This window comes from Leptonychotes weddellii, chromosome 10 (genome assembly GCF_054177405.1).
Source record: "Leptonychotes weddellii isolate Sample4059 chromosome 10, ASM5417740v2, whole genome shotgun sequence".
NCBI lineage: Eukaryota > Metazoa > Chordata > Mammalia > Carnivora > Phocidae > Leptonychotes > Leptonychotes weddellii.
This window is the reverse complement of record NC_138378.1, coordinates 86,281,765-86,412,250: the sequence shown is the minus strand read 5'-3', so window position 1 is coordinate 86,412,250 and position 130,486 is coordinate 86,281,765. Positions and strand designations below refer to the sequence as shown.

At 40.7% G+C, this 130,486-nt stretch overlaps 2 protein-coding genes and 5 long non-coding RNA genes across 9 annotated transcripts in view; 4 read left to right on the top strand and 3 right to left on the bottom strand.

The window, feature by feature from the left end:
• The window catches only part of DNAH6 (dynein axonemal heavy chain 6), a 173,458-nt gene extending 132,347 nt beyond the window's left edge, over window positions 1-41,111 (bottom strand). Inside the window, exons 1-8 of the mRNA XM_081797290.1 lie at window positions 40,415-41,111; window positions 38,996-39,228; window positions 29,941-30,111; window positions 26,053-26,312; window positions 10,609-10,876; window positions 3,096-3,230; window positions 2,889-3,009; window positions 1,353-1,470 (exon numbers count right to left, since the gene is read on the bottom strand). Of these exons, the coding sequence (XP_081653416.1) occupies window positions 1,353-1,470; window positions 2,889-3,009; window positions 3,096-3,230; window positions 10,609-10,876; window positions 26,053-26,312; window positions 29,941-30,111; window positions 38,996-39,220 (1,298 nt within the window). The 5' untranslated portion in view covers window positions 39,221-39,228; window positions 40,415-41,111. The remainder of the gene's footprint in view (window positions 1-1,352; window positions 1,471-2,888; window positions 3,010-3,095; window positions 3,231-10,608; window positions 10,877-26,052; window positions 26,313-29,940; window positions 30,112-38,995; window positions 39,229-40,414) is intronic.
• Window positions 41,112-59,282: 18,171 nt separating this feature from the next.
• LOC115942811 (uncharacterized) lies at window positions 59,283-66,483 on the bottom strand. Its single transcript, XR_004077389.2, has 2 exons — window positions 66,107-66,483; window positions 59,283-59,894 (listed from the first exon to the last, which is right to left on the bottom strand). It is a non-coding gene; the product is annotated as an uncharacterized LOC115942811 (long non-coding RNA).
• Window positions 66,484-66,501: 18 nt separating this feature from the next.
• On the top strand, window positions 66,502-97,532 carry SUCLG1 (succinate-CoA ligase GDP/ADP-forming subunit alpha). The gene is made up of 9 exons (XM_081796667.1): window positions 66,502-66,775; window positions 77,094-77,197; window positions 82,444-82,560; window positions 85,651-85,863; window positions 86,019-86,076; window positions 88,817-88,900; window positions 90,839-90,990; window positions 95,570-95,758; window positions 97,296-97,532. The coding sequence occupies exons 1-9, from the start codon at window positions 66,679-66,681 to the stop codon at window positions 97,320-97,322; spliced, it is 1,041 nt and encodes a 346-aa protein (XP_081652793.1). The 5' UTR covers window positions 66,502-66,678; the 3' UTR covers window positions 97,323-97,532.
• On the top strand, window positions 66,786-72,181 carry LOC145715918 (uncharacterized). Its single transcript, XR_014138194.1, has 2 exons — window positions 66,786-69,077; window positions 69,309-72,181. It is a non-coding gene; the product is annotated as an uncharacterized LOC145715918 (long non-coding RNA).
• On the top strand, window positions 82,567-85,146 carry LOC145715917 (uncharacterized). Its single transcript, XR_014138193.1, has 2 exons — window positions 82,567-82,876; window positions 83,837-85,146. It is a non-coding gene; the product is annotated as an uncharacterized LOC145715917 (long non-coding RNA).
• A 3,544-nt stretch (window positions 97,533-101,076) lies between the features above and the next one.
• Window positions 101,077-108,529, top strand: LOC115937029 (uncharacterized). 2 transcript variants are annotated; one of them, XR_014138191.1, is made up of 4 exons: window positions 101,077-101,701; window positions 104,726-107,383; window positions 107,992-108,145; window positions 108,402-108,529. It is a non-coding gene; the product is annotated as an uncharacterized LOC115937029 (long non-coding RNA). The 2 variants fall into 2 exon arrangements; XR_014138192.1 differs by lacking the exon at window positions 107,992-108,145 and having other exon boundaries at window positions 101,078-101,701.
• A 4,882-nt stretch (window positions 108,530-113,411) lies between these two features.
• On the bottom strand, window positions 113,412-115,143 carry LOC115937030 (uncharacterized). Of its 2 annotated transcripts, none has more exons than XR_004072371.2 (3): window positions 114,593-115,143; window positions 114,274-114,365; window positions 113,412-113,842 (listed from the first exon to the last, which is right to left on the bottom strand). It is a non-coding gene; the product is annotated as an uncharacterized LOC115937030 (long non-coding RNA). The 2 variants fall into 2 exon arrangements; XR_004072372.2 differs by having other exon boundaries at window positions 114,290-114,365.
• Between the last annotated feature and the right edge of the window lie 15,343 nt (window positions 115,144-130,486).

Below are 130,486 nucleotides of genomic sequence, written 5' to 3'. Positions count from 1 at the left end.
TCATCTAAAATTAATGATGTAATGTATGGGGATTAACATAAGAATAAAAAAAAAAAGAGGGCATGTTCTGCATGGAGCACTGGGTGTTATGCACAAACAATGAATCATGGAACACTACATCAAAAACTAATGATGTAATGTATGGTGATTAACATAACAATAAAAAATTTTTAAAAAAAGATGCTTTAAAGAAGAAATCAGAAAATATACAACAGCTGTAACTCACATTCTAATGGTAAAGGTGTGAAATCTTTGCTCTTGCATAAATGTTGTTTGATAGCAACTGCTAACCCAGAGATGCAGATTTTATGTTTCCTTACTTGGGTATTTAGAATAAATGTTTATTTATTCTGAATAAAGGCCAAGGGGCCTCTGTGACCTGTACTCTGACGGTGGCCTCAGGGATTGCTCCATTGACCTCTGTTGTGACACAGCCATTTTTATCATATTATTTCATATATAAACCAGTATGCAGTTAAGATTTATTAAATATACAGCTGTCAAAGTTGGACTAAGTTAGTGGGCACTGAGGAACAATAACAGTGTTCTATCGCGCCACACAAAATTTTTCAGATAATGTCTGGTGATTTCGTTTGCAAGTTATTTGTAATGATGAGGTTTTAGAATGGTGGGAAATCCAAACTCTAGAACAATGTCAAGACCCAGGTGAGGCTCTGGAAGGAAGGCTTTCCACCCTGGTCTCCCACGTGCCAAACCCGCCTTAGGGAGAGGGTGGAGTTTTGTGTGGCAATGCTTGGCTATCTGTCATTCTTTTTAGATTTTTTTTTTTTTTATTTGACAGAGAGAGAGACAGCGAGAGAGGGAACACAAGCAGGGGGAGTGGGAGAGGGAGAAGCAGGGCTCCCTCCAAGCAGGGAGCCCGATGCGGGGCTCGATCCCAGGACCCTGGGATCATGACCTGAGCCGAAGGCAGACGCTTAACGACTGAGCCACCCAGGTGCCCCTCTGTCATTCTTTAGTGACCACACCGAGGTAGTGGGCTCTCCAGGTTCACTGGAGGAGGCCCACAACTCTCTCTGTACCTGACTTCTCCTCACCACAGCCTGCTCCATGCTTGCTCCAAGCTGGGCTAGAGGGAAACAAAGCTTTAGAGACCAAAGGGGAGCACTCGGCCTTGGGCATGCCTTCCACTCTCCACCAGCCTGACTCCCAGTGGCTGCTCTGTTGGGTGGCAGTTGGATGCGTGAGCTTCTGGGCCTGCATTCAGGTTACCATATTCCCCAAATCTCTCATCATTATTAGTGAACCCTTTGATGAAGGCTTTAATTTTTAATGAAACTTGAGAAGCCTGGATGCTCTAATTTTTCTTGAAAAAGAGAATAATCATTTACCACGTTAGCCTCAGGCAGTGATGCCTTTTGCTGGCCTGCTCTGTGTATGTCATTTTGTCAGAGTCTGCGTAAGCAGGCAACTCAATGAGACCTCCGATGTCTTGCATTTTATAATAATCTAAGAACAATAGAAGACACAATGTCAAGAATTCTTGGGTAAAAATTCCATTTCTTTCAATATGGATTAAAAGAAGAGTAAAATTCTTTTTTATGGCTGAACAGTATTCCATTGTATATACGCATACTACATCTTCTTTATTAATTTATCTATCGATGGACACTTGGGCTGCTTCCATAATTTGGCTATTGTAAATAATGCTGCTATAAACATAGGGGTGCATGTATCTCTTTGAATTAGTGTTTTCGCATTCTTTGGGTAAATATCCAGTAGTTCAATTACTGGATGATAGGATATTTCTAGTTTTAATTTTTTGAGGTGCCTCCATACTGTTTGTCACAGCGGCTGCACCAGTTTGCATTCCCACCAACAGTGCGCAAGGGTTCCTTTTTCTCCACATCCTTGCCTACACTTGTATCTTGAGTTTTTTATTCTAACCATTCTGGCAGGTATGAGGTAATAATCTCATTGTGGTTTTGATTTGCATTTCCCTGATGATGCTAAGTGAAATAAATCAGAGAAATACAAATATCATTTCACTCACATGTGGAATCTAAGAAACAAAACAAATGAACAAAGGGGGAAAAAGACCAAAAAACATTAACTATAGAAAACAAACAGATGGTTACCAGGAGAGATGAGTGGAGGAATGGGGGAAATAGGTGAAGGGGATTAAGAGTACACTTATCATAATAAGCACTGAGTAATGCATAGAATTGTTGAATCGCTATATTGTACACCTGAAACTAATGTAACACTGTATGTTAACTACATTGGCATTAAAATGGAAAAAAAGGTAAGTAAAATTAAAAACCAACCAAATGTAACCAAGCATTTTGTCAAGCAATTTATCATTAACCAAATGAGATATTTCAAACTCTAGAAAACAGCCCAGTTATCCAAAAGAATTCCACATCAAAGGATTTCAACTCAACAAAAGACTGCAGACAGTTCATTAATATTCCCCTTACTCAGATTTGATCTCTATACCATGCTACCTCTTTCCCAGGAACACCTCTACCCTCCTTTTCCACCTGAATTTTAGTTATTCTTTTACAGTTCTTGTCACCTGGGGCCAACCTGAGATCCACCCAGTTGCTTAATTTTAACAAACCTATTGTCCGTACTGGTAGGTTGGACATACCTTTAAGCAAAGAGGCCCTGATTCCTCTATAAAATGCTTATGAAATAAAGGTTCTGTAACCAGTTTAAAATATTATATATAAGCAGTGGTGATGCAAGGAAGATGCAGTATTTACTGTGTTTTCCCCCCTCTACAATATATACTGAATTTATAACATATCAAGTAGACACTTAGAAAAACTGAAAAAATATTTAAACTTAAGAAAAGTAGGAAAAGAGTTAATTTTTTAGAAAGCCATGACTTCTGATCTATTGAAGTATTTTCCCCTTCATACCCTCAACAGGTTTATGTAGACAGTCATCAGGAATAAATCCTGCGGCACGAAGAGCAATTCGACAAGCCTTCCTGACCACATTTTTTGCCTCATTTCGAAATTCTTCTAGGCGCTCTGTCACCTAGACATTGATGAATATGTATAATTAGTAATAGCAAAGTAGCAACAATGAAAAAAAATCTTGAAACTATAGACAAAATTCCTTACCTCTTCTAACCGTATGACTTGTGCAACTTTAAATTCTTGCAGGGTGTAGGTATGACATTTTTCAATATGACAAAGTCCCATAAAACTCAAGTGATAGCATAGTTCATTTATTTTAAGAAGAGCTGGTCGCAAATACTGCATGAAAATAAAAATCTGTCATTAAAGAAAGCCCTGTCTTTTGAAAGAATAAAAATATTTGGAAAGCAAGAATGGTTATTAAGGAAAATAAATAGCTCTATGTGTTAACTGTAGCTATAACTCCAAAGTGCATACATTAAACAGGAACACATCTGAAACTTTTTCTAAAAGCATTCTTTGTCTTTCTTTTGTTTGTTTTTATTTAAATTCAAGTAGCCAACATACAGTACATCATTAGTTTCAGATGTAGAGTTCAATAATTCCTCACTTGCATACAACACCCAGTGCTCATCACATCATGTGCCCTTTTTAATGCCCATCACCCAGTTACCCCATCCTCCCCTCCCGTTCAGCAACACTTAGTTTGTTTCCTATAGTTAAGAGTCTCTCATGGTTTGTCTCCCTCTCTGATTACTTCCCATTCAGTTTTCCCTCCCTTCCCCTATGATCCTCTGTTTCTTACATTTCACATGAGTGAAACTATATGATAATTGTCTTTCTCTGATGGACTTATTTTGCTCAGCATAATACCCTCCAATTCTATCCATGTTGATGTAAATGGTAAGTATTCATCCTTTCTGATGGCTAAGTAATATTCCATTATGTGTTTGTGTGTGTATATATATATATAAATATATATACTTCTTTATTCATAAAAGTATCTATCTATATATATCTATAGATATAGATCTTCTTTATCCATAAAAGCATTCTTTGAATTATCAGATTTAATTTGTTTGAATTCCTTTCTTTTCATTTTGAGTATGTGTCTTTTAGCTATGAAATTGCAGGCATGTAATGGAGGACTGGGCAATGTCTTAAATTTCACTATGTTTGATGAATGGCTAAGAGACTCATCGTGTTATCTTAAGGACTTTACAATGTCCAGTCACCCTGGTAATGAGGGGCCCATCTACTGACCTAAGAGGCTATGACATAGGACAAAACCACTTTGAATTTAAAAATTTTTAAAGTTAAATTTTTTAACTTTAAATTTTCAGAGGTGACAAGTTGCTGAAAAAGAAAATTCAGTCACCATTAAGAACATATTTATGGGGCACCTGAGTGGCTCAGTTGGTTAAGCACCTGACTCTTGATTTCGGCTCAGGTCATGATCTCAGGGTCCTGGGATTGGGCCCTGAGTTAGACTCTGCACTCATTGGGGTGTCTGCTTGAAATTCTCTCCCTTTGCCCAGCCCCACTCGCTCTCTCTCAAATGAATAAATAAATCTTAAAAAAAAAGAACTTATTTATTTGTGGGCTGGAATAATGAGTGGAAGTGTTTGTAAAATTATGTTACATAATATTAACTTAATCTTTCTCTATGCCACAATCATGGGTCAGAGTTCTAGGCTGTTGGCTTCTAAGACACATGTTCTAACAATGTTCCACTATCATTCACCCTCACTTGTAATCTAATCAAACGAGTAGCAGTCATATTAAAAAAGTTAACGATTTATTTGTATGTGATTCTGATTTATATGTTATATACACCAAGCTATTGGACTCTTTTCTATGTGATTCCAAAACAGGACAGACAACAGTTATTCAGACCAACATGAAACAGTGCTTTATTTATTCGAAGTATAAATAAAGGGAAGTTATAATTAGTAGAGTTCTAAATGAAGGGTTTCGTGAAAAAACATCTAGGAAGTCAGATAGCCCTTAAGGTTTAGCTCATGGAATAATTTGCATGATAAAAGAAGAAGCAAAAGTTTAGAAACTAAGTCTATGAATTGAAATAAGTAAGATACTACATAAATTAACATGAGTATAGGAGTAGAGAGGAGAATGCGATCAAAATGGGACAGGGAAAGCAAGGAAGTCCAGGGTACTCTGGAGAAAGCCCTTGAACCAAAAATATAAGTTCTATTCAGTACAGGGACAAAGTGCAAGGATCAAGGTGGAAAGCAAAACTGATATTGATAGTCTGCCAAAATGTGAGAGGAGTTTGACAGTGGAAATTTTTTGGAAGAAAAAATATGTAATCTAAGAAATTACTTTGGCTTAACTTAAATATCATCTGGCTGTCTGCATACAGGACTGTTGTGAGAGCAGCTATGAGCACAAGAGAGACTGCGGGTGTTTTAGTAAATTTCAGACAGAATCTCGGGTTCATTCTCAGGCTGCTAAATCCATAGTACTTGTTGAAGGTGATAAGGATTACATATTATTTTAAGTTGTTAGCAGGACTGTAACAGGAAGAAGAACTTGTCACTTTGAGGGTGGGTTTCGATATGTAGACTGAGAAGCTATCATTTTTGTCTGCCCTGGACAGACCTACCTCAGACCTACCTCCAATTCTTCTGGGGTTAGAATCCCTCTTTCTTTTGGGAACCCCATTACCATGTAGTTTTGATAAGGCTGACCCCTCCCTTTCCCCATCACAGGAATGAGGAATAGGCACAAACCCAGGCCTGGCTTATCAGAGTACACCTGGCTGTGCAAGGATTGGCTCAGGCCTGAACACGTGACCAAGCTGAGTCGATCAGTGTTCTCTCCAGCATCTCCCGCAAGAGGTGCTCTTCTCACTCCAAGAGCCAGCTGTAACTACGTCGGGCAGGTGGTGCTCATGGAAGAGCCCAAGCGAGAATGAAACAGGGAAATACAGAGCTGGAAGATGAAGAGAAAGAGGAAAAAATAAAGATGATATTATTTGAGCTTCTGAATTCAGCCAGGCATAAAGGTATGTTCATCCCTTGAACTTCCTTATTATATGAGCTTTTGTTTGTTGTTGCTGAAGCTCATCGAAATTGAGTTTCTGCCAGTTGCATTGAAATGAGTGTTAATACTTTCAGAGGTAGAAAATCATTGTTATTAATCTGGGGGTTGGTCACTGGGTCAGAAAGCCCTAGGGAAACTCAGAGACTAGAGCCTTTGGAAGATAAGTGTGGAAGAGCTGTAAGAAAAATCAGGGCCATGCTGAGGCACAGCATCTTTGGTTGGAATGCAGGAATCCTTTGGATTTACTAATCTTGCCTTCACCACACCACCACAACTTTAATTTACCCTAACCCTAGTCAACAGAACATTTGGGTGAGCTGAGCAATTTGACACTTAGAGAGCCCACTGGAGCTATATTGGTCATGCCCCGGCCAGAGGATCTGGGCTCGAGTTCTCATGCACATTTCTGACCCAGAATAGAAAGGGCTACAGTAAAAGGTACATCCCTTCATAAGCAGAGGAATGGTTATATAGATCTATGAAATTAAGAGTAGTTTGCAAAGCAATGGCTCACTAAAAATAAAAAATGGAAAGATTTTAATTACAAAGTAACATTCAAATTAAAATAAATGACAGTGTTTGAGAATGTGAAAACTAAAAAAAAAAAAATTGCCTGAAAGTATCATATGCAACAAAATTACACATTATTAGAAACCAGCAGGTTAAAACCATGTGCAGCACTAAATAATATTGAAAAATTAATATTAAACACACACTTAAGTTTAAAGAAAAGTGAAACTTGGAAATGTAGGAGACTAGAAGACACTTGAATTCTACAAAACAGTAAAGAAAATGGCCCTTCATAAACTCTTTCAGATCTTCATAAACTCCTTCAGAAGACAGAAGGAATATTTTCCAACTCATTCTATAAAACCAAACACATCACAAGAAAAAAAAAACTATAGACCAGTCTTCCTTATGAATATCCATGCAAATATCACTAACAGAATACTAGCAAACCAAATCAAACAATAAAGGGATTTATATACCATGACCAAATATGATTTATCCGAGGGATACAAAGTTGGTTTAATATCGAAAGATCAATTATTATAACAAATCATATTGTTATAATAAAGGGCAAAAACTGCATGATGATCTCAATAGATGCAGGAAAAGCATTTGATAGACTCATCATGGCTTCACGACAGAAACAGTCAACAAACTAGGAACAGGAAGAAACTTCCTTATAGCATCATGCTTAATGGTAAAAGACTGAAAGCTTTCCTTCTAAGATCAGGAACAAGACAAGGATTTCTGCTTTTTGCCACTTCTATTCAGAAGGTTCTAGCCAGGGAACATAGGCAAGAAAATTAAAGTCATCCAGATTGGAAAGGAGTTGTAAAATGATATCTATTTGCAGATGACTTATTCTTGTTCATAGAGTATACAAGAAATACACACACACAAACACACACCATACTAATAGAATCAGTAATAAATTCTGCAAGGTTTCAGAAAACAGGCTCCATATACAAAAATTAATTGTATTACTATATAGAATACACACATATTTATAAATATACTATTTATATATTCTACATACCTATGAGATATATATATATGTATATATATATATAATTTTCTGCTTCTTTGCAGAAAATGACAAGATTATCTTAAAATTCATGTGGAAATTCAAGGGGCCCAGAAGACATACACTCCCAATTTTAAACTTAAAATGCAGATCATCAAAATTAAGAATTTTGTGCTTCAAAGGATACCATCAAGAAAGTGAAAAGACAACCCACCAAATGGGAGAAAATTTTTGTAAATCATATAACTGATAAGGGACTTGTATCCAGAATATATAAATAACTCCTACAATTCAATAGTAAAATGAAAAAACTCAATTAAGAAATGGGTAAAGTATCTGAATATACAGTTCTCCAGATAAGGGAGTATCCAAGAAATACACACACACAGAGTATCCAAGAAATACACACACACACACACACACCCCATACTAATAGAATCAGTAATAAATTCTGCAAGGTTTCAGAAAACAGGCTCCATTTACAAATAGTCAATAGGCACATGAAAAGATGCCCAACATCATTAGCCATTAGGGAAAGATAAATCAAAACCACAATGAGATACCACTTCACAAGCAGTAGGAATGACTATAATGAAAAAGATATAATGGTGAAAACAGAGACAAACCAAAGCCCTCATTTGCTGTTGGTGGGAATTTAAAATTGTGCAGTAGCTTTGGGAAATTGTTTTGCAGGTCCTCAAAGGGTTAAACATAGAGTTACTGGTGACTCAGCAATTCTACTCTTAGGCATATACCCAAGAGAAATGAAAACATACATCCAGACAAAAACTTGTACACAAATGTTCATAGCAGTATTAGCCAAAAAGTGGAAGCAATCCAAATATCCATCAATAATAGATGGGTGGGGGGTGCCTGGGTGGCTCAGTCGTTAAGCGTCTGCCTTCGGCTCAGGTCATGATCCCAGAGTCCTGGGATCGAGTCCCACATCGGGCTCCCTGTTCCGCGGGGGGCCTGCTTCTCCCTCTCCCACTCCCCCTGCTTGTGTTCCCTCTCTCGCTGTGTCTCTCTCTCAAACAAATAAATAAAATCTTTAAAAATAATAATAATAATAATAGATGGGTAGATACATAAAATATGTATATCCATACAATGGCATATTATTTGCCAATAAAAAGAAATGCTATGCTATAACATAGATGAATGTTGAAAACATTATGCTAAGTGAAAAAAGCCAGCCACAAAGAACCACATATTGTACGGTTCCATTTATATGAGATGTACAGAATAGGCTAATAAAGATGAAAAGTAGATTAGTGGTTGCCTAGAGCTGGGGAGGGGATTGGGAGGAGTTGGGGAGAAATGTAGAGTGATCACTAATGGGTAATAGGGTTTCTTTTTGGAGTGATGAAAATGTTCTAAAATTGACTGTGGTGATGGTTAATCAATTCTATGAATATAATAAAACCACTGAATGGTATACTTTTAATGGGTGAATCGTACAGTATATTAATTATATTTCAATAAAGTTGTTGAAAGGAAACGTTGGCACAGGTGCCAATAAGGTTTGTTACTAAAAAAAAAATCATGAAAAGAACTATTTCGAGGATAGCTCCACATTTGTCCCTTCCATCTTGTCTAGGCCAATCAGCCCTCCTAATTAACTAATTGTAAATACAAGAGTAGTGGTAAGTGTGTGGGTAATTATAGCATCAAATAGATATTTAAACCAACACAATGGGCCTGTTATTTAGGTCAATCTAAATTTAAATGGATGAGAACTTTATAGTCTGCTAGGGCTACATTTAAGAGAAGATATTATCAAGGTCAAAGCACTGTTGGTATGAATGGTGGACTGAGAGAAGGACAACCTCAGCACATAAGGATCAATAGAGGTAATCTCAGAGATGAATACAGGAAGAACTATTTAAATAACTAGTAACAAACTTATGACATGTATAGTGCCCAAGACATGGTGAAAGATAAAAGGTAGTAAAAAGGTAGTAAAATAGGTTCAAATGATTGATGGATCCTTAAAGAAATTAGAGGTTTAGAAGTTGAGTTTGATACCAAGGACTAGAATGTTTTCTACAACGCAGAAGGCTTGATGAGATGGATGACCTGAGATAGTACCTCTCATACATTTGTTTTTGCACTAATATCTATGTTAGCCCTATTCCTTTAATGTTCCTTTATTGTGTGACTGACATCTTGATAATCATCTTTCAGATTAACATATGAAAGTGGAACAAATGAGCAGTAAAAAGCAAACTTGAGGCTTCTGATTTGAGAGGGTGGTGACTCCGTGTCAGAAATAGACAGCTAAGGATCATGACAGTAATGGTGATTCCAGTTCATTCCCAGGGGCCAGGTAGAAAACTTGTAATGCAAGTTGAAATTCAGTGAGTGGGTAAAGGTTTAAAATATAGCCACACACCGTTTAACAGATCTTTTTCCATGATTACCCCATCCTGCAAAGTAAATATTAAAATTTTCCTTTCTGTCTGAATCCATGGTAGAGGGAAGCATACGCTACATTGGGAGGTACTGGCCCATGAAAACAAGCCCCCAGGTTATTTTGGACCATAGAGTCCAGAGTCACTCAAAGATGAGAGGAGGTAATAGGGTTGCCAGCCCACTCTGCTCAAGAGGATATACCATTTTCCTAATCTACAACAAAGGGGGCCATGAATCCAAACCTCTGAGGCTGCTTCTAACTGAAGGGGACCTGTGCAACTCTCTTCTACTTTTGCATTCTGCAACCCTAGTTAAAATGTGAAAACAGTGCTCAACTGCCATGACAAGACAGAATGACAAGACAGAAAGAAAATTGTGAATTCTCTTAAAAAGATGAAATATTCTATTTCAAGGACAGTCTATACCAATACCTGTAACAGATTCACATTTTGTTTTTCTGTAATTCTTTTAAAGTATGATTAATAGGGGCACGTGGGTGCCTCAGTCAGTTAAGCGGCTGCCTTCAGCTCAGGTCATGATCCCAGGGTCCTGGGGTCGAGCCCCGCATCAGGCTCCCTGCTCTGTGGGAAGCCTGCTTCTCCCTCTCCCACTCCGCCTGCTTGTGTTCCCTCTCTCACTGTCTCTCTCTGTCAAATAAATAAATAAAATCTTAAAAAAGAAATATGATTAATAAATACGTACATTATTAACAATGAACAGATTTTTTTGTAGAGATTTTCGACATCCACTGATTTTCTTGGAACGGACATTCTTCTTCCACACGTTAAAAGCCTTCCATTTCCGGAAAAGTGCAAATATGGGAATCTTAGTGAGTTCTCTGTGATATAGATATTCCTGTTCCCATCGATCAATTTCGATATATTCAATGTCCTCATTATAAATGTGCGTTACTGCTTTTTTGCTAATAGTATAGTAGTCATTTTTATTGATGTTTTCATAACTTACAACTCTATGAACAAATACAAATTGAGTCAAGTGAATAAAAGTATTCAATACAAAATTAAGCAATTGCATTACTTTTGTGTTCTAAAGAGATAAGCATTTCTGAAAAAACAAATATTTAAAATTTTTAAAAAATTCTAACAAATTATTTTTAGATTGAATACTCAGCAATGAAGGGAGAAGATGCTTTTTAAAAAAATTGGACTTGTTTTAGGTCTTAAAGATTTCACAACCTTGGCAATATGCTTGACAATTTCCGTTACATAGTTTTTACAGAAACAAGTCAATCACAGATTTTTAAAACCTAATAGCCCTATATGAAAGCTACCTGAAAATAAGTTTTTATTATTAGCTCTCTAGAAACTATTCAATAATAATAGTGTAAAAGAGTTTTACACTACCCAGTATTGAGAGAATTATGAGAAAGAACAAAGCAAGAAAAGATGAGTTAGGTAAGAATCGAATCAAGACCCAGATTAGGTGGGGGGGAAAATGCCCAATTTATCACAAAACAAAATAATTATTGTTGAGACATTGTTTATTTCAAGATATTCATCTTTCAACTGTCATCAAGGGCATTCCTCAACCTTCTGTATAACAGAAACAGATCAAATAAGGAAGAAAGCAAGAGAGATAAAGACAGGAGTAAAGATAGGAGAAGGAAACGAAGTAATGAGAATAGAAAGGGCTGATTCTCTACAATTTCTTAAAACAAGAACTTGCCTACAGGCACAAAGATATTTTTTTTCGTAATTTTAGCTATAACATTAAAATACTGGATGCAACTTAAATATTCAATAATACAACTCTGAAACATATTGTGATACAGCAAGTTACTAAAATATATTTTAAAATTTAGGAAAATAAAATTTATAAAGATTCTCTGGTACTTTAGAATAATAAGATAATGGTTAACTGCAAAAACAAAACCCCAAATTGTTTTTATGTTAAAACTATGCGAAAATTATATGTACTAACAAAGATTAGACAGGAACACTCCAGTGAAAATCAACTGTTTCCCTTGTCTATGTTCTCTCCTGATCCTTAGCTCTGCATTTTGAACCTAGAGTTCATGGCCCTTTAATATAGCCTTCAGGTCACCTGTGAAATCCCTGAAATTGTTGTATATATACAAATTTATGTACATATGTAAAAAGGTAACTTTTTAAGGAATTGGAACAAGATTCTTATATGTTCCAGGTCTGTTAATCAAAAAACTAAAAACCACTGGAATAAATCACTTTTAGTTTTTAATTTCTATTTTTGTTTAATAAAACTGAGTAAGAAAAGTATTTTTATAATTAGGGCATACAGGACCAGAATGAAAAAAAGCAAAAACCAAAACCCCAAGCCAAGACCTGTTCACATGAACACAGAAGGACGCCCTGGGGTGCTGATGGTGTGTTGGAGAGGAAGAGTCTGGAAGGTTGCTCTGAAGTGCTGTTACAGAAAAACATCAACTTGCTCAGCTTTTACCTAATTCCATTGACTCTTTGTTTGTGTTCTAATTAACATTTCACATCAGAACTGTCTGGGAAAATGCCAGGTATTACATGTTGCAGGTGAGGTAAATGGAAAACATTTTTTTCCTTTTTTCTTTGCCTATAGCTGAAGATATAATTAGGACATTCTTGGGAATCACCCAAGAATCATTAATATCAGTTATCAAACCAACCTAAAGACAAATCAAGCAGCTCACCATGGCCTTGATGCATGTCTAGAAAACTTGCTCTGCATTGGTCTATCTGCTACTAAAGACCCTTCTAGAAGGTGGCAGATGTGGTCCATGATGTTGAATTCTAACTTATCAGTACTCAGTGCCACTTAGAAATCTTTTTTATTTACAGTTTACTATCTAAGATCCTCATTCTCGAGCCCCTAAACCTTTTCCTCCACTACACATTTCTACTCTGCATAGAACAAAAGAACACACGCTAGTCTTTTTCAAATACTGGATTGCCAGCATCAAAATCATCTGGGGTGCTTATTAAGAATCTAGATTTCTGGGGCACCTGGGTGGCTCAGTCGTTAAGCGTCTGCCTTCGGCTCAGGTCATGATCCCGGGGTCCTGGGATGGAGCCCCACATCGGGCTTCCTGCTCAGCGGGAAGCCTGCTTCTCCCTCTCCCTAACTTGTGTTCCCTCTCTCGCTGTGTCTCTCTCTGTCAATTAAATAAATAAAATCTTAAAAAAAAATCTAGATTTCTGGGTCCAACACAGAATTAGAACCTTTATGTATGAGACTCAAGATTCTAGTTCAACAAGCTCCCTGGATGATTCTGATACACAGTCATGTTTGTGAACCATTGAACTTTATTCAAAAACAAGGTGGTCACAAGGTGAGCTCTCTCTTCACTTGAAAATCATCACGTTTGTGTGCTCCCACCTCAGCCCCCGAGTGTATCTCATGGTTTCCTCCAGAGAAAGAGAGAGGTTTCACCCCATATTTTTCTAACCCTACTGGCTTTGGGCTACTTTTTCTCTGCATCTAAAAATGTGCAGAACTTTTCTTTAACTTGTAGAAAGCTTCCATTTTATAGAATGCTTTTTCTTGACCCTGCAGCCCATTTAACTTAAAATCCCAAGTATTCTTCTTCCTCTTAAACTTCCTATACAATGGTGTGTATTGGTAAGCCATATCCCTCCCATCCATTCCTTCCTAAAGTTTCCAAAAACCGATCTTGTTTCTCATAACTCTAACAAAATTATCCTCTCACAGATGGGCAGGGACTTCCTTCAAGCCCAATTCTGTTGGTAGATATAAGGGGCAGCAGGGTCGGGAAAAGCTTTGCAGAAATTAAGAGGGCCTATGCACAGTTCTCTGTAATCCTATCCTTAGACTTTCCAGTTCATTACTGAGAGGGTTACTCCTCAAATACACTCCGTGGGCCTCTGTGCTTCACTCCACACACTCTGCCTCCGACCACGCATCCATTTCAGGAGGTGATCCACCACACCTCACCTATGCTGAGAACTTCCTAGTCAGCACTGCTTGGCATCCAGGATTCAGCCTTAAACTTCGGCTGCTTCTTGGATAGTTGCTTTGGATTTTTCTCTCATCAAGCCTTTCTTTGAGGAAATAATACAAAAATTTACTTTGAGACTTAAAAAGAGAACTTCATTTGTTCAAGTGCTATACTATAAAATTCCTACTTTGCTGATAAACTAGATGGTTTTATGATCTAATCAACTAAACAGATCTTTAGTTAACTAATCAGGATGAGATGAACATCTTGAATAAGATTACATTTTACTATGTTTTACTGGAAAAAAAATACCTGGAGTGTATTCTTGCTCTTCAATGTAGAACCAGGTCAACTTATTTTACTGTAGAACCTATATCTGTCCATCTAAAATGAAACTGGGACTCCAAGGCTTCTACTAACTTCAAAAGCATGTATGTCTTATTTGAGAGAATCATATGGAATAAGGGAATTACACAGCTCTGTGGTAGGTCATAAATTGTCCTGTTATTGTTTGTTTCAGTTATAACTCAAACTGTACCTACAAGGGTTCTAAAAAATGTTAATTTCTTCTCCTAGAATTCCTTGATTTTCCAAAACAATAACATCTCGATGTGAGTTGTTATTTAAAACAGGAGCTCTATCTGTTGTTACACCTTACAGTGACTGAAAATGCTGTTCATCTTTAAACCAGTCTACCAAGACTAATAGTGCAGAAACGTGGTTTGTCTCCTAATCAAGAACTTTAAATAGCCTCCTACTGCTTATATCATCAAATCCAAATTATTCTGCCAGGTGTTTTGGCACGCTCCTCTTGTTTTATATTAGTTCCTTCTTTGTCTCACAAATTGCCCTTTTTCATCAGGCTGATTTATCATATCCACCTTAGGCCATGTTTGAATGCATACATGTCTTTGTTCACCCTGTTCTCTCTTCCTATCTCTTTCAAGTTTCTGATTTCTATAAGCAAAAAAGTAGTTACCTGCTTTATGGTAGTGAGATGTATTAGTAAGTTCATATGGCCCTATGCAAATCTAAGTTCTCTTATTATTTTCATAATTACAGAGTTTTAATTGTTATGATTTGAGCATATTTATTGGGTGAAGGTAAGCAAGCAACTGCCTGGAAAGAAATTAGCCATTTCCTATGTTCTGCATTATAAACCTCAATTTATTTGATGGTCAATATCATGAATCAGTAGGGGTTTATATCTAACCTAAATGAGAGAAGAGAAATGGTTTACTTGGCTTCTGATTAGATTAACCAGAAATGATAAAATATCTGATAAGGAACTCCTTTTTACCTAGAAAATTAAACAAAAGTATAACTAAGAAGAAACTTCCAAATTTCTGTAATAAGAGAGTGTTCTAGGGTCAATGGTTCTCAGTGTTATGGTCCCTGGAACAACAGAATCAGTATCACGTGGGAATTGCAATTTCCCAGGCTATCTTCCCCACCTATTGAATCAGAAACTCCAGAGGTTTAATACTCTGTTTTAACAAGTCCTGTAGGGCTTGTTTGAGAACCTCAAGTCCATGGTGTGCAATACTGAGCTGAATACTGGAATCATCTGCTGAGTTTTAAAGAAATACTGTTGCTCAAGCTCCACCACAAATCAATTAAATAATGTCCTGGAGTAGGGCCTGGATGATTCTCATTAGTAGCCAAGGCTGAGAACCACTCTTCTAGGTTCTTCAAATTTTTGTATGAAATGAAATTATTACCCATTAAATTGTCATAGCTCCAGAACAATGCCAGGGCATGTGTATGTGTGTGTTTGAAGGAAGGGTAAGGAGACAATATGAAGCTGAGCATTTTTGATGAGTCCAAGTGAGAATATGAGGGGCCTTTAATGTTTCTATGTGCTGACTGAAATTTGACTCATCAGATTTATTTATTTTTATTTATTTGACAGAGAGAGAGACACAGCAGGGGTTGCTGCAGAGGGAGAGGGAGAAGCAGGCTCCCCATTGAGTAGGTAGCATGACTCGGGGTGAGATCCCAGGACCCCAGGGTCACAACCTGAGCTGAAGGCAGATGCCTCACCGACTGAGTCACCCAGGCACCCTGTGACTCACCAGATTTAAATTTCTTCATGGACTAGCCCAAGAAAACTGTCATTGTGTTAGGCAACCTGGCAAGATTTCTGATAACGTGGCTTCAAAATGATCTGTTATCATAGCACATATATACCTCACTATAAAGTTTTTGTAATTATGACTTCATACAGAAACCACAGTGCTGCCGTTTGTGTTTTCTGTTCTAGGCCGCTAAACAGGTAACCTCCCTGAAAGGACAGGATAACTTTAGTTTGAATTTTTAAAGCTTCCTTAAAAAAGTACTTTTAACATAATAGGCTTAGGAATCATCTGAGAACCAACTTGATCACTTAGAAAGTAATACAGCCCGAGCCACGCACAGATGATTATATGGTCCTCACGTAACTATGTTTCACAGAGTTCTAATCACCGCATATATCCCTCACGAAATAGTTCGTTGTCTCCACAGGGCAGAAATGCGTAATTAGCATTATTTAACTCAATCCCAGCACTACTGACATTTTGGACTAGGTAACTCTTTGTTGTGTGAGGCTGTCCTGTGCACTGTCAGCTGGTTAGCAACTTCCCTTGCCTTTTCCCACCTGATACCAGTAGCACCATCCTCTCTAGTTATGACAGCCAAAAATTCCTGCAGACATCCCCAAATGTCTCCTGGGGGGCTCAGGGGTGGCAAAATCTCCCAGGTTGAGAACCAGTGATTTAATTTAATGTTTCTTAATTTCACATGATCACAGAATAATTTTTTTTTAACCATCTACCTGTTATTACCACTTATATATAATGTTCCCGGAAATACACATCGGGAAACACTGTGTCCTCTTTCTTGGCTTTCTATGGACCCTAAAACTGCTCGGAATTTGGGAAGGACTCTTCCATACATTCTGACATATTCACTAAATTCTGATGGCTTTAAAACCGACATTCCACAGAGGATAGATTCATAGAGTTGAATGGTGGGAGTAGCAGACATTATTTTGAACTTCTACCTACAAATCATGAAACAATATCAAATACCACAGTCCTTCATACATCTGTACCTCAATCTCCTCACCTTTCAACTGTAGAGAACGCCCTTCTAACAACATTGATGTACGGGAAGCACTCAGTATAGCCTAGCACAGCATGTGTGACACAAATGACAGAAGCAGTTGTCATTAGGAAGGTGAGTACATTGGGCATAGTGTGTGAGAGGCTGGGTTCTAAAGTCCAAGTACATGGGTTTGAATCCCAGCCCCACAATTAACTAGCTGTCTCAACTTGGTCAAGTTACTTAACTCTGCCTCAGTTTTCATCATTTGTAAAATGAATATATTAATATTGGCTACCTTGTAGAGTTGCTATGAGGATTAAATACATAGGAAGCATCGAGAATGTTTGGGATTTGCTAAGAGTTGGTATTTGTAGTAACGTGTTGCAGTATTCATCCATCACACTGTAAAAGTATGGGTACCACTATGGCCTTATAGAAGCACCTACAGTTCCTTATCAATGTGATCAAGTTTATATTTCAATGACCAAAATAAAAAATAGCAAAATATAAACATATATAAATATGTTTGAGGGGTTTTACGGATATGGAAAAAAAACCCACATCTACAAGGGAGGGAACTGTCAGACACCAACAGTGGCCCCCTTTACATGAGCACGAAAAAGAAATACTTAAATATTGCCCCACCAGGGGGTCTTCTTAACTTCAACTAAATGTTCAGGTTAATAAAACTTTCATAGGCTGTATTTGGCACCCCTCTACTTAGAAGGGCATAGGATAGGAACTACTTGTTGCCATCAGGGCAGTATCAGACTTTCCTTTTCCGTGGGACTACTTGCAGAAATCTATCAGCCACCCAGGAGCTCCCGTCTCCTTAGACGACAACTCAGATGGGAGGAGATGAGACCCACATTGGGTGGGTGTGGAAGCCGCCCTGGCTTAAAAAGCCTCATTATCCACAGGAGCCAGTATCTCTTGAAATAACTCTGGAAGCATAGGTTTCAGGATTCCTGCAAGAGACATGCCTAGAAAAAGAGTTGCTACACTACGGGAAGTCCAAAGCTATGGCTCCCCATCAGGTATTTAGAATTTATTTATTAAAAAAATATTTATTTGAGAGAGAGGGATCGAGAGAGAGAGCGAGAGAGAGAGAGCACAAGGGAGAGGCAGAGGAAGAGAGAATCTTGAGCAGACTCCCACTGAGCACAGAGCCAAACGCGGGACTTGATCTCACGACCTGAAATCATGACCTGAGCCGAAACCAAGAGTCAGATGCTTAACCAACTGAGCCACCCAGGCGCCTCAAGTTTATTTATTTATTTATTTATTTTAAGATTTTATTTATTTATTTGACAGAGAGAGACACAGCGAGAGAGGGAACACAAGCAGGGGGAGTGGAAGAGGGAGAAGCAGGCTTCCTGCTGAGCAGGGAGCCTGACGCCGGGTCGATCCCAGGACCCTGGGATCATGACCTGAGCCGAAGGCAGACGCTTAACGACTGAGCCACCCAGGCGCCCCTCAAGTTTATTTTTTATAAAGGTGTATTTGTTTATTTATATATATAGAGAGCGCACACACGCATGAGCAGGGGGGTGGGGCAAAGGGAGAAGGACAGAGAGAATCTCAAGCCGACTCCCCACTGAGTGGGAGGCTCTATCTCAAGACCCTAAGACCACGACCTGAGCCAAAACCAAGAGTCAGACACTTAACCAACTGAACCACCTAGGTGCCCCTAGAATTCATTTTTAGTCTCTCCCAATGCATACATAATTTACAAATCAGGGGTCATTTTTATCATAAGCAATGTTGCCTAGAAATAACTGACATTCTACTCTTATGGGGGTACCAGAAAAAAAGTTTCATGTTAACTAAGATCAGAATCTCAGGCAGAGAAAATTGCTCTACAGTCCTCTAGAGCAATGCTTCTCAAGCTACTGTTCTAACATACCCATACAATGGTAATATTCTATAAGGCACACTGGTGAAGGCATTAATTATAAGTTCTTTATAAGAAAAATAACACACAAGGTATTCAGGGAAATATTCAATACTTAATTTGATAAAACTTCCAAATAAAGTGTAGCTCATAAGCAACCACAGCTGTGACCATAACTTTTTTGAAGTAGCCACCTGAATTTCTAATCAAGACATGATGAATGGTCTCTTCAAATTCTTGACAGTCACCACTACTGAGAAACTTTGTTTATAGAAATAGGAGACAACAAATGGCAGATGATTTATTGCTTTATTTCTTGTGGTTGCAAACTCTCTTTTCCATTAACCAGAATTTGGGTAATTCGTTGTCTTGAAATTGTGAACTAAAGGTAGCACCATTCTTTAATTCTAATAGCTTTCCCTTTTCTCCCTTTGATAAATGCAGTGTTGAAATTTCTTATGAAATGCAAAATGATTTAAAATCCAAACATTTTCAGGGGTGCCTGGGTGGCTCAGATGGTTAAGATTCTGCCTTCGGCTAGGGTCATGATCCCAGGGTCCTGGGATTGAGCCCCACATCCGGCTCCTGGCTCAGCGGGGAGCCTGCTTCTCCCTCTGCCTCTCCCCCTGCTCCTGCTCTCTCTCTCTCTCTCTATATCTCTGTGTCTCGAATGAATAAATAAAATCTTAAAAAAAAATAAAAAAATAAAATCCAAACATTTCCATATCAAGTATTTTAGAAACAATGGTGAAGCTTTCTCTGAAACACAGACAGATTACTCTGTTTGACTGAATTTTTCTTTAGGTTTAAATCCATTGCAATCACTAAAAGTCACTATAGAAGCATTTTAAATATCATTTTTCTAAAGCTGAATTCCAAGATGTTCTGAATTCTTTTTTTTTTTTTTTCCAAGATGTTCTGAATTCTTAATCTTTGTCAGTACGTGTTGACACATTTTCAGGCAGGTCCCATAATTTTTTATTAGGTTCATTCAGGTGCTCAAATGTCAATTAAGTAATCCAGTTGTAAAATCAAGAACTATCCACTAAATCTGCACAGTTAAATTATTTGCAAAATATTTTCTAATTCTTGACAAAAGTTTTCCTTTGGATCACCAATGCATTTAAATCTGAAACAACAAAAAATGGCATTCTGCTCATATTTTTTTGTTATGTCTTGGACTTCATTGTAGTCGCAATTTTGATAATATTTAATTTGGAATTCATAACCACAGGGAAACATTTACATATGGGCGTTCCTTTGCAAATAAAATTATGTATTACTTGAATGTAGGATTGTCAGAATAAACTCTAGATGTAATATATATTTTTAAGAAGTATTTCTATAATGTCTCATTTGCCTTAAATGTTTCATTGCCAGTAGGGTTTTTTTCCCCCCTCCTCAAAACAAAGTTCTTCCAAACATTTCACTTTTGTGATTCTACATAGTGCTGTTATCTAGCAGTTACTACTAACTATAGGTTTATCAATATTCAGTAAAACTCATTTTCTGCAATAAAATTTTAATAATGTCCTGGTGTATTAATCTCTGTCATCTGACATGTTGATCTAGTAGTATTTTTTTAAAGTCAGGTTTATTGAGGTACAATGTACATAGAGTAAAATTCTCTTTTTTCTCCTTTTTTTTTTTTTTTATTTTTCTTTCCTTCCTTAAGGTCCATCACTCAGTTACCCCATCCACTAGTGGCATTATTGATAGATTTCCTTTGCTTTTCTGGTAACAAATAGAATGAAAAAATGTCCACATAGGCTATTAAAATTGCAATTCTGCAATAGTGAGTTTTTCTGACATTAGATATTGTGTTCTTGCATTCCTACTTCTTAAGCTTATTGATGAGATGTTAATCTAAAAACAGAATTTGGTTTCATATTTTGTTCTTTAATATGCCTTAAAAAGTTTCAAATCCTTTTCTGGGTACAGTGGACATCTTTTGGTAAGATGTTGATATAGCTTGCTTGGAACTACTGATTCATTTGATAACATTTCCATATAAATGAGATATTTAGGCAAAGGACAGGAACATTACTGTGATTCACAAATCCAAGTGTGAGATAGTTCTAATTACGTTGCCTAATTTATAATCTTTTTCCTTTTCACCACTGTGTTTATCTTATAGTTCTAGTAATTTTCTAGCTTTAATAATAAACTGTCAAAGAAGACAAATAAATGGAAAGATGCTCATGGACTGGAAGAATTAATATTATTAAAATGCTCATAGATTGGAAGAATTAATGTTATTAAAATGTCCATACTACTCAAAGCATTGTACAGACTCAGTACAATCCCTATTAAAATTCCAAAGGCAGGGACGCCTGGGTGGCTCAGTCAGTTAAGCGTCTGCCTTCGTCTCGGGTCGTGGTCCCAGGGTCTTGGGATTGAGCCCTGCATCCAGCTCCCTGCTCAGCGGGGAGCCTGCTTCTCCCTCTGTCTGCAGCTCCCCCTTCTTGTGCTCTCTCTCCTTCTGTCTCTGACAAATAAATAAATAAAATCTAAAAAAAAATTCCAAAGGTACTTTCCACAGAAATAGAACAAACAGTACTAAAATTTGTAAGAAACTGCAAGAGAATCCAGATAGCCCCAGCAATCTGAGACAGAACAAAGCTGGAGATATCATGCTCCCTGATTTCAAACGATATTACAAAGCTAAACTAATCAAACCTGTATAGTATTGACATTAAAGCAGACACATAGACCAAGAGAACAGAATAAGGAGTCCAGAGATAAACCCCTGTATATATGGTCAATTATTTTACGACAAAGGAGCCAAGAATATACAATGGGGAAAGAACAGTGTGTTCAATAAATGGTACTGGGAAAACTGGACAGCCACATGCAAAAGGATGAAACTGGACCACCATCTAACACCATACACAAAACTAAATCAAAATGGATTAAAGACTTGAACACAAAACCTGAAACCATAAAACTCCTAGAAGAAAACATAGGTGGTAAACTCCTTGAGATTGGCCTTGGTGATGATTTTTTGGATTTGACACCAAAAGCACAGGTAACAAAAGCTAAAATAAACAAGCAGGACTACATCCAATTAAAGAGCTTCTCCACAGTGAAGGAAATCATCAAAATGAAAAGGCAATCTACTGAAAGGGAAAAGATATTTGCAAATCATATATCTGATAAAGGATTAATATCTAAAGTATATAAGGAACTCATATAACTCAATAACAAAAAACTAAACAATCCAATTAGAAAATGGGCAGAGGATCTGTATAGATATTTTTCCAAAGAAGACATACAGATAGACAATAGGCACATGAAAATATGGTCAACATCACTAGTCATCAGGGAAATGCAAACCAAACCATAATGAGATATCATTTGACCTGTCAGAATGGCTCTTATCAAAAAGACAAGAAATAATAGGTTTTGGCAAGGATGTGGAGAAAAGGGAACCCTCTTACACTGTTGGTAGGAATGTAAATTGGTACAGGTACTAAGGAAAACAGTATGAAGTTCCCTCAAAAAAATAAAAAAATAGAGCTACCACATGACCTAGCAATTCCACTACTTGGGTATCTATCTGAAGAAAACAAAAACACTAATTCAAAAAGATATATGTGCCCCTATGTTAACTGCAGCATTACTTATAATAGCCAAGATATGAAAGCAACCCCGAGTGTCCATTAAAGAAGATAAAGATGTGATATATATATATGTGTGTGTGTGTGTGTGTGATATATATATATATATCTCACACAGTCAATGAAATCTTGCTACTTGCAACAACATGGATGGACCATGAGGGCAAGTAACTTAAACATTAGTAACTCATTTGTAAAATAGAGATAATAATTGTATCTTACAGTGTTTTGTGAGGATTAAATGATTTAATATATATAAATACTTTGCCTAGAACATAGTAAACACCAATAAATCATTTTTTATGATATGTAAAATACAGGGATTCACTTTGGTGTGCTCTCATACAACTCTCTAGCCAACAGTCTTCCCCCATACCTCATGGCTACCCTTCAATTCCAGTCACTCTTGTTCAAGGTCTAAGTCCTAACAATACAGGATTGTTTTGTCTTGATCAATTCCATTCTCTGTTCTCTGTGCTCTTCATGATCTCCCTGGTTCCTGACCCTTTACCTAGTATCCTTTTTACTCGCACCAGAGCTGACCAGAGTCCCCACTATGCCTCCTTGCTGGGCAAGATAACCGGCAGCATATAGTTGTGTACTCACTCAGGTTGATATTCCAACATATTTAGACATCTCCTTAAAGCTTATTCCTGACAAAATTGTTATGCCTAACACATAGCACTGAGTTGATATTTTAGAATAAACTTGATAAAAGGAAACATTTTCTCACTTAAAGGAATTGTGTTAAACATTGTAGAACTGCACATCTGATGTATTTTGCTACATTTGAAAAATATGCAAAGGCATTATATTTTATCACATTACTTTTAAAAGGAGTTTAGTTTAACATGTCTTCATCTCGTTGACCCAATATTTCCTATTTTTAACTTCCAATTTAGCTGCTTCAAAGTTTGTGCCACCCAAATGATTGTCTTTTCATAAGGTTTCTGATATTTGGAGTTCAGGCCAGGGAGGAAAAATTAACGTCAACTTTAACACATAATAAAATAAACTACGATTCCAACTCTGTCTTCTTAAGTGAGACCTTGTGTATTCCCATCAAGCATCACGAGTATCAGTCCAAAGTAGTATAAAACATCAACTCAGTTCCCCAAGTAGAAGCGCTCATTAGTCTAGAAATACCATTAATTTCTTGAATTGGACAAAAGCAGTTTCCATATTCATCTTTCATACTTTGTCTTGTGCTAGTAAAAATATGAAAATCATTTTACATTTGGCAAAATTTGACTCCCCTCATAATGGGGAATGAATTATCACAAATGGCACTTCTTGATATCTGGGTTATTAGATGACTTTTTTAAATAAAAAAAAGCTATGAAAACATTTCATATATTAATCAAGAAGTATTAAAAATCAGCAAATAGACCATTTTTGCTGATCAGTCACCATTTAAGATCCATAACCTCTTCTCCAAAAAGAACTAGTAAAGAACTACTAAGGCAGTGGTGGGGATGACAATATTAACATTTTTTTTTTTTACATCAAAGGGCTTTATAGTCTATTGTATGTTAATTCTCCATCTTAAAAAACAAAACAAAACAAAACAAAAAACCTCACTCAACCCCAATTCTCCTTTCATCTACCACCTCACTTCTCTTCTATTTTTGGCATCCCAAAATTAGTAGGTCCAAACCCTTTTCTTCCCAACAAATCTGTTCCATCCAACCTCTGTGTCTCAGATAATAGCAACTCTTCTTGCTCAGTCAGCAGATCATTAAAGTCATCCTAGATTCCTCTCTGGTTGTCCACCTTACATATAGGCCATAAAAACATCCTGTTGCCTTGACCTTCAAATTACTTCCCACTTCTCATCATTTCCACCTGGTTCATCTCTCACCTCAATAATTATAGCCTTCAAATTGGTCTTCCTGTTTCAACCTTTGCTTCTCAAAAGTCTAATCTCTACACAGCAATCAGAGCAGTCCCTTTCAAAATGTAACTCAGATCATAACACTTCTCTGCTTGAAGTCTGTCCCTGGTTCTCCACTTTTCTCAGAGTAAAAGCTAATGTTCATACAATGGCTGGCAAGCCCCTTCATGATCTGTTCCCTAGCTCTCATTCACTCTACTGTGGTCAAATGAGCCTTCTCTTTTCTTCTTGACTATGCCAGGTAGGCTCCTGCCTTGGGATATATGTATTCACTTTCCTGCTGTCTGGAATGCTCTTTTCCTCACCAGCACATCATTCACTCCTTCTCTTTCCAGTCCTTATTCAAATGACAGCTTGTCAATGAGGCCTACCCTGACATCCAGTTAATTCACAACTTCTTCCCCAGAACTCCCAATCTCCTTTGCTTACTCTCTTTTTTCTCTTATACTTATCACCATCTAGCTTCTCTGTAATTTACTCAGATACTGTTTATTATTGTCTCCTTCCACTAAAATGTAAGCTCCACGAGGGCAACAATTTTGATCTGGATGGTTCAATAATGTATCTCTAGTACCTAGAACAGTTCATGCTACAGAGTGGGTAATCAGTACATTTTGCCGAAGGATTGGATTCTTATAAGCATCTCTGTTCTTTCTTCAAATTATTTCTCACTCTAATTAAGCTCTTTCAGATTTATAATAAATCTACCATTTAAAAATTTGATTAAAATGTTATTCTTTTCTCCCTCTTTTTGCCAGTAGGAGAGCTGTCCTCAGTGTTACCTGACTCAGTCAAAACTACAGTGCTGCATAAGGGAGAGTAAGAGAATTCTTAATGAGTTCTTTTTTCTTCCCATGCAGCAGAGAATGGGAATTTGGTGGTAAAGCTAAACCACTATCATCTTCCCAGGAAAGACTGTCTCAACAGCTGTTGTCCACACAACTAAACAATAATGGAGGAAAGCCAGTATCATCTTTAAATTCTACTGCCTTTTGTGCTGAATTTTAAAGCAATTCATAGGGGCGCCTGGGTGGCTCAGTCTGTTAAGCATCTGCCCTGGGCTCAGGTCATGATCCCAGGGTCCTAGGATGGGGCTCTGTGTCACTCCCTGCTCAGCGGGGAGTTTGCTTCTCCCTCTCCTCCCCACTCGTGCTCTCTCTATCTCTGTTGCTCTCTCTCTCAAATAAAATCTTTTAAAAAAAAAGCAATTCACAGACTCACATTTGTATGATTCTTCTAATTATTTCAGAAACAAATGTGTTTAGTAATAATAAAGAGTATATGTGTGTGTTATTAATCTATATAAATACCTTAAGTTATCAAACTCCTTTTATTTCTAAAAAAAATCTTATCTCTACTAAGGAAAGTTGAAATAACATGTAAAGCAAATCATGTACCTACTTTTTATACATTGCCATCTTTTTTTCTCAGGAATCACAAAATATCAAAATTATCTTTGGAATACTAATTAAAAATAGATGGCATTATATAATATAAACATAGAAGAGGCATAACAGTGCACTACTCTGTAAAATAATGTCTACAAGGAAAGCTAAATGGAAAAAATAAATAACATTGTTGTGATTAAGATTCATTTGTCATCAGATGATAACAAAATTGTATTTGACATTTATCATTAATGCCCAGTCAATTATGGATAACATTCACAATCTTAACTGAAACTTTTACTGTTGAATACACTGTTTTATAAAAGAGAACTCACTTGAGATTATATGTATCATATTCAATGGAAGACCTTGGCACTGCAGGGATCATATAAAGAAATCCAAGATGTTCATTTTCACGTATTATTTTAATGATTTGCAAGGGATTACGAATGTTGGCTTTAATGACTTCTTCCCGGTCATGGAATGTGTATTTAGGGTACGCTGAGGAGCTAGTCCCATAGAGACCTCTTCTTCCAATACCGGTACGTGACAGTTTAGGAGAGGGAGCGAACATCTCAGTAGAGGGCCGGTGGATCTAAACAAAGCCAATTTTTAAAAATATGAGTTTTTGCAAAAAACAAAGTATAAAAAAATGACAAAGTATTAACCTCAAGCACTAGCTACCATACTGCTTGAGATGTCCGGGTTCAAAGGCAAACATTTTTGAACAGAAACATTCAAATTATTATAAGGCAGGGGTATATTCCTTCCCAGTTCTCCTTATCCAGGGGTCCATCCCCTTTCCCAACCCCCCCAGTATTGCTCCCATTGTCACCCTCTCTCCTTTAACTCTGTGTTTATTACATCAAAATACTACCAGCTCTCCGGGGTTCTCGGGAGCCCAGCACTCTTGCTGCTCAGTTGCTTTGCATCTATCTTGACTGTGGCCTCTCCCCTCAAACCCCTGACCTAGTTCTGAGGACCTTAATGCTTTTCAGTGAGTGACATCTTAAACAGCTGTTATCATAGCTCATAATAAACTTCTTTTTAGTGAAGGTAAGGGGTGGTTACATTGAGTATCGGGGATCATTATATAATAATAGCCTTGGAGAAGCATTCATGCTACAAACTCATGATTGCCTGTTCTGTAGACCAGTGCTTCTCACATTTAAATGTGCAAGTGAATTACCTAGGTGTCCTGTTAAAATGCAGATTCTGTCTGTCAGTCTGGGGTGGAGCCTGAGATCCCTCATTTCTAACCTGCGAGCAGGAGCTGCAGATGCTGTGGACCGCCACTGGAGCACCAAAGCTAAGTTCCTGCCATGTTCACACACTTGAACTTTGCTCTAATCCCCCAGTTCCACTGTCTGTGTTCTCAGTGCCATTCACACTCCTTTGTTCCTCCTCAGCAAACTCTGGGGCAGCATCATACACACCCCCTCCTCCTGAGGAGGAGGTTGATAACCATGTTTCAGGAAATTTGACACTAACTCCCAACAGTCATCATCTGGTCTCACCAGTAGAAGGGCAACTGGCATTAAGACAAAAGAATCACTATCGCAGACCTGCTTTGTTGAATAACTGATGTAAATATATGAACGATATCTTTATTGCCTGTTAGCATAACTAACAGAGGCTGCCATTTTCTTTCTTTCTTTCTTTCTTTCTTTCTCTCTCTCTCTCTCTCTCTCTCTCTCTCTCTCTCTCTTTCTTTCTTTCTTTCTTTCTTTCTTTCTTTCTTTCTTTGACAAAGAGAATAAGAGAGCACAAGTAGGGGGAGCGGCAGAGGGAGAGGGAGAAGCAGGCTCCCCGCTGAGGACTTGATCCAAGGGGCTTGATCCAAGGACCCCAGATCATGACCTGAGCCGAAGGCAGACACTTAACCAACTGAGCCACCCACGTGCCCTGGGGTTGCCATTTCCACGAGAGACTGATTACCACAAGCTCTATGGAACAATGTCCCCAGGAAATTTGTATTCACAGATCCCATCATTCTCCATCTCTCATTAAATATACCCTGGTGAACAGGAGTTTCAGACAAAAATCCTAGAAAGTTTAGAGCCAGAGAAAATACATCTTTGAACTCAAAAGATACAATGTGCTTTTTTTACTTAATGGCCAGGGACAGCAGCAGCAACACTGTTTTCTTATGTAAAAGAATAGGCCAAGCCAGATACCCCTAAGCCAGAGAAAATACACATTGTCTTGTCCCAATGTTTCAACAAGGGCTGTAGTCAACAGTCCCTTAATATTTTTATGGGACTAGAGTATTAATATTTTAACAGAAAATGCATGTATTTTCTTTATTATATCCTTCAAAAAGTTTTACTGCCTTCTAAGTGCAAGATTTCTTCAACAATAGGCCTATATATTTTCATCTGAATACTTATTTCCAGTTATGTAACTCAGTGCAAAGATGTGTTTCAATTTAAGCAGCCACATAAGTTCAGATTTTGTGGGGGTGGTGGAAAAAGAACAAAGGAAGTATGTATGTATGTATTTAAAGATTTTTTTTATTTATTTGAGAGAGACAGTGTGTGCGCTTGAGCAGGTGCACAAGTGGGGGGCGGGGCAGAGGGAGAGGGAGAAGCAGGTTCCCCGCTGAGCAGGGAGCCCAAAGCGAGGCTCGATCCCAGGACCTTGAGATCATGACCTGAGCCGAAGGCAGAGCTTAACCGACTGAGCCACCCAGGCGCCCCAGGAAGCATTTATTTATAAAGTATAGAACACCTGTAGTGTTCTCTATGATGGATGTCCAGTCCAATTTGTTAAGTCAATCTTCCTTAATTACCAGAAGCAATGCCTCCAACTGCCTTCTTTTATCTCCCAGGGCATCCTCATTGGTACATTTCCATTCTAAACTCATTCTGAGAAATCAATATCCCCCCAAAATGACCCTCTTCTCAGAATAAACACCCTCCTCCTTTTATATGGAACATCCCCTTTCTTCTACATTTCCCTTTAACCCCTAACTCTTGCTGAATTCTTCACTTAGTTATAGCTATAACCAGGCATAACACACAATTTAACATTCCCTTTTAGCCCCCTCCCTTCATCCCAGATGTGCACAATTTCATTCCTCCCCTTTAAATTCAAGATCATGATGCCCACTTTATACCAAATAAACTAATTTATGGGCAATCAGAACTTTCTTGGTCCTACTTAAGATAGTTTGTTCTCCTTTCCTATTTCACAGAAATGAAATTAACTGAGGCTTTATAATTTCATACAATTGAGCATGTAATATTCTTTGAGGGTGATCTCACCCACACCCACAGTGAGCCTCTTTCCAGCCAGCTTCTCAAACCCACCGCTCTCCCACCTGATTTGCCTTATTAACTTTCCATTCATTCCGCCCAGCCTAGTGCCAGTCCCTACAGTGGCGTTTCCTCCACTGACCCTTCCCCTCACCACCAGGTGCAAGCATTCCCTTCTGTTCAGTTCGCCACAGTTTTGTACCTTAAGTGACCAACGGAGAGCTCTGATTGCACCCCACTGAGTTTGAGACTCACTTGTCCATCTACCCACCATCAAATTCTGCAGTCTTCAAGAATGGAACCTGTCTTCATCTCTTCCTCTCTAGTACTCTAGCCCAAAGCCTGAAAGACACTAGCACTGAAATGTTTAACAGGTCTCGAAGGATCCTCTCAGTAAAAAGCTCAGAGAATTCTCAGCTCTACTGGCATTTTTATTGTGAGTGTGTCCACATTTTCTCCCACTTCTACTTCTCTGTCTAATTATCTACAGGTATTTATAGAAAGCCATACTCTGGTGATTTCTCCCCAGAGCTACTGTTCACGTATTCCTTTCAAGGCAACTTCCCACTCTACAGCTCACCAATTACAGAAGTTGTTTTCCTAGCTGGTTTAGTTTCTATTTTACTGCCCTTCACCAAGGTCTTGAAAGACTGTCATTCTGGGTAATAATGATGAAAATTTCATAAAAGGTAAAATAAAATTGAAAACACTATTATGTCTTCTTTTAATATGCAAGAGAAGATCAGAGGGCACTGAATAGATGCTGTAAGTTTTCCTTTATGATTTTCCTCTACTGCCTAAAATTTCCTGGAATAAGAACTGAGAAGTACAGTATTCCCCAAATACATTGTGTAACCTGATAGAGAAAAATTTTGCAACTATTCTTATGAGTTAATAGCATGTTAGCAATGCTATAGGAAACTAAAATTAAAGTGAAAGACTCAATTAAGTATTTTAATAGTATACCTGTTTTTTCTTCACCACATGAACTTGCTGTTCAGGAAACTGAATAGACACTTTGGCAGAACTTTCCTCTCTTCTTGGAGGTTTTATGATTCCAGAAGTGACTAACTGAAGTCGGTTCCGCTCATATATGTATTCTGGCCTCTTATGATCTTGGTAGACTTTTAGCACTGGCTTTGGGGAATAAAAAGACATATTAATCTTTTTAATATTAACATGAATTTGTCTTATTCTTCACTTTGACTCTATTCCTGTTGGAAATTGATCTCCCTGGACTAATTTCCTATCGAAGTCACAATCAGTATGGTAGTTATCATCATGGACTGGCCATGGTCCATCACTAGACTAAGACTTTTCTATTCGGTTTCTATTAATTCTGTCCCTTAATTGCCAGTGCATACTTCTAGGAGTAAGGTTCTGACAGAAAAGGCTCAGAAGCATGAAATCACATATCCAGTAATTGTGCATTACAAACCCCTACCACTCATTACAACAGTTATTGTGGGAAGGACTGTACAATCCTCACACTCTACCTGAAAGTCATTAATCAATTCCCATAGCCATAACTGATTGAAGAGCCAGAAGAAATTGTGGCAAAAATAAATAAACAAACAAACAAACAAATAAATAAATAAATAGAAATTGTGGCATTATATTAGGCTGATCAAATTTCAGATTAAGGCAATAAAATCCAGCATTCAACATGATACACTAATGCAAGGAATTCACCATAATGGCTTTAAGTTTCTAAGCATTATGATTTTAGCATGATAGCTAATCTCTTACAACTGGAGTGAGAAAAAAAAGCTTGGAAATAAGCACAGGAATCAGCTGTTAAGCTTTCAAGTGTGTGTAAATTACATTTGGTTTTGGCTAAAAATCCCTCTTGAGCCACTCACTGAAGAAAGGAAAAACACATAGATGGGGGTGGGAGGATCTCAGCTATATAACAGTGTGGAAAAGGAATACAAACCAGAATCACAAGGTAAGAAGGGGGAGAAAAGCTTCTGCACAGCAAATGAAACCAACAACAAAATGAGAAGGCAATCTACCAAGTGGCAGAAAGTATTTGCAAATCATATAGTGATAGGGGGTTAAGACCCAAAATATATAGAGAACCCATACAACTCAATAGCAAAAACAAAATAATCCAATTAAAAAATGGGCAGAGGATCTGTATAGACATTTTTTCCAAACAAGATGTACAGATGGCCAGCAAGTATATGAAAAAGATGCTCAACATCACTAATCATCAGAGAAATGCAAATCAAAACCATAATGAGATACCACCTTACACCTGTCAGAATGGCTATTATCAAAAAGACAACAAGTGTTTGTGAGAATGTGGAGAAAGGGGAACCCCCATCAATATTTGATAACACAATTTATATCTTTTTATCTTATGTATTCACAACGAAGTATTGCAGCTGTATTTTTACTACTTTTGTCTTTTAACCTTTAACTAGTTTTATAAATAAATGATTAATCCACCACCTTCACATCAGATTATCCTGAATTTTACTATATATTCACCTTTACCAGTGAGATTTATACTTTCATGTTTTCCTGTTACTAATTAGAGTGCCTTTTCATTTCAGCTTCAAGAAGTCCCTTACAGGGGCGCCTGGGTGGCTCAGTTGGTTAAGTGTCTGTCTTTGGCTCAGGTCATGATCCCAGGGTCCTGGGATTGAGCCCCGCATCGGGCTCCCTGCTCAGTGGGAAGCCTGCTTCTCCCTCTCCCACTTCCCCTGCTTGTGTTCCCTCTCTCGCTGTGTCTCTGTCAAATAAATAAATAAAATCTTTAAGAAAAAAAAAAGTCCCTTACAATTTACTTTTTAATAACAAAGCAACAAGCAAATATGTATATATAGAAAGAGAAAGAAAGCAAATATGGTAAAATACTAACAATTTTTTAATCTAGGTAGATGGTATATAAGTATTCATTTTACTATTATATCAACTTTTCTGTATATTTGAAACTCTTTATAGTAAAATGTTGGGAGAAATTGATTTTTTCAAATAAACTGGCAAAAATACAAAAAATTAGATAGATTCATATAAACCATAATAGTGATCATCTCCAAGCAAGGAGAGAGGGCACTGAGACTAAAATGGGGTACAAAAGGTATCTGAAATGTATTTGTAACATTCCTTTAAAAATAGATATTAGGGCACCTGGGTGGCTCAGTTGGTTAAGCGACTGCCTTCGGCTCAGGTCATGATCCTGGAATCCCTGGATCGAGTCCCGCATCGGGCTCCCTGCTCAGCAGGGAGCCTGCTTCTGCCTCTGACCCTCCCCCCTCTCATGTGCGCTCTCTCTCTCATTCTCTCTGTCTCAAATAAATTAAAAAAAAAAGATATTAAATCAAACTAAGCAAAATTCAATATTATTAACTTGGGATACATATACTTGTCTACTATACTTCTCTTTATATCTTTTTGTATATTTGAAATTTTCATAATAATAGAAACAGAGGATAACTTCTTAATATAACTATTTAGCAAAATCAGCAGCAAACCTCAATCACCCTAAATAGTAAAAACCTAAAGCCATTATGAAAATCAAGAACAAGATCGCTATTTTCACTACCAACTTCATTTTTCAATTCTCAAATGGAAGCATCTAGAACAGGGGTCAGTAAACTTTTTCTGTAAAGGATCAGACAGTAAATATGTTAGGTTTTGTGGGCCAGATGGTCTCTGTCAGAACTACTCTACCATTGCAGCACCAAAGCAGCCTTAGACGATACGAAAATAAATGGATATCACTGTGATCCAATAAAACATTATTTACAAAAACAGGTTATAGGACTGGACTTGACCCATGGGCCATAGTGACTCCTACTCTAAAAAATAAAGTAACTGGTGTAAACACTAGGAAAGAAAGGCAAAATTATCTATCAATGATATTTATTATGTACATTAAAAATAAAAGCCTAACTACTGAAGTAACTATAAGGATTTAAAAGAATATTGCTGAGGTTTCTGGTTACAAAGTAAACAGACAAAATCCATTTGCTTTTCTCTGTATTAAAAATAAACAGAAACTGGATCACAATAAAAAACTGAGGTTGAAATATTTAAGAATTTAACAAGAAAAACACAGGACCTTATTATAGCAAACTATAAAATCTCACAGAGAATGAAAAACAAAACCTGCAAAAGTATAAGGAAATGCCAAATGCTAATTGTGGGAAAAATTACATGCTCATCTCCATATATGTCAAAAAGGCATTTGATAAAATTAAACTATTTTTGATAAAAATCTATTTGATTTTGTTAAAGCTTGTTTGTTTGTTTATGTAATCTCCACACCCAACGCAGAGCTTGAACTAACGAGCCCTAGATCAAGAGTCGCAAGCTCTTCTGACTGAGCCAGCTAGGTGCCCCTATTTATGATTTTTTAAATAAAATCTATTTTTGATAAAAACATTAATCAAGAAAGGATAGATATTTCCTTAAAAATCTCAATGGTTAATATCATGCTTAAAGGGGGAACACTTAGAAATATTCCTACTAATCGCAGGAGAAAGACAAAAAATGTCTACTGTCCTCACTGTCATTTCTAATATTCTACAGGTATTAGCCAATGCAATAGTCCAAAGACACAGTATGAATATAAAACTCGGAAAGAAGGTAGCAAAAGTGTCATTATTATCAGATGATTTTATTGTTTGCCTGAAGCACCTGAGAGAATAAACAGAACACCTAGCACAAAATTAGCATCCAGAAATAAAACCTGTTCATAAGCTTAATAAGAAATAAGTAAAAGTCATATGAAGAAGACTTTAAAACACTCATGATGGTCATGGAAGAAAAAGCAAACAAATAAAATTCTATTTTGTTCTTGACTTGGAAAATTAATTATAATAAAAGTCAATTTTAAGTTAATCTATAAATTTAACATGATCCTGACAGGATGTCTTGGAGATTAGACAATCTGACCCTAAATTTAATACATAAAAATTATTAAAAAGAATAGCCACAAAAGTTCTGGGGGGAAAAAAGAGTGATCAATGAAGACCAGCCCTGCCAGATATTAAAATGTTATAAAACTACAATAATTAAAACTGTGTATTCTGGACACATGAATAGGAAAGCAGATCAATGAATCAGAATAGAAAGTCCAGTAATGGATCCCAAAATCTAAAAGGGAACTGAGCCTACAATAAAGGTGATAATTTTAGGAAAATAATATTATTCAATAAATGATAATGAAATAACTGGGTAGTTGTTAGGAAAAAAGTTGGATCCTCTCATTCATTACAATGGGAAAAATTATGACTAGATCAAAGATTTAAATGTAAAATAACAAAAATAATAAAAATAATCTTAAAGTAATTTTTAAAGAAATGTATCCATGACATCACTAGATAATTTTATCTCTACAATCTTGCTAAATGTAGGGCCTAAGTATTCCATAAAACTCAGAAGACATAAATTACTTAACTGCATAAAAATTAGGAATTAAAACAAAACTTGAAACTTTTATCATGCTTATCACAGATAAAGGGCTTATTTCCTAATATATGAAGAGCTCATGCAAATCAATAAGAAAACTACCAACTACCCAATTAGAAAGTAAGACATGAGATTCATACAGTTCACAGATAGAAAAACAATAACTCCTGAACATATGAAAAGATGTTCAACCTTATTCAAAAAAGAAATTTAAATTAAAACTACTCTGAGATAGCATTTTTCTTCTATTACTGAAGCAACATTTACTAACCAAAATTACAAATGAACATATGTTTTGAGTTGGCAATTCCATCTCTAGGAAGTCTGCCTACAGATAGCAGCTCACATGTATAAGATATGTCCAAGATTATTCACTGTAACACTGTTGTCATAAAAATACTATTTTAAAAACCTAACCTATAAATTTGGGGCTTGCTAAATAAATTATGGCACATTCATCTGTGATAGGATATTATGAGCTATAAAGAAAATTGATATAAAAAAACTTCTTGAACTGATATAAAATGATCTCCAAGCTACGTATTAAATGAAGAAAGCAAAGGGCAGGAAAGTTTGTTTAGTACGGTAGTTTTAGGCTTATAAAATTGTAATACATCTCTGAAAGCATACACAGCACTCTTATCGTTGGACTGGTTGCCTCTAGAGAAGGAAGCTGGATGGATGAGGGACGGTGGGAGGAAATAGACTTTAACTGTGCAACTTCTGTACATTTTAAAATGAATTACTTAACTAAGAAGGACAAATGTTAAAGTTTATGTGGAAGGATAACTATCTAAAACAGAGGATATATAAAAAATAAGAATAGTGAGGAAGCAGTTGTCTTCTACTTATCAAAACAAAGCTACAAAGCCAATGTCACCAAAACAATGTGGTTAGATCAGTAGAGAAAAGAATCAAGAATCTGTAATAAGGTCTCACCATATATGAGAATTTTATACATGATAAAGGTGGTGTTTTAATTTAGGGGTGAAAAACATGGTGCTAGCAAAACATTTTGAAGAAAATGTAGTCCCTTTCCTCACATCAGATCTAAAAGTTCACATGAACGAAAGCTTTAAATGTAAAGTACGAAAATAAAGAAGAGTAAAATGGAAGAAAATGTGGGGAAATGCTGTCAACAGAATGAGTATAAAATGGTGGTCAACGGAGAGAAGACAAAAGTCCAATACAAAGAGAACGCTGCAATCTGGTAAGAACAGGATCCATTACCACTAATCACATGGGAGATGATTAGCAGCAGCCTGTGTGAGCATGCAGTTTCAGCCTTCCCAATCAGGCAGTAAAAGGCTGGAAGATATTACAGGAAGACCTAGGAAAGGGTGAAAGTGAAATTTAATTTAGGCAACACATAGGCACTGGTTTGAGAAACTGGTCCCCAAGTAAAATGTGTCTGAATCAAATAAAATTACATAGATATATTTTTTTTCTCTCCAACCCAACAATACCAATCATGGAACTCTATCCCACAAGAATATAAGCACCAGTCAGGATGGATAATACAATGATTTTGCTGCACCACTGTAAATATTTGTAAAACAAATGTGCCAGAAGAGAATGATTTAATAAATTATGGAATATTTGTGCAATGTGATACCTTAATGGGATAGGCAACCATTAAAAAAATGTTACAGAAATATCATCTGAAGGACCTCTGGGTGGCTCAGTCAGTTAGGCCTCTGATTCTTGATTTCCGCTCAGGTCATGATCTCAGGGTCATGAGATTGAGCCTGGTGTCAGGTTCCAGGGTGGGTGTGGTGGGCTGGGTATGGAGCCTGCTTGGGATTCTCTCTCTCCCTGTCTCTCTCCAGCCTATCGCTCCCCCCCCCAAAACACACACTCACACTCTCTCTCTCTCTCTAAAAAAAGAAAGAAAGAAATATCATCTGACCTTGAGGAAGTCCTATAATGTATATTTAGATGTAAAAAGCAACATGTAGAGTACTATATTTATATTTATAATATGTTTTAAGACAAATGTCCATAAGTCTAAATATGTATTTCGTGTGTGTTTATCCATTTGTATAAAACTGAGTGTGGAGAAAGGCAAGAAGGGATATACACTAGATTGTTGTTGAGCTTAGATACCATAGACAAGGGGCTCGGAGATGGGAGAATGTGAAGGAAAAAATGTAAAAGAAAAAGAACAGAAGAGGGAAAGGGGGTGGGAGGGAGGAAGGGAAAGAAAGGAGGAATAAGGGGGGAGGGGTAGGAAGAGGGAAGAGGAAAATGAAGGGGATGGAAAGAGAGAAGGGGTAGCAATCACAAAAAGAACATACCGTAGTATTAATACTATATAAACAAATCAAACTACAGATACCCATACACGTGAAATCAGTCACTTGAATACAAAGCTACTTTCTCTCTGCATGATGGAAATTCAGGTAGTTTTCACTTTATTCCTTACTATTTTTAATACTGTATGAACTACCATATTCATGGATTAGTTATATTGCTCTAGTCATCTTTTCATACCTAACAACAGCCCCAAACCTAGTGGCTTAAAAAACACTTCCACTACAATTTAGGCAGAACTCAGTGGGGACAGCTTGCCTCTGCTCTATTAAGGCATCAGCTGAGACAGCTCAAAGGCTGGGGACTGGAATCAGCCGATGGCTTGTCCATTCACATGTGTGGCAGGTGATATGGGCTATAGTCTGGGACTTGTTCAGATGACATCTCCTTAAGGAGACCTTTGTAGTCACACAAGCTAATGTAGTCTGCCATCTGTTTCCAACACATTCCCTGTATTATTTTCTTAATAACACCTATCATTACATGACATTGTTCAGTCTATTTATTTAGGGTTACTAGAATGTCAACAGGAATCTTGTCTGCTTTGTTCACTGCTATATTCCCAGAGCACGGTCCAAAGCCTGGTGCATAGTGGGGACATGATAAACATTCAATATATACAATTAATTGCACTGAAGACAAACAGAACAAATTTAATCATAAAGGGGTTACACTTTTGCCAAGTGAAGGTAAATATGTTACAGAGAAATAAATGTAAAAGCTTTCATACTAAGTCCATGGGAGAAAAATGGTAGGTAGGCCCTGATGCCCCACACATGCAGTAGAGGCACAGGGAATGAACTCCCTAGAAGAGACAGCAGGGGTCAGTGCCATAAAGCAACCTAAAAATAAAAACAACAGATCAGAACTATGGATGCTCAAGATTGTTTTCCTTCAAAATGAATAAGTACTGAAGTTTGAAAAACAATGGGATAAGGGTTAATACTCATAATATATATATATATTTAAAACTCATAAACTGATAGGGAAAAAGGTTAACAATCTGATTTTTTAAAGTTTTTAAGCAATCTCTACACCCAACGCAGGCCTGAACTCCCAACCCCGAGATCAAGAGTGGCATGCTCCACCCACTGAGCCAGCCAGGTGCCCCAACAATCTAATGTTAAAGTGGGCAAAGGTTATGAACAGAATCCACAATACAGTAATATGCCAATGAATGAATGAAAATACACTTCACTAATAAGATGCAAATTGCAACAATGTGATGCCATTTTAACCTGTCAGTCTAGCAAAAAGAAAAGAACTGAGGGTCAGGTTTGGCGAAGATGTGGGCAAATGGGCCCTCTTCTACATTATAGGTAGAAACTGGTTAAACCTCAACAGCAATTGAGCAATATTTTCAAAATTAGAAGTGTACCGAAGTCTATGACCTATAAAATGACACTTCCAGGAATCCATCTTTATATGTACAAAAGCAAGCCCATCCCATGCAGCATTATCTGTAATCACAAAATAAAAACAGTAACAAAACAAATAGCAAATAAGCTGAATTCCCATCAATAGGACACCAGTTAATAGGTTACCCATGCAACAAAATACGGTGGTGCTGTTAGAAAAGGTAGCTTGTTAAGCAGGGATTGGAAAAACTTCTGTATGTTTATTTCACTTTGAAAATCAGTATGTATTCCATAATCTTATTTTAAAGTTATATATGTTTATACACACACACTTGAATAAACATATAAACAGCCTAAAGGGCAACTGCTAACAGCAGTAAGTAATGTCCCAGGGTGGGAGCGATAACCTTCACTTTTTACTTTACGCATGTTCACTGCTCCTTTCCATGGATTTAGAATTATCCAAGGGCACAAATGGATTCTTAAAATTAAGTATTTTCAGACATGCACAAAAATTTTTAGGATACTAGGCATTTACTTTGAAAGTAATAAATTGAAATAACTATATGTATGTAACATATATATTACTCTTCTTGAAGGTACAAGTATTAAATGGTACCCTAATATCTTAAAGAGCCTTACAACTTACATAATTAAGTATATATATTGTACATAATCCTAAAGAGGATTTATCTGCTAGAAAACTTTGTTCACAACTGTATCCCCCCCATCTTGAACAGTGCCTAAAACTCAGTATTTTTTTTTAAATAAATGTTCCCAGTGTTTACAGCTTCACAAACAAGTCTTAACTTCTAGGCTTTCATTCCTTCTTTGTTAATTAAGAGTCTGGAAATGACCATCCCCCATAGGAATTTTTCAAGCTCCTGTCTAGCCAAAATTGGCTAAATGCTGGATTTTGAACTTACCAGAGGCTCTAGTTTTATAGGCTGCTGTCGTTTTCTTGTTCTCTCTTGAGCTTTTGTAGTGTGCCTGAATGTCAGGAACTGTGTGTCAGATTCATTTTCGGTGGGTACTACAAAACTCAGTCTTCCCTTTGCTGTTATACTGTTCAGTCTTGCAAGGGCAGGGTTTTCCACCTGCTCTTCAATATTTTTCAGTTTGACATCCTTCTCTGAGGTGTGAAAAGCCATTCTCACTCCTGGAAAGAGGAGGGTCAGCAAAAGAAAAATGAAAAGTAGAGCAAAAGAACTGGGGAAGTGGGACCAGTGTAAGGGATTTAAGAACTAGGGAGTGCTGAATTTGCTCAGCCCTAAGGAAAACCCACAAAGTTACTCATTTCTTCCAGACTAAGGACCTGAATCAGAGAAGTGAAAATGCCTGGCCTTCAAGTAGCTGGGGTGGGATCCAGGAATTTGCATTTCTAACAAGTTCTTAGATGCTGCAGATGCCACTGATTTGGGGACCATACTGGTCTAGATTTGGAAGGATAAAAAGAATTGCAATTAGTATTGAGATCAATGTTTTTCATGCGTGAGTATGCAAAATATCTCCAGGGGAGCTTGTTCAAAACACAGGTAATTTTAATGCAGGCAATCTGAGAAATACAGCCTAGGTACTCCAAAACCAAAAACCAAAACAAGAAACAATCAAAGGGAAAAATAGGAGTTGAGGACCAAATCCTAAAACACTGCTCCTGGAGCTTTCATACGCATGAGGAAATTGTTAAAATGCACACTCTGATTCATAACACTAGAACTACGAGCCTCTAGCAGTGGTCTTGCATCCTCACCACCACTCCCACTCCCACCCCTCCAGATGGGTGGAGATACTTCCCTTCAAAATAGTACCATAGCACATACGGTCTTGAAACAGGTGTCAGCAGGCCTAGGTTTTAGTCTAGATCTGTGTTGACCCATCAGAATCTCCTATGCAATTTTAATTTTTCAAGTAGCCATATTAAAAAACCCAAAAAAGGAACAGGTGAAATAAATTTTTAATAATGTGCTTTATTTAATGTATCTAAAATATTCTCATTTCAACATGTAATCAATACAAAACTTATTAATGTTTTATTTCATTGTTACTACATTTTCGACTTCACATTTAGAGCAGATCTCAAGTCAGACTCGCCGCTAGTGGCTACCATATTGAGTAGCGCAGCCTAGATCTGATCACTCCGTGAGAGATCTTGGACCAGTCTCCTGATACCTCCATTCCTCACTTTCCACCCCTCTAAAATGATAGGTAGCTAGTAAATGGCCACTGAATGCTCTTCCACTGACTTTCTCTGCTTCTCTGAGCCTTATCCTCACGTGCTCCGAAAGCCAAGCTGACTCCCTGGCCTAGAAGTCGGAGCCCAGCCCCACATATTCCGCAGGACTCACCAAGTCAGCCTAGGGCAGCCACAGCCGCCGCTGTCGAGGGGCTCCAGAGACAGCAACACCAGGTCTGGTAGTAGAAAGTCGACTGTAGTCCGGAATGTTTGCTGTTGCCTAGCAACCACCCGTCCTCTACAGACGTGCAATGCGCCTGTGCGCGACCTGTCGCTACGGCAACGCCTCAGCCAACCGCAGCTCTGAGTCCCTGAGCCCGCCGGCCAATTGAACCAATCAATGCCTCCGAAACATTTCTATGCCGCTGGTTGGTGGAGAACACCCACTCGACCTGCGTGGTCGCTCCTCGGCGCTGACAACTGGCTACTGCTTAGGCCGGTAGGCAAGGCGGTTGAAGGAGGTGGCCAGGTGTGTTTACTCCCTCCCTTCTCCTGTGGTAATCTTTTCTGTTTCCCTTCATAAGGCCTGAGACTGACTTGATGGTTCCTGTAATCTAACTTTCTCTAGTTAGAAGAGTCAAAAATCTCGGGAGAGGTAGGTGCCTTGTATAGAGTCCCGCTCTCTAAAGGAGCTGGGGAGCGACCATCCAGCATCTCTGTCCCACCCACCAGCCTCCTCCCGGGAGTAAGGAGGGAATGTGGGCTGTTCTTCCCCTCAAACTACACCGTGTCCTTTCAACTAATGTTCTTTTCCACCTGGAAGGTAACCTAGTGTCAGGCACAGCATGAGCCCATATTACTTGGTCCCGCGCTCTACTTACCAAAGCGGACTCTGGATCTTGTTCTGGCATTTTGGCCCACCTAATTAAGTCTCCGAACGATTGCTGCTAATACTTTGTGGAAGCGACCCCACCGAAGCCCGATCCAGGTTGCTTACTGAAGATGTCATCCCAGTTAATGATCAGGAGAAGCAGCCCTTTCACCTGCCTGAAGGAAATGTTAACACCAAATGGCAGAGTCCTGGTTTTCAACCTCCCCTCCAAAATGACATAATCACCGCTGGAACTCATCGTCTTCTTTTGTGCTTTTTGGTCCCTCTTTTTTTTTTTTTTTTTTTTTTAACCTTGATATTTGTTTCTTGCCTTGAATGCCAAACCCTATATGAAGTGCTTGACCTATCATACAACCTGCATTTTCTCAATCTTAACATATTCAGGTAGGTATTTTACATGCTAGATAGGACACCACCTACAGGGTAGAGAATCACCTATCAATAGAGCTGGGATGGAGATTACAGATCACCTAATACAGCTCCTCCATTTGATTAATAAGAGAACTGAGACCCAGAGAGGAAGCAAGTGATTTACTCCAGGTTAGGCAGCTACTCAGGGCAGATACAGAACTTAGAATACAGATCTCCTAATCCCTAATCAGATACTGGATACAGCAAGGGAGTAACTTCAGTTCAGAAACAATTCAAAAACACCTCAAATGTAGACATAAAAATACGAATTCACCAGAGATAAAAGGTCCACACAAAGCCAGTTGGAGCCAATAAAATATAATAATTTATATAAACTAGTAATTAAAGAAATTTGAAGCCAACCCAATACATCAAAACATAAAATTAGAATAATATGCAGTGTTAGACATATTTATAAAATGAATTTCATTTCACATGTGCAGTGAATATTCTAATCTGTTTCCTTAAACATTGACATAGTAGAGACAAAGGCCATTGCTTCTCAGCCCCAGATTTTGTTGTTGTTGTTTTTTTTTGTTGATGAAGTTGAATGTTACCTTATGCTGCTGAGAACACTCCAAGAGTCAAGGAAAGTGAGGGGTAGAAGACCTTGACACATAGAGTTTAGTAAGGGTATTGCTATATTAGAAGCTACTCATCAAATCTCTCCAAGCTTATTTTTTAATGTGGCAAGATATCATCTTTATTATCAACTTAATAGTTTCTAAATTAGTGCAGACAGACAAGAGTTTTATGTATACCCTGTTGATTTTTTTTCACAGTTACTATAGATAATAATAATTGTTACAGTTTACTGGGTGCTTTCTATGTGCCAGGTACTTTGCATTTGTTCTTTTTTTTTTTTTTTAAAAGATTTTATTTATTTATTTGACAGAGAGAGACAGCGAGATAGGGAACACAAGCAAGGGGAGTGTGAGAGGGAAGCAGGCTTCCCGCTGAGCAGGGAGCCCGATGTGGGACTCAATCCCAGGACTCTGGGATCATGACCTGAGCTGAAGGCAGACACTTAATGACTGAGCCACCCAGGCTCCCAAAAGGTCACATCTTTAACAGTGAAAGTAAAAATGGTTAAAATTGATTGAGCATTCAGTCAAGATTTATATTCTGAGCCCTTTGTGAAGTAGTTATCACCATTATACTAATCATTGCAACAACTTTATTTTAGAGGTATTATTGTACCTGTTCCACTAATAGGGAAATTGATGTTTAAAAAGATTACATGACTTACCCAAATCACTCCAGAGGTATAAGTGGCAGAGCTGAGAGACAAATTCAGATCCATCAACTTAAATAGTTAAATTTCTGTAAGATTCTAGAGCAAGAATATTGAGTCAGGGAATTCTGCTACTGGCTATATGTGGACTATATTCTGAAAAATTCCTGAAGCAAAACACCCATGTATTTGGATCAACTCCAAGGCACATATTTTAACTGCACTGCAGAGATTACAGAAATTAGGGAACCCTTGAGGGTCGAAAAAACAATGAAATGAAACCAGAAACAGAAAGAAAGCTGCATCACTGAGGACTGTGGTGGTTTAAAGAAATAAAAGTAGAACATGGGTAGCAGGGCTGGCGCTGTGATGGGACCCTGGATCTGGGCAGAGTGTTCTTGTTTATCTCCCCTGCTTTTGAACCACTGCTCACCAAGTCTCTCAAGGAGCAGGATGCCTTTGGCTTTAAAGTCAGGATGTTTTCCACAACCTCATAAAATCACCCAGTATAAAACCAATTTCTCTGAAGTTCTGAACTTGAGCAGACTTCTCATATAAATCAATCATCTGTCTTTTAGAATTTTTAGATCAAACACATGTAAAAGGAGGCAAATGGTAGTGCTTTATACACAGTAACAAGTCTTTTTTGGAATATTTTCTTAATAAGCAGGAAGTTAGGGGCCAGGTAGCTCTGAAAAGGTTAGGCTGGAAGTCTAAGACCAGATGATGACCAGTGATGGTGCCAAAGAAGCAAGGAGGAGAATCCTAATGGTGAGCTGGGCATGGACCTGGTTGGTAAGTCAGCCTACAGATTCAAGAGAGGTGGGAGAAATATCCCAGCTATAGCATCTGGTCTCTGAGAGACATTTAGGGAGTGCAGAATGTAGCATAGAGGATCCAGAAAGTTGTATTATTCATTTGAGGACCTGACTGGTGGTCCTGTGCAAGTTCAGATACAAACATCTACCCTGTATGGAAGATCATTGCTGCACACAGCAAACACAGCCTGGAGTTCACAGTGAGGAAGAGCAGGCCTAGAAAGAGAGAGGCCTTATTATAGGGAGGTGGGGAGAGTTTGAAAGCCAGGGGCCATGTGGCTTTCCAAGGATCATCATTGGGTCTCTGACCCCAATTCTAATGCCATATTCTGCTAGATTGCCCAGATAGACTTATCACCCCTAACAGATCCCTCCTTGCTTATTTTTATCCTAATATTAGATCTCTGGTTATTCAGTAATGCTTTTACTGCTAAATTTTTGTTATGTCTACTCATAAAACTCATAAAAACATATTACTATCCTAATTTTCTGAGCTTATTAAAAACCAACTTGCCAACTTGTTTTTATTGTTCCAAATATTCCCACTTAGCCTGTGATAGAGAATCCTGGGCTTAAAATTCTGGGTTGATAATCCCATTTACAACTAAGTTTCAGAGAGGTAAAGTTACTCTCCCAAGGGCATACAGCCAATAAATTGCCAAGTAAATGGGAATACAGTCACCACAAGACCCAGGCATTCAATTCCTAAGTATTTCCCAAGAGAAATGAAAGACTTGTATGTGAATGTTCCTAGAAGCTTTATTTGTAACAGCCAAAGCCTGGAAAACAATCCAAATGTCCACCAGCAACTGAGTAGATAGGCAAATTTTGGTACATCATACTTTGTAATACTACCCACCAATAGAAAGGGACAAACTGTTGGTGCATGCAACACTGGTTGAATTTGAAAAACATACTGAGCAAAATAAGCCAGACACAAAAGAGTACCTATTGTCTAATTACAATTACATGAATCTCTAGGAAAGATAAATCTAATTTATAGTGACAGGAAATAGATCAGTTGTTGCCCAGAGCTAGGACTGGGGTAGAGGATTGGCAAGGTGGACAGAGAAATTTTTTGAAGTGATGGAAATGTTTTATATCTTGGTTATTTGGGTGGTTACAGAGGTGTATAAGCTTGTCAAAACTCACTGAAATATAAATCTTAGAATATGTGCATTTTATTGTATATAAATTATAACTCAAAAAAATTGAATTAAAAATTATATTCCTAGTGTTACACTTCAAAAGCACAAGTAAGGCTTTCTTTCTTTCTTTCTTTTTTTTTTTTTAAGATTTTATTTATTTATTTGAGAGAGAGAGAACGAGAGACAGAGAGCAGGAGAGGGAGGAGGGTCAGAGGGAGGAGAAGCAGGCTCCCCGCCGAGCAGGGAGCCCGATGCGGGACTCGATCCCAGGACTCCAGGATCATGACCTGAGCCGAAGGCAGACGCTTAACCATCTGAGCCACCCAGGCGCCCCAAGTAAGGCTTTCTAAATATACAGATTTCCAGGCTTCACACCAGAACTGGTAAATAAGAATCTTTGTAATTGGCATCCAAATATATGCTTAAAAATCCCTATATATGAATCAAATGAACATGTTTGGTGAAGAGCCATTATCTGCCAGTGAAAATGTATGAAGATTAAAAGATGTTCAATTATATTAAATTAATCAGGTCTTAAGCAGTTTGCATAACATGATCATATTTTTATAAGCACAGAATGTATATAAACTCAGCAACTATCCGGAATAAAGACATAAATGTTTATGAGATTTACAAGTATTTTCTGTTATGCCGTTTGGTTTTCTGTATATTTAAAAATAAAAACCATATACTGGTTTTGTATTGAGAAAAATGAGTTATTTTTAAAATTAGCACAAGAAAATATAAGAGCATAGAGTGGAGGGACCCCTGGAGGCCAGGGCAAGTGGATCAGGAACGTTCGCGGAGGATTTAGCTTTCTGCAAAAAGACAAGGCACCCCATTCCATGCAGATGGAAGGAACATGGGAGTGGGTTACATAAACTGGTAGATTTGGGTCTGATTTCTTCTTTTTCTCTCTAAAGCAGGAGGTAGGTCAGCTGCTGAGATGGATGGAGGTGGGGGTGCTAGAGGCTCCATATAATTTATATGGGGAGATGGGGTGGGAGGGAGTAAATCACCTTTAGCCTTGGCTGAAGTTTAACTTCAGGGTCTGTGAACTGCTTAAAACTGTTTTCACGTTGGTGGGTGTATGTTTGTCGATAGCTGTTAGATTCTCAAAGGAGTCTGTGACCGGTGGGTCCAGCGGGGTTGGAGACTATATGCTCTGCAAGCATAGGTCACAGTCAGCCCACGTTTATGAGAGGTTCGTTGGATCATATTTTGTTACTTTATCACCACCTTGTGGCTAAATGAATGTACTGCCAAAGGAGATTTCGAATCACAGATTTTGAATCCGGGAGATAGTTTTATCTTCCATTCGGAAGGGACTTGAGGCACTCTGTGGTGGTCTGATGTCCCACAGATTATGAGAATTAATAATCACTACACAGTTTTCCTCCAAAATGTTAAACCTGGGTTAACTATGCATGAGTAAGAAGACCTGGCTAACCCCAGATAATTACATTTCTTTTTTTTTCTTTTTAAAGATTTTATTTATTTATTTGAGAGAGAGAGAATGAGAGACAGACAGCATGACAGGGAGGAGGGTCAGAGGGAGAAGCAGACTCCCTGCTGAGCAGGGAGCCCGATGCGGGACTCGATCCCAGGACTCCAGGATCATGACCTGAGCCGAAGGCAGTCGCTTAACCAACTGAGCCACCCAGGCACCCGATAATTACATTTCAATTAAAGATCTTTACAGAAGTAATCTTTGAGCCAGTGTTGAATGATTTTGACAGGCCAAGAGATGTGGTCCTTAAACTTCGCTGTATATTAGGACCACTTGGAGAGCTTGTAAAACTCCTGATGCCCAGGCCACACTCCACGCTAACTAAACTCTCTGAGTGAGAGCCCCACGCATCATTACCTTTTCCCCCTAGTGCCCCTTCCCCAGGTAACTCCAATGTACACTAAGTCTGGGAGCCTCAGCCACAGGGCCTTGTAATTCAAGGTGAGATCCACAGAGCTGCAGCCTTGGCATCACCTGGGAGCTTGTTAGATATGCAGAATCTCAGGCCTGCCCCAGACCTCTGGAATCGGTCTGCATTTTAATAATTCCCAGGTGGTTCGTTGCATATTAAATCTGAGTAGTGCTGTTGAAGAGAACAGAATGGGTGTCCAGTAGGTCCACTGGATACACAAGGCAGGAATGGTATCTGAAAGGCAGGCTTCTCATTTTTTATCAGTTCCAGTTACAGGAAATGTATGACTTCTCTGCCATGGTTGGGAAAGTTCTAATTGTCCAAAAATTCTTTTTTAAGAATTTAAGATGACAAAATCTACTTTCTTGCCAATTCTGCAAACTGCCCCCATGATCTCTTAAAATATTTGAAGGCAGAAATGTTCTTCCTTTAATCTTCCTTCTTTGAATCCCTCCCTCCCTCCCAATCTCCCAGTCTCCTTAGTCTATGTAGGATATGTTTGCAGAATGCCTAGTAATTCTACACTAAAAATGGCTCTCAGAACTGCAGGCGAGATTCTAGATGTGGCGTGACACAATGAGCATAGTAGGAAAATGACATTCCTTTATCTAGAAATTCTATTAATGGCTCCTTTTTCTTCCTGGGAATCAGACATTAGTCAGGATCTTTGTTAAATGGTGAATAACAGAGAAGTTATATCCCACAAACAAATCAATGCTGATGGTCCCAGGGCCTCAGGTCATCACATGTGACTGCTGGTGCTGTCCTGAGCTCAAAGAGATCACCATGGGAGTCCTGGGCTGAGGTGGTTGGGGCCTGTGTTCCCACTTCTCCTAGGACCACATCCTTCAGCAGAGATAGCTCTTCCCTCAGTGTGGCTGTTGGGGGAAAACCACCAAACCCCTCCTGCTGCCTCTGATCTCAGCCTGCCCACTCCGTCCTGCCTTTGTCTCCAACCTCATGCCTAACCACATGACAGATGCCCATGTGCCCAGGCAGGAGGGCTTGACTACTGTCCCTGGCTCAGTCCTAGATCAGTTCTCCTGTTCTGAATATTTTTTTATTTATTCATTCATTTATCTATTCATTTATTCCTGAATATTTAATCTTAGCATCTCACCCTGTTATGGACTAAATGTTTGTGTCCCTGTAAAACTCATATGATGAAGCTCTAACCCTCAGTGTGATGGTATTTGGAGGTGGGGCCTTCTGGAGGTGGTTAGGTTTATATGAAATCATTTTAAAAGTGGGGCCTTCATGATGGGATCAGTGCCCTTATAAGAAGAGACACCAGAGATCTTAGTTTCTCTCTCTCTCCACCACTATACCTGTCCCCCCCAAACCCCCCCATGCCATTCCCCCCAATCCATGAAGACAGAGGGAGAATATAGCCATCTGCAAGCCAGAAAGAAGGTTCTCATTAGAAACTGAATTGGTTAGCACTTTGATCTGGGAGTTTCTAGCCCCTTGAACTGTGAAAAATAAATGTCTATTGTTTAAGACTATGTATTTTGTTACAGCAGCCTGAGCTGACTAAGCCACCCCTTTATCCATCTTCGGGCGTGAAGCTGTTGTGTCTACCAAGGCCATCCCATGCCCACCTCCTCTTGGACCATTTGTCTCACTTGCATAGTGGATCTTCTGGCATCTATGATGATGACCCTTTAACTTTTTTTTTAAGTTTTTTTTTCTTTTTTAAGTAATCTCTACACCCAACATAAGGCTTGAACTCATAACCCCAAGATCAAGAGTCAGCATGTTGAGGTGGGGATATGGGCAGTCTTGTGGGACTGAGTCCTTAACCTGTGGGATCTGTCACATCTCCAGGTAAATGGTGTCAGAACTGAGATGAATTGTGGGACGCCCAGCGATGTCCACGAATTCTCTGTTGGTGTGGGACTCCTCCCCACAAATCCATACACAGGGGTGCCTGGGTGGCTCAGTCATTAAGTGTCTGCCTTTGGCTCAGGTCATGATCCCAGGGTCCTGGAATCAAGCCCCAATGCTTCGGGCTCCCTGCTCAGCAGGAAGCCTGCTTCTCCCTCTCCCACTCCCCCTGCTTGTGTTCCCTCTCTCGCTGTGTCTCTCTCTGTCAAATAAATAAATAAAATCTTTAAAAAAAAAAATCCATACATAATGGAATTGGGGCCAGAATCTTGATAGTGTAGAACAGAGGTTAGCAAATACTGTCCTATGGGTAAAATCCAGATGGCTGCCTGTTTTTAAAAAAGTGTTATTGGACCACAGCCACACTCATTTATTTACATATGTTCTATGGCTGCTTTTGTATTATAAGTGTTGAGTAGATTAAGTCTTTAGGGAACTCCTCATTGCTGTCAACTTTTACCTCTATTGTGATTTTATAGTCTGTATCTTTTTTTTATTGTGTTAAGACATGATGGAAATCAGTAAGCTAATACCAGAAAGAATCTGTAAGTTGTACTTTCAAATGGTAGAAAATAGTGACTCTCAGTGGACAATAGCAGGGAGCTCTGAGACCTACATTCCCCAAGGCATTGAGATATTTGGATAAAGTGTGTTTAAAAAGATTATTCTTGTAGACTGGAAGGCAAATGTGGCGTTTTGAATATACCTAATTGCTTTCATTCCCCCCTAAAGCCCTACTAAAAGGATTTTTTCAACTTATAAACTCAGAGAAATTCGGAGAATGGGTGAAGGGACAATAGCTATAAAAATTGGACTCCGGAAAGCAGAAATATGAGTGGTAAGTGATTAAACAAATACAAAAAGGGTAGATTGTAAGTAATGGTGGGGAAATATAATAACCAACTTGATACACATTATGGAAGCCCCAAGGACTCTGGAATTGGTGGTACCAGACGTTTCTGGAAATAGGGACTTGAATAAGGAGATTGGTTGGCAGTCTGTTCAGGAAGTAGTCAGTTCTTCAGGTCTGTTCTACCCTCCCCAATCCCAGCAGAAGACTGGAAATTTATTCTCTGGAGTGGGTCAAACAGAAGGTCTCTAGACTAAGGGGCGCTAGGTACCTATGGGGGTGGGGTACCATAATGAAAACAGTGGATTACCTGAATGTGTACATGCAAGATGATGAGCTCACCCAACTCTCTTTCGCTAGTCAACTCCCAGAATAATGGCATAGCCCGTGCAACCATCTCAATTTTCCTGGGATGGTAGGCATTCCCAGGATAGGGACTTTCAGTTTTAAAACCAGGACAGTCCTGAATAAACCAGGATGAGTTAGTTACCCTAGTTTCAAAACATTGGCAGTTAGACACTTACAGGCAGGAAACCCAGAGAATTTTCTCTGGGGAATCTGACCAGCCCAAGGGGAAAGATCTGAATATATGGACAGCGGAGGTTCTTCCACTAAATGGTCCAGCCAAGTCAACTTTGAGGTGAAGCTCACAGTGACTAAGTTCCACCTGGGTGTATGGAGGTTTCAGTCATGTTTTTAGGCCCTCCCTCTCAAAAATAAGCAGAGAACTAAGGATTACTAGACAAATCACAGAAGATCTCTCACACAAAAGACAGAAAGCAAAATATTCAAATAGGAAAACCAACCTGAGAGGTAAGCATACGAGTTAAGTTGGGATGATCAGAGTCTTTCTCTTGGATTTCAAAGACTGGATCTGAGTGAGAGAATTCTCTCTTCCTCTCTAGCCATCGTGCTATTAGAATATGAGCCTGGAGCTCCTGGAGGCCATATTCCAGGGCCACAGTTGGTCACATAGAGATGGAAAATAGACTCTAAGTTTGGAGTCCCAATGGCTTTTCATGCCAAGATCCATTATCTCTAAGGCTATTTTTGCTTTTTCCAAAGTTTGGTTGTATGAGTCAATAAACTCCAACACTTTTTTAAAAAGCATAAGTTTGAATAGATTTTCTGTCATTTGCAATCAACCGGTGGGCCTCATGAATGGTATTGCCTCTTCTACAGGTCTGCTTTTTTAATCTGTACTCTACATCCGGAAAGTTTCCAAGTCAGCTTGTGGGTTTCCTTGTTTAAAATAAGAATCGCACAACTCATGAAGGTAAAAATACATGAAATTTCATTGAACATGGCAGACCCAGAATACACTAACTTTTCATTATCTCTCACAATGGGGTCCTCCCCAAAATAAACTCTAAAGCAATATGTCTGAAAGACAAATATGTGGGCCACAAAACAAAGATGAAGGGAAAGAAAGGAAAATGCCTGTGTGTTAACTAACAGTGTTTGCCTTCCACACATTAGTGAAGGGAAAAAGCTGTATCCATTAGGATTGTGTTTAATAGCAGGTAACGGAACACCACATCAACATATGCCTAATTAAACAGGGTGATTGGGGGGGGGTCATGGATGTTAGGTGCTTCTATGATTCTCTTGGTCTTTTCATTATGATGGAAATAGGGTTGCTGCAATCTCAGCCATCATGTCCACATTCAAGACAGAAATAAGGAAGTAAGGTCAAAGGATATATATATTTGTCTCCTTATAGTGGAAAAGCAAAAGCTCTCCCAGAAGGTTCTTTATTAGATAATCTCTCTCCTCATGTCTCATTGGCCAGAACTGGGACCAAAGATTACATCTAGCTTGAAGGGAGGCTCAGTGGGTAGGGAACAGGATTGTCATGGTGCCTTGGAACTATCATGATCCATTACCTAGGGCTAGATATATCCTGCCTACCCCCCACCCCCCAGAGAGTTCTACTGACAGCAAAGAAAAGGCAGAAAGATGCCACGTGGGAAAGCGTGCCTGCCACAGGAACCAAAGTAAGCAGAGTAAAACACTGAAAACACAGCTGGAACCACAACGCTCACACATTGCTGGTGGGAATCCAAAAAGGGAGTCGCCCTGGAAAGGAGTTTGGTGGTTTTTTACATGCCTAAGCGTCCTTTGCAGATGTGATTAAGGATCTTGTGATGGGAGGAAGTATCCTGGATCATGGAGGTGGGCCCACTACAGGGGTCCTTATAAGGGGGAGGCAGGAGGGTCAGAGTTAGAAAAAGAGATAAGAAAGCAGAGGTGGGGTGTGGTGCACTTGGAAGATGAGAGAAAGGGTCATGAGCCAAGGACCGTGGGTGACCTGGGGAAGCTAGAAAAGAAAAGCGTTCTCTTTCCAAACCTCCATGAGGGATGTGGCACTGCCAACGCCTTGATTTCAGACTGCTGACCTCCAGAACAGTAAGAGAATGAGCTTGTGTGTTTTAGCCACTATGTTGGTGGCAATGTGTTACTGCCACCTCCAGGAAATGAGTATACCTGCCTAGTATTCCTACCTTTGGGCATCTAGACCAGTTCTTATTTTTCTGTGCCCATCTTTGTAAAGACGTCTGCATTGTTCTTCTTTCAAAAGGTCCTTTATTGACCTGTAATTCACATACCATATAGTCACTCGTTTAAAGTGTATAATTCAATGGTTTTTAGGACATTCACAGAATTGTGTGACAATTACCAGTTGATCCTAGAACCTTTTCAAACACCTCAAAAAGAAACCCTATATCCTTTACCACTCCTCCCCAATTCTTCCCATTCCCTCCAGCCGTAGGCAACTACCAATCTAGTTCCGTCTCTATAGATAGGCCTACTGGGGACATCTCATATAAAAGGGATCATACAACATGTGGTCTTTAGGGACTGGCTTATTTCACTTTGCACAGTGTTTTCAAGGCTCACCCATGATGCAGCATGTACTTCATTTATTTTTATTGCTGAATAATATTCCATTGTATGGATATACCACATTTTATTTATCTATTCATCAGTTGATGGACATGTGGGTTGTCTCCACTTCCTGGCAATTATGAATAATGTTGCTTATAAACATTCAAATTTTTGTCTGGAAGAATAAGACATTCAGTTATTAACAAGCATTTATTGGGGCGCCTGGGTGGCTCGGTCGATTGGTCATCTGCCTTCGGCTCAGGTCATGATCCCAGGGTCCTGGGATTGAGCCCCGTGTCGGGCTCCCTGCACAGTGGGGAGTCTGCTTCTCCCTCTCCCCCTGCCCCTCACCTGGCTCATGCTCGCTCTCTCTCTCTCAAATAAATAAATAAAATCTTAAGGAAGAAAAACTCCACAAGCATTTATTAACTGCCGATTGTGTACATAGCACAGCAGTAGGAGTCGGGGTTCAGTGGCGGGGGGGAGATGGAGGAGGGCAGATACCCAAAAGAAATGTAAATATAAAATGTAGCTCCTGTCCTCTGACTCGTGGGGAAGGCAGACTAAGCTTTCAAGAAATATTTAAATAATGAATGATAATCATGTGAATTATTTTCTTGGGACAATTTTCTTTTCATGTCTATTCTCCAAACTGAGTATAAAGGTGGGCTGGACTCTTTAGAGTGTGTCAGTTAACAAAACAAGAGACAGAACCCCTTTAAAAAGACAGCTTTGACCCATATAAATACCCCACAGGGTCATGATGTCCTAGAATAGAATGTTTGTCTCCAGAGATGTACTTTCCTCTCTGCAGTTTTCGTCATAGACAGGGACTTGGCACCAGGTCCGAAGAGCTCAGCATCAGGCTGACCTCAGCTCTCCTTGCTGACCTGGGAAAAGAGGCTGTTCTTTGCTCTCTGGCTGCTTCTTTCCATGGGTCCAAATCACGTTTGTGAACATCTGGCAGGATTTCATCAAAGGCAGACTTCAGGCCCCTAATTCATAGCCAACATCATTAACATCATTTGTTGAGTGTCTGCAAGGGCTTGGGAATTAGCAACAAATCTTTCCTGCGTTGTCTATGGCTTTAATGCAGGAAATCAATTTGGGTTCTGTCCGCACCATCCAAGGATCAGAGGCAATGGCTCATTGGCTCTGCAAGAATTGCTTTTTGTCATCCAGGGATACAGTATGAACCAGACTCCATGTGGCTCTGAGGCATGAATAACACTGAAGTTTCTCAAGCTGTCAGGGATAAGCTGGGTTTTCTCATTCATTCATTATAGAGCTGAGGCAGTGCCATGTACAACTGGGGTGCCTGAATTGGAGGCATTTAGCTAATATGATAATATCCATTTACTCAGAGTCTTCTATTACTGTCCACATTTGATCCCCAAAATAGTGCTGAACAATGTAGGAGAGGCAGAAATGCATTACCATTCGACAAATGGGGAAGTTTAATGCATACAGAAAGGTATACCTTTAAAAGTCTTAATCAGTACCAGGACCAAATTCCAGGTCTCCTAACCCCCAGACCTTACCTGCTACTTCTGTCCATAGTGAATGAGTAATAAAGAGAAATGAAAACCTGTGTGAAGCTAAGGTAAACGTCGGACCTGTGGCCTGGTTGTTACTGGCTCCTTCGGTGGCCCCAGCTGGAGCCTTTCCAGAAAGTCTCCTTGCTCATCATTTAACTCACCACCGTGCCTTCGTCCAGACACGGAGGCGATCCTGAATAAATATTTGTTGAACGAACAAGTGATTGATTGGTTCTAATCATTAAATTCCTTCTCAACCACTGAATCCAGATAGTTTTGTAGAACAGGTTTCCTTTGGCATCTTTGTCCTTTGTCTGCTCAATGTTTTGTTCTTATGTTGCATTGGCAGTGAAAGAAAACACCTCCTTTCTTGCCATGGGAAAGGCAAACAGCCACGCAACCCTAGAAGATAGCCAAGTCTGTAGGGGCAATAAAGGAGGCAAGCCAGTTAGCTATTAACCAGCAGACAAGATGATTCAGCTACTTATCAAGCTCTAGGCACCTCCCTTTGGATGCCCTTTCCTTACTTTTTCCAGCTCAAAGTGGTGAGGCAGATTAAGGCCTTGGACGATCACAGTGTGCCCTTCCCCTCCCTCCCTCCCCGCAACTGCACCCAGGGGGCAGCAGGCTGCTTGAGGTGTAGGAAGTAACAAGCAAGCAGTCTGCAGGCTGAAGGGTGAGGATAGCTGGGAAGGGATAGCCTCAGGCATTGACAATGGGGGTTGGGGTAATGTGGGAAACAAAGGCAGAGGAAAAACTATTAAATGTCCTTACTGCCTACAGCCCACTGACAAGTCCTTGAAACAGGTAGAGTGGCCTTCCTCTAAGGACTCAGCTGCCTCGCTGTTAATACTTTGCTAAGGGCAAAAGGCAATCTTAGCCGGCCCCCCAGGATCCTGTAAGTCTATTTAACATATAAAAATTCCTTTGGAAACTTCCTTTATCTCTACCCCCCACCAAGATACATGCTGGCAATCCTCCCCCAAGCATATAACCCATCGATATACATCTGAAGGGTTTCTTAACTGAGGGTTTACTAAACAGTAATAAATGACCTCTTCCTAACATTAGCTAGCCCCTCAGGGTCCTGGAAACCTTGTCGCCAAAATATGTTGGAGGCTTGTGCTATCCCTAACCCCCTCCCAACTTGAAAGTATACAATGGGCCCCTCCTCCTGACCCCAGTACAGCTCTTTCTGCCCACAGGTGCTGTCCCCATTCATTAATAAAACCACCTTTTTGCACCAACACCTCAAGAATTCTTGGCCATTGGCTTTGAATCCTAACATCTTTTCCACATCAGGGGGGAGACTTCAATGGCTTCTTACATTTTCCTAAAACTTCACATTTATTTTGCTATCATTTAAGGCTTATTCCCCACTGATGACCTCTCAAGATATCAGAGTTCTTTTATTTTATAATTAAAGCAAAGGTACAATTCACAGAATTGTGAAAATGTTAGGATATGCTTGAGAGGTTGAGTACTGTAAAGATATGTGTAGGATAAGCTAATGTCTGTAATGGGAAATGAGGCAGAAAAGACAGTTTGGGGTGAAGTGCTAGCAGTTAAGATAAAATATTTTCTACTTTATCTCACCAAGTTGATATTGTGTAAAATCACAGTTTTAACTTCTTTTTTAGCACTTAGTATCTCACAAACATTTATCCTATGGTGATTGAAGATTTTTGGACATGGAGACACATCTGTCTATGAACCAGGAAGTGAGCACTCATCAGTGAATCTGCCAGCCCCTTGGTCTTGGATTTCCCAGCCTCCAGACTGTGAGAAATAAATTTCTCTTGTTTATAAGCCACCCAGGTTATGGTATTCTTCTATAGCATTCTGAACAAAGACACCACTCTACCCCAGCCAAACAGTATGGAGAAAAAAACAGGGCCCATCCCCACCTCTGTCAACAAAGGCCAAGGGGGTGACCTAAACTTCCATCCTTGCTCAAGGTACCCCCTACCCCTTCAAAGAAGACCTGGTGGGGAGCTGGCCCTTCATTCCTACTCAGTAATAATAAAGCTCCCCCTCCCCCAAAAGGGTATCAGTGAAAGCCATGTGGGATGCCGGACGTCCATCCCCACCCAGCAATAATGGGGCCATTCCCCCTCCCTTCCTGGATGGTGCCAGAATTGGCCAAGTGGGAAGCCGAACTTTCACCACCATTCAGTAGTAACAAGGCATCCTCCACCTCCTGAACTATCATTGCACTTCCTGTAAATCTGTAATTCTTTCAAAATAAAAGTTAAAAAACAAAAACAAAAACAAAAAACAATGAAAGACTTTGCTGTCCTCTTTCTCGTCCTCTCATGATCATGCCAGATGACTGTTACATGGGGGTGGGGGAAGGCAGCAAAGAGAGAGAGAAAGAAAACAACCCAACATGATTGAACCAATTTCTAATTGTTTCCCAACTGGTAAATACTTTGAAACACTGTTTCTCTTTGCAACATGCTGTTGTCCTCAGGACCTGCTGGCACTGCTCATGTGTATGGCATAAAGAGTATAACCAAGGCGTTGAGTATGAACTCCTAAGAACTACTACTGGTCAAAAGCAGGGAGCTGCCATATGCCAGGAGCTACATGAGGATCATTTGGGGAGCTTTTTAAAAATATAAATTCCTGAGATGCCTCACTTGTGAGATTCTGATAGCTTAGATCTTGAAGAAACATCCCTGAGCCAATGCCCCAGTGGTCCCTGTTGGCTCCAACGGTTGCTTTGACTCAGAGCGGACCAGGTTCAGGGATGTGGGGGGGGTACTCCTTGATCTGTTCCATTCTAAATATATGACTTAGGGCATGGCGTTTCTCTTCACTCCTGTTCGCATATTGTTTTTAATGACAGGGGTTTTGCTTCCCCAGTTCTGATTAATTTTCAGAATAAAATGGAATGTGAGAAGAACCCGGAGTTAAATGAAACCTGTTGCCCTCACTGCTTTGTGTTTGCCACCCCCTCACCCCCATCTGACACCTGACACCTGTGTTCTTAACTCTTAACTGCTTCCACCTGGGGGTCTGAATGTACAGAAGGTCTCTTGGAACACTGTGATTGCCTCTGACAACGAGAACAAATTGACTGCAAAACCTAGAGTGCCATTCAGAGCCACATCTGCCAGACCCTGATAAGTGACACTCAAGTCTGCTCCGAGGAGCTGCCTCCAGAGAGTAGTTGTTGGAAAAACCAGAGCTGTGAATCTGGGTTGCTTCCTGTCATGAGTGAGGACAACTGGGCTGGACAGATCCAGCAGGTGGGCTTAAGGCTCCAGGAAGACAACCTGCTGTTAGCTTCCTCAGGAGGCAACAGATTGCACTCTATTTTTTTTTAAGATTTTATTTTTAAGTAATCTCTATGCCCAACGTGGGGCTCAAACCTACAACCCCGAGATCAAGAGTTACATTTCTCCCAACTGAGTTAGGCCGGCACCCCTATCTTTTTAAAAATGAGTCAAATAAATAAATAAAATCTTTAAAAAAAAAATTAGTTGATCATATTCAATAGCTTGATACATTAAGTGCCTGTCTGGTTTTATGTCACTTTCAGGAAGATCTAAAACTTTTGGTTATCTCTTTTACTCAGAGGCATTACTTAAATGTCAGCTCCGATACCACCATAAAAATAACTAATTTCATCAGAGGAAAGGTGAACTAACACCACCAGGGACCTTACATGTGCCAGGAAGTGTGCAATGTACTTTTTGTACATATTGTTTCTTCTCTTCCTTATAATAACCCCGGGAGGTAGGTGTTATGATCCATATTTTATATAAAAAAATGTATGGTTTATGGAAGCCGTACAAGAGGGGTACTCCCCAGAGATTAAATTTGTGAAGGTGTGTGTGTGTGTGTACGGGGCGGCGGGGGGGGGGTCTCCTCTTCTTTAGCAAGAGAAATTGCCACCTATGTCATGGCAAAGGCAGAGGCAAGAAATCACCTGGGAACTTTTGAAAACAGCTTCCCTTAGATAAGTAGGGTGGACCAACTTGGGCTCACAGGATGTGACCTCTCTTTGAGGTGGGTGTAGAGGAGGGACAATTGTTTGGGAATTGCGTCACCGAAAACAGAGGATGGTGGATCTGCAAGGTGGACTAGTCTTGAAGCAGTACTCCAGGATCACTGGGACACTGCTCGGTAGGAGACGGGGGCGTAGCAATCAGTGTTTCCTGAGAACATGGACTTCGGCAGCCTGGACCGCTCTCACCGATTTCTCTCAGAGAAAACAGCCAGCTGGGTCATTTTCTGCCTCCTTCAGACTCATTAAACATCAAGAGGAACAGAATGTCAGATCTCATTGCTGTTTTCTGAATATGGGGAACAAAGCAGAGCATATGAATCGCTCCTTGAACTTCATTAAAAATAAGTGAGGAATCTGAGATTCAGAGAGAGTAGGTGATTTTTCCGAGCTGATACTGCTGTGAGTGCCATGGCGGAGGTCTGAGTTCCGGACCGTTTGATGGTGAAGCCCATGTATATTCTGTCCCATATGCTCGTGAGCTGTGTCACCTTCACCAGAACTGGGTGGACATGTAGAGGATATTTTCATTTGTTTTCCAATTTAAATCTTGTTTCCTTTCTGTTTATTATTTCATCTTGCCTGTTTTGGGGCTAAGTTCACAGAAAATCCTTTCTAAGGAAAGATCCCGTGTCAGCTGTTACTAAGCATTTGAAAGTCTTAGCCTAAAATCATGAAGTAGAGATAAGCAGGGGTATTGGGGTTGTGTACAAAATTAGGGTCTTAATCCATGATAGCGGGACACAGATTCCAGAGTCTCTTGTGTGCCTTTGCCTCCACCTGAAACACCTGCTGCCCGCTGTTGCGCACCCCCCCGGCCCCAGCACTGAAAAGTGCACCCAAGTCTGTCCAATCGCGTAGTCCCAATGTTCTTGCTAGAGGAGTCAGGACAGAAGCATTCTCTTAGTGAAGGGTTCGGTTGGAATTCTGAGGACGTGAGACCTCATGACTTACTTGCACTATACCTGAAGGATACACCCTAGATTTTTCAGTTAAATGAGCTTTTAATAATAGGCAACATTTATTGAGTGTTTACCATCAATTATAGTCTCTTTTCTAAGAGTTTTATGTGGAATATCTCATTTAATCCACACAACAAACCTATGAGATAAGTACTATTATTAGCCCTACAGATAAGAGAAGAAAGTGAGGCACAGAGATATCCAAGTGACATATACAACTGGGAAATATCCAACAGGGCAATGATACCATAAACTTTGAGGGTTGAGTTTTCTGCTGGATAGAAATTATTTACATCTCTACCAGACAAAAATCTACAAGCTAACAGAGAGCTTCACACAGTCTGGGTCCTAATCACATCATTTCATCCATAAAAAAAAACAAAACTATTGATTTTTTTCTCGTTATAAAAAATAATATGTTAACCTTGGAGAACACTTGGAAGATATTGAAAAGAATAAATCCCAAAGTAGAAATTATCTGCAAAATTTATAATGAACAAGTATATTACTTTTGTATTAACCATGAAAGAAGTTAAATAAAGGTTCATCTTTCTAGAGAATGAAGTAATAATTTGGAGGGTATGTTAGACAATGTTTCAGAATGGATTGAAAGGTATGCATCCTTTTGGATCCATGTAGATCCTTTCAACTTCTGTCAGGGGATATCAGACTTCAAAGCCCAACACTCTCACTTATTGCACAAATATATGAAGGCCCAATGAAAAAGGCAGCCTTCATAGCCCCAAGAGATGAAAATGTTGATCACAGATGAGTGATGGAGCCTGAGCCAGAGCTGCCATAACTTGGTAGCTGTTTGAGTCGTTTTTTGTGGAGTGCTTCATCTTCCAGGAACATGGGTCACTCTCCACCACCTTACAGTCCTTTCTCAGGCCACCACCAGCTTCCCAAGAATCCTCTCCTTTCTTTTCCATAGGCCCCATGGCCCTGCTTTTCTCTCCTTTAGTACTAATTCCTTCTTTGCCCTTCTACCAGGCTGCAGAGTAGGACACACGTCACAATGTCTTCAGCTACATTCCAGAGTCTCAGGGAATCTTGTTCTCTCCTGGTATCTTGGATGTTCATCTGCTACAAAAAAATTAAACAATACACACACACACACACAAAGAGAGAGAGAGAGAAAGAGACAGAGAGAACTTCCAGAAGATGTACCTGATGAAGAAGGAAAGTTATTCTAGAAGGATCAGAGGTGGGTGGAGAAACAGCTTTCCTGGCTATAATTCCAGAAATTCTCAACATGACTCGCTCATTTGTGTGAAGACACAATCTCTATTAAAGTGTACAACAAACATGTAACTTGGAAGGGACTATCAAACTAGGCCAAAGTCCTAGTGTATTTAATCCCTCGGCGACAGCATTGCCCTGAGAAACAGGGCACTGTCTGCAGAAGTTCTTCGAGGTGGTGAGAGACTGGCCGGACCCAGTACTGGGCAGCATGTCAGCCTTCAAAAGAAGGGGAAAAGAGGGACACTCTGTCCCTCAACCAAGCTGTCTTCTTTATGATTTTCCTGAGGATTGACTCTTGCTTTCTTATCAGACTTTCTCCTGGAAGGGGCATCTGGTGGAGAGTGTGATATACCACCCAGATGCCCCTTCAATGAAGGACACGCTGCCCTCTTAACGGGGAGTGCTGTTGGTAGAGAGTCTTCAGCTGTCTCCCAGCTCCCCCAACCCTTTCAGGAATTTCCTGAACACAGACGGCTGCCTCAACCATACCATATGATCACACCCCTCCCAGGGCTGTTCACATCTTGGTGACAATCCATGCAGGGGTATAGAAGCCTGACCATCTTGCCCAGTTCAGGGCAATTCTGAAGGGCTTTGGCCAAGACTGTCACTGGACCTGCACGCAGCTGGACCTCTCCCTCTTGCCAACCTTGCTCTCTTCCCTTCCCTTCCCTTCTGCAGGAGTTGGGCCCCAGGATACTCTTGCACAGGGTATTCAGGGCACCAATTCCGCAACAGGGCTCAAGTATGGGGAAAAGAAATTATATTTGGAAACCACTTCCTCTAAAGGGGCGGTCAAAGCTCTTGACACTCCCGTAAGGATCCAGTGCAGATGAAACCTCCCCTTTGCAGATGCTGAGTGGGAAAATCATTCAAAGAAGTGTAAGAAGCTCTCAGGAGGGCCCTGCAAGTGCATTTCAGAAAGTTCTTTGTCCTCAAGACAGCCAAGGTGGCAGTGCCCATCCCTGGAAGGGGAGAGGGAAAGAGCCTGCCTCTGCTCAAATCAGCCAGTGGTGTTAGTTAGCTGGTTCTTAGAATTGTGCTGTGTGATTCTGCCTCTCTTTGAAGCTGCACTTTGGGTGAAAATAATCCCCAGTCTTTCTGACTCATTTCTTGTAGTTTTCCAAAAGCTGAAGCTGTGTCTGAGGTCAAGTGTTTCTGATTTGTGTTGTACCATCTTCCATAAGGAAGGCCAAGGATACAAGCTCCTATTCTCTACATTTGTTTTATGAAGGGATTAGTCATACCTATAGTGGTGCCTAAAGGGCTCAGGCTGGCTCATCAGCCTCTCATGGCTACCATTTGTTTCTCTTCGTGTGCCTGTATCACTGAGGATGAGGCAGCTTTTCTCCTTTTGGAAGGCAGCTGGCAGTTTTGTTTTTTCCCCAGAAAGAAGTTGGCAGAACTAGGCCCAGACCCCCATTCCTATGTTGAGACCTACTCCCCAATGTGATGGCATGAGGAGGTGGGGCCTTTGGGAGGTAATTAGGTCATGAGGGTGGAACCCCATGAATGGGATCAGGGTCCTTATAAAAGGGACCTCAGAGCACTGTCTTGCCCTCTTTCTGCCAGGTGAGGCTATAAAGAAGACAGCCCAGAAGAGGGTCCTCGCCAGAACCCAACCATGGCGGCACCCTGATTGATCTTGGACGTCCAGCCTCCAGAACTGTGAGAAATAAATTTCTGTTGCTTATATGCCATCCAGTCTGTGGTACTTTGTTACAGCACCCTGAGCTGAGGGACTAGAGAAGGTTCCTTTTGTCCCATTTCCACATGGCAGAGTCGGCCTGCCTAGGTGAACGCACACAAAGCTTTGGCACATCCAGATTGAAGCAGGAAGGTAATCTGTAATATTAACTGATGCTTTTCCTTCCAGTATCTCCTTCTATTCTTTGGCCCTCTTCTCCCTGATATTTCTACTCCTTGCCCTCACCAATTTCTTTTTGGCCTTCTCAGTCCACTGCCCCAGGAAAGGAATGTGTACCTAAAAGCCCCTGAGAATGACAGAAACAACTTAGATTTAGGCCAAAAATGAGAATTAATGTTTCCAAGACCAGAAAAGGATCCCAGGCTAGGAAAGAGGCAGGGAACAGGAGAGCTTAGGTGTTGATTTTCCCCAGCCCCCCTGCTTGAAGGTGGAGAGAGGTGAGTAGTCAAAAGAATCACCAAAAAGGTTATATGAAGCAGGGTGTATTCATGTGTTCAGGTTGCCATAAGGCAATATTACAGACTGGGTGGCTTAAACATTAGAAATTTATTTCTCACAGCTCTGAGGTCTGAAAGTCCAAGATTAAGGTGCTAGCTAATTAGTTTCCTGGTAAGAGCTCTCCTGCTGGCTTGCGGATGGCTGCCTTCTCACTATGTTCTCACATGGTGGAACAGAGAGGTCTCTGGTATGTCTTCTCATAAGAACACTAATTATATTGGTGTTTAACCCTAACTTACCTAATTTAACCTTAATTACTTCTTTACTCCGAATACAGTCAAACTGGGTGTTAGGACTTCAAAATATGAATTTGGAGGGGGGAGATGACTTAGTTCATAGCCCAGGAACTTGTTGCCCCCAAGAAAGAGAGAGAGAGATGGAAAGATGGAGAGAGAGAGAGAGAAAGCCGACTGGTTATAAGATTCTGCTAAATGGTGTGTCTAGGCAAGCAGGGATATTTGCTATGGTCCAACACAGAACCAGAGGAGCTGAGTGGTTCTCACTTGTCTGAGAAGAGCCCAGAGATAGCTGATAGAGCCAGACCAAAAGGAGCGTTGCAAGTAGGAGGAAGGCATGATATAGAAGGATGCACAGATGAGGGGCTGCTTGCGTGGACAGAGGATCAAATGCTTCTTCCACCTCATCCACCTCACCCCAACACTACTTCACAAATTTAGACAAAACTCTGATGAAAGGAGATGGATCTGAAATCCTGGCAGAATGGGGCTCATAATAAAATCAAGGTAAAATACAGAACTATAACTCCTCATATATATATACATATATATATGTATATATATATAAATATTTCCTTTATCAAGTAGAGAATCTACCAGAGTCTTGGTCAGATTCTCTTTTCTGGTCTGATTGGATTATAAATATCAGTGACTATAGCTGATTTATTTCCTTAAAAACAATGCAAATGAGAGACTTTGTTCCAATAGATTGAACCTCTTTACTTAGCTCAGACCTGTCAAGATTCTTGGTTGCAAAGAGCAGGGACTACTTCAGGTTAAGTTAAGCAGAAAAAGACACTGCCCTGGGGTAGTCAGCATGGACACTAGTTGCCTTTATTGCTGGTCTCCTGACTCCCCTACCAGCCCTGTTCTTAAGTCTCAATTGTCCTCTTTTCTTCTCACATTAGTGGCAACATAGAAGGGTGATGTAGGGGGTGGGAGGATGGATATATATGTATGCTTGCATATGTGCAAAATAGATCTGGAAGGATACACAAGAAATTGGGTAATATTGATTTCACCCAGGGAGAACTAGATGGTGGGGAAACAGGTAGAAGGAAGATTTCTCACTATATAAATTTTGTAACTTTTGATTTTTTATTCATTGGAAAAATAGCCTATTTTAAAAATTAATAATTCTAAGTCCTCTTCAATCCAATTCAAAACATAAATCTTATACCTAATTCAAAGCTCCTTAACCTGCTCTGATGTCTGGCATGATCTGCGGCTCCACAACCTCAGCTGGGAAGGAGTCAAGGTCTGTTTTCTCCTCCTTTTACTCCTCCTCCTCTTCACTTCCCTTGCTCTTGGCTCCAGCAGGGGTGGGGTAAGGTTTGGATAAAATCTCTTAAATGGTGCAATCTGAGGTTCTCTCTGGTCCTTACTCTCTGGAATGCTGGCTCTTTGTGAGTCTTTCAGTGGCTCCTCTCCTCCCACCCTGCCCAGGAAATTTCATCTGCATAGTATCCTGATGAGTTATGCACTCTTTGGCTGACCTCTTGTAAACCCCTCTCCACCATCATCTCCCTCCTGTCCCTGGAGGATCTTCCATGGTCTTTTATGCTTATAGTCCCTTGACCCAGCAGAGGATCCTTAGATGGAAGCTCAGCTTTCTTTTCTGAAATCAATTTTACCCATGGGAATATTACACATCTTGCCATACCAAACGATGCCCTGCCTGCAAACAAGCGTTGGTCCAGCCAACCTCGTGCCTTGAGTTCTCCAGTCAGGAAGCAGGCATTAGTCTGTATGTTTAGGTATGACATCCCAACTCAAGTTTTCCTGAGCACTCTTTGACTTTATCTGCTCTAGGGCCCTGAGGTAGGCTCGTGGATTTCTGGGGTTCTGCAGGGATTTAGCCTGGATTTAATGCCAGTCCTTTTTGTAAGGAGTCTCTGCCACCAATCTGTCTCAGGGGTGAGGGGAGAGGGTAGCATTCAGGGGACAACTCATGACTCAGAATTCCCTTGTTCAATGAATTCCAGTCCTTTTGCTTATTTGAGCTGTTAGGATGTGAGTGTGAGGATCCAAAGATAAGTTTGACCTCTTCTTATCAAAATCTGGAGGGAGCTAGCTCCTAGGCTGCCCTCCTTAGAATGTGGAGTTCTTATGGCCTGTTGCCCTCAGCTCTGGGGCTTTAGCCAAAGTTTTGATACAAATGGAAATGTCCTATTCCACATCTGGTTACTCATATCACTAAAAACTTCAAAACAGGGGCGCCTGGGTGGCTCAGTCGGTTAAGTGCCTGCCTTTGGCTCAGGTCATGATCCCAGAGTCCTGGGATTGAGCCCCACATCGGGCTTCCTGCTCAGTGGAGAGCCTGCTTCTCCCTCTCCCTCTGCTGCTCCCCCTGCTTGTGCTCTCTCTGTCTCTCTCTCTGTCAAATAAATAAAAAAAAAAATAAATAAAAACTTCAAAATATCCTGCCACGTGAAGAAGAAAGTTCTTATCTTTAATAGTAATAACTACCATTTACTAAATGTTTACAAGGTACAAAGAACTTTACATATTAATGCATTAACTGCTCACAACACTATTATGAGATAGGGATTTTCACGCCATCTCAGTGAGAAAACCTGAGACCCAGAGATAACATAAGCTAGCATCAGAACTGGAATTTGAATTCAGGTCTGTTTGACTTCAAAATCAATCTGCATATAAAAATGAGTAGTATAATTGGTATCTACTGCAACTGTCTCCCACCAGTGAGCTACAGAATTAGGGTGGAGGTGTAGTTATTGTGAGTGATTGTGAGTGATTAGGTCCATTAAACATTGTGTGTGGATTCAATAAATAAATGTATATGGTATTTCTTATCTATCAATTCAACAAATAATGCTCAAAAAATAACTCAATAAATAATGAATTCTCTTTTTGTGCCAGGTGGGGATACATCAGTGTACCAAACAAACTAAAATCCTTGTCGTTGTGGAAATAAAAATTCATTAAAATCATACCAGAATTATATTTCTTGTCACCATGCATTTTACCAATTAACTAAAACTGCAGATATAACTATTATCATGTGAAGGCTCAGGAAGAACTTTGCTATTGAAAATGAGTCTTCATACTGGGCCTATATGGAAGCCATTGATAGTATTTAAATAAATGATTGCAAGGACACAATACATTAGATGAAGGAGGCATTTGTGAGTAGTCAAGTCCAACCCCACGCTGACAATATCTGGGTCATGGAAGAAATATTGGGCAATCTCCGTTGGGTAATCCTACTCATACATCAGACAGCTCAGTGTAAATTATAATTACTACTTAAGTAAATTAGGATCATAATTCCACGATGAGAACGATGAGGACTCTCAGGAACATGGTTGGAGGCAGGGAGATGGATTACTTTGTCTTCTGTTTACCCTTTGCCTCTGGGACTCTGAGGTTCCTTCTAAAGCTCTTACAGGAGTGACCGGTTGGTTTAAACAGGGAGCAACCACATTTGATCTATAACTTCAGTCCTCCGGGATCCCCAGGGAAAAGTCACTCTCATTCACTTAGTGCTACTCAAAGGCTGTATCATAGCTTGTTTAACCAAAAGATCCGTATTCCAAGAAATTGAGTGTCAGTAAGGTAGCTTATGGTCTATCTCGTCACTTCCTTACCTTGACCGGACAGTAGCCATGAACTCACTTTGTTACCATCGGTAATTCTTCCAGGTCCTCACACGAGGGGCCGGTGATGAGTATTAGCCTCTCCACATGCCAGCCGAGCTAAATCAAAGTACAGATTGGTTTAGGGATACGAAAAGTTCTGCACTGCTCTTCGCACCTCGCCACGATTTCCTCATTCCTCTTGCCACCCCATCCCCTGGGTATGAGTACCCTCTTTGTGGCTCGCTCCGCCTCCCGCAAGCCTCTACTTAAACTACAAACTGGTCGAGGCCACCAAACTACATTTCCCATAATGCTTAAGGGCCGACCGGCCTCGCGTGGGGTTTACTCTAAGCTGCCGTTGTAATGAATGTTAGATCAAAGCCCCATTTCCGGGGAACGGCCAAGTTATCGTCCACTTCTGCGTTCAGATACCTTTTCCCCCCTCCACCTGCGATCCCCAGTGTTCGGCGAAGAGGTCTCTGCGGCGGGAAATTCGTTCAGGCGACTGCTATGGCCACCCATTTCCTCTTTGAGCCTTGGCCCTTGCCAGGTCCTCGGGGGCTTGGGAGTGTCATTGGTGGATGACCGCAGCTCTTGCTGCTGCCGCTGTCACCGCGATCATGGCATCTGGCAGCAGCGGCCTGGCAGCCGCCCGCCTCCTATCGCGCTCCTTCCTCCGTGAGTCCAGCCGAGACTCTCTCTTCCAGGCCTCCGAGAGTTCCTGGCCTCGCCGGGCCCAACGTCCTGTTCCAGGCCGCGGCTGGGCCCTCCGAGGCCGGACCTCGGCGGGTGCCTGGAGCCGCGAGAGTGTGGCCCCAAGTCGGGGACCTCCTGGGGTGGAAGGAGCTTTGCTGGATTTGTGGGGTGGGGACATGATCTGGGCAGCTGGCCTAAGTAGCGTGGCCGAGCCAAGATTCGGGTGTGGGAGCCCTGCAAACCTGGGGAATTCTCTGCCCCCCGCGATGATGAATGGCCGGATGGGGGCGGCATCTAGACTGTCCCTATTTGGGAGTGAGAGGTGAGGTGGTCCAGGATTAACTCAGCTGGGAGAGTGAGTGTCTGGATTGAGAGGTAGGAGGAGGAATGTCTCAGTAGCAAATTGCGGGGAGAGGGTAAGGCTGTCCCTTGTTGTTGTTGTTGTTTTTCCCCCTGCAGATTATAGGAATAGCAGAAAGGTGGGTTCTGCACCCCAGAGTCAGCATAGCCCAGAAGACTCCTAGAAGTTTAAGGTTGGCAGGGACTTTAACCAACTATTTGCAGTGTCTCCACCAGGCAGTGTGAACTCCTCTGTCCCTGAAAACTTAATACCCAAGGTTGCTAGTTTTTGAATAACGCTGACTGTTGAAAATTCTTGCTATGTTCAAAGTCTCTATGTTAGGTAGGCTGTATAGAAAGACTTTGGAATCAAACCAAATCACATTTGAAGTCTGGCTAGTCCCTTACAGTCTGTGTAATAACCCTGGGCACTTTTCTTAATCCGTTTCTAAATTCCTGTTTTCCAGTTCCGTAAAAATAGTATCTGAGACACCATCACTTCTAAGGTGCACCATTATTTTGTCTACTGCTAACAGTAGAAAATGATCGCTAATTAAAATTGTGACATGCCATTAGTTGTCAGATGCTTCCAGATTTAAGAGATGTTAAAAAGTGAGAAAATGTGCATCTTAGAAATGGTGCAGTACAGGATAATCTGGGTTCACTGTACAGAATAATTGAAACAATTTACATAAGGCATGTGTGATGTAATACACACTGAACTAAAGTTAGTTTCCTTCTCTCCTCCTTTCTTACACTTTACTCCTAATTCTGTTTATACTGAATATTGGACAGACTTAATTCATTTCTTGAGAAGATCACATTCCAAAAGTGTGCAAGGATAAGTATGCACTCAATAGCTGCACTTACTTACCAGACCACATGAGGATAGACATTTGGCTAGATAACTTTGGCAAGTAGGAAAAAGTTGGGTTTATTTGGGAAAGTTTTCTGGAGATTCTTATTGTATAATTTAAAGGACAATTGAAGGCGGCCTAGGCAGAAGGGAAAAAGGGATTTGTTATAGCGATGTCATTCTCGCCTGGCGTCCTGCTCATCTGAGTTTCTGAAAAATCCTAGCCTCAGATAGGTCTGCTATCTTAGTAGGAGGAGAGTCTAGAGAAGTGTCTAAAGAATCAGGATCTTTAATCTGCCCTTAGCAGTATTTAGCAATCCTTTTCTCACAGAACTGGAAGTTCTTTTTTCCTAGACTCTCAGGAAATAATTAGGCCTTAAAAGATCATCTAGTTTAGCTTTCTGTTGCTGGAGTGGTCTTCATTTATCCTAATCATGTGATTAATCTGTTATTAAGGGTCTAAGAGGTCTGAGATCCAAACCAAATTATCTCCTGTATTAGAGGGGTTACAGGCTATGGTGTTTAATGCAGAAAAACCTCTAAATCCCCCAAATCTTCTCTTTCTCATGCCACATGTTTAACCAACTGAGCCACCCAGGCGCCCTTTTTTTTTTTTCCTCATGCCACATGTTTAAGCCCATTTCCACTCCCACTAGAAAAACAGCCACAACAATATCACCTTATAAACTTTTTTTAAAAAGAGTGGTCACAAATTAACTCTGAGGTTAGTAATAGACCTGGAGATGGCTAGGGAATTTTGTTTCCTCTGTTAAGTTTCAGTTGATGGTACATTTGTGCTAAAGGTCACAGTGTTGCAATATTGATTTGAGTTAGAAAAAACAAAAAACTCCAACACTTGTAGATGTCTTCCAGAGCCCTGTTGGAATGTTTAGAAATTTTTGAGCCAAAAAACCAAACCAAGCCAGTTTTATAGTTTATGAAAAAAGGGAAAGAGTCCAGTTGAAGTAGGGAGAGAAAATAAAATGAAAAATAAGGAAGATTTCTTCCCTGAGAAAGTTTAAGGATTTTATAAGCACACTTGAAGTTGAGATTGTAAAATTTTTCAAGAAATATATAGAGCTATGCAAGGTCATTTTATTTTTTTTATTTTTATTTTTTTTTTTTAAAGATTTTATTTATTTATTTGACAGAGACAGAGACAGTGAGAGCAGGAACACAAGCAGCGGGAGGGGGAGAGGGAGAAGCAGGCTTCCCCCCGAGGAGGGAGCCCGACGCGGGACTCGATCCCAGGACCCGGGGATCATGACCCGAGCCGAAGGCAGACGCCCAACGACTGAGCCACCCAGGCACCCATGCAAGGTCATTTTAAACATAAGCCAGGAATTCCTGTAAGTTAGGTCTTGTAGAGTAAGTAGGGAACAAGAGCCAGTATTTTTGAGCCTCTCAATTAGGGTGTTTTAATGCCAGAAAGGGAACCTTACAATCCAGCTGGTCTCATATCTGTTTGGCAAATGAGGAAATAAACCCAGAAAGTTTCCTGGCCAATATCAGAATGGGTATTAGACCTCAGGTCTTCTGACTCTGCAGTATCCTTTCTACTAGTACATGCTATGTGATACTGTGAGTCTCCTTTATTGAAGTTCTGGTCTTTCTTTTTCATTCTTTATTTCCTTTTTGGCCACCTTGTTGTTTTGTTGAGGTGACTACCCTGCTCAAAGGTGCCACCTGCCTTTTCCATATGTTTGCTAAGTTGTGTAGGCCACTTTTGGAATCAGGCATTTAGAAGTGTAGTTGGAAAGGGGACCCTCAACAGTGATGTTTCTGGTACTACTATCTGTTGCCCTTGCATCTAAGAACCAAATCTCTATTTCAGAAATCCAAAATGGTCTTGATCTAAATGTACCAGTGTAACCATGAGAAAGCAATTTGACTTTCTCACCTCAAACTCATTCTTCTATAGAAACATAATTGGGGATGTTCAAAATGATTTCTGTAAGTATAGGAGAACAATTTCATTTTACCAAAGGACAGGAATGTTGTTACTATAGACCCACTTTTTTTTACATTATAACACTTCTAAAATTGGGATGTGTCTTATAATTGATGGTATCTACAATAAATTGGCGGCATTTTTTCTTTCTTACTAGTACTTACTAGTACTTCAGTGGTGTTTTAGATTTGATGAAATATGGCACTTTTGGCCAACTAAGCTTCATTTGTAAGTAAATAGTAAATGAATATATAATTTTGCATTTGAATAGTGGATTGTTTGGAGTTTAGGAGTAAGTGGCTGCTGAGTTACTCTGCTGTAAGGTTCTATAGGTAGGGACCCTGATAGCCTATATATATTATGTATATATAATATATGTAGTTAATAAGTAACCATTTATTAAACTGATGAGTACATCCAAGAATAAATGAGTAACAAAGATACAGTTTGTGAGGTGACGTTGGAAGAGGAGTATTTTCATGAACAGAGTCTCAGATTATTGGTTGGGAGCATGGTACTGGTCATACAAGGCTATGGTTTGAGTCCCATCTGGGCACGTGCTCTCTGGCCATGCCTCCCATCATGCATCCCACAGCCATCTCATAAATGCTGTGGTACTGTCTTTGGGGAAAAGGACTCAGCATGTGGCTAACAGATACAAATTTATCACCCTTCTCGAAGGCACATGTCTCTCATATTATTCAGCCTCTTTCCTTCATAGCCTTTGTTACGGTTTGCAACTTCTGTAGTTTTGTGTTTCTTTGTTCAATATTTAGCTGTTTTACAGGGTAGGATGCTTCATGTGGGTAGGACCTGAGTCCATCTTGTTTGCTCCTGAATTCCTAGTACCTGGCAGATAGCTTGGCACAAAGAACACCTCAAAGCAGTGTGGTCTTTTCATTCTGCATTGGTAATGATAATAGATAACTAAAAATGAAATAGCACTCGCTGTACCCTAGGCATTGTTCTATGTGCTCTTTATATTATGAACTCATTTAATTCTCATATTGCCTATGAGGTACATAGTATTACTATTCCCATTTTTTTTTTTTACAGTGAGGCTGCACCTTTAAAAATGTTTCATATGGTAAAAATTTACAAGTATATGTGTACATACTACATATTATATGTAGACATGGATTAGTATATTTATAGATAAACATAGGATATGCATGAGGACATATATAAAACATTTCTCGTTGGATTTTTTTTTTTTTTTTTTTTTTTTTTTTTTTTTAGAGGGAGAGTGAGAGAGAGAGACGGAGGGGAGGAACAAAGGGAAAAGTAGAAAGAATTTTAAGCAGGCTCCATGCTCAGCGCAGAGCCCAACACGGGGCTCCATCTCACAACCCTGAGATCATGACTGAATGGAAATCAAGAGTCGGATGCTTAACTGACTGAGCCACCCAGGCGCCCCAACGTTGGACTTATTTTAAAATATGAATTATATGTTCTCTTTTTTTAGGAAATGGTTAGTTTACCTTTGTCCTCTTGTAGGATGTGAACCCAATAGTGGGAACATACCCACTACTTTGCTACCCAGTTTACCCAAGGCATCATATCATATCAACATCACAGAATCCTTGTGGGCAGCTGTTATTCCATTTATAGATGGGAAGTCTGAGGTGAAGGTTGATCAAAAGATCTGTCTCAGGTTGGTGAGCAGCAGAGCATAAACTCAGGCCCAGGCCTGTCTGATTCCTCAGAGCAGTTCTCAGATGCTCCTGGGATACAGTCCCAAGGTTAGGCTGGCTGATTTCTAAGAACCGGAAGAGAAGGCTACACCACCACATTCCCTGCAGGTGGCCCAAGGTGTGGCAGCTACAGCCTTCATCATTGGGAAATTCTTCCTGGTGTCCACCCTCAGGCCTTTCTGCTGCCCTAATATTTAATTTAAAATGCTCATTTTCTTAACAGTAGTTAAGTTAGATATCTCATCATCGTTGATTTATCATTTATCTGTCTTTAGTTTTGTTTTTTGTTCATGGACTTTATCCTGTTCTTCCGTTAGGCTTTGGGCTCTACCTTGTTTGGGCACTTCATGTTGCCCAAGTTAGTTCCTTGTCTGTTCTATGTTATGAAAACACTTCCTGGTCTGTCACTGCCTTAACTCTCCTGTTGTGAAGTAGTCCATTGGTATTACATTATTGCTTCTGGATTTTATTTCTTTTTAAAAAAAAAAGTTAGTATGGAATTTGTACTAGATTAAGATAAGAGCTTTGAGCACTGCTAATAGCATTTAGGGCTGTACAATCTTTCTAAGAATTTTAGAGAAACCTATGATCTGTGCATGTATAAAAGTGGATGTAGGTTTTTCTCCTAAGTGGGAAAAAAGAGATGGAACTTAGGACATTTAGCTTGATATAAGGGTGTTTTTTATAGACTGTCTCTTGTCCTGAAATTCAGTGAAACTCAGTTTCTTGTACTCTGACTCCGTAAGGCACTGTACCATACAAGACATGGGCCTTCTAACCATGGCGTTTATATTTAGAAGTTCTAGAGTATTTAGATGATACTTGAACTATCTTGAACTAAATTTAACCCTAAATAATTTTTCTTAGAAATAATGCAGTTAACAAAGTAACAAAATGTGTGCAACCGTCCACATACAGTGTGTGGTGTAAGTATTATATACCACATGGGAGGGTTTGCAGGTTCCATTCTTAATCTCAGATCCCCTGAACACCCCCCATTATATTCACAAGTCATGAATGTCATGTGAAGATTTAAGGATTCCTCACTGTGCAATGTTTTACTTAAATGTGAACTTACATGAATTAATGCCAGTGAAATTCTCAGGGAATTGTTGAGTACAATGACTCTGTCATTGAAACGTGAAAGATATTTACAAGATAGTTTGACCACTATTATATGCCCTTTGTTCTTGATTTTAACTTTACAGAATAACTTATTCTAGTTACTTGGTAGTTTTATCATAGAGTCAGGTTTGTATTTAAAACCAAAATATGATTGAGCATCTTTTAGCAGTGGACAGATAATTGAAGATTTGTAGTGTAAACCACTTTGCATCCTTCAGCAGAAGTGGAAGAGGCTATTTTTCATTGCTTAAGGCATTTGGTTTGGGTGGAGAGGAAATCAAGTAGGGAAAGAAAATTCAGAGCTGGTCTGACAGATTTAATGTTTACGGCAGCTAGTAGTTTGCACTCTACCAGCCCACATGAAAGAGAGCGGTGGGATTGTGGGAGGGAAGGTGAAGAGGTGCAGGGGTGGGGTTGAGAGGCTGCTTTCTTGGGGAGCCTCCAACCTCTGATTCTGGACCTTGGATATTATAAAGTAGGGAAGAATGAGGAAAATGATACAAGTAACTTAGAATTTGGTGGGTTTGACTTGGAATAGAAGCGTATTTTGCATTATTTCCATCCTAAAGCTGTAGAAGAGGCAGAAATTAAGGTGAGGAGAATGATAGTGGACAGCCAGCCTGTATAGTTAGGTCCTCCTCACAGCCGTGGTAGCTGGGAGAGTGTGCTTGGTGTAAGGACCAGAGATAGGGCAGGTTCATCTGGTCCTTACACCATCTGGGGCGAGTTTCTGGGACTAAAAGAGCCATTTGTGTTGATTATAGAGTACCATCATGGCTTGCTGGGGCACCTCAGGTTTTCCTTTGGGTTTCAGAGGGCATTTGTAGGACTGCTAATAGCATTTAGGGCTGTACAATCTTTCTAAGACTTTTAGGGAAACCTCTGATCTTTGCATGTACAAAAATGGATGTAGGTTTTCCTTTGGGTTTCAGAGGGCATTTTTTTTCTTAAAGATTTTATTTATTAGAGAGAGAGGGGCAGAGGGAGAGGGAGATGGAGAAGCAGACATTCCACTGAGCAGGGAGCCCGGCAAGGGGCTAGATCCCGACCCTGATACTATGGCTTGAGCCGAAGGCAGATGCTTAACCCACTGAACCACCCAGGTACCTCAGAGGCCATTTTGACTGCTAGCATTTCTCATTCAGTTGACCTACATGTCCTAGAGCAGTGTTTCAGAAAAAGAGGAATATAATCGGTTCCTTATCTAGGACCTTCTGTGACATGTTGATCTTTACCATACAGGTGCAGGTGGGTCAGTTTGGTTGATTTGGGGCCAAATTGGGTTGCGTGGGCTAGGACGAGGGCAGAGGTGAAAGAGAGTTTTTAGTTGTGGAGAGATTACAGCCATGGGCAGGAACTGTACAACCCTCTTTACTTTCTTTAGGAGGTTGGAAGTCAAGTATCAAGGATTTTAGGAGGGAACTGCCGGAAGTCTAGGGCTCAGTTCAGAGATAGCCCCAGTAAGGAATCCATCCCTTAACCCTACCCTCTCTGACCCTCTACCCCCCAAGCCCTCCCCCACCCCCAACATATACAGACTTACTTGGAATAGGAGAGTGTATCTGTCCCAAATGTCCAAGGCCTATTCCTACCACAGTTCTTTTCACACTGTGCACTTATGGCCTGTTTCATGTCAGTTCAGGTAGATTATGATTTCCTTGAGGGCTGAGACTCTCTTATTCAACACTTTATCCTTGATACTTGGTATTGTGGTTTGGCATAGGTGTTCCCCGATGTTGATTAGATAAACGAATGATGACAACTCCAGGAACTGGGATGTGTGCTTGATTATTCCAGCATTCTCTCATTTCGGTACCAGTGATACCTGGTCTGGCATCCTATAGGTTTCTTGTCAGGACTAAATATGATCAGGAATTTCTTATGTTTGGATATAGTTTTTTTGGTTTGGCCCACAGGTGATGATAGTCTATTAGTTCTAGCTTACCTGCAGCTAAATCTGTGTGAGCCTGTGGTTATATGGTAGATGGGTGATCACACACACATGTGTGCACACATGCACACACATAAACATGGCAAGTTTCCCTAGATCGACTTCCCCAGAGGTTTAGAATGTCAGGGTCACTGCGCAGGCTGAGCAGTACCAAAGGGCTAGGAAACTGGAAGGTGAATTGCTAATCATCACACTTCCTGCTGCAGTTTTTATGGGCACCAGAGATCTTGGGTTGTGAAGTCCTGAGCTCCATAGGGTTGATCTAGGAGGTCTGGAGTTAGGAGTAGGAGAAGAGAGTGCTCTTAGTTGTTCTGCTCTTGAGCCATGCTTTATGGATGTAGGCAGACCTGTCTTTTCTCGGGGTGACAGGCCACTCTTGCCCCTGTGGAAGGAGCTGTGAACTGTCTGATTGCTCCTTTCTTAAGAGTGAGTATAAGAATACTTGTGGAGGCCCAACTTTACCTTCAAAAAGCAAGGATTTCCTTTTAGCAAGTGTGGGCTCCAGATATCTTATAATTGGATCTTATAATCAAATCTACTATCCTGTCTGAAAACTCTTGATAGATGGACCATGTATCGAAGACTCTAGGAATGGGAAGGACTGGTGGAGCAGATTCTGCCAGGAATAGCAGCAGGAATACCTCCACAAGTATAGCGGTTGTGGGTCTCCAGCTGGGAGAAGTAGGAGCCACGGGCAAGAATGATCCTTAAGTGACAACACTGGCTAGGGTGGGCCCTGACGCTGCAAATTCCCTTTGTAGTGTCTGCTGTCCCAGGTTCAGGTGCTTAGCTGTGCCCACTGTGGCAGGACTTGACCCCCAGGGCCCCCTCATGGCCCCTTGTTCAGCATAATCTAGTCCAAGAATGCAGCTGGCTGTTACCCAGCAGATCTCTGTGTGCACAGAACACTCCTCTTCCCGTTGGTAAGGGCGAAATCTTGGCCTGTCTTTTCCCTACAGGGGATTCCAAAATTCAAAGTTGTTAGAAGCTGATGTCAACACGGGAGTGGAAGACAACTCAAGAGGTGCCCAGAGGGCCAGATACAATCAACTATGGGACCTAAGTTCTGAGGATTTAGGAGGGCATGAGGCAGTGATTCAAGACAGAAAGCATGAATGGACCCTGGACAAATATGTGATAAGACATTCTTTTCTGGAGCTAGCTTTTATGGGCTACCTCAGTGGTAGGAGGAAAGCCTGACACTTGGAAAGGGCCAGGGATGGGCCAAGAGACAGCAAGTTGGGGCTGAAATGAAGGTTTAAAAATAGAGTAGCCCACAATTTTAATACGTCTATGCCCTACTTTCTACTGACTTTTGAAATACAGTGAGCAGGTATTAATAACTACATAGATTTCTCAGTTTTCATTGAGGTAGTTTGCTGAAAATAAGTTAGATATTTATTACGTGTTTTTCCCTTATCTATTTTATTTTCCCTATTTCATCTATATGTAAGTTCTGGTGTCTTACATCAGAAGAAATCAAATTAAGTAACTTTGGATTATATATTAGACAAGCTTTATCTCTGACTTAAGATTTAATCTTAATATTTAATGTTAACATTTAATATCATTTTAGGGAATGAATTGCAGAGTAGTTCTTACAAGTTCTCCTAAGAAAGTGTACCTCTTAGCTCACCTGTTACTTACAGATGTTGCACTTAAACAGGTTGGGTAAAGGGTGCCTGCCTGGCTTAGTCAGAAGAGCATGTGACTCTTGATCTTGGGGTTGTGAGTTCGAGTCTCACATTGGGTGTAGAGATTACTAAAATAAATAAACGTAAAAAAAAAAAAGGTTGAGTAAATGGACAAAACATGTGGCTAGGGGCACCTGGGTGGCTCAGTCGTTAAGCGTCTGCCTTCGGCTCAGGTCATGATCCCAGGGTCCTGGGATCGAGCCCCGCATCGGGCTCCCTGCTCAGCCGGAAGCCTGCTTCTCCCTCTCCCAATCCCTCTGCTTGTGTTCCCTCTCTCGCTGTCTCTCTCTCTGTCAAATAAATAAATAAAATCTTAAAAACAAAAACCAAAAAACATGTGGCTATTTAGCAAACATTGTTGGTACAAGTGATACCTAGTTTCCTGTCCCTGGATTTAATTTGAACCATTTGTGTTTGGGCCCCAGTTTTCCTTCTGAGGAATGACAATTATAAACTTAAGCTTTTCTTTAAAAGCTGCAAGATTGTGGTTCTCAGTAAAGAGGGGATTCTGGAGAATAGAAAGGTGTCTTTTTTGTTTCTCTATTTCTGTAGTCTTTGTGTCTCGTCTGAAGTTGCCATGATCACAAGATAGCTCCTGTATTAGAGGATTTTCTTTTTTGTCACTAAGTTCAATTCGTGGTCCAGAAGTTTGGAGAAATTATAATGTGTCATATTTTCTTTATTTTTCAGTGCAACAGAATGGAATTCGGCATTGTTCCTATATAGCGTCCCGGAAACATCTCTATGTTGATAAAAATACAAAGGTTATTTGCCAGGGTTTCACTGGTAAACAGGTATGTGTCAAGATGTTTTATAAAGATGCGTATTGCAGGTACAGAAACATTTAACTATTTTCTATTTTTTTAATAATCACAAAAGTTACATGATTGTTGCAGAAAAGTATACAGTATAGCAGTGGACTTGTATCTTAGGAGGGGGTTCAGTGTGATAGCCTGTAAGATGAAAATTGTGTTTAAACTTACCTGGAAAATACCTTCCCAGGAGCACTCTTTTTCAACAAGTTCACCACCACTGGTTTTCCTCCAGCTTTGGAGTAGATTACTGTTTGTTTAATTAAAAACTGGGTAAAGTAAATGGCTTTACAAAAATGTGCCCAGTTAAACACAGATCAGTATGGGGAAATGCTGCAGCCCAGAGAGGCTCATGAGAACTGAGATAGGCAGAAGAAGCAGCTCACTGACTTTTCTCACCTTATACTCTCTCTAGGCAAATGGTCTTTGAGGGGACTAGCCGGCAAAATTGCCTGAAGTATTTTAATTTGTTCTCATTCACTTATATTCATTGTCTCTCCCTATCCCTGCTTATGTCATAGAATTTGCTAAGTTTTAAATATATTTGCAATGTGATTCCACAATAAAATGCATAAGAGTGTCCTTTCCCTCCTTCCTATCATTTTACGCTGTAATGTATATGCTACATTTATATATAATCTATAAAATAGATTCATAAAAGAAAAATTGAATATCAAGGTTCTGTGTATTTAAAATTTTAACAGCTTGGCTAAGTTACCCTTTAAAACATTTGTACAGGGCGCCTGGGTGGCTCAGTTGGTTAAGCGACTGCCTTCAGCTCAGCTCATGATCCCAGGGTCCTGGGATCAAGTCCCGCATCAGGCTCCCTGCTCTGCGGGGAGCCTGCTTCTCCCTCTCCCACTCCCCCTGCTTGTGTTCCCTCTCTCGCTGTGTCTCTCTCTGTCAAATAAATAAATAAAATCTTTAAAAAAAAAAAAAATTTGTACAGATTTGTAGTTCCACCAAAGTAGATGCAGATTTTTTTAAAACAAAGGAATACTACCAAATCAATTAGAAGATAGCCATGAGACTTAACCCAGAGTATCCCTTTCATTATTAAAAAAAAGCATGGCAAAATAAAAAGTTAATTATTTTTTTGTGTGATTTAAAAGTTAATGATTTTTCTGTGATTAAAAGAACTGTCATGTCCATTCTGTGGTATTTTGGTAATCTAGAGCAGGAGTCTGCAAGTTGATTCTGGAAAAGGACTAGACTGTAAATGTTAGGCTTAGTAGGCTTGCAGTTGGTGTCACCTACCCAATAGCATTGTAACAGCAAAAGCAGCTATAGACAATATGTCAATAAATGGGCGTGATTGTATACCAATAAAACAGTTTTTAAAATCAGTGGCAGGCCAAACCCTTTGTTTTCCAAACTTTGATTTATAGGTTAATACCCTAAACATCCAAATTTCTGTAGCTTTTGTTTTTAAAGTATTTACAAATTGCTTTAAAATTCTGTAGTTGTTGGGTTTTTTTTTTTTTTTGGATGAATTTGGTTAAGTTGTTTCATATAAAATGTCCTTTCACTTTTTGACTTTTTTCTGAAGTAATTGGACACCAGAATGTGTTATTTTTCTGAAATAACTAGACCTTTCTTCTTCTATTCCTCTGCTATCTTAAAAAAAAAAAAAAAATCCACACCACAAAAAAGGAAACACGCAAAACCTTGAAATTTTGTTCCTAGGTAAAATTGGTTTACTTATTTTGATAGCCATATATTTTATGAGTATCACTTCCACATCTATATATTCTAAAGAAAGTTGATGCTCATTTAAGATTTGAAGTACATTTTATCATTCCCCTGCCAATTAAAATCATATTCAGTCCCCTTATGGTTATATATTAATTGTGTTAGCATATAATCAAATGTTTGATTAATCCAGATTCTCCACATAAGTTTATTATATAAGACGTTTTTGTTTGTTTGCTAAGTTTTATATGATCCTGTGACATCTTAACCTTTGACCTTTTTTTTAAAAGAACCATTGTCCATGGTGTAAGCAATATTTGGAACTGTCTCTGCTTCCTGAATTAAGTGATGGTTTGCCTAAATACTAAAATCCAAGGTTGGTTTCAGTGTCTTTCAGTTACCTGCAAGTACATTGTTTCTCATTCACTTTTTTTTTTTTTAAGTAATTGGGAGTCTTGTCTCAGATTTGTTAGTTAAGATTCTATTAGTATAGAGATAACAATGAGGTCTGAAATTTAGAGTTTATCTTCATAGGAAACCTACATTTTGTCTTGTTAGTTCTTTTATTCAGTGTATACATTGTTCCCCATATGAATGAGGAATATTTGTATTTTGGAGTAGATTTCAATAATGCAAATTTTCCAGTGGGTGGAATTTCTTGTACTGGCTTTGAGCTGCTAAAACTATTTTTGTTCTTAACTGGATGGTGATAATGGGAAAAGTAAGGAAAATAAGCTTACTAACAGGAAATGTTGTCCTTGCTTAGCCTTATATTAGGACTAAAAAATTGGTCCATTTGAGTTTATCTAACAGAGTAGTGATCTAGGTCAGTGCTTCTCAAACTGTCTGGAGTGAAAGACCAATTTGGGTGTCTGTTTGTTTTTAATTTCCAATCTAATGCAGATCAATATTTTTTGCAAAATACAATAAAAGTTGCAGCAATATCATATTGCTATAAAAAGTTTGCATTCTCACTTTTATTTTTGTTTTTTTAATTAATTTTTCTCTTCTTGTTTTTTCATTCTTTATTCTTCCCCCTCCCTTTTTTTTTTTTTGTAATTTTTTATTCTTTTTCTTTTTGTGTTTATCTCACTGCAGACCAGCAAGAGTCTACAGATTACACTTTGAATAGCACTGCTTAAAGAGAGAGCATTGGCTTGTGGTTCTTTTCAAAACTCCATCATTGACTTTAGACAAGTTAGTTAACATGCTTGGGGCTAAGTTTCCTATTTTGAAAAACGAAGAAGTTGAATCAGGATATTTCTGAAGTCCTCTTATCCCCAACTATTATGCCTTTAATAGAACTTGAGTAGTTGGGTCAGCATTTTTAGGTCTCTATAGAATGACCACATAGATCCATTCAGTTTCAACAACTGCTTATTGAGTGTCTACTGTATGTCATGTGTTGGGTTAGGTGCCACCTCTCAGTGAACAAAGTAGACAGAAATCACTGCTTTCGTGGAATTTACATTTTAGTGGCGGGAGGGAGAGAAACATACCAACAAAATCAATGAGTAAATTATGTGGTATATCAGAAAGTATAAATGCTATAGAAAAAATAAACCAGAGATAGAAGTGTGTGACTGTGTGTGGAGTTGTGTTCAGGATGGGGAAGGGGGGATTTTATGTCAGGTGGTCAGGGGAAGCCTGACCTGAGTCAAGATCTAAGGGAGATATGGGAGTAAAGCAGGTGGATATGAAGGGAAGTGCATTCAAGGCAAAGGGGACAGCAAGGCTGTGAGGCAGGAATGTGCCTGTTGTGTGTGGAAGCCATAAGGCCAGTGTGACTGGGGTGAAATGAGCAATGGAGAAGAGTAAATGAGGCCAGGCAGGTAAGGAGTTTGGATATGAGGATATAGGTTGAATATTGACTTATGAGGCAGTATAAGGAGTTTGGCTTTTACTGTGAACGAAGTGGAAAACCACTGGAGAGTTATGATCAGAGGAATGATATGATCTTGCTTATGTTTTAACAGGATCACTCTGGCTGCTGTGTTGAGAATAGATGAAAGGGAGCCAGGGGCAATGTTCTGTCAAGAGTTGATGATGACTTAGACCAAGGTGGTAGCAGTAGAAGGGATTGAGACATTGTCAATTATATTTTGAAGGTAGGGCAGTAGTGTATCTGACGTGAGATAAGAGAAAGAGAATCAAGGATGACTTCAGTGTTTTTGGTCTGAACACCTGTTAGAAGTGGAATTGCCACTCACCAAGATGGGGTGGAGTGTGGAGAGGAGTGATCAGGAATTTGGTTTGGGGCACATTAAGTTTGAGATGCCTACTAGTTCTCCAAGTGGAGATGTGATGTAGGCAATTGACAGTGTGAGTTTAGAGCTCAAGGCAAAGGTCCAGGCTGGGTATGGGTGTGTGTGTGTGTGTGTGTGAATGGGATGGGTCGCCATATGGATGATATTTATTGCTATGATGAGATCACCAAGGGCACAAATTTAGATAAAGAGAAGTCTAAGGAGAGGGAGAAAGAGAAGAAGAAAACCAGGGGAGGTGGAGCCCTTGAAGCCTAGTGAAAAATACTCTTTCAATTTATGGAGACATTTTTGGTTGTCACAACAGCTGACTGGGGTGGAGAGGAGGGTATGGTACTGGAATCTACTGAGTAGGGGCCAGGGATGCTGCCAAACACCATACAAAGCCCGGGACAGCCTCGCATAACAACGAATCCATGCGACCAAATGTCTGTAGTGCCAAGGTTGAGGAGGGAGAGTGAATGGATAGGGAACTACAGGATATTGGCTGGGCAGCATTGAAAGCTCACCTAAGATTAGTGATCATTGATTTAAAGTGACACCAGTTAGGGCGCCTGGGTGGCTCAGATGGTTAAGCGTCTGCCTTCGGCTCAGGTCATGATCCCGGGGTCCTGGGATCGAGCGCCGCGTCGGGCTCCCTGCTCCGCGGGGAGTCTGCTTCTCCCTCTGCCTCTCTCTCCAGCTTATGCTCTCCCTCTCTCAAATAAATAAATAAAATCTTTAAAAAAATAAATAAGTAAAGTGATTCCAGTTATCAGGGTTCTGTTTTTTCTCTAGCTTCTGCTTGGCTGCACATGTGCAGTCTTATCAGTAGGTAGGGGACTGGATTTAACCAAGACTGTGGATTTGCCAGATGTGTAAGTTGAAGTGAGAGAGAGCCAGGCTTGCTGTGTGTTTATAATGACTGACCGTGGATTTAAACTGCATAAAAGAGGGATGCAAGGACATCAGGAGTTGACAGAGGAACAGTGAAAAGGAGGGTTTTTTTTAAGTAAATACACGGGTGTTTCTGACCATCAGCCAAATTTGAAAATGGAATGAAAAAAGATCCTCCTTTAAAAAAAAAACACTCCTATTTTGGCTTTGCAGAGGATTATATTGTTTCAAGGTTCAAAGCTGGGTTTAGCAAGTTGTTGGGAATGCTGGATATATGTATCGATCACATTCTGCGAAATAGTTAACCTATTTGTTTTTCTTTTCCAAGTTGCTGAAGATAGCCTTCAGGCTTCCCAGCCTGTCTTTTCTCATGAGCCTTGTGTTTCTTCCCTGTAGGGCACCTTTCATAGCCAGCAGGCATTGGATTATGGCACCCAGCTGGTTGGAGGAACCACTCCAGGGAAAGGAGGCCAGACACATCTGGGCTTACCAGTCTTTAATACTGTGAAGGAGGTAATGAATGGTACTGAGTTTGCTAAGCAAAGAAAAGCAGGAGAAGAGCAAGCCTACTTTGGATAGAGATCTTAATTGTGTCCCTTTTGGGAGAGTCACTTGCTATTTTAAAATCCAGTAACGTAAAGAAGTTTGAATCACTACGTAAAAACCTCTGGGTTCACTTTAGTCACACAGACTCAGGAAGCCTTCCCCACGCCTGTGTCCTTTTGTTTATAGGCATAGATCAGCTGTGAAGAGAAGTGCTGTAGCTTGGCTTCCATTTGGCTCCTCCTGTCCTTACTCTTTCTTCTTCCAGGATGTTAGCAGTGCACAGGTCAGCATCCCTAACACTGACTGAGAACGGGCTGTTTGCCAGGCACCGTGCCAGGTGCTTCATAGACATTGCTTCATTCAGGCCTGAGGTGCAGGTGCTATCCTCGTCCCCATTCTAAAGACAAGGGTACTGCAAATGCAGAGAGGTTAAGCGTCCTGCCCAAAGTTCATAGCTGCGAAGTGGCAGACTTAGCATGGCTCAGGGTAAGTAGGATGGTGATCCTGCCTGAAAAAAACTGAGCTGTGAAGTCAGATGGACAAATCACAGAGCCCTAGTCTCTTCCCCAAATTGTTGATCTCTTAATACTTTTTAAAGTATTTTGAATGACACTTTAATTCTATGTTACAAAATTAATATGTGCTTATTGTAAAAACTCAGATGATGTAAATGTATGTAAAGTTAAATTTTGTAGTGCTTTCCACGTCTCAGATTTTACCTTTCTAGAGAGCTCATTTAAGCTCTGTGTGTAGTCCTTCATTCTCTTTCTACACTTGCATGAATATATAGAAAAATAAGAGTATTATAAAAGAAACTGTGGTATAAAATCTTGCCTATATAATAAAAAAGAATCTAGGAAATAAACTTAGTACTTGGGACTGATGTATTGATAAAAGATGTATCCCTCCCCTCTTCTTAAACATAGTTTTAAGGCATGTTTTAAAGTATCACATTTTTTTAAAAGTACAAATTTATAGACTTAATCCCTTTTTTGGAATACTAATGTCAAGTTGAAGTTAATTTGTATTCTTGATCCTAAAATGTAGGAGAAAACAAATATTCAAATATGGAATTTTCATTTTACTTTAAACTTGAAAATAACATGTACTATATGTGTGTATGTATGTTTTAGGGGTACTGTATTTTAAAGAGTAAAAAAAAAGTTAAAATCGTATGTTTTGTAAAACAATCATTTAAAGTTTTTTTGCTTTAAATTCTTGGTGTTTCCCTGCACCCCTTAAGTTCTCCTATGGCTGCCTTCATGACCTCAAAATACAGAGAAGAGCTGCTTTCATAATTCCTCTAGGTAGATATGACTTTTTCATGAGCCTTTTTTGCTTTCTTTTAAAGGAAGTTTTTGTTGCTAAGCAACTCATTTATTATTCATCATGATATAAATAGATACAACATTTGCAGTATTTTGTAAGTTCTCTGACAAATACTATATTTCTCACCTGTTTAGCACTTAGAAAGAGCTTTCTGAATGAGTAGAATGGATACTTTTCATCCTGTATCGCTTGTTAGCACACACCCTGCTGTCATAGTCGGCTTCTGGCAGTATTTGTAGCCTTAAAAGGTAGAAAACTGCAGGATGTATTTTCCAAAAAAATACCTACATGCCTATGATCTGACTCCTTTTGTTTCGAAGCTAGGTTTTTTTGTTTGTTTGTTTGTTTGTTTGTTTTGGTACCCCCTTCTGTGTTACCACCTTGAACAGAGTTTTTTTAAAAATTATTTTTAACCCCTGGCATTGTTTGTTGATGATCTGTCAGCATCCTTTGACTGTTCTTCTGTCAGTGTCAAGATGCCGTTTTTTATTAGGAGATAGAGAAAGCTCCTCGGTCTCTGGGGATGTGGGGAGTCATTCAGGGATGATTCTGAAAGTCACTGTCTTTTTTTATTTCTGCCCCTTCTAGTTGTACCTGTATTCTCTATAGCTTAGTATCTCTATCCATTGTAAAATCCCATGACACAGCCTTCCAAAAGGTTTTGATTTATATCTTGATTAAGTTGTATTTTAACATTTATAGGGAGGCAGCCTGCTGTCACTGAAAAGAACAGACACTTGGGAATCAGGGATACTTAGATCTGAATCTTGGCTCTGTCGCTCACTTCCTAGCTATGTGACCTTGTGTAAGTTATTTACTGTCTTTTGGCCACAGCATCTTGATTTGTAGATGGGGATACTAAGCATACATGGTTGTGGTGAGGCCTTAACAGGACCTGTCTTGAGCCCTCTTGCAGGGCCGCTCAGAAAACGGGTACTGTCTCTCTTGGAGAGTCAGAGATCACTGACAATCTCAATCTTCAAGGAGCTTCCATTACATTGGAAGGGATGTGACCACACATAGAGGTGGGTAGGAGACATTGTATTGATATATGTGGAGGGTATGTGGAGACCACGGAGAGAACCATGGTCAAACTGTTGGTCTTTAAGTGTTTTGCGTTTGTGGGGGGTAATGTAGAGTAGACCCTATTTGGCCCACCTTCTCATTCTATGGCCATTTATGCATTTGTATTTATTTTTAATTAACATGCATTTAGAGTAAAAATTGTGAGCGTAAAAACCACATCATTTTTGACGTCTCTTGATCATATTTATCAAGCATGATATGTTTTGAAGTGGTGTTTGAGAGCTGAGTTCTGAGGCTCAGCGGCTTACTCATCTCTTTTCTCCTGGGGAGGTATAGGGTCTTTGGTACTGAGTAGGTGATACAGTGTCTTGTAGGGCAACAAAACAAAACATGGCCACAGGAAGGAGAGGACACAAACGCAAATCAGGCAGTGCTTTCAGCTTTCCTGACATGCCGTCATGTCACCTGAGGGAACCTTTCAATTCAGAGTGGCAGTCCACGGAGTGGGAGGCAGAGGGGAGGCCCAGCTTGGTTCTGCTCTTTTCTGACAGCGCAGTAAACTTGCTAATGGGAAGAATGAAGACATCCAGTGTCTCCTGGTGGTGCCCTTTCCTGATCCCAAGACATTATTAAAATCATGGTACTGAATGCATTTTACAGTGTTTACAACGTAACCCATAATGAAGGGCTTCATGGTTTCAGGCCAGAGAAGAGACAGGAGCGACAGCTTCTGTCATTTATGTTCCTCCTCCTTTCGCTGCTGCTGCCATCAATGAAGCCGTCGAGGCGGAAGTGCCCTTGGTTGTGTGCATTACTGAAGGTATCCCACAGCAGGACATGGTACGGGTCAAGCACAAACTGCTGCGCCAGGGAAAGACGAGGCTGATCGGGCCTAACTGCCCTGGAATCATCAATGTAAGTGTCACAAACAAAAACAGGCCTGGATTTAGGCTTTCACAAGCCTAAGTAGCTTTGAATCAGTCCAAGTGTGTTTATGTGTATGACCTACTAGTTACTGGTTGTTGTGTGTTTTTTTCACTTTTCTGAAACTGTGATTTCCTTTCCTTCAGCCTGGAGAATGCAAAATCGGCATTATGCCTGGCCATATTCACAAGAAAGGAAGAATTGGTGAGTATTTTTCTTATAGATTAAAAAAAAAATTCTTTGCTCTAAGCTCAAAATTCACCAAGAGAATTTGTGACTGTGCAAATCTAATTCATTTTAATTAACTGTAGTGGAATTTACCAGGGAATTCTGTAGTGAATCAGTTCTGTATCCTGAATTGGAGGGGATTAAGAATCCATAATAATTCTGCAGAGTCAATGAAGCTATTTTTTGGAGTTTTTAAAGATTCTTTTCCTGCTCAGCATGCTGTGGATTCTTCCATGTGTTTGCATGTATCAATAGTTCATTTCATTTTACTGTTAAGTAATATTCTATTGTGTGATTCTGTCACCATTTGTCCAAACATTTGGGTTGTTTCCAGGTTTGGATCATTATGAGTAAGGCTAAGGTGACATTTGTGTATAGGTCTTTCTGTGGACACATTTTCATTTCTCTTGGGTAAAATACTTAGGAATAGAATCAGTAAGTCATAGGTTTGAAGTATGTGCAACTTTTTCTGCGAAGTGGCTATTCATTTTACATTTCCACCATCAGTGTATGAAAGTTCCAGTCTACATCTTCACAAACAGTATTCTCAGTCTTTAATTTTAGCCATTCTGCTAGAAGTGAAATGGTGTCTCATGGTTTTCATTTGAGTTTCCCTGATAACTAATGATGTAGAGCACTGTCTCATGTGCTTATTGGCTATCTATATATCTTCTTTTGTGAATTAGCGGTTCAGGTTTTTTGCACATTTTTTTATTGGGTTGTCTTTTTATTGTTGATTTCTATAATCCTGTCTTCAAATGAGTTTGCCCTCTAGGATATCACAGACTTTCTCAAAATGTCTTGTGAAAATTCTGCTACTTGTTTAGTTGCTTGAGGAAATAACCAAATTAACATTGTGGGGGTGAAGAGGAACTCATTATCAGCTGGCATAGATGAAAGTCCTGACTGCCTACTTGGCCTTCTCTTTCACCAATCTGGCTGGCATGTTAGGGTACCTCAGTGCAGCCTCCTAAATGTGGAAGTCTAGGAGACCCTTTTGGCCTTTGCCCATGGGAGTGAGGGTGGAGGCACAGTTATTTTCTGTAGTGTTCAGTTGATATAGAGTGGTTCTTGTCTCAAAAGTTTTCTGTTTTGGGGCACCTGGGTGGCTCAGTCAGTCAGTTCAGCGTCTGGGATGCTAGCTTCTTTCACTCCATATCTGGGATGCATGAGGCAAAAGAAAACCCAAGGGGCTCACCAGTGTATCATTCCTCGAGTCTCGAGGTCCCTAGCCACTTTGCCTTCTTCATCTCTTAGTGATTTCTTGTATTTATTTTATATATAATGCCCAGGGCTTTTAGTTGTACTTAACAGGAAGAATAAAGGAAAATACTTCTACTTTTCAGAAGCAGAAGTGTCCTTGTGATGGGTATTTTTAAGTGATAACCTTTTATACTATATATGCTTTAAGAATGACAGGAGTAATCTACCCTAAAAACACAACTTTCATTACCTTCAGTGTATGTAGTTTACAATTATGTAATTTACATATCATTTATATAATCAGATGAAAGCCCCTTAAAAGAATGATAACATCCTGGTGTTAGTATTCACTTGTTATTATACTGATCCATCACCAGACTAGAATAAATCAAATAGTTGTTTTTCCCAGTAATCTAGGATGTTGAGTGGACACCTTAGACCACAATCGTACCACAAGAATCAAGTAGGAGGAGTGGAAAGGAGACTAGACAATTGTACGCAAGATGTACAACTAAGAAATTGCCAACTATACTTTGTTTAAACAAAGCTAAGTGTATGAGTACGTAGGTAGGTAGGTATTACCTACCCAACCTTCTCAGTTATGAAAGGTCCCACAGAGGAAGGACTGTAGTAAGGAGACAGTATGTAGATGGAAAGAAAGCTCGGAGAATTAAGGAAAAACTGATGAATGAGATAGATGGGGGATGGTGGTAGTGATTGTCATTTGTCATGAATTAGGGTCCAGTGATTGAATGGCCTTAAAACTCTTGAAGTTAGGTTTGCTTAAGAGGAAGGTTGTACTCCATTGAAGGGTTTTCAGTTTTGAGCCATTTCAGTATTGAGCTGCTTCTGTGTGGGATCTGTGTTCAATACTGGGAACACAGGAGCGGGGGAAGCAGTCTTGTTTAAGTCCCTGGAGGTTATAGTATAGCAAGGAAGACCCAGAATCTTAAACACCATTGGTGGTCTCTTACTGAACCGGATGATGAGAGAACAGTATTTGTATTTGAGGAATCAGGAAAGACTTCAAAGGAAAGTGGCATTTGAGGAGGTGAGGGGCTCTGTTTTAGGCAGAACCAATGTGACTAATTGGGAAATAAATTGGTTTCACTAGGGTAGGGAAATAATGGGAAACAAGTCTGGAGAGGTAGGCTGGCACTGTGCTGGGCTGCGGAGTCGGTGCAGGGTTCCGTGTGGAACGAGCAGTCCTCACCGAGTGACAGCCCCCACTGTCTGGTGAAGTTAATCTAAGAGAGCAATCAAACAGTGTTTATAGGGTACTGTCTAGCAGTGCCAGGATACACACACATCTTTCTATTTGACTGATGGGTGCAGAGAATCTGGTTACATACACCCGAATTCATGGTGAGAAGTTAGGTACTTATGCACTGATCATACACTTGTTGATTTGGATGACAAATTGTGGAATGGATTTTTTTATGTATTTGTATCTGTAACATGATAGTCTATGATATGAACACAATCTGTTATTTTTAAATTCTCTTCCTTTAAGGTATTGTGTCCAGATCTGGCACCCTGACTTACGAAGCGGTTCATCAAACGACACAAGTTGGATTGGGGCAGTCTTTGTGCGTTGGTGAGGGATTTTTGATTGAATCATTTTATTATAATGCAGTATCTTCATTGAATGAGTACAGTAATAATTATTGTTTTGGTTATTTACAAGAGGTTTTGATAATCATTTTATTAAAAAAAGATGTTATGATCTTAAATTTAATTAGTTTGAGTGTGAAGCACCACCGTATATTTTGAAGATTCATGGTCCAAGGTTTGACTGGCATGTTGAGGAACAAGCATCGTGGGACACGTGACCCCTGAAGAACCTTGGTGCCTGAAAACATCACTTCCTTCACTTATTGTGAAGAAATGGTTCTTCACATTAGGGCTTTGGTTACTATAATTATCATTATAAGCTATCATTCAGTGCCTCCCAGTAACTGAATTCTTTGCCATTTGTCATCTCATTCTTAAGGCAACCCTCTGACACACCTCTGAGCTGAAAAGTTGTCCTACTATAGCTTTATTCATGAGAAAAAATCTATGTTGAGGACGGTTGAGCTCCCCAGAACTTCTCTTTTTGCCACATTATATTGCCTATCACTTTTAAAAGTAAAAAGGTTTTACATTTTAAAATAATTTTAGTATTTGTTGCTAGATGCAAGGCAGATTTCTCATTTTTCTAAATATTTCTTGAAATTTTTAGAATAACTTTTAAAAGCCTTTCAAAAATAGCTTTTCATAATAAATTATAAAATCAAGCCCTGGACTATTTTTATTAGGATTCAGAACCCTAAAATCAATATTGGAAATAGTAATTGAGCTTCTCTATGTACATTTTTTTTTTTTAAAGATTTTATTTATTTATTTGACAGAGACGCAGCGAGAGAGGGAACACAAGCAGGGGGAGTGGGAGAGGGAGAAGCAGGCCTCCCGCCGAGCAGGGAGCCCGATGCAGGGCTCGATCCCAGGACCCCGGGATCATGACCTGAGCTGAAGGCAGATGCTTAATGACTGATGTACAAAGCGCAGCCTTAGCGACAAAGTAACTTAGTGTGATGGAGAATAAGAAAAGGTTTGAAACAGAATTGCAAAATTCATATTCCCCAGCTTCTGTCTTTAATTTGTAAATTGTTAATACTCATGCCCATTTCACAGAGAGGCTGGAAGAATTAGGAAATGGCAGGTCTAACGTGTGCTGGGGCGTAGTATTTGACACACAGTTGGCACTCAAATGCTGCTTCTCTTCCTCAACTTCGTTCTTCAGAGGTGCACTGAAAAGTAGGAAAAAAAAGTAGGAAATCAATCCTGCCTTCAGTAAGTTTATAATGTAAAAATATGAGACTGGTGCGCAGCCGGCTGCGCTCAGAGGGCAGCTTTATAATGTAAAAAAAAACAAAAAACAAAAAAAAGTGGCAGCCAGTCTGTTGGGAGCATTTCCTTTACTATCCAAGTACTTGTCCTTAAATGTTTGTTTGTGGTCATCACTCACCCTGGATCTAAGGGAAGAGGGGTCAGTGCACCCTCAACTCTGTCCCTCATTGGGACTTGTGTCTTAAAAACTTGTGTGTGGTTTCTCTGCAATGCGCCTCATCTAATAGTTACTTTGTGCAAAGACATTCATGAAATGTTTAATCAGAGAAGAGAAAATCTTGCTTGTTTGCTTGCAACATAAACGCACTTTTTCTTAAAACGCCCATTTTAAAAGAGTTGTTTGGGAAATAATTTCATGGGAGGAAAGAAACTTGATAAAAGAGCTAAAACAAAAAGAAGGTTGTCTTTGTGAATATCCAAAATCAACCACCATTTAGCATTCATGTAATAATGAGAAACAGAAATAAATGTAGCACTTTGTGTTTTTTTTTAAATGTTAAATACAAGAGTGATGATACATTTTAAAACATTGGTGAGAGGGGGAGGCAAAATAAGAAATGAGTTGAAACAACATTTCTTGGCCTAATTTTTATGGTTCATCCTTAAATTTTCAGCTGGTGGTGATACTCTTTGACTTTTTCAGGCATTGGAGGTGATCCTTTTAATGGCACAGATTTTATTGACTGCCTTGAAATCTTTCTGAATGATCCAGCCACAGAAGGCATCATATTGATTGGTGAAATTGGTGGTAATGCAGAAGAAAATGCTGCAGAATTTTTGAAGCAACATAATTCAGTAAGTTTGGGTTTGGGTTTGGAAAAGTACAGCTCTTCACATACAATAGGCACTTCCTGAGCCAGTCATTGCTGTGCTACTGTTGAATCTTCCTCTCCTGACATTGCCTCCGTTCCTTCTTCATCCTCTCTATCCTCTTGGTTTTTCTCCTGTTTCTTCTCATCTTAATTTTCCCCTGGATTTACTTTCTGTGGCCTGTTCCTTAAGTGTGAGTGATTCTTGGATATAAACATCATACTTCATGTAGTTTCCAAGGCAGAAACCTCAGAAGCATCTTTTACTTCTGTCTCATCACCTGTTTCCACTCAGTTACCAAGATCTGTCCTCAGTAGTATGTGGAGATTCAGAGCGTCGTCTGTAATTCGTCCCTCTGCTCTGGTTTGAGCTGCCGTCTTCTCTCCCCTGGACCATGTCAGTAGTTTCTTTTTGATAATCTCTACTCCCGTTCCTCAGCCACCACCCCCTCCTTCTCTCTCAGGCCATCCTGCTCACGGCCACCCAGATCACCTGCCCTTCTGAAACACAGACATGGGCACCTCATACCCCCTAGTTTTAGACCATAACAGTTTCCCATTACATGTAGGATAAAGTGTGGACTTAGCATCATATTCCAGTCCCTACACACCTCCCTAACCCTCTGCACATCCATGTCTGACTTGCCAGTTGTTCTCATTCTCACTTGCCTTTGCTTATTCCTTCTTCGAGGCATGCTTAATATCCACCTCTCGCTCTAGTCTGTATCATGGACAACAGGAACTGGTACCTTGGTGCCCAGACCAGTCACCTTGCACATTAGACACCAGTAAATGGTGGATAAGGAAAGGATAATGTAGATCATCAGAAGTTTGGGGTAAAATGTTACTAGAGTCTGTTAAATTCAGAAAAGTTGTAAAGTTTGAAATGTAAGTAAAAATTGACTTCTTTTTAGGAAAGATTTAGGTTAATGTGACATTATGCTATGTTTCAAGTGAATTTTAAAATGTATTTAGGCCCAACTCTGGATCCCTTGAATAGCTTAGAATTTAGTGGGGAAAGCTAAGTATATACATTTTATTTCATTTGGCACATGATTTCCTATTCCTGGTTAGTTCTTATCGGATGAATTTTTATTAAGAACCTACTGTGTACAAGATTCTAGGTTGAACAGATGACATAAAACACTTAGCACAGTACCTGGCACAGAGTGAAAACTCAGTAATGTCATCTGCTGCCACCATTACTATTTTTATTATTATTATCATTATAATGACAATACTTATTTGTAAAAGTGGTGTTGTCTAATCTTGACTCTTTGAGTAAGATGCTTTTGTCCTTTTATGAATAAGGCGACTGGCACAGAGAGGTTACTAACTTGCCAGTGGTAGGTATACAGCAAATGAACTAAGGGTGGGATCCATCCCAGGTCGGCCCGACGTCTCCATTGCACCATGGAGGGAGCAGGAGTCGGATGGCAGGGGTTCAGGAAAAGGGTCACCAGCCCTGGGCCTCTGCTCGGACTATACTGACATCATCCTAACTGGTCTGTTTCTCATCATTTCTGTATCCTATTTTCAGACCATACTTCTTCATAGTCTTTTTCATTGTATTTTTCTCTGCTTAAAAAATTTCAAGTGACTCTTCTTTGTTAATAGGACAGAATATAAACTTCTCTGACATTCTAGGTTCATCAAAATCTTATTTCCTTCTAGTGCAGTATTCCTTTTCTGAGTATGGAGACAGAGAGGGACAAGTAGAAATTAGTACCACTTAAATATGACATGCTCCTAACTCTCCAGGGCCCATGAGTGAATGAATAAGTGACTTGTAGAGTTTTTTCTTTTTAATTCTGTACACAGTAGGTGCTGGGCATACAGAAATAAGTGAGAACATAGTTCCTGTGTTTAGGGAATTCATAGTTTAGGAGGGGAACACACGGGAAGTAAGTTACAGCTGCTGTACTTAGTGTAGTAGTAGGAACTTGTCAAAGGCACAGCTCTGACGTCACTGAACAGAAGATGATCCACCACGAGGGCATTTGTGGAGACTGTGGGAGGAAGAGTCAGAAAGGCTTATGGGGGAAGAGGAGGCTTGAGCTAGGTTTCAAAGTTAAGTAGAAATTGGCCAGGTGTCCAAGGAGGGTGGGGAACATTCTCTGCAGAGGAACAGGCAGAGCAGCCTGGAATTACTGGAAGACAAGAGCAGGAGGAATGGTGGGAGATGAGGCTGGGGTAAGCAGTGTCAGACCACGCAGACCCTGGCATGCTGGCCCCGTAACACAGGTCTGGGCAGTGGAAGCAACTGTTCTAGATCATTCGCTGGCACGTACTGTTAGAAAAACCAAACCAAACCAAAATCCTTTAAGACTGTCCTTGATGAAGCAGTAAAAAGTATTAATTTTATTAAATCCTGACCCATGAGTCAGTGTTTTGTGATGAAGTGGGAAGTAAAGCATCTTCCCAGTTGAGTAGCGAGCTGAACTAGCTGCTTTTTTTTTTTTTATGGAACACTAATTTTACTCTCAAGAACGATTGGCAGACAAACTGGTTGTTCAGACTGGGGTATTTGGCAGACCTTTTCTCAGAAATGAACAGAGTGAACCTGCCATAGCAAGGAAAACAACTCACAGTATTTGTTGACAGTGATAAAATTTGAGCTTTCAAGTGAATATTCCTATTTTGGGAAAGTTGTTTCTGCCACTGAGCTTGATCACTTCCTCCTACTAAAGACTTTGATTAAACCTGATAATGATGACTATGATTTGTTGATACTGAATAATGAAATGTATCAGCATTAGAAGATATACATAACTCAGTAACCTATATTTTTCATCTGACCAATGAATGTTACAAAATTATTATAGGTGAAAGATCCATTCAATGGATTTTAAAGTAACAAAGGACAGAAAGTTCATTGCTATGGTTTCAGATTCCAACATTGCAACTAACCTTTAAGAAATTACCACTTGAAGAGGTTGGTGTAGTATCAAAGAAGAATATCCACAATTATCTGACAGGTTATTAAAATTCTTCCCCTTTTCCAACCATGTATGTGTGTGAGCCCAGATTTTCTCTTGGTTCAGCCAAAATAACATATTGTAATAGATTGAATGCAAAAGCAGATACCAGAATCCATTTGCCTTTTGTTACATTTGACATTCAGGAGTTACAAAAATGTAAAATAACACCACACTTCTTACTAGAATGTTTTTTAAAATAGTTTTTAAGTTTTTATTTTTAAATGAATGCTTACATAATTTCTTAGTTTTCATTTCTAATACAGGAAATATCAGATATGATCTACATAAACAATAGTTCTTTGGGATTCTCAATCATTTTTGTGAGTGTAAGGGGTTCTAAGACCAAGTGATTTGAGAATTGCTGGCTGAGGGGAAGGTGATGGTGCCTGAGTGAAGGCACTCAGGTTCCATTTGTGTTCAAGTTCTGCTTTGTACAGGCCTCTCTGGATACCTTGCTGCCTCTGGACTCCTATGATGAACATGATATTTTCATTCACTGTGAAATTTAGCCATATATTCAAAAAACTTTTTGGTATTTCTTTTTTTTAAAGATTTTATTTATTTATTTGAGAGAGAGGATGAGAGGAGAGAGAGAGCACATGAGAGGGGGGAGGGTCAGAGGGAGAAGTAGACTCCCCGCCGAGCAGGGAGCCCGATGCGGGACTCGATCCAGGGACTCCAGGATCGTGACCTGAGCCGAAGGCAGTCGCTTAACCGACTGAGCCACCTGGGCGCCCCTTTTTTGGTATTTCTTAACTAATCGATAATATATTATTTCTTTGACTGTATTTTAAGTCTAGAGCACAGGAATCCTTATATTTCCTATGTGGATTTTTATTTTTAACCTCAGAATCTAGTACAGTGCTCTTTATCTACATAGACGTTGTGTATTAGAATGGATTTTTATTAAATAAAACCAGTCCTGATCTTCCTTAGACTTCACAGAACTTCAGAGGAGAAAGGACCCTTGGCCATCATTCTGGTTTAGCTATTTCATTTCATAGATGAGGAATCAGAGGTTTACAGAGCTGATGTGCCTTGACAAGGTCAACTTTAGCCAACAGAAGATTGAATCTGGCGACTTCCAGTCCTGCCACTTGCAGTCCTGCATCTTTTCCAATATACCTTCCCACCTCACCTTTTCCTTCTAGCATATTTATTATAGGTAAACTAATAATGAATTAAGACATAAAATCAGGTTGAAATAAAACAACCTCATCTAGTGTCTTAATTCAGTATTATCACAAATTACATGTTTTCAAGTGTGCTTTTCTTTGTCAAACAGGAGAACCACACATATATTTGTAAAATAGCTTGTGGCCAGTGAAGTTGACGTTTAATATCTAAATAGACAAAAACTTTGCTCAGGATTGTTTTCCCGAGTTCGTATGAAAAGCTGAGTCATCTCAAAGGTGAATGCAGTCAGTGGTTTCAATTATAGCTTCACGTGTGTGTTGATTTTCTCAGTGGGGATGAGTGGTGGGCCCTGCCCAGGCCATTTGGCATTTCCCTTCGGAGCTGTGAATTTGGAAGTCCAGTTTTGGGCAACTTCTTCATTAGAATGTTTAAAATACCACTTTCCAGGGTCCCAAGGCCAAGCCTGTGGTGTCCTTCATCGCTGGTTTAACTGCTCCTCCTGGCAGGAGAATGGGTCACGCAGGGGCGATTATTGCTGGAGGAAAAGGTGGAGCCAAAGAGAAGATCTCGGCCCTGCAGAGTGCGGGAGTTGTGGTTAGCATGTCTCCTGCCCAGCTGGGAACCACCATCTACAAGGTGAGCTGTAATAGTGGCCCGAGTGCTCTGAAGTTACAGTCCTTGTAGCGCGGGGCCACACTGGGTGCCCAGAAACCCTCGTCCTTTATTCTGGGTCTTACTGTTTTCTTTCTTTCTGCTGTGCAGCTTAGCAGTCTCTAGCAGCTCCTTTCATGTCCCAGGGTCCTCATTGGGCATGACCGGGAATAACGTTCTGATTTTTAAAAACTTACTTCTTTCAACTTTGGAATTTGCTCTTTTGTGGGGGGGCAAAATATGATCTACAAGAAAGTGTTTCAGAGGCCATAAGTGCCATGAATTCCATCTGGGGGTAGTGCAGGGCATTGCATTTCTTTTTTTTCACTGAGGGCCTTTGAGATAAAGCTACCCTGATCCCCATAGGTTTCTGTTTCTAGGGAGAGGGGCTGAGTGACAAATGAAAACGGGATGATGAGGGAGTTGATGGGGAGCGGGGAAGGGAGATCAAAAGAAGAGGGTGGGGGTTTCCAGCCTGTAGCTTCTGGCCCTGGCTGTGTTGGGATGCCATTGTTTGCAGGTCGGAGGAGCGACTTCTTAACCATCTGCTTTGCTTTTCCTTTTTAATAGAACATTATGGTTTAAAATGTTCTAAATGGCTCGGTATCTTCTATAATCTCTTTGCAGTGAGTTTTAGCCTGTCTCTTTAAGTGATCATTTAAAGCTCTCTTTCTTTTTATTTTTATGATGGTTATAGCTTTGACAAAAAAGCAAAGCAAAAACCAGACATAAGCATGTTGAGAACAGGCACAAATTTGTATCCCCAGGAGGGAACCATGTTTTGGCTCAATCTTTTTTGCCCTTGCCTTGCTCCTTGTTTTATTGAATCTTTGCATGATCCTGTCTTTTGAAATAAGACACTATGTGCCACAGTTCTGGGTGGTTAGTGAGAGTGTGTCAGGGGGTTGGGGGCAGGAAAATGGGGGGAAGCAAATGCTTACACTCACTTTGGAGACATGCATTACCATTTTGCTCCAGTAAGTGGCAGCAGGCAACTACACTTCAGTTGTAGTCTGATTACAATCTGGAGAGATGTGATTTTCACTAGTGTTTCCTTTTCAGATATTTCTGAGGTGCTTTACATTCTGTTCAAATCTTAACTGAATCTGCGTTTAGTCTCTTTCTTGGAGAAACTAAGCAAAGCTATTTCCATTGCCTTATTAAAAAGGCCAGTGCGGTTCACTTGTGGCCTTGAAGGGTTTGCATAAGTAGTCAAGTTTGTCAGCTCTTAATAATAATACTGCCGTAGAAAAATAAGTACAGTTCAAAGCCTCTCGGCCTCTGTGTTTGGGAAACATAAAGTTGAGGCTCTGCCTCTGGTTTCGTGAAATTCAAGCTGACACAGCCTAATTTGAAAGCTATTCTGTTGTGTTCAAGCACCCTCATCCTGGTCCATTTCACTTCTGTAATTTTTGGTTGTTCAAAGGGTCCTAAAGATAAGATGTTTCAGAATCACTTTGACCGAGAATGCAATTTGAATCTTAAATCTTTTTTATCACCTCTCTGTTCCCTGTTTCTGAAGGAGTTCGAAAAGAGGAAGATGCTATGAAAGAGAAAAGAAGTTCCCTAAACCTGTGGCGTGATTATGGAAATGTGCGGCAGCAGCGATTTGCTTCTCTTGTCCCTCACTGTCAGCCTGTGTACCTGTCGCTGCTTTGTCAGTAGCACGAAGTCAAAACAAGGTTCAGAATGTCCAATATCGGGATGTCTCCACCTCATCGTGTAACACACAGCCAGTAAACCTACCATTTGATTTGAATATGCTCTTGGAGCTTTTTATTGTTTCGACGAGGGGGGGCGGAGGGAGAGTGGGAGAAATGGGGGGGGGTGTTGTGCGGGTTTTAATGGGCTCTGCAGAGAACATTGTAACAAAACTCTGGACAGAACGAGGCTGTAAAAATGTCAGTATGGCAGTGGTCTAATGATCTCAGGCGTAGAGTGACTTCACTTCTCCTTTGAATCGGTTTTCCCACGTGTCTGTGTGCGGCACTATCTTGCAGGGCAGTTTGGAGGATTGGAGCGTGTAGTAAGGCAACTTAATTGTTGTCCACACCACCGGCCGCAGTGGCCCCAGCGGGATTCCAGGCAGAAGCTCACCTGTGCTTCAATTGAGAAATGGAAAGTTTTCAGTAATGCTGTGTTTTTCTGTGGTTCTGCAGAGGTTCTGTGTTTTTCTGTGGTTCTCTCCCCTTCCCCATCCAGAGCCTGCTTTTCTTTGCTTGAGATTTAAGACATCTGCTGCAAAAACCCCAGGAAAGCGGTTAGCCATTCTACTTTGGTTTAAAAGGGAGCTTGTTAACAAGAACCAATTCCAGTGGATATTCTCACATTGTGTAACTGCCCTGAAGGAAACAAACATTGTATTAGGGAGAAGCCCTGAAGAAAGACTGTTTGGGGAGGCCTTCCTGGGGAGGGGCTATGAGCTGGGACCTGGAGGCTGAGAAGGTACCAGCCACGCAGCAGGCCGAGCGCCCAGGCAAAGGCAGGGAGAGGGGAAGAGCTCACTTTGAGGAGGTAAAGGAACGCTGGGTCTTTGGGGCAGTGAGCCCTGGGAGGGGCTGGAGGAGATTTTGGGGGGCTGGGGGGACAGAGGTGCTTTTGGAGCTCCCATGAGCATGCCCAGGCTGCTGAGGGCACAGATAGCAGGTGTCAGGCACAAAAAGATTCTGCCTGGACCACGGGACACAGGGTGATGGGCTTTGGGGCAGATAGTCTTTAGTTCCTGCTCACAGCTGTTTCCTCATCTTGAAAGTGGGGACAATGACCCCCATCCCACAGGTACCTCACAGGATGTATGAGGCTGCTCTTGGCATTGCTCATAAGCTGAACTTGCCTCCTGCTGTGCTGAGCTCAGCCCAGGCTGACACCCATCGCTAGGGAGGAAGGTACTTACTGTCTTAGTGGTTGGCACTCCCACCCCAAGGTCCCTACAAAGCAAACATATCCTTCTTTTGTCTAACTGAGGCTTTGTGACAGGAGCACAATTCAGATGAGGGGCAGGTGAACCTACCAGAAGAGATGCTTTTGAGGGTCCACTCCTGATTCCAGGCTGCTCTGGGCCTGGCTCAGCCCCCTGTCCTGTCCCCTGAACATCCATCCCAAGATAACACCTCTTGCCTCACAGCTCTGTTCCTGTTGCCTACCCCAGCAAACTCAGTGCCCTCTCGACCCTTTCTTCTCTCTCCCACCCCCATCCTCCCTCTCCCACACCTCTCTCCACCCCTCCCAGGGCCTTGTGAAACCACTCCCTCCTGGCCATCTCTCCCCTCTCCCCTCCCGCCGCCACCACCACCTCTGGTCCCAGCAGCTCAGACAGCAGCGGGAGAGATACTTGGTTCTGTTTTCTCTGATTTCATTTTTACAAAGCCAAGAATGAAAGTCCCGCTCATGACCCCAGTGCATTCTTTTTGGAAGTGGGGGGAGAGGGAGAATCTTAAGCAGTCTCCATGCCCAACGTGGAGCCCATGCGGGGCTCGATCTCATGACCCCGAGATCATGCCCTGAGCCGAAATCAGGAGTCAGACGCTTAACTGACTGAGCCACCCAGGTGCTCCCCCAGTCCATTTTTTAAAAACTATTGTTACAGAAACTTTGAAGCACTTACAGAACAGTTATGATAAAATAAGGAACCCCTTCTACCCATCACCCAGCTTTGAAAATTATCAACATTCTGCTATTCTGCTATTGTCCTAGGATCTGTACCTCCAGTAACCCCTTACCCCCAGGACTCCCAGGGCTATTGTTACAGTTGTTTTGTGGAGGCAAAATGTACTTATGCTGAAATGGATCAATCTTAACCAAACACATCTGACAAATGGATGAAACTATGGTACCACATTCTTCTCAGGACACAGAACATTTCCATCCTCCCAGAAAGTTCCATTCTGGCCTACGCAATAGGTGTACGGTATTCATCTTAGATTAGTTGTGTCTGTCCTAGACATTTATATGAAGGGAGTCTTTTAGTTTGCCATCTTACATGTTGGCCTCTTTCAGTCAGCATAATTTCTGTGATGTTCACCGGGCCAGTGTGTGTGTCCGCAGTTCATTCCCACTTACTGCTGGCTTCTACTCCCTTGCATGGATTCTGCCACAATACGTTCCTTTTCCCTCTATTTTCTGAAATGGACCAGGGTGAAGAAATGTACCACCGATGAAGCTGAAGAAGTAAAATCAGAAGAGATCTTGAAGGCCAAGTGAAGACTTTTGCACTTTATTCCCCAGAGCAATGAAAGCTCTCGAAGAGTTTGAAGTGGCAGCATCTGCATTTTTGAGAATGCTTCCTGGCTCCTGTGTGGATGCAGGAGAGCACTCAGCAGTTTATTGCATTAATGCCGCTGAGGGCTGGTGGTTTCTTGGGCCAGAATGGTGGCAGGAGGGAGAGAAGAGGGTGGCTGCTCCGGTCTGAGAGATCTGTAAGGAGTGAACTGGACAGTACCTGGTGAGTCATTGGACTTAGGCGGGGAAGGATGAGAGATGAGACAGCCGGTCAGTTTCCAGCTTGAGCAGTGCGACAGCTGAGGCCCTGGCTTGATAGAAAAGGAGGAAACTCGAGAGGAAGTATTGAATTTGACATTTCCCTCAGGGTGACAAGGCCAAGTAAACCACGGTACATGCAAGTTCTGGGCACCCCGGCTTGTCTTTGTGTATGAGTCACAGAAGCGACAGGAGTGATGGTGAGCATCTAGGGAAAGAGAAGGAAAGGCCTGGGCCACCCCATCTCAGCATTTCCATGCCATCGGGACGTCAGACACTGAGATGGAGCTCAAACATAACTGCACGAAGAATGGTACAGCATGCCTTCTAGACAACATGGCCATAAACTAGAGGTCCTGTTTGATGCTAAATCCTCCTGTGCAGAGTTCAGACTCCCAAGACCGGTCGGGGAGTGGGAGCTCAGTGATCATCCATGAGTGCAGTCCTTCCTGTCACACATCTTTATGAGAATTTTCAAGGGAAAATTGAGCTGATGACGTGAAGGTTCCAAATTTCCTTTGGAATCCGTGGATGGCAAATGCCAACTATGGCATGTAAGGGGGCACCTGGGAGGGCTTTATCATCCTGAACTGTGCTTTTGAGAGGAACAGAAACATTTTCTTGGAGCTATGAGGATTTAGCAGGCTTTGCCTCTGTTTTCGAAGTGACATTCGTCCTAAATGTTACATATTTGAATTGCAAGGCCTGGGCTGGGGAGTAGGGAGGTGAGGGGGCAGGGCCTTGTGGAGAATTTGGAAAGTGATGGGAAATCAGTACTGATATAACAGAAAGCAGTTGGGACATTTTTTTGTTTCCCAAGAGAAAGCTGAGCGGTAAATGGATGATAAGGTTAACTGGAAATGATGACCATTTATGACCCCAGATCCCTTGTTGAATCCAATGATTGGAGCCCTGGGTTTAAACTCTTCCCTGAGGCTTTCTTTCTTTCTTTTTTTTTTGCATTTGTATTTTAATGTTAAGCTTTTGGAGAAGGAACTTTACAGGGAAATTGCAGAGTTCATTATACCCTTCCTCCTTGAAGCCAGTCTATCCTATGCAAGCAGCTCATACCTGCTGGCTAGAAAGTTGAGCATGATTCCAATTGGCAAGCCTCTTGGCAGCCCTTTTGCTTGTTTCAGACCAGGTTGGTTCATTTGGTTCCGTCTTCTCCGGGTCCTGACCTCTGGCCCTGCAACTCCTACCTTGATTCCTGGTTTTCTCCCGGACTGAGCATTAGAACATGTTCTCTCATGTATTTGAACTTTGGTTCCCCTCAGTGGATTTTGGCTTGGACATCCCATTGGCTTTTAGCACTCTGCACCCTGGGTGGTCCCTGGGAGGTGGCTGACAGATGGCACATTCAAAAGTGAAGTGCCCTGGGATCAGAAAGAGCGAGAAGCCATTACCACATTTACGCCTGAATTAGCAAGGAGAGGAAGCTGTTTTCCCAAGGTGAGACCAGTAGCTCTGTGAGAGGGCTCCAGGCAGGTGCTGTGGCCCTGAGGAGGGGATCCCAAACCACTGCCTAGGTCAAGACCTGACATGGTAGAGGTGAGGGGAAAGAATGTCCTGATCTCACACCCCTCCTGTCCTCTCTCTCCTGCCAGTACGAGGCCTGGCTCCACCCACCTGGAAGGCAGGGGTGGGCAAGCCCAGATGATGCCATGCAAAGTGCAGCCTCCTGAGGGCACAGAGCGGAGCTGAGCAGGGCAGATGGAGAAGGGACACGGAGGGGGTCCATGGAGAATCACGGTTTTACCCACCCCAGCTTCACACTGGGACAATATCCCAGCCCAGGCAGCAGCAAGTCCATTTTGGCGGGAAATTGACGTCAGATACAGTAGCAGATCAGCATGGGCACGTTTGGGGCAACACCCGACAGCCCCAGGGAAACCGTTAGTGGAATTTTGCATTTTACCCTAAGTAGTATTCCCCAGGGAAAAATTGTTTGTTTGCTCTCTAAAGTGTGGGAAGATAAAGGGGCATTTTTGGTGGGTAGACCATGATATTGGGTTTGGTGAGTGTCCCATGAGACACGTGAAGCAAGCTTTCGGATGTTCAAGGAAGGGAGGCTGTAGGTGCAGATGAGCACCCTGGGGCCTGGGAGGTGAAGGGCCTGGGACCCGGGACGGGAGAGGACAGGAAGCTGGGCCAATGCAGTGTCTGCAGAGAGTCCAGGACTCCTGCTCTGTGGTTTTCCAGAGTCTGGAAGCAACGGTGCAGTCGTGAGCTCCTTGGTCCCAGGCTGCTCTCTGGCTGGTTCGCCGGAAATCACCTGGCACGGAGTGGTTTGCCCAGAGCACAACAGGCAGGACAGGACTTGTACCTGAGGCTCAGAAGCAGGTGACCCTGGCCCAGGAAGGATTCCCTTCTTGGGAGTTCCAGACAGTTTGTCGTTGTCCCTTGCCTCTCAGATGACACAGAGCTGCTGTAATGGAAAAGATCTGAAGAAAGATTGACCTAGCCTCATTTTGCAGGTGGGAGAGCTGTTGCATGGAGGTTAGGCCTAAAATTGCAACCAAGTTGGTGACAAAACTAAAATTTGTCATTTGGAAGGGGTTGCCCCTCCTGACTCCCAGGCCTGTGCCTCACTCAAGGGGCATGAGGAGGGCATCAGAGCTGGTCATCACAAGGCAGTTAGAGGTGATAGGAGGTGCTTAGGATAGACAGCATTTTCAAGGAATCTGCACACACAAAAATAGGTATTCAAATAGTGTGAATACAATGGTGGCCCACCTTCCTTGAGTTTTATATATTCCACGAGTGGGATCGGCTCAGCCTGGCAGGGGTATGGTCCGAGAGTGGTTTATGGCCCTCAGATGGAATAAAGCTGGAGAACTGGGCAGGAGTGAGAACCTTGTTCTTGGCTTCAGTGTCACAGAGCTAGACTATTCTCGATAATGAGCCAACCACAGACAATTGGGATGGATGATTCTAGGCGGACTTGGCAGCTTTCGGATAAGCCACCGGAAAAGGAACTGTGATTCCTTATCAATTGCACTTTATCAAGAATTCCATCAAAGCTCTGTGGGGTTCCGTGTCGGGTCAGCTCTGTCAGATCTAGAATCGAGATTCGAAATTTCTCAAGATCAAAAGCTTGGTAAGGTATGCTGTAATCCACGGGGAAATTGAGCTGACAATGTGAAGGTCAGTGCTGATGGCTTTTATTCCAATACAGGAGTTCTATCTTTTAATACTTTTTTTGCTCATTAGTATTCTGGTGTGGGAAGGAAGCTCAGCTGCTGAATTAATGATGTCTCGATATGCAAGAACTTTAATTTTGACACGGGGAGAGTACGGTGATCCTCACTGTGATCTGGTTGGTCTTTGGTGATTCCTAGCAGTAATCCAGAGAAGAGTGTGAGAGAGGCTGGTGACAGGTTTCTGGTGGTGGGGTGGAAATGAGGAGATAAGAACCTCAAGGCAGGAAGAGTCATCCGCAAACACCATCCAAGACTGGACAGAGCAAAGCCAGTTTATGATAGTGTTGGTCAAGTTAGAACTTTCCTCGTCTTACTCCGACCCCAGAAGGGTGAGAAACAGCTGCTGGTAAGTGGGGAAGATGGCGACGGGGGGAGGAAAGAAGCCAACTGTTCCTTGTCCCTGTCACCTGACTTCCTGCCTGAGGCAGGCCCTGGGCTCCAGTGGAGGCTGCGCCGAGGTGGGGAGTGGGGGTGGGGATAGTGACAGCGAAAGTGGTGAGAAGCTCGACTTCTGAATGGACATTATTATTACTTGGAATTGGAAATACTAAATTCTGAAGCAGTTGGCGGTTTAAATTAGTGTTAGGATTTTGAATCTTCTGCGTGGGAACAAATAAGTCATTAGGGGTAAGAGAAATAAGTAGCCCTCTGTTAGTTTCCCAGGACTGTCGCAACAAATGACCACAAACTGGGCTGTGGCACAAGAGGAATTTATTCTCTCACAGGTCTGGAGGCTGGAGTCCAAAATCAAGATGTCGGCAGGTCCGCACCCCCTCCAGAGGCTCTGGGGGACAGTCACCAGCTTCCAGAGGCTGTTGGTGTTTGTTGGGTTTCCTTGGCATTGAGGGCTCCCCTGGGTAATCCAGGATAAATCCAGGATAATCTCTTCATCTCACGAGCCTTCACTCAATCACCTAAGCAAAGACCCTTTTTCTAAATTAGGTAGTATTCACAGATTCCTGGAATTAGGAGGCAGACATCTTTCAGGGGGAGCGGGGCACCATTCAATCCATGACATCTCCCAAAGTTGCTTGTGTTCACGTTCTGTGAGTCATGCTCATTCAGTGCAGCGGGACTTGGGAACACACAGAGAAGACAGTGCCTGGTGCACAGGTCTGAATTTGCACTGTATTCTGAAAGCTCCAGGATGGATCTCCAGGGATGGGATCCAGCACATTCTTTTCAGCATCTCAGGAGGGAGACAAAATTCGGGCTTTACTGGGTACCATGTGGGAGGGTGCCAGAGTTGGTAGTTGTTTCTTCTTCTTTTTAGAAAACCCTCAGTGGAATGCAGGCAAGGTCATCAGCTTTAAGTGAAGGGGTGGCAGCGGTTTGTTGGAGCCTTGAAGAACAGGGAGAACACGTGGACTGTCCTCAGGAGAATAGGAAAGCAACCAATTTAGATCTTCACCACACTTCAGCTAAGTGCTCCTAATTGTTCCCTGCCTCAGATCTCTCTACTGTCTTTATCTTCATGCCCCCCCTTCTCTGTTCTTGCTCAACAACCTTCAATGAACCCTTATTGTTAAGACAGTGGAGTTGAGGGGTGCCTGGGTGGCTCGGTTGTTAAGCGTCTGCCTTCGGCTCAGGTCATGATCCTGAGGTCCTGGGATAGAGCTCCGTATCGGGCTCCCTGCTCAGCGGGGAAGCCTGCTTCTGCCTCTTCCACTTCCTCTGCTGTGTTCCCTCTCTCGCTGTGTCTCGCTGTGTCTCTCTCTGTCAAATAAATGAATAAAATCTTAAAAAAAAAAAAAAAAAAAGACAGTGGAGTTGAAAGTGCATAGCCTAGTAAGACCCACGACGACCTGGACCCTGACAGTTCCCCTGCTCCTTGATCTGTTCAAGTGATTGCTCCTCAGCTAAGCCAGCAGGAGGCAGTTTTTTTTTTTTCCTGTAATGAACCACATAGTAAATATTTTAGGCTTTGCCAGCAACAGTCTCTGTTGTGACCACCCAACTCCGCTGTTGCAGTGAGAAAGTCAGAAACAATACCACATGAATGAGCATGGCTGTCTTCCAATCACTTTATTTGTCGGCTCTGAAATTTGAATTTCATAGAATTTCCATGTGTCACGAAAGATTTCTTTGACGGTTTTTCAACCATCCAAAAACGTAAAACCCTTTATTCGCTTGCAGCCCCTACGAAAACATGGCAGGCGGGATTTGGCCCATGACCCACAGTTCACTGAACACTGACATAAACCATGTATGTTCTTTCTTTCACTCGGACCACCCTTCCTGCCCCAGATCCATCTTCTTGCAAGTTTATGTCTGTCCTTTACTTTGACCTCAATACTTTCCATTCCTTTTCCTTCAGCGTTCTTTAATCTCCCCTTTTGCCCCAAAGCTCTTAGGGACCCTGCATGGTATTTGGCTTTCTGTAGCCCAGATGATCTGTGCTCCTCATGATGCTTAGCTGGGTCCGTTATTTGTCTTTTCTCTATCTTATGCCTCCCAAGCAGACTGTATATTTCTGGAGGGAGGGCAGAGCTGACATTTTATGTCTCCATGTGTCTCATAGAGTCATGCCCTACCCTACTTGGTGTTCAATAAATATTCAGGAACAAAATGATACTTTTTAGCCCCTACTCTGCAGGGCTCAGCAGGATTGTTTTATGCACAAAGTTCAGAAATAAAAAGCCAAACCCCAGCAAAATTGCTTCCTTTTGCATTCTTCATTTTGATGATGTCTCTAAGGTGTGGTTTCCTAGATTCTTTATGCCCCTAATATAGTCCAAATTACCTTATATTTCTGTTGTCTCTAATAGATAGGAAGTGACACATAGGGTACAGAGCCCCCGGTCACCTAGAGTCATATACTAAAACCTGTCAGAGTAAGGTAAAGAATAGACCACACCAGACATTGGTCTGAAAAGACCCCACTGGTGTGAGTATTTCCCAGACTCCTCTAGCTTCCCCACTGCCCCACCCCCACCCTACCTTGCTCCCAGCCACCACGCTCACCTTCCTTTGGTTTGTGTAAGTCGTCAACCTCTTTGCCACCTCCAGGACACCTCACATCTTACTCTCTCTGTGCCCCCTGGCCCACATAAACACAATTAGCCTGACAAGGTCCTACCCAGCCATTATGCAGGTCTATCTTCTCAGGCCCCTCAATCTATATATTAACCCCTCCTTGCCCTCGTTCATTCTCTTTCCGAGTAGCACCTGCAGGCTTCTACCCTTGAAATCATCACACATCCTCAGCTTACAGTGATTTGTCTGCGTCTCTCTGCTCCACCTTTCTCCCCGAAAACTCGAGGGCCGGAAGTAGAGCTGACTTGTGTTCACCCACGTTTGCTGTCTTAGCCTCTGCCTGACGCATAGTGTGTGCACACTGACTATTTAATGAATAAATGGACAAATGCCTCCATGGCACGGAGTGAAAATCATGTCGCTTTACGGCTTAGTTTTTATTCGCTTATTTTGTTTGTCTTTACATTATTATCTCTTTCACGGCACATTCCTGTTCTTAGAGGACTGTGCATTTTTATTATTTGTGTCAGGCACATAGATAAGTGCTTAAAAACATAATAACAATTAGGAAAAGCCCTCTTTTGCTCTCCCTGGTGCTAGTGCAGAATCCGTGCAGTGATTTTGTGACTGTTTGCTCTGAGGTCCCTGGAGCCGATATTGCTGTGCTTGCTTTGTTTTCTGAGGGACTCGCTGAGCTGCAGAGAGAATCTTTGAGCCTATCTTGCTCCTGCTTTCTGCTTCCCCATCCCTGTTGGCGATAGGCTTTCGAAGTAGGAGGCATGAAATCATGTTCCCTTTATTGGCAGCTCTAAAGAGCATCTGAAGCACTGGAGTGGTGATCTTCAAACTGCTGGGGAAGATTTGAAAGAGCACCAATGTCTGGGCCCCACACGCGAACAGTTACGGCAAGATCTTGGTGGTGGGTCCACCACGGAGATGTTTTAAAAGCTTCCAGGTGAGACAGAAAGACAAATACTGCATGGTCTCTCTTATTTGTGGAAGCTAAGAACAAAGTTGAACTCAGAGAAACAGAGAGTAGAATGGTGGTGGCCGGGGCTGGGAGGTGGGGAGAGATGGGGAGATGCTGGCCAAAGAGAACTAACTCTCAGTTATAACTAAGTTCTGGGGATCTAATGTGCAGCATGGTGACTGCAGTTAACAATATTCTATCGTATACTTGAAATTTGCTAAGAGAGTAGATCTCAAGCACAAGGGTAGCCGGGTAAGGTGATGGATGTGTGAATTAACTTGATTGTGGTAATTATCCCATAATGTATACACGTATCAAACCATTACATTGTCTGCTTTACATATATCCAATTTTGCTTGTAAACTTAACCTCCATGAAGCTTGGGGAGAAGCTCCCAGGGGATTCTTTTGTGCGGCGAGGGCTGAGAACCATGGCTGTGGAGGAGGAAACACAGCTATGGCATTGGCTAAAGAGGGGTTCAGAGAGTCTTGACTGTAGCAATGACAAGCACTTGGAACCAGTCTAAGTTTTTTGTGACAAACAAGCAGAGAAGCCTTGCTCCCAGGCTATAATCCATTTCTTTTCTCACACAGGTATGGAAGGAATAACCCTCAAGAGTACTTGTGGCCTGGAAAACTTCAGAAGGGAAATAGGGCTTTGGGACCCAGAGATTCTCATTTGATTCCCTATACTTTTTCTGTTGCCGGTGGGGCAGGCAGGATTTATGAGGTCTGCAGTGGGGCCAAGGTGATTTGAAACTTGATTATTTGGGGTGTCAGGGAATTCAGGAGAGAAAGATCAAGTTCCCAGGTGATGATGCTGTTGGTCTGGGACTCACATTTGGAGAACTGTTAGTTTATTATCCTAGGGTCATCCTGTCTTTGGTTCCTAATGACTGATCACTTTGAGATAACCGAGGCATCATTGAAATGGCTTTCTCAGAGGTGGGGGGTGATAAACAGCAATCTACCCTGCTCACTCTGCCTTTCTTCATCCTTTCCAGCAACTCAAGACTTGCTTCCTGGAGCCAGCCTTCCCCAGCTATTTAATTCAAGCCTAGAAGGAAGTACCAAGTCTTTGATGTGTACTTTGGCCCATAACTATTTCAGTAGAGTTAAAAAGTATTTCCCATTCAACATCTCATGTAACTCTTTATTTTTTTACATTTTTAATTGTTATGTTAATCACTATACATTACATCATTAGTTTTTGATGTAGTGTTCATGTAACTCTTTAGAAAACCAAGTGTTTCATTCTCCTGCTTCTTCTGTTTCCTCATGATGTTTCTTCTCCTGTAGAACTTCATCTATTTATCTATCTATCTACCCATCCATCCATCCATCCATCCATCCATCCATCCATCCATCCATCTATCTATTATCTACTTATTTATTTGGCTTGCTGTGGTGCTGAACCTGATTCTCATTCAGCAATTACTCTTTAGTTCAAGAACTTATCACTATTTGACTAGAGTCTGTGTCTCTCAGTTCCAGTTCTCAAGAAAGAGAATATTTGATTAGCTACCCAAACCTGTGGGTGAGATACTCTTGGGTCAGGTGCCACCTCACTCCTACCTCAAACCATCCGATGGGAAATTGAGGTAGGGCATGCATAGATGGAGGCCCACTCAACAGGGTCATTGTATAAGAACAGGGGTCAATAAAGTTTTCTTGAAAGGGCCAGACAGTAAATAGTTTAGGCTCTGCAGGTCATATGGTCTGTGTTGCTGTGATAGCCCCCAGGTAAGCCATAGACAACATATAAATAAATGGGTGTGGCTATGTTCTAAGACAACTATATTTACATGAATAAGATTGGACTGCATTTGACCCCTTGGCCATAGTTTACTGACTCTTGTATCTGAGCACCCTAAATGCTTTTAACTTCTTAACTGCAATAACTTAATCGTAATTTTTCTCTCTGTTAATTGTGTCACTTGCAAAGGCTTACAGAGCTCTCAAGACAGACATATCATTGTCTATTTTATATTCCTCATAGCACTAACATGGCAAGTGATGCACATTGTATCCTAGCAATTGTTTTGTAGTGGATGTAAAGAATGTTTGGATGAGCTATTTGGGCTTCCTAGAGATTGGCATAATGTAAATCCAACCAGTCTGTTTTATAAAGTTGGCCAAATCTTCTAATCAGAGTACATGCCTTAATTTTCCCCGTAGTAGCCAAGTGTGATGCATATTGGGCATTGTTCACTAAAAAAAAAAAAATTCTCCTTATTGTCTTGATCCCACAGACCATAGGATTCTTTGTGAAAACTTTATTCTTAAGTCCCTGGCCAGGAATAGCCTAGATGGGGCAGAATAGGGGTCTGCTGAGGCAAGAGTTCTTACTCTGGCTGAACATTTATTTAAACACTAATTTAATTAATCTGATAATTTAATTTAATTTTAATTATCACCTGGCCAGCTTTAAAAAAATGCCAATTGCCAGACTGAAGATTCTTTGAGGATGAGACCCAAACATCATGTCTTATTGTGTGATAGGGGTTGGAAAGCTAAATACTATATTTACTATAGTCCCTTCCACTTGGGTTCTATAAATGACCCAGCTTCTTCCAAGCAGACACACCCATGCAAGACTAGAAGGAAAAAGTGACCGTCATGAGGCAAATATAGTTGTGGAGGCATTTAGTATTTTTCTGTAGCAACTGTTCCAGAGTCCCTCCTGTGTGGTTTCAGCTTTGTGGGTATTGAGAAGCATGGTATTTAATTTGCTGGCAAAGATCACAGCAAAGGTATAGTGATCTTGGTGCCAATATGGCTTCCTGATCATGGTAGAGAGGGGCGGTTCCCTGGTGAGCAAGTTCTGCTTTTATTCTGAGGGTCATTTCTGGAAGTTCAGTTCAGTTATTCCAGTGTTTTTCGTAAGTCACCTAAAAATCAGCATTAAATTCCTTTATACTAAAGCTAGTTAGAATGAATTCTGTTGTTTGCACGGAACTGGGAGTGATATCAAAATCAGGCAACAGAAACTGAAGGATGGGAATCTGGGGTGGGGGACATGATTTGGTTGAATTTGAAGGCCCTGAGGATCTGGTAACTATTAGAGGGTAGGCTACTGATGGACCATGGCAGGGGGGATACAAAAGTTACTTCAGTTACATAAATTCCAGGGTCATCTGGAATAAAGTGCCTATTGGAATCATGGTGCTCTCAGACTGAGTATGTATTAGGGTAGCAGTACAAGGGCCATGGGAATGTGCTGGCTGGCTTATTTATTTATTTGTTTGAGAGAGAGCACAGAGGGAGGAGCAGAGGGAGAGGGAGAGAGAGAGAATTTCCAGCAGACTCCTTGCTGAGCAGGATCCCAGGACCCTGAGATCAAGACTGGGGCCAAAATCAAGAGCTGATGCCCAATCGACTGCATCACCCAGGCACCCCTGTGCTGGCTTTTTATAACAGCATTTGAAAACTTTAAAAAAGAGAACTTGGATTTTAAAATTTTCATTCAAGCCTCGGCCAGAGAACTAGTGAGTTTCTTCTACCCTAAAAAAATCTCTTACCTCGGGACGCCTGGGTGGCTCAGTCTGTTAAGCGGCTGCCTTCGGCCCAGGTCATGATCCCAGGGTCCTGGGATTGAGTCCCACATCGGGCTCCTCGCTCAGCGGGGAGCCTGCTTCTCCCTCTCTGTCCCTCTGCTTGTGTTCTCTCTATCAAATAAAATCTTTTTTAAAAAAAAATCTCTTATCTCTTACTGTTGTGGAGTTGATTCAATCAAAGTCAGCTACGCAGTCTGATGAGGGGGGAATGCTTAATTACAATGCAGGTTGAGCTCTTAGCCTCAGCAGATTGCATGTGAAAGTCGGAACAATTGTGGGAAGGAGTAGGAACTTAACATTGGAAATGACCACATTTGGGAGGATTTGGATGAGTCCGAGAACCCAGAAGCCCCAAATCCTATTGAGTTTCCTTTGCACCCGAAGCCTATATTTCCAGACTTCCTTGTATCTTGGGCTCAGCAAATGTCCTAGCTTCCACCAAGCAGGCATGGCCCCATGAGACTGGGAAGGCAGGGTGGACATAGGGAGGCAGATGCCTCCATGCTGGTAATGCTGATCACGGCAGAGGTAATGTGATCCGGAGGCAGCAGACGTGGAGGCAGCTTCCTGATTCCTCAGCTTTCTTTCTAAAACAGCAGAGGATCCCTCAGAAGGTGAGTTCTGTTGTATGGTTTGGAAAGTAGCTCCTACAATCTCACCCTCAAGCCTGCTGTCCAGGTATTTCTGCCAGCCACCTAATAACCATAATAAATTCCTTTCTGCTTAAAGTAGCCAGGGTGAAGTCTGTCCTCTGTAGCTGAACCCTGGTACAGAGAGGTAATAAATCAATTCATCAGCAGCTTTCCTAGCCGCTGTGGAAATGGCCCATAACAACCATAAGAAAAAGGCATCTTGGCTCTGCCTGAATCCCTCTAGGGACAAGTTTCTTAGGCGACTCATTCCATTTTGAACAAATTCCAATTATCAAAAAAAAATTTTTTTTAGTTGTCTGGAATCTGTCTATTTGTAACTTGAGCCCATTGATTTGGTTTCCTGTTAGCACATTTGTTTGGTTTCCTGTTAGTCACTTGGACAAGCTAAAAACTCAAATTCCTCTACTTGTTTTCTCTGTGACATGGTTCCCAGATTCCACCACATTGCCTACAACTAGCTGAGGAAGAGAGAGAGGACAGGAGAGGAAAGGAGAGGAGGAGTGGAGAGGAGAGGAGAGGAGGAGTGGAGAGGAGAGGAGAGGAGAGGGGAGAGGAGAGGGGGAGGGGAGGGGAGGGTTAGTTAGTCCTGATGGGGACTGTGGACCCTGAGTGTGGTGACACGTGCTGGTATAAATCTTTATGTAAAAAGAAAAGCAAAAAAGGGTGGAGAAAGTGTATGTGATTAAAACCTTCTTATTTAGTAAGAGTCCCCATGCCAGCTCATGGTTACTTTGTCAGCCTCATTGGAACATTTTATTTGCATGGTAATTTATCTTCCATCTATTAGTTCATCTTTCTGTTGATAAATTAGTGACCCTTGGTTCATCCACTCAATAGCATGAATTTTGTTATTTTACCCAAGGTAGTTACCCATATTGAAAAAGAGACAGGAAAGGGGAATAGAAATTAAAAACAAATCTAATGTAATGGGGGATTAAATAACATCCCCCGGTTATTTCTATTTCTCAAACTACTTACCATTATCGAAGAGTAGTTGTTTATATGCTTACTGTCTGTGTTCTTTTGCCAGAACATAAACTCTAAGAGGGCAAAGAATTTGTATGTTTTGATCCTTGCTGTATCCTCGGAGTCTGGTCTCTCTCTCTATGCTAATTTAATGAATGCATGTTAGCATAGATACAATGATAGAAAGAAACAGAGGAGGTGAAGGAGCAGAAGGGAGCCTGTGTTAATTTCCTACTGCTGTATTACTAGTTATCACAAACTTAGTCACTTAAAACAACATACATTTATTATCTCATAGCTCACACGGGTCAGGAATCTGGGAGGCACTGCTTGACTGGGTCCTCTGCTCAGGGTCTCACCAGTCTGCAGTCTAAATGTTGATTGACTTCATTCTCATCTGGAGGTTCATCTGAGAAAATGCCTACTTCTGAGCTCATGCAGGTTGTTGGTAGAATTCATTTCCTTGCAATATAACCGAGGACCCCAGTTTCGTACTGGATATTAGGTGGAAGCAGCTCTAGGCTTTTAGAGACCACCTTGCAATCCTCTGCCACATGGTTCTCCCATAGGCAATTCACAGCATGGCTGTCTGCTTCCTTGAGGCCAGCGGAGAAAGTCTCTCTTCACTCTGCTAGGAGTCTTATATAATGTCATGCCATCATGGGAATGGCATTACTTTTGGCATATTCTATCAGTTGGAAGCAGGTCACAGGCTCTGCCCACACTCAAGGGGAGGGATTTATACAAGGTTACTCCTTGGGAATCACCCTAGGGTGTGTTCATCACAGAAGCCCAGGAAAAATGAGAAATGGTCAAGAAGAGAGAGATTTGGCTTTTGTTTCTCAAACATTTCTTTTTATTAAATTCACCCTACATTTTACAATCAAAATATTGTGTAGCTCAGAGACTTGGTTTAGAACGCCCCCAATCTTATACATTTTAGCAAATTCCAAGGTCTGGAATTTTTAGTTTGGTTAATGATTCACATGATGTGGAGTCCTTTGGATTTTAATTTCTCTCTGATGAAGAGGGAATTTCAAGGTAGATTTAGACTGGATCTGGCTCCCTGGTTGTTTAAGAAGTAGACATGTCTTGGTCAACAAGATGGGTAAAATTCCAAGCTGAGAATTTAGAGCACCCAGCATGAACAAAAGTCTACCAGTGATTTCAGAGGAGGTATATGGTTGTGGGACTGGACTTTTCCCTCAGAGTGGCTTCATTTCGTAACCAATGAATCTGGACTGGTCAGACAAGTTGCTTCATGCAGCTCTGCAAAAAGACAGTGAAAGCCTGTGAAATATCTTCTGGCTACTTGTCTCTTTTCCACAGTAGTTGAGTAACCAAAATGTTAGCCCTTTACCCTGGTCAAATGGGAGAGGGGCTTGCCTACAAAGCCTGTGGGTATATAGCTGAGGGTGGAGCATATGTATTTGAAAATCGTAAGAAAAAAGAATGGATTGACCATGCTTGCATTAGAGAACCTGCTGAAGTCCTACTATATTTAATTGAATCAAAGATGCCATTGTAAGGCACAACATTATTTTATATGCCACTAAGCAAGAAAGAGCAAAGCCCTGGCAATTAAACAGCAACAAGCCATTGATTATAAGATACATCACTATTTCAGAGGTATTAGTGTGTGCAAAAAAGGCATGTCTTAGAATTGATGAATAAGGTTGGCTTCCCAGGAGCAAACATACCTGGAAATGGTATTACCTTCAGAAAGCCCTGATTCTCAGCACAGCTGGGGTTTAGAAGACCTGGGAATATGACATTGACTAGTCTGCTGTCACTAGGAAAAGAAAACATTCAAGTTGGAAATGTCCTTGAAAGTCATGTAACCCAGCCTCCCTCCTAGGGCAAGAGAAGATGTGCCTCTCTTTCTAATGGATATTTTTCTAGTCTCTGCGGAAATATTTGGAGCGTTGAGGAACTCACTACCTCACATAGCATCTGGTTGCATTTTTGGGTATAATTTATCAGGTAATGGGGTCCCAATTTAAACCTAACGATGCTTACCTTGATCCAACTGTGTAGGAGAATGTCTGGGTGATTTTAGGCTGGGCATCATCTGTGAAATGGGAAAACGAAGATCCTGTAGAGAAAGCTCATGCCAAGGGAAGAAGAAGATGGGCTGACAGGTACGCCCTGACAGTGCCTCAGCTTATTTATTCTTTCTTTCCTTTGGTGAAAGTACTTATCAAGGGCCAAGGTCTAAATCAATGACAGACATCAGTTCCCAGTTTCCACACCTCTCAGCTCATAGCTCTTCCAACTCCAGTTTGAAAAATACAGAAGAACTCTGATTGGATGTGTTTGCCTTGAGTACCTGCATGTGGTCCCATCACTCACCACCCAGGGGTGCTGTGGTGTAGCAGACAGGTCACTGGCCTTTCCATTCTATAGGCACCTTGACACGGCAGATGGCTTGGGTACCACTGGGCATAGCATTGGTGGGTGTCAGCTGGAAATGAGGATGCACCATGGCACATTGCTTTGCCAGATTGCCAATCAGAGAGCCAGATTGAGGGTAATCGCAGAGGAGGTAGAAAATGATCACACGTGGTAGCAAAGGGGGCTGTATTCATCACACTAGGAAAATGAGAAGCCCCTTGATGGAGTGCTTGAAACACTTGGAGATTATGTAGCGGAATGGACCTTGAGGTTTCCGTCATAGAAAACAGGGACAGAGCCAGTTACACATTACTAGCCAGTGCTAAGTAATTCTGCTTTGACCACGAGCAAAGAAATCTGTAGAAAAGCATGGATTATATTTTTACCAGTTGCACTCATTACAATTTACACCATTATAGTGGATCTTGTCATTAATAAAATATTAACATGTTGCTAAAACTTTAATAACAATAAAGTGCTAATGCATTTTATTTATTTATATTTGATAGTTCATAATCTCACTCTCCTCTACTATAATTAATGAGTCCACTGTTCAAATTCTTAAGAAAGCTATTCATAGATGACTGTGTGTAAATTCAGTTTTAGGAAATAGAAGTAGACTTCCAAAAGTCTTTGCCAATGACTCGGAGATGGTTGTGGAAAAAGCTAAATAAAAAGAAAATTATTTTCTTTTGAATATAAAAGGTACATTTGATTTTTCTCATGGGTGAAGTTAGAGATATGAATAGGAGGAGAACAATATCCGAGCTGATTGCAGTGCTCACCATTGTAACAGATTTTCAAAGTTAGGCTCTTGCAGGTTGATTTATACATATATTGATTATTGGCATCCCACAATTCTAGTAGTCTTAAAACATTTTGCTCTTATCATTTCCAATTGTTTTTCTCTTCCTTTATCATTCTCTGTCTTGGTAATGTAACATTTCATGTTGGAAGAGTTGTCTATTTTACGTTTTGTGCATTGTTATATTAATATTTCTTCCCTGGGTTCTTAGAATTCTCCTACACAGTCAAGCCCCTTTTAAAATTTTCTTGAAAATGCATATCCTTTCTTAAGTAAAAGAAAGCTCAAAAAGGCATAAATAACTTTTTTTTTTAAGATTTTATTTATTTATTTGAGAGAAAGAGGGAGAGAGAATCTGAAGCAGACTCTGCACTGAGCACAGAGCCTGACACGGGGCTCGATCCCACAACTGCGAGATCATGACCTGAGCCAAAACCAAGAGTCAGACACTCAACCAACTGAGCCACCAGGTGCCCTGGCATAAATAACTGTACAAGAGAATGAAAACATAAAAAACCATAATTCTTACAAATATTTTAGTTTTGGCTTTAATTTATGGTAAATATTTCAGACATTCAAAAGATGTGCATAGTAATATAATGACTACCAGGATACTTGATTCCCAGATTAAGAATTAGAACATAATCAACATAGTTGATACCTTGTGTATGCTTCCTCAAATGCATTCTTCATGCCCCTACCCCCACAGAAGCATCCTCTTGAATTTGTTTATTGTTCCCATGCATCTCTTTTACATATTTACATATAATTACATATTTAACTTGCCTTGAATAATATACATTGTTCTGCATATTTAAAAAACATTTTACATAAATGGTATCATTTTGCATTAATTATTTTGCAACTTACTTTTTTCATTCAAAACTATGTATTTGTCCATGTTGATATATGTAACTCTAGTTCATTTTAACACGAGTATGTTATTCCAAAATACCTCCATTTATTATCACTCTCCCGATGATGGGCATTTAGTTTATTTCCGATATTTTTGTCTTTTTATATGTTATTAGAGCAAATGCAACCAAGTTGCTTACACATGTTTCTTTGTGCTCATGACGGGGAGTCTCTTTAAGGAAACTGTTTGGACTGAATTGCGCCTGCGCAAATTCATATGCTGAAGCCCTGATACCCAGTATCTCAGCTCCTGACTGCATTTAGAGACAGGGCCTTCAAAGAAAAGATTAAGTTAAAATGAGGCTGGTAGGGTGGAGAGTAATCCAATCTGACCAGTGCCCTTATGAGAAGAGGGGCCTAGGGCACACAGAGAACCCTGGGGACTGAGGGATGCACTGAGGGATGGGCGTGGGAAGAGTCCACAGAGGGCGGCTATCTGCAAGCCAGGATATTGTTCTTCTCCTATTCATATCTCTATCTTCACCCATGATACAAATCAAATGTGCCTTTTATATTCAAGAGAAAATAATTGTCTTTTCTTTCTGTTGTTGATGCCACCTGGTCTGTGGTATGTTGTTACGGCAGCTCGAGCAGACTAATACACTCTCTTAGTGTGAAACTGTTGGATGGAGGGACGTTTGCAGGTTCAACTTCTTGAGCTGATGCCACACCACTCTCCAAAATCATTGACACACATCTAACTCCCACCACCGGGTCTCTTCTAGTGGCAGAGCCTCACCGACATCAGACGAGTGTTGACATGGTATCTTCTTATGGTTTTAATTTGCACTTGATTTTTAGTGAGGTTGAACATCTTTCCTTACATTTCATTAGCCATTTATGCTTTCTATTTCTCTGTAAATGGCCTGTACATATGTTTTTGCTTATTTTTTTATTGGATTGGCTTTTTTAAAATAATTGATGCGTGCAGTGTTCTATTAATGCCATTAGTTTAGATTTTTTATATTCTTACTGATTTTTTAAAAAGACTAATTTATTTGAGAGACAGGGAGAGAGAGCGCGTGCATGTGTGCAAGCGGGGGGAGGCTTTTAAAGAATTTTGAGGCCAGGAAGATTAGCTGTGTCTTCCTCTCTTTTTTAGTAGCATCCAGTGCATATCTCTATTACTAGTTATGGTTCTGATCACATTTGTTTGGTAGATGCATGTTGAAATGCCTTTCTTTTCTAGACTGTGAGCTTCTTAATGGCAAGGAGCTTGTCTTTATTTCTGTTCCCAGGGTCTGGCACAGTACTGGCCTGATTTGTATTTGTTGAATGAATAAATACAATAATAATATAATGTTACTGTGAAGAAAAAGAATTTGTTTTATAAATCGTAGATCACATCACTCTCCCTTCTGATATTTGTATGCTTTTTTCTGTTCCAGTGAGAGTGACTTGCCTTCCCAGCTGCATTGTGAGTTTATATGGGCAGAGGCTGTATTTCAGAGAGGATTGGTACTGCCTTGGTCCTTAGTACAGTGTTAAGTATATTAAAAATCCCAGAAGATACTGTTTGATTGATGAGAGACTAAATGTAGCATACATTCTAATCATTTATATTTTACCTTTTTATTTTTTATTTTATCTTTTTACTAAAATGAAGGTATGACAAGTAGTATTAATGAAGTACTAGTTACTCAAATAAGGTGACATATGGGGACATATGTAAAAAGGTTTCAATGCTGAGGGACAGGCTCACGCCCCCTTGGTTGGAGCCAATGCCACGTGGCTGCCGGGTGCTATAGTCAGTCTCTGCCTTTCTTCAGTAACCCAGGCTCCTGGAGAGGCCCATTTTGACAATCTCAGCAGGGCTTGAAACTTCCTTCTGGTTTACTCACGAATTTTAATATCTTTTTCCTTCTCAGAAACAGAAAAGCTAAGAAAACCACATATCTTCACTCTTAATCTGAACATAATCTTTTTTTCAAGATTTATTTATTTATTTGAGAGAGAGAATGAGAGAGAGAGAGAGAAAGTGGGGAGGGGCAGAGGGAGAGTGAGAGAGAGACTCTCAAGCAGACTCCCTGCTGAGCATGGGGCCCTATGCAGGACTTGATCTCACGACCCTGAGATCATGACCTGAGCTGAAATCAAGAGTCAGACGCCCAACTTACTGAGCCTCCCCCGCTACCCAGGTGCCCCTAATCTGCACATAATCTTATGAGTACTCTTTGGTTTTTCTTTTTCTTTTCAGGAGAGATTGCCTGTCTTCCCAATGATCTAAAAATGACTTATAGCCAAAAGTTTATTAGGCTACTGTTTCTCAGGAGTTAAAAATAGTGCTTTAGACTGATGGTTGTCAAAGTGTGGTCCCCAGAGCATCAGCATCAGCATCACTCAGGAACTTGTTAGAGATAGACATCCTTGGCCCCCACTCAGACCTACTGACTTGGAAACTCTAGGGGTGCAGCAGTCTGTCTTAACAAGCTTCCAGGGGATTCTGATACCTGCCAAAGTTTGAAAACCACTGCTTTAAACCTTAAGCTAAGGGTCTAAAAGGAGTAAATCCCTCCCTCCCCCATCTTTTCCTTTATGATTATTTGAAGAACTAAAATAGCACATGACTGTTTTGAAGCAGTCATACAACATTGTTAGAAAAGGACATGATTAGGTCACATAGTAGCCAAAAAGACAGAGTAGAACAGTCATTATTAGGAGAAGGACTCTGAGACCAGAAGCTGGCTTGTGTTCACGTCCTGCCTCTACCATTTCGCCCTTGTGTAACCTTGAGCATGGTATTCAACCTCTCCGTGGTTCTGATTCCTCATGTATAATACTGAGATCCTGGCATACCTCTCTTATGGGGAGGCTTATTGCTGGAAATGAAGGATTCATACTGATAAGTGCTTGGCACAGTGTCTGGCCCGCAATGAGAGCTCTGTAAGTGAATGTCCAATAAAATAAATGAACTTGAAGCTGAAGGTTTCATAATCTGAGATAGTCCCCTACAAGAGGGACACAGAGCAGGTGGGTGGAGCAAGTCACACCCCCTTGGAGGCCACGGCCTGTGTATCAGGCCAGAGCTGTTCTCCCAGATGCGGAGGGAGAGAACTGGACCAGCAGTGACCGCAGCGTATAGGAAATCTATATATATTAAAGCAGGATTCACACTTGTACCGTTCTGAATCCTGGAAAGGGAGGTGATAAGAAATGCAGTTATCCTTCACCAGGATATGGCAGGTGTCTGAGATCCCTGGGCCATCATATGGCCAAATCTTGGTTGTCAGAACTTTCACATGTACTGCTTTCAAAAAAAATCCATTCAACATGAACTAGGCACCAACATCCATTTCTGTTGGTTGCTGGTGTATACCCCAGCACTTGGCAGATTTGATGTATTTTAACCTAGCTTTCAGCTTTCTGTAATCTCGCTGCATCAATCCTTCTCTGCTCAGGCATGGTCTGCCTTCATTTGGTAGACATGGCAGGTTTTTCATTTCCCCCATGTAAATGACTTGTTTATTACAGTAGGGGTCCCTGGTCTTTGGAAACAGCTTATAGATGTCCTCACACAGAGCTGAGAAAGGGCTTCATGAATAATAATGCCCAAGTAAACCTGAGATGAGCTTGGACGTTGCCTCTTTGAAATTCATACATCATTCTAAGTGCCATCATTTAAATAGAAAATGTGGAAGGCTTCCTGGGAAAGCTGGGTCTGAAATATGCTTTCTTTACAAAACTTATCATTTCAGCACAAAACAAACAGCAGAAAGCAAAGGTGGGAGTATGTGATTCCTGGTATGTGTTTTACTTGAGCATAAAATTTGTTTTTCTGATTGTACTGGGGTTTTCACAGCCCTATGGTTTTAACTTGTTATATTTTTTTTTATTTTTAAAGGTTTTTTTATTTATTCATTTGAGACACAGAGATACAGAGAGAGAGAGAGAGAGAATATGAGCAGGGGGAGAAGCAGAGGGAGAGGGAGAAGCAAGCCCCCTGCTGAGCAGGGAGCCCGATGTGGGGCTCGATCCCAGGACCCTGGGATCATGACCTGAGCCGAAGGCAGACACTTAACCAACTGAGCCACCCAGGCACCCCAGTTTTAACTTTTTAATTTGCATTTCTCTTTCTACTAAATGTTTCTCAGCTTCCTTTGAATTTATGGTAAAAAGCACAAAACTGAAGATGAGAAGACCACCATCCAAGGTAAATTAGCGCTCAATTCCATTTGTCTTGGGACACAAAACAGAATTATTAATGCATTTGTAGCATGGACTTTAGCTTCTGTCTAGCCTGCAGGTCTTCAAACTTGCCTGTAAATGGGAATCTCTTGGAGACTGTTAAAAATACTGAAGCCCAAGGGCACCTGGGTGGCTCAGCCGGTTAAGCGTCTGCCTTTGGCTCAGGTCATGATCCCAGAGTCCCAGGATTGAGTCCTGCATTAGGCTCCCTGCTCAGTGGGGAGTCTCTTTCTCCCTCTGATCCTCCCCTGTCTCATGCTTTCTCTCTCCCTCTCTTGCTCTCTCAAATAAATAAATAAGATCTTAAAAAAAAAAAAACCTGATGCCTGGGACCCATCCAAGGTGTTCTGGTCTGGGGGTGTTGGGGTTTTTCTGAAGATGCCCAGGTGATTCTAATGTACAGGAAAGTTTGAGAACAAACCACAGGTGCACATAGATTTGGAGATAGCCAGCCATTCATGCAGAAAGTCATATGACCCAACCAAAGTCTATTTAGAGATGGACTGAGTGGCCTCTGAGGAGAGAACCCATTGTGAGGGAGGAGGGAGCCAGGCATACTCAGGTATGAAAGCTGGGAGTTCTGCTTCTGGGTATATTCACTTTACTCTGTCCCCTCCCTGCTGTGATGGTTGCAAATCTCAGACAGAGGGAGAGAGAGGACTGAGCTGAAATGGAAGCGCTTTTCCAGTAGAAGCTCTGCAAAGCCCTGGGTCCCAGCAGAAGTGGTCACAGAGTGCGACATAGTGACACAGGGGAGGTGGGCTCCTCGGCCTTGTCAACACACTCTGCAGCAATTCAGGCCTAGAGGCGGGAGGGTAGTGGTACCAGGGGTCTGTGTGATCTGCGATGGGCCGTGCGGGGTCACGAGTGGTCCGCGTGGCGGGGTGTGCACAGCGGGTACTGCGTCTGGCAGAAACGCTGGGAGGACGGCAGATTTGTCAGAGCGCTGAGGTCGCGGACGTTGGCAGGTAACAAGGTAACGTTTGCTATTTATACTCCAGGTGTATATCTACCAGCAGGTGAGGCCTGGGGACTCAGCATAGTTTATCTGTGTAAGTAAGGATGTGAAGATACAACTACACGGTTAGATATAGAAAATCAGAATGCTACCTTCCTGACCCTATTGGCTTAGCTCCCCTGAAGAGCGGTTAGACATTAGTAGGATGCCCTTTGTCTGAATTGAGGAAGGAGCTGTGTAAGAAGGTTGTGGCCATTGCTGTGGAGCTGCTGTTAAAGACATTGCTCATTAAATCCTTCAGTGGTTCTCCTAAGGCCCCATGTGATAAATTCCTTTTGGAATTCAAGAGCGAGTCTATCCTGAATAATTGGTATGCCTTCATTTATGAGATAATAAGAACTGTGCAACCCATTACATTTCCTGCCCTCCTCCCCTCCTCAGCTGTCAAGAATTTCAAAACCAAACACAGTGCTTTCTTGCAATAAATATAACCTCTGGTGTTAACAACATGGAGTCCTTCTTATTATGGCTTTGCTGTGGTTTAATAAATTTTTCTATGTGTCTCTTGTTTTAAACCACACTAAAATATTTTTAAAAGAAGCAAAGGGTGGGGCGCCTCGGTGGCTCAGTTGGTTAAGCATCTGCCTTCGGCTCAGGTCAGGATCTCAGGGTCCTGGGATCAGCCCCGCCCTGCCTTCCGGTCTCCCTGCTCAGCAGGGAAACTGCTTCTCCCTTTCCCTCTGCTCCTCCCGCTACTCCCTGCTTCTGCTCTCTTTCTCTCTTTCAAATAAATAAATAAAATTAAAAAAAAAAGAAGCAAAGGGAAAACATAAAAATCTCAGTTAAATACAATCTGATTTATAAAAGTCTTTTTTTATAGCTTTATTGTGGCATAATATATACAATAAACTGCACATATTTAAAGCGTAATATTTGTAAGTTTTGACATAATATATACCCCTGAAACCGTTACCATGATTGGGATGATGAACATATTTATCATCTCCCAAAAGTCTCCTCCTGTTCCTTTGGAATCTCTCCCCTAACTCTCCCTGTCCCTAGGCAACTACTGATCTGCTTTTTGCTACTAGATTAGTTTGCATTTTCTAGAGTCTCACACAAGTGGATTCATACACTATGTTCCTTTTCTTGTCTGAATTCTTTCACTTGGCATAATTATTTTGAGATTCATCCATCTTATTGAATGCATTAATAGTTTATTTTTATTGCTAAGCCGTATTCCACTGAATAGATACATAACACAATTGTTTCTATTCAGCTGTTGATACACATTTGGGTTACCTCCAGTTTTAGCTACTATACCTAGAGCTGCAATAAACATTCATGAACATGTCTTTGTGTGGACATGTGGTTTCATTCATCTCGAGTAAATGAAAGGGATGGCTAGATTGTCTGGTACCGGAACAGGTGGCTTTTTTAGAAACTGCTGCAGCATTGTGCGAAGTGGTTGTACCATTTTACATTCCTATCAGTGGCATATGAAAGTTCTCATTGCTCCACATCCTCCCCAACACTTGATATGATCAGTCTTTTCTTTTTTTAATTTTAATATATATATATATTTTATTATGTTATGTTAATCACCATACATTACAACCTTAAATTTTTTTTTAAAAGATTTTATTCATTTATTTATTTGAGAGAGAGAGAGAGCACATGAGAGCGGGGAGGGTCAGAGGGAGAAGCAGACTCCCCGCCGAGCAGGGAGCCCGACGCGGAACTCGATCCCGGGACTCCAGGATCATGACCCGAGCCAAAGGCAGTCGCCCAAGCAACTGAGCCACCCGGGCGCCCTACATCATTAGTTTTTGATGTAGTGTTCAGTATTTTAAATTTTAACCATCCTAATGGGTGAGTAGTTTTATCTTATTTTGGTTTTGGCTTGCATTTCCCTAATGACTAATGATGCCGAACATCTGTTCTTGTGTTTATTTGCAATTCATTTATCTTTGGTGAGATGGCTGTTCGAATCTTCAGCCAATCTTCAAAAACTGAGTTGTTTGTTTTCTTCTGATTGTGTTTTGAGGGTTCTTTATATATTCTTGGATATAAGTCCTTTATCAGATACGTGATTTGAAAATATTTTCTCATAGACTGTGACTTGTTATTTCATAGAATCTGATTGTTAAATACACCATTGAAACCACTCCAGCACAATCCAGGCATGTGGGACCGTGAGAAGTGGTGTTCAGAATTATGATCCTGAGACTCTGCAATGTCCTGCCCTGTGGTTGGATTCACTGAATGTCCTGGGCTAGTGTAACTGGCCCCAATTCACCTCCTCTCTTGCAAGCCTCACTTTGCCTCCATCTCCTCCAGCTCCTGCCACACAGCCATTATCGAGATATTGAAACCTGCCCATTGAATGGACCCTTATTTGCCAAAATAGCACTCATTAATCTTTTTTTTTTTTAAGATTTATTTATTTATTTGAGAGAGAGAGAGAGAGTGCAGGGGGGAGGGGCAGAGGGAGAGCAGAGAGAGAGAGTCTCAAGCAGACTCCGTGCTCAGTGCAGAGCCCAACACAGGGCTCAATCTCACGACCCTGGGATCATGACCTGAGCTGAAACCAAGGGTTGGATGCCTAACCCACTGCACCACCCAGGCGCCTCAGCACTCCATTGATCTTTGATCTGCTCGACATACAAGAGATTGGAAGGACCTCATCTCTTTCTCCAGGGACTAAAATCTGGCTCTGCTGGGGTGGGGGGGAGGGAGAACCTAACAGTCTACCTCTTGTATTTAGGTTGAATCAAATGAAATTACTGCTTTTTTTGTTGGTCAAAAAGTATCAACTATAGGTGTATTTGTAATGGGTTGCCATAACAAAGTCCCTCAGATTTGGGTGGTTTAAACAACAGAAATTCATCGTCTCATAGTTCTGGAGGCTAGAAGTCTGAGATCAAGGTGTCAGCGGGGTTGGTTCCTTCTGAGGCCCGTGAGGCAGAATCTGTACAGACGTCTCTCCCAGCTTCCGGTGGTTGGTTGGTAATTGTTGGCATTCCTTGGCTTTTAGATGCACCACCCCAAACTCTGCAAAATAACTTTACATGGTGTTCTCCTTGCATGTGTGTCTCTGTGTCTAGATTTCTCCTTTTTATAGGAACACCAATCATATCAGATTAGGACTCGCCCTAACGACTTCATTTTAATTAATTATATCTGCAAAGACCCTATTTCCAAATAAGGTCATATTCTGACGTACTGGGGGTTAGGGCTTCAACATATGAATTTTCGGGGAATAAAGCTCAACCCATAACAATAGGCCGTTGTATATAGTTCAGCCTAACAGAAACTTTTAGTCGATCTACTTGTTTTAGCTCCTGACATCCTTACACCTTCTGCTTTGGGTTGGTTCCTCCTATTTCTAAACTTTTCCAGAGAACCTTGGAGTCAGATTGGTTGTGTCTCATTAGTTTTCTCATCCCTCCATCCCACAGGTACTTAGAGTTGACTTTTCTTCTCTAGGTCTGCTATGCAATTTGATATTCATCTAACATCCAATTTATTGAAGTTGAGTTGTTGTTTTAAAGTCTTTGGTCTTAGCTTAGTCAAAGCTTTTTGGGCAGTGTAGAGATGTGCTCAGAAGTTCTTCTGTATTTAGAATGGGAGTTTAGTGTCAAGACAATAGAATTTGGACTCAGAACACTTGGGTTTGGGTCATGCCTCTACTATTTACTAGTCCTTTGAAACTGGACAATTTGGTGGCTCAGTTTCCTCATCTGCACGATATGAAAACAAGGTTGCTTGGTGTCTAAATTAATTGTGGAGAAAAACATGGGGGATAATTTTCAATAACATAGTTTGTATATGGTAAGGCTTTATCTAACCATTAATTGTTATGACAAAAAGAATTATTTTGCAGTTGTGGAAAACTACAAAATTGAATAATAACAGCAAATATGTACCGAGAGGTTACTTTGCACAGTTACAGTTCTTAGCCTCTTTACACATTGACTCATTTAATTATCACAACTCCTGTATGAAGTAGTTACCATTTGGACTCCACTAGAGAGAGAAGGAAATTGAGGCATGGAGGCCCTGTGTGTTAATCCTCTTTAAAAATCCCCTGCTCTGCACAAGACCCAAAGCATTTGTCACTTTCTCCCTCCACAGAACACTCTCCCCAACTCTCTTTACTCACACTTCCTTTGATGTCAGGGAAAGTAATTTCTCTCTTCTTCATTTATAGTTTTCTTTTCACTGGGGCCCTAAATCCCTTCCCTCTGTATCTCATGAAAACTCCCACTGCCCTGAATTCTCTCTCACTCCATATCATGCCAGTTTCCTGTATTTGTAGGTTCAGTTTCTTACCCATCCAGAAAAGTAGAGGAGTCTAATAAAAACAGGAAAACTGCTCGAACTGTTGTCTCTTTTATCTACCTCCTATTTGGGCTCATCCCTTTTTATGTCAAATCGCACTCAAAGCATAGTCCGTACCTAGACTCAATTCACATTTCTTCTTAACTCCTGCAATCTGGCTTCTAATCTCTCCTGTCCAAACACAGTATGAAAGCAAATCTCTCCAAATTTCCTTTGCTGCAAGATTAGCGACCTGTTCTATCTTCATCTCTTACTCTTCTCTGCCTACATGAGACTTCTGGTGGCGTCCATCTGAGTGAAATCACACAGACCTGAGCTCACTCTTTCTAGCTTGTACTTTTCAGATTTGATCCAGTTGCCTTCCTTCCCACCTGGACGACTCCCATCTCCTCTGTTCTATTTCACTTTGAGAAATTATCGCCACTTGAAACCATATAATATATGAATATTTTCTTTCCTGACTGATATCAGTTGTCTTCTTTCTTCAGCCTGTCTAACTCCATGGCCAATATTTTTATAAGAGGCAGGGACTGGTGGGACAGAATGAATGTAAGTCAGCTGTTTCTATGTTCCTATCTGAAAACAGAATGTTGCTTTGATCAAATCTTTTTGGCCTTTGAAGAATCACTTGAGGGCTTCTTTGCATGTTCTTGGTGGTACAACTAGTGTTTCTGGGGGTGAGAGGAACGACACAGAGAGCATGGGAGGAGGAATACTGACAAGGTGGGAACTGGTCAAGGCAATGATAGTGATGTCTCCTTTCTTACGAACATGGAGTCAGGCCAAAGCTGGTGAAGGAATAAGTTCTAAATTGGTTGAAACATTGAATCTTGGACATCAGCATGGATTGGAGTCAAGAGACTATGCCATCGGGTAGGTGAGTGATGGCAGGTGAAAAGGAGAGAGGCCTAGACTGGCTGTAGGTGAGATAAGAAGTGGTTGATTCTGGATCTACTTAATTGGTAGAACACATGAGATTTGTGGTTAGATTAGGTGTGGGGCTTAAGGGAAAGAGAGAAGTAAGGATTACCCTCAGTTTGGGAGCCTGAGCAACTTGGCAAATGTTGGTGTCATTTACTAATAGGGAAGGAGAAGATTTGGGGGGTAAATCCCACAGTGTGGTTTTAGATGCTATGTTTGAAATATTTAGATGTGATGTTTTGCACAGTCTAGGGGATGTAGAAGAAACTGTCTTTTCTGGCTGGAAGAGTTCCCTCTTCTAGATTTAGAAGCTTTCTCTTGGTGTGAATTTTCTGATGGATAAAAAGCTCTGTAAACCAGGTGAAATGAGTGGTGCCATGCGTTGGTTGGCAAGGCTTTCCACATCCATCACATGCATAGAATTTTTCCTGTACTCATTTCCTAATCAAAGATGGCACATTATTTCATGTTGCCTGTCAAAGTAAAAAAATAGTCCTCATTAACAATTTCATGTGCCATGGGTGGAATACTAATAAGTCAATATGATTTACTATAAAATATTTAATAGAAGTACATTTCCATCACTGATTCTAATAGAAATAATACAAAAATTTGATCAATATTGATGATATCATTTTTAATTTGTTTTAATATAAAAAGCTGTTGGGAACAAAGCAAAGTTATTTCTGACTAGATATAATTTGTAGCAGAGCAAAGACATCAAGAAAAATTAGATATTGGAAAAAATGATCAAATAAAAATTTTATTCTTTAAAAGTTATGAAAAGTATTAGGTTATAATTTTGGAATGTGCAGACACTACAACTCCATCTGCAGATAATGCAGTGAGCATTGATGTCAACTTAGCTCAAATTCAGATGCATATAAAAGCTACTTTGGTTTTTAGTTTTCAAAACCTAAACCTATTTATGGCTTTAAAAATAAATTCATTGTTGGGGCACCTGGGTAGCTCAGTTGTTAGGCGTCTGCCTTCGGCTTGGGTCATGGTCCCAGGGTCCTGGGATCGAGCCCCACATCGGGCTCCCTGCTTGGCGAGGAGCCTGCTTCTCCCTCTCCCACCCCCCTGCTTGTGTTCCTGCTCTCGCTGTCTCTCTCTCTGTCAAATAAATAAATAAAATCTTAAAAAATATATAAATAAATTCATTGGTTTGGGGCGCCTGAATGGCTCAGTCCGCTAAGTATCCAACTCTCGTTCTCAGCTCAGGTCTTGATCTCAGGGTCATGAATTCAAGCCCTGTGTTGGGTTCCTGCTGGGCATGGAGCCTACTTAAAAAATAAATGAATAAAAATAAATAAATTCGTCATTAAAAAATGGTTAATCCATAAAATTGACAGACATTTATTAAACATCTACTATGTGTCAGACTCCAGGTTAAATGCTGAGTACACATAAGTGACGAGAATGAACAAAGTCAAGACTTCATGGAGATTACATGATTGTTTTGGTTTCAGACATAAAAATATGAAATAAATCTCTCTTACATAATTTGAAATGCTTTCAAATTTCAATAATTTATTAGTTTGATATGTTTTAAATATTGGGAAATAATTTCTTATGTTTACTTATAGTTTTCTGACCAACTGACTTATGACTTAAGATGTCTTTTTGCAGAAAGTAATATACAATGAATTGATTTAAAGCTCATGGCACATGAGGATTTATCTCTGTTTGACAAAATTCTAGTTAGCAACTCACAATTATTTCAATCATGTATGTCTTCTCCTCTTTTGTAACTACTAAATTAGAAAATTCAACAGGACAGTCAATGTAATTAAAAAAAATCATATAAAGTTCATGTTAGTTTCTTTTAACAGAATTTTACAGTGCCAGTAAAATCATTCAAGAAGCCAATATTAAAATAGTCACAACTCTCAAGCTCAAAATCAAATTATGACACCCAAACCAAATGGAAAGCCTTTGTGTTGGGTTTTAACAGTCATTTGTTTTTTTGTTTTTTTAAAGATTTTATTTATTTATTTGACAGAAAGAGACACAGCAAGAGAGGGAACACAAGCAGGGGGAGTGGGAGAGGGAGAAGCAGGCTCCCCGCCAAGCAGGGAGCCCGATGCGGGGCTCGATCCCAGGACCCCGGGATCATGACCTGAGCCGAAGGCAGACGCTTAATGACTGAGCCACCCAGGTGCCCCTTAAAAGTCATTTGTAATAAAACCGTAGAATAGCACACTTGACAGAATAGAGAACTACACAGAATAAGATTTCCAGACAACATCAATATTCAGCTATATATTGAATCATCAGGATCATGCTTAGGCAAGGTACATAGCACACACTATTGTGTGACACAACATCATAAGTCGTGTTGTCAGATGATGTTATACTCATAGACTTATTGTCGTCTGATTCATTATGTGATTTTATATTCTCCACAGAAAAACTAAAGGTATCTCTAAGTTTCATTATAAGAAAACTCAAGTGGAAATTCAAATTAATAAAAACCCCAACCTTTAAAATTTCATTTTCTTTTAAAAAATTAATTGGAATGCCAGATGAGATTATAAAGGGAAAACATTAATTTAAAAATCTCTTCTGTAGGCCTCCTTGAACGTAATGGAATGGAATTTTCTGCTACTTGTTTTGTGTGTTATATGGAATTCTCTGAATCCAATGGGATTTTCATATCTGCAGGAATGTCTCATTGCAGATGCTTATACTTAACACTATAACCTCTCTCTGGCAAAGCTAAACCAAAGGCAAAGCCAAGCCCCATTTTCTTTTATAGTTGTGGTTGAGACCTGTATGGCTGCACCAGCCAGGGGCTGAAAGACAGATCATTCATCCCTGAATGGCACCAGATAACGAAGTAAGAGACGTTCTGGAATTTCTACTGGAGTTTTTGATGAGAAGCCTCCTATGTCTGTCTTAAGTTTTTGTCTGTGATCCCGCTTTGCAACAACATGTGGCCGGACTCTCTGTGCTAGGGTCTAGCAGCTTGACTCATACTTCAGATAAGAGTGCTTAAACAAGCTGCTGCAGCCACTCTAGAAAACAGTATGGAGGTTCCTCAAAAAGTTGAAAATAGAGCTACCATATGATCCAGCAATTGCACTACTGGGTATTTACGCCAAAGATACAAAAGTAGGGATCCGAAAGGGTACGTGCACCCCGATGTTTATAGCAGCAATGTCCACAATAGCCAAACTGTGGAAAGAGCCAAGCTGTCCATCGACAGATGAATGGATAAAGAAGATGTGGTATATATATACAATGGAATATTATGCAGCCATCAAAAGGAATGAGATCTTGCCATTTGCAACGACGTGGTTGGAACTGGAGGGTATTATGTTGAGCGAAATAAGTCAGAGAAAGACATGTATCATATGACCTCACTGATATGAGGAATTCTTAATTG

What these genes read in the sequence shown, in the direction of transcription:
- SUCLG1 (XM_081796667.1), top strand. Translation starts at nt 66,679, where the DNA reads ATGACCGCAGCTCTTGCTGCTGCCGCTGTCACCGCGATCATGGCATCT. An exon ending in TCTTTAATACTGTGAAGGAG is followed by an intron (nt 82,561 to 85,650) that starts GTAATGAATGGT and finishes TCATGGTTTCAG; the next exon opens with GCCAGAGAAGAGACAGGAGC. An exon ending in GGGGCAGTCTTTGTGCGTTG is followed by an intron (nt 88,901 to 90,838) that starts GTGAGGGATTTT and finishes TGACTTTTTCAG; the next exon opens with GCATTGGAGGTGATCCTTTT.